Raw genomic sequence first — 120,899 nt, 5'->3', positions numbered from 1 at the left:
CACCCACGTCCGCCCTTAGCTGCGTCTCCCTGGAGTGAACGAGAGCCCCTTACGCCCCTTAAAGGTTGTAGCCACCCTTCGCCGCTCGAGAGCCTTTTGCACGGTGCCGGCGGGCAGCAGGGAGACCCGGCACCACCGTCCCCAGACCACCGAGGGGTGCGCCCGCGTAAAAACCCAACAGCCACACGGTCAGGTCGGGAAGCTCCACCAGCACGTGGCAGCGACACAAACCCAAATGTTGCAGGGGAAGGGGAGGAATGAGCCGTACGGGAGGTCACGGCTCGAGGAAAGGAATGCGCAGGGATGGAGCCCGAGCAGAGGAGAGGACAGGTTCTGAGTGGGATTCCGTTCCACAGTGGAAACTCTCCAGCCTCATCTGTTGATAGCAGGTTAAATTTAGATGTCCTAGTTTTGGAGGGAGGGAGGGAGGGGTGGAGAGGGGACACCAGCCAACTCACAGCTGTTTTGAGGGACACCCTGAAAAAGCCAAAAGCACCCGGCCACTTATTGTCTGCACAGAGACATTGAAAAAGCCCCGAGAAGGATCAGGAGGGCGGCGGGAAGGACATCGGCTGCTGAGCCCAGCAGCGCCGGGGCGATGGTGGAGCGCAGTCCTGGGGCTTCAGGTAACACCAACGTCCACCCTTTACTGCAGAGCATTTGTGAACGCTGAGGCCGCAAATCAAACGTCACCTTTCTCAAGGTTTTGTCGCTCGACTTCGTGATTTTCTAACCTCGGTTTTAAGCAGGCTGAGGCAACAGTTCCCTGCTTTGAAGAAATAGCCCCTGGCCTCCACGCTCCTTGGTCGAAACTTTCTGCAGGAACTTCCCTCTGCTGATGCAAATCAGGTTTTGTTTCCTACTTCTTCTATCTCACATCTCCTTCAGCTGTTCAGCTGCAAACACTCATTTTATTTCTTCATGTTTTCGAGTTTGAAAGCAAAATATTTTTAGCAATGCACTGAAGAGCCTTGAAGCATCTATTAAAAAAACCAACAAAATACTGTTCATGTGTTGCAGAGCTCCTCAAACAATCTGCCTCAGTATTTCCAAGGTTGCCTTTAGTAACACCTGTGTAAATGGGTCCCCACAAACCCGTTGTTGGGTACAGGGCTCTGGCAAAACACCCAACCACGGAAGAGCAGCACCGGAGAGTGGTGTCCAACCCCACCATGATTCATAACTTTGAGATCGTCCCACATTTGCCCCGCAAAACAGAGCGAGAGCTTATTTCACCTTCGGCGCAGAAGCCGTTCGGGCATCGTTTCAGCACAGTGCATTTGAAGCGCTGAAGCTCCTGGGCCCTGCAGAGCAGGACCGCCGAGAGGTTCTGCAAAGAGCCCCCCAAGGCAGCCACTCCAGCACCCCGCTCCGAGCGCAGGGGGTGGCAGGGGGGGGCCCGTCCCTTCCAGCGCTGGGATGGGATGCCGTGACGAGGCAGCACGGCAGCCCGAGGCCACAGCATCACCCGCGGCGGCGGATGCGCAGGAACAGTGCCAGAGCACTTCATTTTATCTCGTGTTCAGGGAACGGTACGAGTTCAGGTAGGGGCACTGGCAGCACAAAGTGTGCCCGATAAGGGCACATATGGAGAGGTCCCGGCTCTGCGGCGGGAGCCAGAGACGTTTGCAGAGAAGGAGCTTGTGACTTACCGAAAGCTGCAGAAGAATGAGGTGGGGACGGGGCGAGACAGGGAATGTGCTGAGCGGAACCGCGGGGCCCTCGGGGAGCCGAGACAGAAGCCCACGGGCACATGTGAGTGCAGAGAGTTGAAGAACGCGCCGACACCTCCAAGCTCATCACCCAGTGAGGAAGAGTTGGTCTTTTCTTGATGGCTGCAAGGCCCCGGGGCCTCGCTGCTGTGAGAAGGAGAAAGCACAGGGCCGGTCTCACTGCCGACTGAGGGATATCAGGAAGAAATTCTTTACTCTGAGGGTGGTGAGGCACCGGCCCAGGTTGCCCAGAGGAGCTGTGGCTGCCCCATCCCTGGAGGTGTTCAAGGCCAGGCTGGACAGGGCTTGGAGCAACCTGGGCTGGGGGGAGGTGTCCCTGCCCAGGACAGGGGGTGGGGGTTGGAACTAGATAGTAGTTAAGGTCCCTTCCAACCCAAACCGTTCTGTGGTTCTACAATCCCCACCGAGGTGTGGCCACCTCTTCCCAGCCCCTGGGGCTCAACAGGACATGTGTGGCTGGCATGGGGCAGAGACCAGCAGCGCCGGCCCAGACTGTGCCCCCGGGTCCCGGGCAAAGGGGTGGGAGGAGAGGTGGTGCCACTGCCCGCCTGTGCCGTTCCACTGCCTCGCTCCCTGCTCCCCGCAGCTGGAGCGCAGGTCTGAGAAAGTCATCAGAACTTTTCCGACCTCCACCATCTCTCACAGGGATCCTACTCACCCCCGAGACTCACCACACACACCGCCCCCAACGTGCCGCGGCAACTCACTCTCAAGGCTGATGGTCATGTCAGAAACACATCTGGTTTCTCCCACACAGCATCACGAGGGTTTTGGTCAGCGGCACAACAGCTCTGCCGCCAGCACCGCTCGGGCAGGGAGGTGGCCGTGAGGGATGAGGCGAGCTGAGGGATAACTCGGCAGCACGGGATGAACTTCAGCCCTGCGATCCCTCCTGGGTTCGACAGCAGAGGGATGCCACCGGCATTTGTCCTCTGGCCGCCTCTCCCCACCACACCGCCACAGCACAGAAGGGCCAAAGAAATGATGTTTTTCCCTCCCAGGAGATAGATGCGGACAAGGGCTACAGCCGAGACCACTGGTACTCTGCGACACACCCCTATTCTGGAATACCAAGTACTATACAGTCAGAACCTCTGAGACAGGAGATTAAATAATTTTTCTTTCTTTTTGATGAAGCTACATTTTGCCCCTTTCCCAGAAAAGGGCACTTTTCTTTGCTGCTCCTTAGCTTTCGAGGAAGCAGCAATGCCCGGTCTGGTCTCTCCACGGGTCTGGGGAGATCCTCTCTGCGCCTCAGGGTCCCCTCTGCCCACCAAGTCCGGACCACCCTCACCAGCGCTCTGCCACAGCGGAGCATCACCGGCTCTCGCTTTGCCGCTGCCTCAAGGCCATGGCGTAGTCTCGGGAGGTGGATGGGGGGTGGGAATTTAACTGTGTTCTTTAATTAGGAATAATTAAGAATCCTGAGAATCCACCTTTGACAAAAGCCTTGGAAGATTTCTTCTCATACTGAAACGGCAGGAAAAAAAAAAAAAAAAAGGCACAGCCACATTAGCACAGACAAAATGATAAGCTCCTTCAGAGCAGTCGTGGAACAGTTGCTGTTATTTGAGGACTAAGCAGCACGGACAACGCAGCTAATGAAACGAGGGCTCCAAGCCCAGCTACTCCTCGGCTTTTTTACCGGGTCTGCCAAGACGGGGGCTTTCTGTGTTAGTCGCTTTATTCTTTGGTGGACATCTGTCCACAAAAAACTGGACAGAGGCCATGAGCTCACGGGCCACCTAACCCAGATGACAGACTGTAACAGCTTCTGGCAACCGCCAACTGAGCACCACACGCACTTGCCAAGTCCTTGAGTCATCTAATAAAAATGCAGATTTTTCAAAGTCGACTTTGCTACGTTTAGTGCATATTCCTGTAGGCTCGTGGTCACGATCAGCCTCTCTGCGCTGCTCAGCTCTTCCAGCAGCTACTATGGAAACCAGGAGCAGCACCCGTTCCTCAAGGGCAGATAGTTCAGGGGGTTGGGTTGTTTCAGCCATGATTTTGGAAGCATAGCAAGAAAACGTGCGTTCGATCAGGATCAGGTGTAATCCTAATGGCCCTTCACTTGCAGAGGGTAAAGGAGTTAAACAGGTACCAAGCAGCACAGCAGGGACAACCCCCAACTGCTCCCATCATTCCGAAAAAGAAACTTTAAATGGCTCAGCATGCCAACAGCGCATTCTTACCAAGCCAATCTTCTCCATAGCAAGAGGTTTATTAGCTATCTGGGGGAGCACAGCTGATACGGCCGCGCTAGGAGGTGTCGCATGCCACAGCGAGGGGAGATTAATGCAAAGAATTTAAGGTCAATGGTTTGGGCCAGCTGCTATTTATAAAGAGGAAGGAAAGCAGAACAGCAGCATCGCCTCTAGGCCTCAAGAAGTGTTGTATAGTGAGGGGGAACGTACTGGGAGGGCACACTTCAATCTTCAGCTGTTTCTTCCATCTCCAAACAAGCAAATTTCAGAAATTTTCTCCCGTGTTCTAGTGCTGTGGTCCCAGGATCGCCGGCGCTCGCTCTCTTCCATTAGAGGGACGGGGAGGCTGTAGCCGAACCCCTGACAAGAGGGCTGTCTCGAATACGACACGCGGCGTGCCAGGGTTCAGAAATCCAGGGCGTATGTAAAAGCCTTCGAGCCTATAGCCTTGCAAAGCCCCTCCATATCTAAAAATAAGCCTCCCTCGCACACTATATTCCCCGTAGTTCAGTGGTCTTCCTTTTTAAAGGAACCTACCTTATGTCACTGCCAGGGGCAGAGAGAGGAAGGACACTTTCCACAGCTAGGACAGGAGTTAGGACGAACGCTAACTTTTTAGGTTCACTTGAAAAAAGCGATTTCTTCAGGAACCGTCCATAGATTTAAGTATTCAGTTTATAACACTGGATGTGAAAACAAGCAGTTATCAACTATTTACAATTCCAAAGAGTGACCACATGCCCACCAAACTAGGAAGTGACACTTGTCATCATATTGTGTACTATTGGCAAAAATAATAATAAAAAAAGAAATGTTAGAATGTTTCTGCTAAAAATAGAAAAAGCAAAAGTGCCCCCAAATGTCCTAATAGGACCAACAAGATAAGCCCATCCAATCTGCATGTATTCAACTAATACATAAGCTGTTATTTCAAATGCATTTTTCACAGAGCAACAAAAACCCATTACATCATTTAGAGGTTTCATGGAGGTCAGATGCATCAAACAGAAAAAGTGTTTGTCCAGAATGCCTTCAGGGCATTCTTTAAAACGTTTGCTCAGTATGTTCAAGTATAAACATATGAGAATTTCACAAACGTTATTGACTAAAGCTAAGAGCTACAGGGAAAAAGTACAATCTCATACATGTTAGAAAAAATGTAGCTGACAGTAGAATCCAACAGGCAAAGCCATAAGCCGCGAAATCACTAATGCCTCTGGATGGAGGTCACACTTCTAATTCAAGGGCCAGAAGTTTTCCCTATAACCTGAGCTCCATTTTCCGAGTTCTGTAAAATTTACAGAAAGGTAAAAATAGGAAAGCTTTTACTTCCCACCTCTTTGCTGAATGTTACTGCCATGGGAACGTGTTCCGCACGCTGCCAGTTTCTTCTCAGATAATTTCCTATTTCTCCACTAAGCCTCTGGCTCACACATGACTCAGTTTTAGCACTTCGGTGAGATAAGCATGTGCCCCATCCTCTACTTAAAATTAGCAGGGCAAACTTCAGCCCCTTCTTAAGAGCCTAGGAGAGTCAGTCATTCTCTTCAATGAAAAACGTGCTGGTTTATATCAGGAACTATCTTGAGCTACTCCCCTGCCTAGGCAAGGGGTGAACAACAGAAAGTGAAGTCCAGTACGGGGCTGGAAGCCACAGCATGCTTCTAGTTCTTCTAGATCCAGGGAGATAAACCCTTCCAACACAAATAACATCAAGGCAGATAAAATAGTTTAATATAGAGCGAGAACAAGTGTTGCATAAAAATAAGCAAAATATTTTTCTTAAAAAAAAAAAAGTCTGAGAACTCATATTTAAAAGAAAAGCTGTTTGGATATTGATCGTGTAGGTGACTCATGAACGCAGGAGCTACGGCACAGATCTACAGGAGAGTTCAGGATGTTCTTAGCTTCTCCATCCGCTAAATCCAGAAGAAGATCTGTGGAGCAAGAAAATAAAAACCACAGCACAGCAATGAGTGCTAGAGTCCCCCTCAGGCAGTATTAATTCAGCAGATCTCTCAAACAAGATTCCATTCTCCCCAGTATCAGAAGCTTATTATGAGAACACTTTGGTATTTCCAGCATCTTATACCTGAGACTGCATCAACACATACTAACTAGATATAATTATGCTTATTCTAGAGTCTACCATCTGGAGATACACACGCTTTCTCTACTTGACAGGGAAACAAAGTAAAAGAAACTTGCTAGAAGTAATCCAGCAAGTTGGCGGCAGAGCGGGAGACAGAGTTAACCTCAGCTCTTAGTCCCATTCTTTAACTGTAAATCAGCATCTCAGTTCGGCCAGAAAGATACCGCTTCATTTCAGTCCTTGTTTCAACCTGACAAATGGAGTAGATATTAGATTCGCACACACATCATGTGCCTGAGAGACGGAACAAGAGCACAATCTAACTGAAAATTCTCTCTTATATGAAAGATTAACCTCACTGGAAAGCACACATTCAGAGCCTGGACTTTAAGCTCTATGCAGTACCACTAAAAAGGAAATCAGAACTAGTATGTTCCTAGTACTTTCAAAGCTTGCTCTTGAAAACCAGTCAACTCTTGTGTTCTGATTCTATTTGCATTTTTAATGAAGAGTTAGACACAAAATGGTACTTACGTGTTAGACGATCCAAAACCAAACCCTGGAAGAAACGCAAAATTAGGAAAATAATTGTTGAAAGGTAAAATGAATGCATAAGATTTGTAGTAAGTGTCCCCTCCCACTCACAGATTGAAAAACGTTTCTTTCCTGCCTTAGGCCAGGGAAAGAGCAAACAATGAAAGTCAAATCTCCATCTAGAAGAAAAGTGACTTCCCTCCATTCTTAAGAGGGCTTTGCTTTCACTGCTAATCAGCTAGGTCCATTCATTAGCAGCAACTGCATACAATGTGCCTGGTTTATTCACCTCTCCATGAAAAGAGAGGGCTGCTTTCTGAAGACAGAGTTTGTGCTTAATGCAAGCCAGCGGTGACAGGCAGACCACCAATGACCGTATCGTATCCTCTCTCAAAGGCTCTGTTCTCAGCCCCGCGTAAATCACTGCAGTGACACGGAATTACATCAGATAAAGATTTGGCTGTTGGTGTCCTAGCTCAGTTTTGCAGTGCATATTCTTTTGACACTAAGTACTTATTTACAGATACCCAAGAATACGGTATCATTATTTCTCAATATTTTCCTTTGAGAAAAAACAACTCACAAAAGGGGGTAAAAAGCAATAATCTGATGAGGTGTGCAGAAGAGGAGTGATTTATTGACATGCCACACAGCAAATCAGCGATGGAGTTATGAGATAAAGTCTAAGAAGATGCTATACCCAACCCTGGAGCTCAGTTCTCCAGGTCACAGTCCCTTCCCTGTAGCAGGACCAGGACCAGGCTGATTTTTGACAGGGAGATGAGGAGTCACACCCAAGTTCCAGGGACAACTGGAGACATGGGGCCTGTTAGGTTCATTATATTTTAGCTTCTCCTACCTCCTCCACCTGTCCCAAAAGCTGAGAATCCACTGCTTTGTGTGCCGAAACCGGTACCCTGTTGTGACAGTGATCCAAACGTCGGGGTATTTTGATTTGCTAGTGTGCCAAACGATGCTGTATTGTTACTGGTACCACCAAACCTGCAGTTTAAAAAGAAAATTTGTGTTTGCAAGCATCTTCTCACTTACGCTGGAAGGTTGTCCCCATACACACAATGGTAACAGTGCACTCCTTAAACGAGGATACATCAGAAGAGTGAGACCACCCGATATGAATACTTACAATTGTTCATTCTGGAAACTGATTTCCTAGTTTGGGGATGACTATTATACATACAAACGTCTGTTCAGCTCCCGTTCTTAATGTACACCAGGCAGAAAGGCAAATACGTTCATGCTTACACAGGGTACATTTTCAAGTGCTTGGAATACCAACTCCAGCCATTAAATGGAATATATTAATTCACTCCTGTGTGTAGTTTTTGCCCTTTAAGCTCAAAAGTACAGCATTGTCTCATTTCACAAACAGGGCAGCAAACGCGGAATTTGGTATGAGCTGCACATGGCCAGAGCACAAGGCAGAGCCCAGATACAGAACCCAGACTCCCAACTTTCAGACGGTACTTTACCCACTGTAAACCACCTGCAGATTTCTTAACTCCTTTCTCTCCCCAGCCCGTTTTGAACCACACACAGTTCCAGTGCTTTCCTGAAGATCTGCACCTGCCTGGCACTTCTTCCCATCACCTTTGGATTACTCCCCTAATTGCTTTTGGGGACTGAAATAAGAAATGTTTATATGGAGATTGGTCTCCCTTCTCCACCACTCTGTCCAACCAGGCATTGCAGAGCTATCAGCATGACACACTAATGAGACCATGATATGCATTATGGTTCTCTCCCCTCTCCCTCTCCCCCCCCTCCCCCCCCCCCACTTCTCCCAATTCTGAACATAAGAGATATACTCAAAAAATGAGCTTCAAATGTTTCTCTAACTTAAACTGGGCAAAATACAGACACAAATTTTTCAGATGACAAGCTCCGCTAAAGCTCTGCGAGTGCACAACGCTACTGGTACTAACCCAGTGCCAGCCGTTCCCCGAGTTGGCCAAGTCAAACAGCACGGCAGCTTTGCAAGGCTGTGCCTCACACTAGCTCCCATCATTTCTGACTTAAAATATGACCTGACAGCATGTTAACCCACCTCTCCATCCATCCAGATCTAGCAGACTTAAAAAAAAAAAAAAAAAAAAAAAAACAACAAACACACACCACATCAAAACACATCTCTCCAGATAAAAGACGACCCTTGTAGCAGTGTGACAAACAATTCACCTGGTAAAGGACATCACCTCTCCTATCCCAGACACCATCACCTGTACACACTACTTCCACCTACAGCATTAGATACAATGGGCAGTTCGGCGACTTTGCATCTTTGGCCCTGCTAACCATCCCCTACGCCTCTGGTTTGGCTCTTGACCCATGTACCTTGCAGACAGCTTCAGCTCAGAACCACAAATGTGGTTTTCTCAGCAAGGGCAGAACAGGTTTTGCCGTTCTTTTTTAAACGCAGCAAGATGGGGTGATACATTTGAGAAGAAGAGGTTTTTACAGTGCTCCATCTCCTCAGAACTATGCCACTAAACACGCAAATCATGTCTATCCGGTGAAAGGAAGTGGAGCTGAGAATAGTGACAAGGAAACTTGTGGTTCAAACTGCTTCTTTCAGTTGTAACTAGAAGAACACGCCTGTTGAAAAATCGTAAGCATAGTAGGAGTAGAGAAACAGCTTAAACTATGGACAGATTTTTTTTTTTTTTTTCCAAAACATATAAAAGACATGAGATACAGTCATTGCCTGGTAACAATTTAATCAAACCTATCTTGCCCAGATTTTCAGGTCTTTTGTAAACCTCCTATACAAAACAGAATTGAGTGGCACTTGAGGTTAGTTTATGAAAGCAAAACATTATTTGCTCACAAACAGTCTGAACAGCAGATTTAGGAGAAGTATAGTGGTTTCTATTTTTGGTACTTAAGTCATTTATCAAGTGATGCAGATTTTTCAGAATTAAAGCAGCGACGAATCGCACGTATTGAAGGTAGCAGGGTGTTCTCAGGAACTCGGAGCTAACACCGCACAACGTACTGGCAAGTAACTTCTCTGTATTTGGGATTTTTAAAGTTTTACTTCAAGAGTAAGGCAGAAAGGAAGTCCTGCACAGGAGATACAGTATACTGCAGAGTTAAACTATTGCTCAAAATTTTGTGGTGAAATTTGGATGTTTGTAAAGCTGCCTGGAAATTTTGCACACTCTTTTGAAGTTTTTAAAAATCAAATTCTTCATCAGGTGACTCCAAAAATATCAGACTGAGTCTACATCTTTCTAATGGAGAAGAATTTCTCAAAACTTCCCACAAGTTAAGGCACTGAATTATCTTTCTTGAGTCTGCAGACTGCTTATGCAAGACATCTGTTTGCTGCTCGTTCTGAATCCCATTTTATCTTTAAGCTTCCAACATTGTCACTGAGCGCATCCAGTTTCAGTACAAAATCCAGCAGCACAGTGGCTGAAAGTTGAGTTGAAGCTAAGTCGTCCCTACAAGCGCATCCTTCTTGGTGAGGATTTAATTAAGCTGCCTCTATTTTTACCCTTTCCAAAGGGACTCACCAATTTGCTGTACCAGAGCTCAGGACACAGCAGAAGAACCTAGCTGAAGCCTTCCACGGCTCAGGGGTGCCCTGGCAGATGGGTATCTGCTTAACCTCCTGGGGAATTAAGAAGTTATACTTCTGCATGTTCTAATGTGCTTTACGTAAGGCAGTTCCTCCTGAAACTAGAGACAAACACTTGCGAAATATGTAAACACTTAGATTGGGAAGACATCCAGTTTCCTCTTTTCACTGGAAGTTTGGGTTTTTTTGGTTTGGTTTTTGTTGTTTTTTTTTCAAGTGGGTCTATTTGGTCTGAATATAATTGTAGGGCATGAAGGAGAGCTGCTTGCTGGTAGCGCCATGTTGAAGAAGTGCATTTGCTGCCTATTGCAGAAGCTGCTTTGCAAGGTTTGAAATTCTGTATTTGCTGAACAAAACAAGGAATAAAGCGCTGTCTACTCCAGTGCCAAGCACAGGCTTAAGGGGTAAAGAAGCAGGTAAAAACAATCAGTGTGGGACTGTTTTCACACAAATCCACAAAAAAAAATTTTCACAAATCGCTCTGGGAGCACAGGCTGTTACAAGTGCTTCCTCCCACCCCCACAGGTGAGAAAACAGACTGAATCCTCATCAGTATCTCTAGCCCCTATCTCAAGCGGATGAGGTGGCTAGACAGAATCACAGATAATGATATTTATTATTTTCTTTGCTAGGCACAGTTTGTAGGCCTAGATTTGAACTCATTAAGTGTGCACACAGAAAATACTCCTGCATTCCCTTAGATGCTTGCAAGATGACTCACATTTCCCCTCGTCATCTCTAAAGCTAAAGATTCAACATAGTAGTTTCAGCATGAAAATGAGATCATGCACGTTATTTCCTTTGGGGTTAAGATCTCTGCTTTATGCCTTTTAAATTTTTTTTTCTTTTTAAAAAAACAACCAAACAAACAAACAAACCAAGGACGCTTAGAGCTTAGCAATTAATCACAGAATACATTCTTTATGCTGATGCAGAGGTAACTAAGCATAATAGCTTTTGTCATGCAAGACTATTGCTTTCCCAAACCCTGGACCCTGGTTGGCTTACCCAAATCCTCCAGCGCTGGCTGCTGCTGTACCCTCGCCGAACACTTTGCCTCCCGTTGAGCCCAGAGGGCTTGAAAAGGTTGGGGCTGAACCGAATGCTGGCACCCCTCCGAACCCAGGGGATCCCCCAAAAGTGGGAGGGCTGCCAAACACTGGAGCAGCACCGAAGCCACCTGAGCAAAACAGAGGCAAAAAAAAGGGACAAGAACATCACGTAAACAATAATGCAGAGAGAAAGAAAACAAAAATTAGATTTCCAAGTAGATAATCTCCACAATAGGGCTGTTCATCTTACCACATGGACACAGCGTTATTTATAAAACTAACTGCCACAAAGCTTCCAAACTGCAGGGCATTTTGTTACAAGAGACATGGATATGAAAAGTGCCTGAATGCATGCAAAAAACTGCAACCAAATTAAGAGACTATCCAGAAGAAAACCACATTCCGGGTCTCTTGAACATCTGAGCACAAGATCAACGCAATCCCCAGAGTTGTACTAAAAGGTGGTAATACATCGTACATGCTTGCACACTGTAAAGGAATCTCTACTTGCTTTATATTAAAGAGACCAGCGTGTTAATTGTGAGATAGCAAGAATGCTCAATAACCAGGTTATAGTAAAAGTACATAAAACAGGTGCTAAACTGATGCTTTTTTTTTTTATAAAAAAAAAGATACATTCATCCTTCATCATATAACTAGCACTCCTTACCAGAACAAAAGCTTAGCTTAGGTAGTCAATTTTAAAGTAAAACTCTGCTCATCACCATTTAAACAAGTTACTGTCCAAAGGAACTGCATATGACAATGCAGAATGAAAAGTCTCCTGCGAAGGCCAGCTTCGGAACATTTGCTGCTGTGGTTTGGTTGCAGTGTTTTACCCTGACTTCTGAAGCTCTGGAAGGACATACAAGTGTCCTGCAGCAGAACTTCACACAGGCAAGTGCTTAACCTGGAAGAACTCCCCAGTGCAATGGCCAAATCACCCTCATCTCTTAAGACGAGAGAGTAGATAGCAAGTTTGGTTTTTAGGTGCTCCAGTGATGCACAAAGATTCAGGAGGTCGGGTATCATCTAATCCTGGTTTAAGTGGTGGAAACTAAGATGCAATAATTAAATGCCAGGACAGCGGAACGGCACGATTCCTGCAGGGAATCAAGAACTGAATTCTGCTCGTGGCAATTTCTGTTCAGGGTTTAGGTGCCTTCCACAGCTCCGAATGGACTGATTAGCCATTATGATAACCTGAATACACAGATTATTTTATTCTATGTTCATCTTCTGGTATTATTGGCCTGTTTCTAATTGCCACTGTGGAACGTGAAGGACACCTGCTCTTTCGTTTGACTGTGGCTGAGGACTGGGATACCACCACATGTTTTAATACCCTGGGTGAAATTCCAGTCCATGTCAAGGTAATGGATACTGTTTGGCTGTAAACACAAAAGGTCTGGAAAAAATAAATGCTAGGCCTGAATTATTTAAACACAGATTAGATGTCTTGTTACCTCTATCTCTAGGAAGTTAGAGTATTTATCACTGGGGCTGAAGCTTTGCTTGGCAACACTCTCTTTTGCAATGCATATTAACAAATAGTGGAGAACGTAAAGTGAAACATGTAAGTAGTGAAACCAGAACAAAGGGGGATTCAAATCAAGCAAACTCTTCCACTGCAGTTGGGAGAAGATGACACATCATTCATTTCGATACTTAGCAAATATAACCAGAGGAGGGAAGGATCTGAGGGTCTCTGTGCAAGTGGACGTGCCTTCTGCAGAAACCTCTTGAAAAATCTTCTCTCAAGGAGAATTTTGAAACCAAACTAATCAAAAGCAAGGAAAGTCACTGGGTGAAAGAAAGAACTTCCTTCAGCAATGCCTTTCTCCTCTAACAAAAATAACAGATGGGAGGTATGCCTGAGACAAGAAACTCAGTCCGCTACCAAGCAGAATGTGATACTTGAGAGACATCTCACAAATGGCTGCTGGATCTGACAGCATCATCGTTATGCTCTCAGCCACTTCACTAAGACCAGAGCACAGCTGCTGTCAAAGCACTCAAAGCACTGCTGCTCCAAAGGGAGTTCTTGAGCACCCTTGTCTCAAGACAACTTCAAGGATGGCCAAGCCTCCCCTGCCTCCCCCAGGGATGAAGCTTCAATAGACACACTTGGCGCAGAACACCCATCTTCATCAATGTTCACTACAGGAACGGTCTGAGGATAGAAGAGAAAAGCTTTGCTCTGCCCGACCCTTTGGGCCTCCATTTTTGCCAGGTAATTAACAAAATGAACATTTTGCCATTCAGTTCTAATGGACATATCACAGTCACGACTACTTTTGTGAGGCAGATGACAGTAAAATGAAAAGAGGTTTTTTTTGGAAATTTCCAATATTTGATTCAATTAACTGAACTGACAGAGAGAACAACAGCTCAACCACAGAAGAAAGTGATGACGACAGGTCAGACTGATTTCAAAGGAGAAGGACCTGAAGCATGTCTGATACGAATTCTGTGAGGAAGCTTTCCCACTGTAGACACCTGTGCATTCACTCACATAAAGAAATGGGGACAAGAAGGGTTACAAAACCCAGAGTGAAGTTTGGAAGATAATATGCCAAGGAAGCAACTAAAAAAGGAAAAGTTTACTCAGTTCCATATTCTGGACTCTTCATTGTATGGTACATAAGACCAGAACTAATTCACACAGCTCCCTGCTCTTAAATTGCAATGGGAACTTCTGGAATGAACACCTGAAACTGTAGTTTACTGGATGCTTTTCTGCACAAGAGATTGTAAATCTCTGCCTTGAATCCACCAGCTGAAGTTCTATTCACTAAACCATTGGTTATTTTTTATTTATCGTTCAGAGACAATTCCTCTACGGTACTGTGTCCGGGCTGTAGATGTCTAAATGGTAGAATACTCTACTAAATATATCACACACAAGCGTGGGTGTTCATAGTGGGTGGGTCAAAGTACCTGCTTTGGTTGGACTGGAGAACCCAAAGCCTTGAGATGCCACGCTTCCACCACCAGAGCTGAAAGTGCCTGTAGGCTTCTGCTCTCCGAAAGATGAGCTGCCAAATCCAAAGGTCTTTGCTCCACTGTTTCCAAATAAGCTAGAAGAATCTGGGGACATGAACAATATTTATGAAGCTCATAGTAGACAATATTCTATGTTACACTTCATTAACTGGATCAGAAGAAAGGGAACCCCCTTTTACTTTCCCAAGCATAAAATGAACACACTGAAAACAGCACTCCCCTATTGCTACAGGCCTTTGTAGTTCCATCAAGATCTATTCTGGATCTGATGGACCACTAACAACCAGTTATTGCTGCAAGCTAGCAAATCACAGTGATGGATGATTTGTTTAGTTGCATCCTGTGCCACAGGCACTAACAAACAATCCCTCAAGTGCAAAATCACAGCAGATAGAATCAGTCTCTCTTAACACCACAAATATCAGTCCACCACAAATTAAAGATCCTCAACTATTTTGGCCATCGCCAGTATTTCTTAACATGGACTCTGACAGGATCTTAAAGTAGGAGCTAAACTTTTCCAGCCTTACTGAGAAATGACTCAAGTTTTCATCTTTCACAAGGCTACATAGATTTTTAGCATCTAGTGGTAGGATACAGAATAACCAAAGCTTTTCTCTGGTGAATCATCTGTTTTATTGCATGACAAAACCCAGCACTGCAATAAAGGAGGGCTGAATTAGCAAGGTTAGAGAACTGACCTCAATCATTAATATCAACGGATCATTAAAGATTTAATAAAATAAATGGATTTGCTCTCCCAAGACCTGAAGTGCTACTTCGAGCCACTTGCAGCTTATTCTACAGCTTCCCTTTGCTCCTCTACTTTTATGTTTCAGCCACTGCTTCCCCTTCTTTGTGCTTTCTACCTGCTGGACTCCACCCCTTCTGCTTTCCCCTTCTGCCAAAGCCAAGTCACAAGTGATGAAATAACGAAGCTAGGCAGTCATTAAATAAAAGCCACAGTTAAGAAATTATTATGAACAGCTTTTATGACATACAAACGTATGTAACAAGTGCAGATCTGCAATAGCTGTACATGAAAGGCATGAGAGCGCCCGCTAGTATTTCAAACTAATTGCTACACCAGACAATGGCATACATGCATCTCAGCTCAAATCTTTGAGCATTACCAATACCTGTTAGCCCAGAAAACTCAAGACTAATGCTTTTAAGTTGACTCTGGCATTAAAAAAACCCAACCAAACAAAAAAAACCAAACCAAACCCTCATGTATTTACATTAATAGACACTGAGCGATTCTTGCCTTTACAGTTAATCCTTTAGAGCTTCTAGAAAAAAAAAAAAATCTAATAGTCCCTTAAAGTCCCTGGTGCAAAGGAATCTGCGGGTAGCTTTAATGTATTGACTACTTTTTGTGCCTCCTTTTGTTAGGTTGGTTGGCTGGGCAAGAAGCAACATGTGGGAGGGTTGGTGTTACACCTCACGTTATTTAGCCAAAACACACGTGTGAACAGATGCCTTTTAGCTGAGAAGTGGAGCAAAAGAAAGGACAAATGCTGAGTCCCTCCTCCCAAAAAGGGAGGAAGTTGTTGTTGAACAACAAAAAGGCTGAAGTCCAAAAAGGACTTCAACACAATTGCTCTTATCTACCCAGCTTCCACGATGCTTGTAAGAGTTTATCTGTGAGGCTCTCACCCTGTCTACCAAATCTGGATAAAAACTGATAAAAGGAACTCTGTAATTCTGCTTCCTTACCAAAACACTCCATGCCCAAACCAACCACTAAGCATATTTCTTTTTCTTTACTACATTCATGTGACTGAAAAAATTCACATCTCCTCCTAGACATGAAAAATGACTGAGAGCTTATCCATATATTATAGCAAATTTTGATAAAATATCTGGTATGTGGTGCATAAAGGTAGCCCTTTCTAGGACAAAGCTGTGGAAACTGCTATCCATCACACACTTGTTAATTTAGTTTCTCATGAGGATGGGTTTCTTAAAAATTTTTACACTGTTAGGGCAGGTGAGAAATAATGAAAGCTTTCTAACTTCCAACCAAGTTGGAAGCAGAAATTCAGTGACAAGAATTTAGATTATTCAATTGTAAAGAAGCATTTGGCCAAGAATTCCCTCCAGAATATAGATATTCTTCACACTTCTTGCATCTTCTTGTTTGTTTTAACGGCTTCCCTACTTCTTTTTCACAAACCTAGAAGAAAAATTCCAGATCACACATCATGCATATTCTGTCTCCGTTACCCCCTAGAAGCCTTTCATGTTAACACAGAATTTACTCAAAGACAACTAATGGCAGAAAAGCAGATGGGATCACAAAAGCAGATGGAAATCACAGCACATTCTGTATTCTTGTTTTGTTCACTTACTCTGGGAAGCTGCAGATCCAAATCCTCCACTGGAGGAACTGAAGGGATTCTTATTGGCTGCATCCTGACTTGGCTTTCCTCCCAAACCACTGAAGAAGCCTCCATCTCTCCCACCACTTCCAGCTCCAAACAAGCCTCCACTGGAAGAAGATGGCTGCTAGAACACAAAAAGGACAAAAAAAGGATGTAAGCAAAGTCAAAGCAGCACATGCTCCCAACGCTGATTTTTGTGTCTGGCCTATTCCTCTGAATGTACGCAGAGGCTGATGAACCAGCAAGCAATTACCTTCCAACACGTAACGCAATGGAATCATACTTGAAGTCTGTCTTAAACCTTGTCTATGGTACAGAATAATACCTTTGAAACTTGCCCTACTCTGTCCACTTTCCACTTAATGTGGAATAAAGGCAGGTGACTTGCTGCATCTCTATTTTATCTTGCACACCATACGTTTGTCTCTCCATACCCCTTGGAAAACATTCACGCAGATGCTGCTTTGGTGCCCACTGCAATAGCAAATATCTTCGGTACAGACTGGGACACTTTCTACTGAACATGTCAAATTCTATCTTTTTTTTTTTTTTAAATATATCAGAAATAGCTAGGGAACCCCGAAAAAGTCCACTATACGTAACAGTCCCTTGTTTCTACAAAAGCTATAAATACTTGCCTGACCAAAGACAGTGCCTCCAGTATTAGCTGCTTGCCCAAACACAGAACCTGTGTTACTAGAACCAAAACCTGCTAAGAAAAGAAAGGAAAATAAACCACCAGTACTATTACTAGCGTATAAGACAATTCAGGGAGGTGACACCAGTCCAGAACAGGGAAAGGACAAGTTTCCGATGCCAAAACACAGGGATACAAGTGACGTTACCATCACGATACATCATGATGTACCTAGGTTGGACAAATTTAAAATATATGCCAACACACAAATAATAAATTCTATTGAAAGTTTATTTGAAAGTCATTCTCCTTTTCTCTTTGGCCAACTTAAAAACAAACAGAAAATAAAAGGCCTTTTCACTTGTGGGATTGTTGCTAACAATATAAGAGAATTGGATTTCTGTTAACATTGCTATAATAATGCTGCAAGTCACGAATAAGCACTGTAGCATTCTGATTTCCCTTATGTAGGGAGGATCTGAGCTTTGTTATCTATAACAAGGAATCTTTAGGTAATGAAATGTTTTGATTAAAAAAAAAGAACTCCCCATTCCATTTCCCAGTTCACTTAAATATGCATTTTGTAATAAAACTTGCATTTCTATAATTAGGAACACCTTTCTCAAGCAGAGTTCACTTCCCCCAATTTAACATTTCTCTGTTACTGTAGTTAAAATGAGCAAGCAGTTTGCCTACAGTGCCATCATTTTTAATTAAATGAGCCTAATTAGTTTTTCTTCCTTGGAAATACATGTTCTCTGTTATTACTATGTACTTTTCACTTTTCCCTGGGAGCTCGCTGAAGATTGTACAGACAAAGGTTTGGAAAAAAACCAACAATATATTGTAGCAACGCGGAGAACAAAAGGAGACCGACAAAGAAGGTTTGGTCTGTGCAAGTATTCAATTTAACTGTGTAGACAGGCAGCTGATGGTCATGTATTTAATTTTGAGATGTTTCCAAATGCAAAAGCGGATTTAACAGATTAGTTCCTTGCTAACCCATCACTTTGAGGGCTTACAGTTTTTTGCCATCCCAGATGATACAGTACTATACCAGGCTATACATCCAGTGTTGCACGTACTCAGCCCACTGAAGGAAGTGCTGCATCTGTATTCATTGCCTTGATCACGGTCTCAGAGCTGCCTTGCCACTTCGGTGTAACAATTTACAAAAACATACTAGTTTAAGATCTTTTACACTATGCTGGATCCATCCCTCTTATTGTGCAACAGGCAGGACAATACATAATTCAAAATTAAGTCAAGGTAGACTTGTAAGTATAAAATGAACGTGAGATTGGATTGAAGAGGCTACATCTAGAGGCCTACTGATGAACAGCGGAGCACAGCAAAAGCTTCTGCGGTCTCCAACATTAGCCTCCCCCTCACACACTGCAGCTCCTATTCTTAGTAATTGGAAAAAAACAAACAAACAAACAAACAAAAAAACCCAGATCAAAACCCACCAAGTGCCATAGGGGAAAAAACAGGCATTAAAACAGTCCAGCTTTCCCCAGTGAAATACTGCTGTCTGTACTTCAGCCAGACAGCACCACTGGGATATGGCATCTCCCTGCGGTTTGTTCTTACCTGAAGCTTGGCAGAAGCTGAACCCAGCAGATGACGTTGTAGTAGTAACGGCGGGAGCGCTACCAAAGACGGATCCCCCTTGCCCAAAGCCGGTGCTCTGCCCAAACACTGGAGGGCTGCTTTGCCCAAACAACCCACCTCCGGTGCTGGCAGATGGCTGTCCAAAGGAAAAGGAGCTGGCGCTGTTGGTGCTAGCCGGTGCTCCAAAAACATTGCCACTGCTCGAGGCTGCTGTGGAAGCTGCTGGCTGGCCAAAGGCTGGCATTGTCCCAAACCCAGACTGGCTAAAGGTAAAACCACCTGAAGAACTGCTCGCTGGTTGCCCAAAGGTCGGTGCTTGCCCGAAGGCTGGCTGACCAAAGCCCCCGGTAGTGGTGGTGCCAAAAGCAGAAGTACCAAAACCTGAGCTGGCAGCCTGAGTGGTAGCGGTGGCAGTGGACAAGGTACTGGTGGCGAGCTGCCCAAATGGAGAGGATGCTGTGGTACCTGCTGGTAGTTGTCCAAAAACAGGTGGTGTGGAAGGGGTGGCAGTTGCATCGCCAGCAGGCTGGCTAAATGCCGAGCCAGAAGAGCTGGAACTCGGAGGCTGAGAGAACACCGAGGAGCCTGCAGAAGTGGGAGCAAACACAGAGGCACCAACAGCTGGGCTCTGAACGCATGTAGTAACATCAGAGGTAGTAGCCACCACACTTGCGGCTTCTGCAGGAGAGGCAACGTTTGTTGTAGAGGCTGTCGCTGAGACATTCAGATCTGGTGGGGCAGATACAGAGACGGCAGGAGGCACCGGTGCTTTCAAATCACTTGTGGAGGCAGGAGTAGCAACGGCATCAGGGGGAGGAGCTGCCGATGTGGTGCCAGAGCCTGCGGAGACTGTGTCCCCGGCTATGGCCTGGGGTAAAGCGGGTTCTTTAACGGATTCTGAAAGCTGTATCTGCGGCTGTGGTGACTGCGTGACTGGAGGTGAAGACCCAGCCGCTACAGCTTCATTTTCAGATGGCTTTTCTGACACAGACGGTAATTTGGCATCCCCTGCAACCTTATTAGAAGTTGCAGCAGGGACAGCAGTTTGCGATGAACTCAAGAAACTTCCAAATGAGAGGGACGTTGAAGCAGAGAGAGTAGAAGGGGTAGAGGTGGATGTGCTCATACTGTTTGCTTGCTGAACACCAAATGAAAAGGTGGGTTTGTTGCCACTAGAGCCTCCAAGGTTAAATACCCCAGAGGACCCTGTGTTTGCTATCTGGACATTGCCAAAGAGACTGCCTGTGGCACTAGTGCTGATGGACGGCGATGCTGTGCCAGCCAATGTGACTGATGTTGAAGGAGCTTCTCCAGCTTTTCCTAGTGACAGGGGAGCACCAAAAGTAAACCCAGAAGGTATTGTAGATACCTTGGTTGACTGTGCTCCTGCAACACTGGTAGATGGTGCTTTAGTGGTGGTCTTGGCATTATCATCTGCTTGACCAACCCGTAGTCCTGAGAAGCTCCCAAGAGTTTCCCCAGCTAGATTGCTCTGGAACAAGTGATCTGGTTTAGATGGAGGGATATCCAACCTGCCAGAGGCTGTGGAAGGAGCAGAAGATGTTGTTGCAGCAGGTTTGTTTGACTGGGTGCCATCTGCTGAGGAGCTACTTCCTACTAAGGCTCCTGGACCACTTCCTGGCTTGACGGACCCAAAAGCAAAGGAGCTCTCAGGGACTACTGCAAATTTGGAACCCCCAGCAAGTGAAAATGAATCAGTCTGGGCGGACTCTTTAGCAGGATCTGTCAGTGAGAGAGACAGAAGTTACAAATTGAGTTACAGTATGCAAAGCTCACTTATCATTCTTACAATAATAGCATGCTTTAGCGATTCATGGATTGTTAGACAGTGCTCTTGCCTCAAACCTATAAAGCCTCTGACCAACAGGTAACTGCCATTTCCATGTGCATTCAGGAGACAACAGTGACATCTGAAGCCTTTACGGAGAGGGTTGCAGTGACAAACACTTACTTTCATGTCATAGCCTCCACTGTTACTTTCATGTCACAGTCTCCACTTAACCATCCTTTTCTTTGAATACAGACAATTTCAGTCTTTGGCTCCTATCTCTTTTTCAACAATTTGATAAAAACATAAAAGACGTGGTTACTACAAGCCATTTCCTGTTAACACCATTCTCACCCCTTCTTACTTGGTTCAGCTAAACAATTCCTGACGTTCACTACAGAACTCTGTTTAAACCAATGGTTCAGAACAGGGTTTGGGTCATAAAAATACTTCCTGGCACTTGGAAAGTCTTCTACAGAATCAAATCTTTCTTCACAAATTCAGCTATTTATAGACCACCAACCAGTTTCTCTGCAGCCTGTTTTCAGCTTTGAAAGACTAGAGAAAAGCTCTCAAATGTAATTGCCAAAGCAGCTCCGCTTATAACATATACTGCTGTCCAACAGCATGAAACTGCTGAAGTTTAAAAACCAGTCCAGTTTCACTTATTTCATGCACTGTCATTTCATTTCTGACCATCACGCACACATAAATTCTGACTTGAAGACACTGCATTGGTATTTGGACAAGGTACAGGAAATCTGCATGGAGATCAAATAACAAAGAGCAAAAGCTTCTTAGCACAGCTGGTATTATTCTTGTGTTTTACCCTATAAGTGTATTAAGTATATTTAAGTATAGTGGTAACTGACACTGAAGAATGCAGCATTTGTTTCCTCCTGAGACACTGAAATTCCTTCTTTTTTTCTTCCATCACCAGCTAACGGAGGCAAAGGTGCTCCTACCATTTCATGGAGCAGCATGAGGTAACGACCCTCACACAATGCTGTGGTTTACAAGTCTGCCTCCTGCACCTCCCACCAGTGTTATTTACCTAAGTTTTTACGTTAACTGAATTGTCAAGTTTGAAGCCAAGTTAGTTCTCTCTCCTTAATGTCAACAGAGTATTAGTAGCATTGCTGTGGCTGCGATGGTCTAAGGAGATACGCAAGCCGAGATTTGTAAGAAGAGGTGGTATCTTTTATTAGAGCAACCAATAACATTGGAAGCGAGTTTTTGACCATACAGTCTCCTTTGCAAGACTAAAATTAGAAGCAGAATACTTCAAGAATATTATAAAGCAGATGTATCGGTCCCCTTTTTCCAGACTGGGCAAATATGGTCTACCTATGAAACAGAAAGGCAGTCTATGTATTGTCAACGCAATTTTAGAAGCGGCACAAAGCCACCCCAAGCATTCCCCTCCCATTACTAAATGCTCATTCCACTTAATGACAGCTTTCTGTGTCAGACCACCTCGGCAACTTTAAATCTGTATACAGATTAAAGGCAGGAGAGGAAATGACTACAGATGTTACACTTTCCATAAACTAGTACCTCCTAGATGTTCTTGGCAGCAAATATTTTGCTTACTCTTAATTGAAAGGCAGGTGGCCTAGATTTCTGTGCATTACAGGGCATAATCCAGCATACATATATAATGTTATTGCAGCTACTGCAATTTTAATAATAGAACTGCAACACAAAACAAGAACCACACGAATTAGGAAGAGTAAGCTTTCTGTTAGCAAAGAAGAGCTGTTGTTTGCACACTCTTCCAAACTAACCTTGTGAGGAAGCGAGGCTGGGCAGCGTCGGTGATGAAGCAGCTGATGTGACAACACCAAAATTAAATCCAGACCTAGGAGGAAAGAAGAGAAAGGGAAAGAATGACACAGCGCAAAGCGTTGAAACTTCCAACCCCATGATTAACACAACTTTGAGACTCAGATTTCCAGTACAGACTTGCACAAAGTCAGGCACAAGAACAGTTTCTCCAACAACTAAACAGGCAGAGAGAAGCATGCATGCAGACTGGGCTCCATTTGCTTCCCCTCTGACAAGGCTTCTAGAGGGTTAAAGAGTGTCGAAGTTCAAATTTCTTTTGACCACCCCTCAGCCTCCCTTCTTTCTTTTCTGCTGTATATTTCTTCCCCATTCAGCTCAGCAGCTGAACACCATGCACCAAATCCTGACAGCTTTTGAGAGACTAGCAAGAGCAGAAGCCACAGTGGTGACTGGAGTTTATTTAGAAGAGCTAAAAGGTAAGAGACGGTGCATGTACAAAAGAGAATGACTGGATACTACCACCCACCAAACAGGAGATCGCTCACAGAAAGACAGAAATTAAAAATTTTCATGACTATTTCACACTAAAAATATTCTGTCTTGCAAAAATACTGCAATCTTTCATAATGAGCACTGGGGTCCTCCAGCAACCTTCATTCCCTGAGGCTTTTTAAGCTTTCTCTGATTCTCAAAGACCAGCTGCTGATATAGAACTCAGGCCGTGTAACTAAGACATCACTGACAACGGCACTGTATTTAGCATATGGTTTACAGACCGAGGCACTGCAGCCTGGGACAACGGCAGTGTTTGTTTGCTTTTTGAATTTGAATTTCCATCTCTCAAAAGGCCTATTTAGCCCTTTGAAGGGCACAGCAAGGCATTTTGGTAACATCCACTTGACAAATTTGCAGAGAAATGGTTAAGACTGAAAGAAACCAGCCATTTGAAATGTTCTGAAATACTTCATGTTACCCACTTCATAAAGAGAAATTCACTTGACTGTTAGATAGGTAAACATGCGGAATTTCAAATAATCATTTCTAAGGAGTTGTCCCTCTCCCCTAAACGTAAGATATGATCAAAGAAATATTTTCGTCATCCCTGAAAAAACACTCCATAACAGATTTCAGAGTGACTATATGTTCATAACATGCGCCTTGCATTATGTTATTGTTATGCAACAGAAATAGCCAGATGGCACAGGGGCTCTCTAGTCACCTTCATGAACACACTACATTTCAAGCCAAAACATGGAATTTGTTCTGTTGTACTAAAATAAGTAAGTAATTCAGCAAGTTTAACAATCAGCACAAATTTCAAGTCCTAACTGGAAATTCCAGCACTTCTGTGTCTCAGACCCCTGCCAGTATTTGAAACCCATACATTTATGTCCAGGTTAGAAAACCCAACATCATTCCTCTTTGGAATCCATCTTCAGAGGTTACAAGTGTTAATATGACCATGTTCAGGTTCTTCTTCCTCTCTGGGAAGAGAAGCTTCCAGTGTTCAACCTCTTCTGCTGCTGTTGTAAAGCCAAAGTTCATTCTCACATGCCTCTGCACAACTTGCTAGGGATGATTTTCCTGCTACTGCTCTATGTTCACTAAGTAAAGAACAAGGTTTAGAACTAGCTATGGTCTGCATCTTTTTCCTCTTCCTTAACCCAAATACACAAGATACAGCAAAAATGTCCTTCTCTGAGAAGTGGTGACATGCACTCAAAGACAGTCAGTGAACCCAGCGCATCAGAGACCATGACTGGGTGCTTTAACCACAGTCATATTGCTCTAATCTCAAATCATCACCTGATGATGAGAAATACCAGTACACAGAGTGTATGATTTTTTCAACAGTCTGTACTATAAATAAACCTGAAAAGAAAGGCAGTCATTATTTACTCTTGATTAGTTAGAAACCGAAAAAATCTCAAAGCAACATGATATTGTGTCAAATTCTCACAGACCTTCAGACCTCACTCAGGTAGGCTTCCGCAAATAAGGTCTTCCGAGAACTCTGGCGCAACCCCTGCTCTCCCAATCTAACATTTGCAGGTGCCATTTTACAGTATTACGCACCTTGTAGGTAACAATTGCTATAACAGCTGATACTCATATTTAATATCAACTACAAAGAAATCTTAACATTCATACAGACCCCACAGAAGAAAATGAGAATGCTTTGTTAAGCTGCGCAGTTGTTGCTTGTACTGATGTCACTGTAGAAGAAGTCACAGCTGTAACTGTTTTTACTGTCCCTTGTCCTGTAAGTTACAAGAACAAACATTACAAAAAAGAAAAAAGCACCTTATCATCCAACTGTCAGAGAAGGAAGGAATAGTTTGCACACACAGTCTGCAATTTTATCAATTGGAAACAAAAGCTCTTTGCTACTTACACCAGGTCTGATATTTGTACACAGAAACACTCCTGCTACCGCTACAACATCAGAGAACACATGAATTATTTCAAAGATTTGAGGTAATGACATATAGCAGACTGGAGCAGAGATAGGTGTCATCATCTTGACAATAAAAATTAAACAATAAAATCAATAAATCCTTGGTAAAAATCTCTCCTCAACATATCAAAACACATTTCAAATAAAAAGGAAGTGCTATCAAATTCAGGAGCTGACATTTTCAATAAATCAAAATTTAAGAAGCATTTGCCAAGTCAAATACAATTCCTAGCTATTTTTACTGCTTCTTACCTCTAGCTAAGAGGCAACCTACATCCACGGATTAAAGGCAGAAGACCAACAGAGATGGATTTCAGACATTTATGCAAGAAGCTTATAAAACCATGTCCAATGCAAGCATTATTATCTAATACACATTACAAATCAATTCCTTCCTTCCCTAAGAGTTTACTCTTACCCCATTTGCACTGAATGATGTAAACCAAGCACTCCTTTCCTTAGAAGCTTCTTAACTGTGCACAACAGGCCACAACTGGCTTTGAAATTAGTCATACAGCCCAGTGCTCAACAGACCCAGTACCCAAATTGGCTCATTTCAGGCTAGTTCAGGTACTCTTACAGTGCCGCAGCCTATAGTCTAGAAATACTCAAGACAGACGTCAATGTATGGAAAAACTATTCCTGTTACTTCAGGATGTAACCGCTTTCCAGCACAAATGCAACAACTTTGCACGTTTAAAAAAACAAAACACCAAAAATGTCTGCTCTTGATCTGCTGTCAAACCACGGTAGCCTTTGCTAGACGTGCTTTCTTGTTAAGGGTTATACGTTCCAAATCCTCTTTGAACGAGGAATTTTATTACTGAACTCTAGATGCAGGCACAGAGACAAAACACAGGGCTGTATACAAAACCACTCTCTTGCTCTTCTGTACTTTGGTTTTTCAAATTCTCTCCCTCGAGAATGGCACAGCAGCCTCTCAGTAGAGGCAGATCTTTTTTCCTCGGTGTCTTAATTTTCTGGATCGCGCACCCTGACAGGTGGCAAGAGACATCCAGGCCTTATTTCCATCTCCACTAAACACGACTTACCTGAGATTTTGCTGCCAGATGACATTGGACCAGATGTAGATGCCACAGGACAGGGTGCACACACAGAGGAAAGTGGTGTCTGTCCCTTAAGCGAGCTTGTTAGAGGTGTCTAAAAACACAATACCACTTCAGGTCAGTGCAGTCTGTCCATTAACAAAAGGTCCTTCTGACCCTGGTGTGGTACTATGAAAGTCATGCAGTGACTTAAGAGCAAACTAACTAGAGGAAGGTGGTTGAAGCATTAGAAGTGCCCTTCAATCTTGGGCCCATTATGTCCTGACACTTAAATACAGGGTCGATACTCAACTTTTTCAACAAGTCTCTTGCGGAGGCCAGTAAGCCTCCATGGGCAACAGCTCAATGATTCCAGGGGACAAAGACTGCTACGTGGTTTTTTGATGTGTGGACATAAAACCTAGCAGCTTGTCAACCAGTAAGAAATGTTCTCAATAGAATAACAGGATAGGTAAACTACTCTTTCCCTTGATTGTGTAGCACTTTTTTTGGGGGGATGTATGTGTGAAATTTAGGTATATCTACCTAATACAGTTTCCTGTGTTGTTAGTTGCAAGCCTTACCGCTGCAAGGCTGTGGCCATTAGAAAACTGCAAGTCTTCAAAAGAGAGAAAATGCAAGACATAACAAAGATATGCCTGGCATCACACTGTCAAGGTCACAGATAAAATAAATGGTATGCCAAGAATCCAGGGCAAGCTGTGAAAAGAGATTTTTAGATGACCTGTTCACCAACAATTAAACCCCCAAACTGTGCTGAGCTTGCCCAGGTGCAGTATTCCACAGGGAAAGGGTTCTGTATCAAGGTACCTGTTTAGCTTGATTTGTAGCAACAGTTGCCAAAACTTGGTGGACTGCCTGGGCTGCCGAGTGAGGTACAGATGATCTTAAAAAGAAAAATTAAAACATTACATGAATGACTAGCCTAAAAGAGGACTTCCTGGCCTCTCAAAAAGCACAGCTTCCAGAAGTCTTGAACAACCGCTGCTATTAAAGATTCCACACTCAACTCCAAACGAACAAATCTGATTAGGGAATAAACCTCTTAAATGAATCAGCCACATTTAACAAAGGAAGTCTGCAAATGTGTTTAAAGCTCAAGACTTAAACGATCAAGTCTTCTTCACACACTCTTGTCTCTGAAGAGATTCAGGCCTTTCTATTTTACAGGGAGTTGATGGAAAATCAGTAGGTAAGGGGATTACAATTTTACGCCTAGCGGATAACAAATTTAAGAAGCTTCCTTTATAGTGTGGAGCCCAGACAAGTACATGCAACTCTCAGAAATGCTGAGCAAGGAGACAAAGCTCGGGGTGGGGAGCGAAGCACTTCACGTATAAACATTAATGAAGTCATGGCAAGAACTGTGATAAAATTAACTTATATTCTACGTTATAAGTTTGGGAACTTTGACCATGAAATAAACTGTACATCAGAGCCCACAGACAACTGCTGCAGAACGGCAACTACTTTTGGAGAGACGTGTCCTACCTACACGCTGTGGGCCATCAACACACCAAATCACCGTAACAGGAATAGCCATCCAGTCTTAGCGCCTCCTCAAGTTTGGGGCTCACGAGGTTTATGACCTTAAATGGCCAATATTAGAAGCTTTTGGAAGCTTAAATTCAACACTGATTGCATTCTCTTGGTGGCAAAGGCCAGCTTTCTCTTACCCTAGCAGGCTCTTTCCATCTTGACTCAGGCCAGGTGTTCCCTAAGGCAATTAGCAATCTCTATACTATAGAAAGGGCTAAGGCTGAAAATCCCAGACAGTAAGTGAACCTGGGCATCAAAAGTTGTATATCTCCTAAAGCACGACGACTCCCAAACTGCATTTACTATTTGGTCGACTACAGGCCAACTCTCAGAAATGTGCTACTATATTCCAAATGAAGGGGACAGATGTGTGAAACAGTAGTTCTGCAGAGCCATTTGGTCTTGGATAGGGTTTTATGCCTTAAACAGCTTTGCATTACTAGTAAGTACTTCCTTCCAGCAACTTCCGCACTCCCTCTACGTTGCACGGCCTGAATTTGCCTTCTGCCCAGAGCTAAAGTAAAGCAAACAAGGAAAACTTCAAGTTAGCACTGGGAAGAGTCCATATTGGGAAGGTGCAGCTGTAAAATTTAAGTTCATACAAACCCTGAACAAAGACAAAAATAATGGAAGGTCTGTAAAATTCATGACAGGGTGGGATCTCTTCCACAGAAAAGTCTCAAGATCACTTAACCCACAGCTTCTCTGACAAGGCTACGAAAATGCTGGTTCTGATTTCAGTTGTGGAGAGATGTTTTTTTTCCCCTGAAAACTATGTATGAATAACTGGACTGGGACCACCAACGCACCTAGCCACAGACCATTGAACAACCGATAACAACTGAAAAATCATTACTGCTCAACAACCCGAAGAGTGTGCTGTGGCGGCAAAAGACAGCCAGGATGTCTGAAGTAGCAAAAACTGATGAATTAACTTTGCTGGGTGAATGCTCTTTATTTTAGTGCTGAATCCGACTGGCAGGCACAGGTTCATTTAGACAGAATTTTTAGAGAGTACATTTTTATGAGGTCAGCTATAAAATATGACTGTAAAAAGCCATCAAGATACCAAGCTAGCTGGTGCTCTATAAATTAGAGAGATCAATCAACATCACCAGTCTGAAACTACTTGAAAGTAAGACAGGTGTTTAACTAGTTCAAGTGAAAACCAATCTCAGATATGTATCGCTCACTCATGTCCCTGTCTATGTACAGCCATTACTCTTTATTTTTTTTCCATCATTGTTTTGATGAAACAAAGGGTGGAGAACTCTTCCCCGTCCTAACACTGCTTTTAGTAAAATTTCCCAAGCAGAGCTGGTTGCAAATTTTACTTTCAAAAGATGTAGCACTGCCTTTCCCCCCTCTTTCAGTTTACCACTTTTAGGAGAAAATAAAATAGTCAAAAGCTCCCAAACTGTTCCCAATTAAAATGCAGAAGAAACCATGAAGTAAATTTCAAGGTCAGCAGCTGAGTACCAGCACTGTAAGATGCTGTTCCCCTTTTGAAAAGCTGCATGAAAGGAATTTCCCCTTTTTCTCTTTGACAGTGGAGAGCATACAGACATGTATGAAAAACAGAAGCAATACAACAACAGAAATTTTTCCCGGAGCTGCACGTACAGCCCACAGTTACATGGACAAAGCATTTGCAACTCCATGTGGACTTACAATCAGATGCATGTGGTGAGTTTATCCTGCTTTATGCAATAAGCCCAACTTTGCTCAGACTTTTTAGTAGTGACCTTGCCTGCCCAACCCAGAAATGGCCATGCATTATCTTGGTTTTAACCAATGGTAGGAACTCCAAGCAAAGACAGTTTCAAGGTCGTTACGATGACAAGGAAAAGGACTAGTTCTGTGGCTGGTGACAGAGCCTGGTGATAAGACAGAGATGTCTGGAATAAGCTGAGCTAGCCGTTGTCTGTAGGAGGCAGAGAAGTAGGAAAGCCAAGTATTACAGCTAACTTACAAGAAATCTTAACAAATTCAAGGTTAAATACCAGACGACAACATTCATAATTTACTCATGAGGAAGACAGCCTTGCAGCTCTGTCTTCTTCCACAGTGATGGCCCTGTACTGACACCCAACCCTTCAGTCAAAATTCTGATGACAAAATATTTGAGACAAGTTTCCAGAAAAGCCAGAGCACAGTGCTCCCTCCCTCAGGGCATGAGTCTGGGAACAGACAGAAGAGGCATAACTCCAGAGAAGGTTTTCTCTGTAATGGATGACGAAGTAGAAGGAGCAACATCTGGACAGCTTAAGGCCACAGACCACACTTAGCAACAGTGGTGCACTTCCCTCACAGAAAGAGGCAGAACAGAGGTAGTGACTGGAGAGATACCACATCCAAGGTACGTATTAGCAGTAAAACCACTGGATCCTGAAAGGAGAGGATGCACTAAAAGGCATTTCACAGACTAATGGAGAAAGAGGTTAATACAGGGCTCGTTGTTTGTTCAGGACAAGCCATTAGCAAATCCTTGAATGACCTGGAAAGAAAATATTTCTTCCTTCATTCCACAAACCAAACACTCTTCTCTAAATGCATCCACTTTAGGTCCTACATAGTCAGACTACGTAAAACGCTACTACTGCTCCCCATCGGCAGATGTGCTCTATTGCAAGTGCTACCGAAGGCTACCAGAGAGAAAGGGAGCACCCACTCACCCTATTACTGCAGAGACGGCTGGAGTCAATGCACCAGTCTTGAGTTCTCGCACATTCACCACCTGAGGAACGTTTTTCAGAGTTGATTCAGTCAAGGAGGTGCTTACAGCTTTAAGGGAAGAAAAAAAAAAAAAAAAAAAAGAGGTAAAGATGATCTCCATATTAAGCATTTCATTCAATATGGTGCCTATGTGTAACTTGAGAAGAAATCCATCCAAATTTCTAGAAGGTATGTAGTGTATCTGGCCCAAAAGGTTCGGTATCCCGGCTTTCAATAAGGACACCAAAGAAGTGTCCCAGCTTTCTATATAGTTGGTACATTTTTTGTTGTCAGCTGACCAAATCTAATTATTCTTACAAACTTTCCCTTACCTACATTGTAGGTTAACAGAAATGACCTTTGTAGTTACACCTCAGCCTCTGCCAGAATTCATGTCCCTAGTCCACTCTCTGCACTTATGCTCTCCTTGGACGAGGAAAATAAACTAATCCAATTCCTCTACCAATTACTGAATTTTGTTTCTCTTCTGTACTGATGCTGCAGTACTGCAGAAGCACCGAGAAATGTCTAAAGCCTAAGAAAAGCTTAAATAGGGGAAAATTTCTCCTGTCAACTGAAAGCCTTGCTTAGAAGCAGATCCAAGGCTTAACTCAACAGTTCACCTTTAACTTTTCAACATTAAAATTGTTTTACACTTCAGATCTTTAATTGCATAGCTAATAATGAAGAGCTATTCATACAGGCCAGTTACATCCTTTCTCTGCTCTCCAACAGTTTCTTGCACACAGATCAATGGCCATGCCAGAATCTCCTAAGAGGTATCGACATTTCTGCCACTACACAGATGAGAATGGGTACAAAGAAACCTGAGGTGGGAGTTTCTCAGGCATTTTGTACTAGTAGCTTACAGGAAGAAGGAAGACAACGAGACGCTGGATAGCTCAGAGGTGCAACAAATACAGATCTGCGTCACATTTTGTTTGATGATCTTCTTTGAGAGCACTAAATTCCTGTGAAAGCCCCATTCAATTGCTCAGAGGTCACTTGGGCAATTAGCCATCCTTTTACCTGGGGACTGGTTAGCCATCTGCCTCCGCAGAGCTGCAGCAGCAGCTGCTTGTGGTGCTGGAACAGTGACAGTGGGAGCAGGGGCCCCATGTTTCACAGTCTTTGTTGCAAGCATTGTACTGTCTGCTCCTTGTGGTATGATTCTGTTTGAAGATGTAGGCACTGAAAAACAAACGAACAAAAATATTACAGATCACTGTATCTCAACAAATCAGGGAGACTTGAAAGCCTTTGCTGAACTAGTTCCTTTAAGTGCACAGCTTCTTTCTCACAAGACTGACACGCAGGCCTTTTAAACAAATCAACACCATTTGTCCCTGGCAGTTTCTGTATATCCCAATGAATTTCGCAAGTAAGTCTCAATAGCTGTCATTTCAATGCATTAGATGACTTTCAGTTTGCTGTTAGAGACACTTCTGCTGACATCTGATTTTTCTCTCTCTCTCGCACAAGGAAAACTGATTATATGCAAATGTAGTTCTTACTGTGACTCACTGGGCTCAGAGCTCCTAACCTTGGCCAGACCAACCAAATGCAGTAGTACATCAGCTTCCTGGTCTTTGGGCACTATTTTAAGAAATAACGGCATACACTTCAGGCAAATTACTAAATGAAGACAATGCTACCTATGGTCAGTACTATCTGAAAGAAACAGGCTATCAGAAAAACACAGTCAATGGGTAAAGACATTTTAGCACTTTTAGCTCAAGTTCATGAGGTCACAACGCCACTCTGCTAACTGCTTCTGGAAACTTGGCAATGTAAATCTGCATGCTGCAAACTCATTTCTCTAGGGCCTAAAGCACTGGCAGTGGATACAGCAATTAAAGATACCGACAGGAACATGTGCAGAATAGGAGAGACATTGCAAAAAAGACTCACGCAAAGTACCCAGGGAGAGGGACTGTTTCCCAAAGGACGGAGACTGAGCCATCAAACCAGGCTGGACAGAGGGAGTACGGACCACAGGAGCATGACGAGGGACTTGGACTGGAGCAGCCTCTTCTTCCTGGTCCACTGCCTGTGAATCGTCATTCTCCAGTGACTGGGATACTGAGGACGTTGAACTGACTTCATCCAAATCTTCATAATATCTTGTGGACAAGAAGGCAGATCGGGACAAGCTTGCTGCAATATCAGAAACAAAATCTCGTGTGTATTAAGTTGAGGGAACCACCCAGCCTAACAGCCAAGACAGAGACACCCTATTTCAGGACGCTCTTCAGCTGCCTTGTTTTAATCCTTCATTGATAGAATTTGACTTATTAACTGCCAGGAAAGGCAGAATTCTTATTGAGGACAGATGGGGGAAACAGGAAATCGGAAGTAGGGGTTGAGGAACGAGAAGCCAAAAGCTAAGTTAGGACTGATTCCCACAGCAGGTAAGTCACCCTCCTGGAAAGCATTTCAGACTTTTACAATAACTAGAGGTTTACCTGGAGCTGTAGACCTAATTGGTGGAGTTTTCCTCTTGGCTAGGAAATTCCTCAACTGTGCCTGTTTCACAGGGGATAATTTAGCTGGAAAACCAAAGAGAGTTATTAGCCTATAATCAAACTGCAAGTCAAAAAAAGTAATTCACGTTTATGGTGTGAATGCCAGGAAAAAAGAATAAATAAATTACCAGGTACTTTGGGCAGAGGTTTGGCATGTGATTCCAAGGTAGTTTTCATCAAGGCATTGCGCAGGCTTTCAAGGTCACTGTCAAAACTAGGACAAAGCAGAGCAGTGAAAAAACACGATCAGCAGAAAGAAACCAACCGAATCAGGAACAAAAGGTGGCAAAAGAAGCCACTAGAACCATTGGCTTATCTGGAAGAATAATTGGCTCCTCTAGATACTGTGCTATTTAAACACATGCATCTTTAATTAATTCAGAAATTCTAAGAGCCATTCACTTCTTCGCCTGAATTCAGACAACCAGCAGTATCTCAGTCTGGAGGCTCTATTATCCTGTTCATTATAAAAAACTTAACTTTTGGGGGAATTTTCTTATAAGCATCAAACAGCACGTCACAGAATATAACCACTGTGCTTCTGTATTACGTGGGCATAGTTTAGTATCATTTTTAGGACATCCATACCATGTCCACAAAACATCATTCTTTGGAGGATGCACCCTTGCACTTTGCTGGGGGCAAGAGAGAAGGAGTGTCAACACCGGTTAGGAACTCGTGTTTCACATACCTTTGAGCACTGCTAAGAGAAGATGTATCACTGGGAACACTCCACTGAGATGTCTGATTATACAGTCGGAGCTGCTGCAGGCTGTTCACAAGCTGATTTAGTCTCTTCCTCTGCTGATTGATTATTTCCTGGTTATTAGCCAGGGTGTTAAACAAAGTCTCTCGCTCAGGAGCTATCAGACGCCTTAAGACATCAGATCAAGAGACAGGGATAAGACGATTCTATGTATCTGGCCACAAGCAGGCATGTATACACAGTGTAGTTTAGTGGTTCTAGCTACTTAAACTCCATGAGGCCAAACATGGTCTGGTTTGAACACCAAAGCAGTTCAGTTCATCCCAAATGCATATTTCTCCTTTGGATATGCTGTAAGTTTATTCATTTAGCTCATTTACTTCAAGATGTTTTATTTATTAGAAAGGTTTCATTAGCTACCACCAATGGATGCATTTGCTTTCTACAAAGCATATTTTACATTTTTTTTTTCTCTATAAGCACTATTTACAGTGTACATAGAGATGCAACAAGCATGTTAACACATGAAGCCAAATAGTCTGAACCTATAGCTCCCATTAGGTGTCTTGGTCAAGCTTTATTCCTAGATTCCCTTGAAAAAAATAATACTGTTAAATGGCACAAGGCTTTTGTCTGTCAATTAGAGACAAATGTCTGATTCCCTAAAGTGTTTCTCACAGTTGTTCTGTATTCCAATTTCAGTTACTTACTTCTGCTTTTTCTTCTGTTCCAGGTGCCGATCCCACTCCAAATCCAGAACGTCATTCACATCCTGAACAGCAAACTTCACGTACTGGTACAAGCGTCGAATTTCCTACCATGCAAAATAAAGTCAGCTTTTAACTCACTTCAACTTCTTCAGCCAAGACTAAGCTTTCTGAAGACCCTTTGGGCTCATTCAGTCCAAGCCATGGAGACACTTTCCCATATTTCTGCCTGGAAAGTTTCATCAGCACAACAGAATCCAACATAGTGAAAATCTACTTAAGAAACAGTGGGGTACCCACAGGGCTTGGCTTGGGCATTTTATACCAGCTCTCGACCAGAAATAATACTTTCCATACTGTTTGCAAAACATTGTCAGGTCTTCACTGAAAGGGTTTTACAAGAAACCTTTTTACAACAAAACAAACCTTATTTCAAATTTAATTTCCAGAACGTGAGTCATTTGCTCCCATTTTACAGTGTTGAAACTTCTAACAATTATAGGTGATCAGAGCTTTGCAGGCTATTCACATGGCTCTAGGATACCAGCGTTCACAAACTATGATTCATGAAAGCATTCAGAAATGCTCACAACTCCCACATTAAGGCAAGGAATTAACTTGATTTTTGTAGGTAGGAAAGAAAAAAAAAGGCACAGAGTAAAGCTACTTATCCATGACCACATAGTTGCACAACTGGCACGACTAAGCCAGAGACCTCTGGCTACAAGCCCTGCTCCCCGAATAAAACCAGCATTCAGTCTCATTATTGTAACCCCTCCAGCCTGTCTCGGCATGAACGCATCTTGGACTCCAATCTCATGAAATGGAAACAGAAACTGCAGTTGGTTTCAGCTCATCTCAACAAAACGCTCACTTAAATATAATGATGAAGCACCCAGCTAACACAGATTGGGAAAAAGTCCACTGCAACTGTTTTCAAGATACAGCATGAAATTCTAATACGACAGACCCAATCTGAAACGAAATCCAGTCCTACTGTGGGCTTAGTGTTACACCCTACCAAGCACGGGTTTCCTCTCTCCAGCAACTATGACCATCATGTAGCAGCAACTCTCTGGACAGCAAATCGATATGGCTGGACATCAGAAATGCCTCAGGATCTTTAAAAATTCATCATAAACTAATACACTAAGTTGACTAAGTGAGCTTTTTTCACCCAGGAGAATGGGGATAATGTAGACTGAACAAAATTTCAGAGTCAGACTAGAGCTGTCTTTCTCAAACTTTCATAAAGTTGACCTGAAAGCTCCCTCCTCAGATTCGAATCCCTTCCACTTCTCTCCCATTCTGTTATTCTTTCCTCATGATCCTCTCTCTAGGTCAGCAAAACAAGCATTTCAAGATTATCGTCTTTCTGAAGTCACAAACATAAACTTGAAATGTCAGAGACATACTGGACATCAAAGCAAGCATACAATTAAGACTGTGAATCAATCTACAGAATCCAGGTGAAGAGTAGAGATCAGACCTAAAAGAAATTACTTCACATCAGCCAATTTCTAGTAACTGTCTGTGTGCACGCTCTTGATACCTACTGTAACAAAGATGACATTCAATTATGTCTTCAGCCTGATAGTCAAACTTCTTGAGGGGAACTTAACAGTGTATAAAAGACCAAATATCATTTGTAGGGCACATTCACTCTATTTTGCTTAAGGTTAAATAGCCCTCTCATCACCAGAGCTGTAACAGAGTTCTTCACCCCTAGTTTCTTCATGTCTTTGAAAGGCTCTTTATGTACTGCTGGTTATTTTCCTTTGTGCCCCAGCTTTTAGAATATCATTTAGCTTTATGCTCCGCCATCCATTAAATTAACCACACAATTCTGTAAGTCATAATAAATCATCAAATTGTCCCATAAGGCACTTGCTGAAGATGAAAATAATTCCAAGAATTCTTCTAAAACGTGTCGAAAAAAAAATTCTTTTAACTGAAATCCCTGAACAAACACTACAGGCTGAGAAGGAACAGGATGTCAAGAGTCACATTCTAAGCTTAGAATAGACTTGGATCTCAGGTGAACTACTTCCCTTCAGCAGTTTTCAATCATCACTGCAAATGGCAACAACACAGGAGCTTTATGAAAGGACTTTCAGCATGTCTTGCAAACTCATGGAAAACAAAGCTCATCACACTTCTACTGGACTATGTTGAAACAGATAGGGCAGAACAAAACTGCTGGGCACTTGCACATGCAATCCTCAGTTTTATTTTATTTAAAACTCTAGATTAGAAGTTGGCTGACATGCTTCATACCTGAAGCTGTGCTTCACTCTTGGGATCCAAAGGTTTCTTATAGAGCAAGTGTAAATACCCCGAGCTATGATTCCGTTCGTTCTGTTCTCTAGCCTCTTCTACCCCTGCGAATCCCTCCAGCAAGGTTGTCTTCAGAATACTAATATCTCCATGAAGTGACTGCAAATAGAAAGAGAACAGGTGGGACAAGGTTCAAAGTAACATTTTTTCAATACCATCTCGAGCACAGGGGCTTCTGCAAGTGTCTGCCTGAAAGCACAAATGCAAATGTCACCCCCACATTAAAGCAGCATAGTCAGATGTTCCATCTACATCAGTTCAGCTTTACCAGGTAAAGTAGGAACATCAGGTGAGGAACAGTCATTGCTGAGGAGCTGAACAGTTTGACGCTACTCTGCTCACCTCTGTTGTCTCTTTAATTTCCAAGAGGAAGGTGTGAAGATCATCTGACTCGGTTCGCAGCATCTTCATTTCCTCTGGAGTACCAACTTGGAAACAGGCTTTGGAAGTCCGGGCCTTCAGTTCCTCCATCTCCTTTTGAAAATGGGCAATCTACAAAATCAAGTGGAAGAAAGTGCAGCCACTGAAACATAGCAGGGTCTGGAACCAATGTCGCAACTCTTGGATAATGCTTCTACTACACCATAAACACCTCTCACTTTGCAGCCAAAGCAGGAAATTCTTCTTGAGCATTAACAGGAAAGAATACTCAGGCACAGTGACTGAAAATAAAGATGACTGAACAGGACACACAAATAGCAATTACAAACCAGGCTGATTATCTTGGGAAAATTTCCATTCTGATTTGTAAACTACTGAAAGACACCATCAGAACATAGGTGAACTGAAAATAAGTGTCTGTGTACCTATACAGTTGTCTTGCAGCTTCTAAAATGAAGAAAAACGCTTGAAAAATCTCACCTCCTCTCTGATTCCTGCTATGACAGGGTCTGAATCTTTCCACTGGTGGGCCTGTTTCTCTAAAGCCGTGCTGGGGAGTGCCGATTTGCCCTGAAAAACAAAACCAAACCCAATATTAGGGGTATATCCTTATTGACAGGGAACTTAGAATATTAAAAAATACCTGCTGTTAGAAACTCCATTAAGACACCAGTCACCAGAGAGACAACTGTCATAAGCATAAATACTAGTTCCACAGTAAACTAAGACCAGTACATGCACGTTTGAAGTAGGACTGCAAACTACCTGGAGATATGTGGCTAAAGCTTTAAGAAAGCAAAGGAATTCTTTGTGTGCTGCTCTGTGTTACTGCTTTGATTTTAATATCCAGAAAACCTGGTGTCTCTTCTAATACACACTCAAGGCATCTCTTGACTGCTTATTAGCTAGGAAAACTGTGAAACCTCATTTCCATAACAACAGGAAGAATTAGTTTCTACAACTGATTATGACAACATACATCAAAACAGCGCTCTCAAGACATGCAAAGAACATAGTTTTTGTTCCACAGATTGGCTATTATTTTAATGTCAAAAGCTAGCTAATTCTTTGACCTAAGAATAGTCATTCAGTCCAATGAATTCTAAGGAACTCATGGGCCATATAAAACATTCACCCTCTAAAGAATCCACTCAAGTTCCCATTACCTGAGTAGAGCTCGGCTTTGCTGCAGATGGGGCGATTTTGGCTGTCTTCTGTAGTAAAGAAGCTGAAGGCATATTTTGAGCAGGACGTGCCACTGGAATTTAAAAAGAGGAACCGTGATTTATCGACTTACACAAAGCTTGAGAAAACAGGTTGTGTTCAGACGCAACCATAATCACTGCTGGCAAATCCAAAAGCAATAGTGGTGTGAGCCCCAGTGCAAGAACACACCTTCCTTAGGTGCTATTTGGCTCCCACCCAACTTCTCTGCTAATGGTAACAACTGTCACTCTCCAATATCTGGCTGTATCGCTCCTGAAGGACCTCAAGACCCCAGTCACATCATCATTTGAAAGTGGAATATTATTCTGCTAACAAATGAGTGCTATCTAATTTAAACTCATTTGTCACCATTTTGAACACTAGTCACTCCAGATGCACGATAAAGCACTGATTTGTGTGACTGCCCAGAAACATTCATAATCAGAGCTGTATTACAGAGCACTGAAAATGCCAGAACAACTGGATGAACTTAAGAAGCTGAATATATTCATTTCACATATTTTGCTCTGGGGAACAAAATGTACAAATAGTACTGAAACTCAAAAGTTTTTCCAAGTCCATCACATCGTTACGATGTGCAAATCGGGAGGTCCGCTGCATCAGTAAAAGCAGCAGGAAAAACAAGAAAGAAGCCAAATGAAGCTCACTATGTCCTAGAACTTTTAGAACATCGTTTATAATGCCTTATTCCCAACAATAAGCATCAGACTCCTACCCGCAGCAGGCACAGGGGTCGAAGCCTTCAGTGGTGTGGTAGGAGAGGCTGCGAGGGGCGTGGACTGGCTCAGAGGACCTCCAGAAGCAGTTTTTGAAGTGGTTGAGAATGAAAACATTGTGGAAGTGCATTGACCAGTGCTGCTAGTGGGAGAAGAGGTGTCTACAGCAGTAAACCTGCAACAGAAAGCAGAACATCTTTCAGCTTTGAACTGGTACTGGCTGTTTCCCTCCATCCAAAATGAAGCACTAAGTTCTAATGAATTATCACCCTCTGGGATCACTGGGATCTACAACAACTCAAGCTCAAGATACAAAATTACAAGTGTAGCTTCTGCAGATAGTGGGAAGGAGCCATTCAGGATCATTTCTGAATATGTGAAATCACAAAGATTGCTACCATAGACTCACCCAGTGAGCACAACTGAACGTCAGCAAAAAGTACTACCCTGCTTCAAAATGCACCTCATCATTTCGCACCAAAGCATCAACTATAGCAAATCTGAGCTGCTTTTCAGTGTCATCCTTGCAGCAAGGCTTAAACAGAAATTCTGCAAGAAAATACAAATTCCTATTCATCTGCAAACGTGGCTCCTCAAGGCAGCCAATTTAAATATTCAGCCAATTCACAAGTGTGTCATTTGCTTTATATGCAAAATATAAAATTTAAAAAGCCATAAGAGCTACCATCAGATCCTGGTGTGGTAAAGGTTTTTCTAATTAAAAAAATAATCATTTGAACCATCAGAAATTTCTTATGATGCATTTACATGAAAATTACTCTCCATAGAAAGCAGCTCCAATTAACATAGCTGTGTTTTAAACCATTATTTCTAAAAACAGAGAGCAAGTCTCAGGAGTTAGAGGGAAGAGTGGGTATATGAAATCTGAGAACGCTCATCACTCAAATCCATTTTGCATAGTTTCTAATTAATACTAGTTTTCTTTCAGTTGGCATGAACAAGCTTTGAAGAGTTCAGATCCTGTGTTCAGTGACTAAGCATCCATTTAAGAACAAAACCAAAAGGTCTGGCACCTTCTCCACTGAACAAGCGAGTGGAAAAGAAATCCATCATCTATGGATACAGCTTCCTCTCACCCCTTCCTCTTTAGGTTGGGGGTAAGGAACCTTCTACAAACAAACAAACTTGTACTATCACCACCACACTAAACCAGTCCCAGACATAAAGGATTTCAAATCCTGGTGTTCCCCCCGAGTGTTTAACCACGATTTGCATCAAACCAAAGCATGAAATTACTGTTTGATGTCTATGAAGCAAAGATATGAAAAAACTAGGTCTCTGGCAATTTGGCAAGTTATCAATCTAATTTTTGGCATTGTCCGTTGACTAGTATTTTGCCCATGAACATAACCTGTAGCACGGGAAGCACTGAGGGTTTTCACAGCCAAGATGGCTATGTCTGGGATAAAGAGAGGCTTCCTCAGTGCTTTCTTGGGAGCATGGGGAACAGCCATCAGGGCAAAAAGCCAGAAACCATTTTCGGAACTACCATTCACTGTCCATGCCCAGAGTAATTTAACAAGTACCCAGCCACTGCATTAACTACTGCATCTATTTACTTCTCATTGAGGTTCACTTTGACTGAAGAAGCCGAAGAGGCAAGAGACGACTTCTGTGCAACAGGTGTTGTGGAGAGTGGTGGCCCAGGTGAGCTATCTGCAGCTGGTTTAAAGTTCATGGATGCAAACGAAAAGGAGGCGGCAGTAGTTGTAGTGGTGCCTACAGAAGGAGCAGGAGTCATGGATGCCTTAGGAGAAGCCGAGGAGAAAGAGAACGTTGCTGCTCCAGTCAGACTGGGAGCCAGGGATTGCTTGGAGGCATCAGTGGCAAAGGCGTAAGGTGGAGGATCACTGCCTGTAGAGCCGGGTGTCTTCACAGTTGAAGGCATAAAGGAGAAAGCAGCTGCTCCACCCCCTGCAGGAGCCTGACTTGAGGCAGGCGCAGTAGGAGCAACACCTGGTCCTGTGTCAGGCTTTGAAGCAGTTGGAGGAGTGGTTGGAGTTGTGGCAGTACTTCCTGCAGAAAGACAAATGGGGAAGGAAGAGATTCGTTCGGCTGCATTGACTCACGGCAGCAGGTTTTGCAAGGCCAAATGCTATCCGACAGGGACAGTTCAGCACTATCTCGCTCACTGGACAGACGGTACGACGAGGAAGAGAGATAGCAGAGCCAGGCTTCCAGTCCCCAAACCCAGTAAGTGATAGAGAAACCGCACAGAGTCCAAGCCACGATCAATACTACAGTCTAGATTAATGTTGTCTGGAATTTCCTGTGAAAAGGCTTCACCTTTCTCCGTTGATTTTGATGAGGTTCCTGCCATCTCAAATAAAACAGGCTGTCAGCACGCAAGTCTGCCAGCGCTGCAGAGAGGCAGGCTGCCAAACAGAAGCATTCTGTTTGGGGAAAGAGAAGTAAATTTGGGCTTAGGGAAGAAAATAGTGGGTTTCCAATTATTATTGCATACATGCAGACAAGCAAAACAATCAGCTTACCTGCCTACCCCAGCAGAGGAAACTGCCTACTTCACAGCTCATATGGCAACACATATATACCTCAGATAAAAGTACTACTCTTCACCTGCTAACATAATTTTCACAGTGCTGCAGAAAGCTATTGTTTAAATAAGCTTCTGCTGCAGCCAAACACCTTCGTTCACATCATGGCCTCCTGTGGCAAAACATATGGAGGAAAACCACCACCTCTCTGCAGCATGCAGACCGCGCTCTGGGTCTGCACAATGCCTGATCCTTGTCCCCAGGCAGAGCCTGCAGGCACTGCTGCAGTTCCAGTCCTACGCTGCAAACCTGGGCAAAGGGCCTTCTAGAATTGCTTTGGCTCTGTTCCCTAAAGGTTGATTGCACAGCAGAGTCTAAGCACACAGTCTGCAAAGTGCTTGAGATCCCGCATAATGAATAGGGCCAGATAATTTCACACTGATGTGCAAAAGAGAACAATCCTGGGAGCACAAAACACTCAAGAACTGCTCCCCATTATCATTATAAAGAAAAAAAAAAAATCTCTTTACTGTGACCACATACATGCCTGAATACCAAATTTACAGATGAATATGACAAAGATCCACAAATGCAAGTGCTTCCCGAATCCACCAGAGTACTTACCTGCTGATTTTGGAACTCTCTCCCCTACTAACAGCAACGGCTCTGGGGTCACGATAAGCGATCTGACCCCTGGGTTTTGGTTGATCATGTAAAACGGGCAGAGCACACCATCCGTAGAGAGCAAGATCAGAACTGGAGCTGGAGCAAGGGTCTTCTCGTCACCTGTCAGAAACCACACGTGTAAGTCCTGCAGCCAAAGTTTCCCACTCTGTTCTTACTGGCATTGGCACCTTCATGTGACTTGCAATTCTTTTTTTTTTTTTCTTCTTTATTCCCTCTCATTTCTGACTTCATGTTTCATAAATTCATAGATGAAGGGTTATTTTGACAATCAAATGTCATCTCCTGAATGATAAAGGCCAACTTTCACCCGTGAATTCCTGTGCCAAGCTTTTTCATATTTTGAAGGAGTCCTTTTTCTTCACCTATACGCTGCTCCCTCCTTCAATCCTCTATGCCCTTCAGCAATCCCCACATTCCATTGGGTCCTGTCACATCATTAACATTCACATACATAAAGTACAAAAGAGAATTGCTAGATAAGAAGCTTTTTAACTTTAAAGAAAGCCAACATCAACCAAACATCCCGATGATCTGAACCTCTGATATAAAATATTTGAGATTTGTGCAGCTGCAGCTTTGAGGCTAGAGTCTGCTTCCATTCAAATATTCTCAGCACAGTTAAAGGCCCCAGACCACTCCCTATATTCCTAAAAAAAAAATTTCTATAATGGTTTAACCATGCTTAATTGAACAACAACAAAAAAAAACCAACAACCCAACAAATCTAGGATGCAGGAAAAATCTGCTATAATCATGGCACTTTGTTTGTTGGGCAGTGCAGTGGATGGCCATGTTTCTCTACCTATTGGTTCTTCAGGGAAAGGACGCTAGGTAAGGGCAGTTCCCACATGGGAAAAAGCTCCAGGACAAATGAGGTTTCTGAGCAATCCAAATTTGCTGTGAACTGCAAAGCCGATTAATGTGCAGCCGAAACCAAGCTGATCGCACTCCATGAGAACACAGAGAACGCGTTAGCAAAAAAGCTTCTCCAAAAACCTTTCTAAAAACCTCTAAGGCAGCACAACCTGATCTTAAAAAAGCTGTTCTGACAGATTCCTTAATCCAATAACTGTACAGATTAACAGAAAACGCTTCAAATTCAATTTTGCATTCAAGTACAAAGTTTGACCTCAATTCTCTTATGCAGGTTTTCATTCAGGTAAAGTTCTCAGTTAATCGGCACCCTCCTGTGCTCTTCAACAACCCCGACTGCAGTACCTTACACTCTGCCTGAAGGCATCTCTATTTCAATCTGTCTCCGGGTTTCAAGGGAGAGTTTTCAGAATTCACTAAGGTACAACACAATAGCTCAGATGTATCTGCAGCTTCTGCATCTGACAAGGTGCTTTGAAGAGCCTTCAGGCAGCGCGGAAGGTACAGCAATAATGCAACTGGCTAGATGTAGAGCACAGCAGGGTTCAGTCAGTGCAGGCCCTGTGCTTTAATGCAGAATTAAAACCTACGCATTCACCTCAGTGATCTTTGCTTTTTCTGGCTTTTAAACTAATGCACTTTTCCTTTAGATCAGTGCAAATGTACTTCGTACAAAACAGTTCTGCAAAACGACATAAGGTACAAGAATAAAGAAAACCTCACACGCAGACTGAAATCCCTGGTGTTAAAATAGGAGTCCTTTAAACTCACTATTATCCTGGCTCTGTGAAACACAGACATAACCCGGGTGCTTTGCTTGCCACGTCTGTTAGTGTAGTATCCCAGGCTGCTGAAAGCTTTAAGGAAGAACTGTATTTAACACCTTGCCATTTGAATCCTTACTCAGAAGTAAGCCCGCATGTGCCGTGGGCTTGGTATGAAAAGGTAGGATGGAGCCTCTGTGTCGGTCTCCCTTTCAGAACGATCTCCTAGAACCCTGAGAACCAGGCTGCTCCCCAAAAACATCTCATATATTGCTATTATTGGACTATTTCACAAGAAGGACTAACAAGACTTACTGATAGGGATAGGCATGTTACTGGTGTAGTCTACAGCAACGCCAACAGGCAGAGTGTCATCGCTTTTATCTGTCACAGGAAGCTCTGCTCTGCTGGAGTCCTCCAAAACCCACGATTCCCAGTTCTGCAAAAAGTAAGATTACTATTTAGGCTACTGCTTTCCTGTGATCAGTCTTCATCAGAACTCTAGCCTACTACAGTTGAAAGATAAGACTACAAAAAAGCTACAGAGCATCTACTTAAATCTGTCAGATTAACAAATGCCAGAAGTATCAGGATCCTTCAGAGATTTGTGTGTGACTTCTCATGCATCATTGCCTGTCAGAGTTCAGGTCAGACAGTTTTAATGTTTAACTTCAGTTGATGACCTCACATGAATCACTTTATTAAAGTGAGCTTGACCAAATTTTGAGACTTCCAAGTGAAATCATGAAAAACAGACTTCTGGTACTTGGTCCACAAGATACTGTGTTTCTGTTTATCTTTTCTCTGTCACTCAGATCTCTTGTTCACCTAAGACTTATGTTTATCTTAAGATCCACACAAGAGATGTAAAAAGAGCAGGTTTTCGTTTTGTTTTGGGGTGTGTGTTGTTTTTTTTTTTAAATATATCGTGTCATTGTATTCCAGGTGTTACATTGGTTATACTTGCTTAGATTCTCGAGAAAGAGGAGACGCATATGCACAAATGCAACGGGAACAAAAACATTACCTGATCCCCTTGCCTGGCAAGAATGCTGACTTCTGTGGAAGCTGCTGAAGCTGCCAGAACTAGATCCCTGTACGCACAGACACAAATAGGTTAAAACAAACATGACAACCCACAGCAAGATGCCCAGCTCCACAATTCATTATCATCTATATGAACTGGTAACTAGGAATACAGTTATAAGAATACGAAACTGACTTTTCCTCGCAAGATGAGGGAAACTTGATTTGCTACATCACTGTAGAACATTTTTTTTTTCCCTGTAAAACTAGTCACCAGAGGCTGAAACCCTTTGCCAACTAATAACTTGACAGCCACTGTATCATCATAAATAATGACAGTCCAAGCCAGGCAGTTGGACAGTTAAGAGCAGCTTCTTCACACAGATACACGATTAAGTGAGATAAAAGGTCATGCTTTACCCAACCTATGACTTACAATCTCAAGGGAAATTGTTATGACATATTTTAAACAATAATATGTATTGTCACCAGACAAATGAGTATGTTGGCACGGAGATAAAGCATGCAGGAGAAATTAGCTGGACTTACACAAAGCATTTTCAAAATGACAATTTCATTTCTATTATATAGTTTACAAAAGGGAGGAACACAATACAGTGAGTGGGAAGCACTGACCACTCGGACATGCACAAGGGAAAGACTTGATTCCTACCACTCACCATTCCTCAACATAGTTGAGGAAGTAATGATGCTGTCTCTCTGTGCAGCTCCCATAGCAAGGCTCCATGAAATTCACAAACTTCTCTGGTCGCTTCTCTTCCTTTTTCTGTAAGACCAACATTGACAATTTACTTTCCAATGCAGAAATCAAGCAAACTCCCATAAATACCGCTGCATCAGGGTACAGTAATAATTGCCACATACTTCAAGAGAGAACAGGCATCATGAGATCACTTGAAAAACAAAGAACAAAGCAAACGAACAAAACCCTCCTCCAAAAGATAAAGGGGCAAGAAAGATGATACCAGGCAGTTTTGATATCACAATCCCCCCAGGAATTAATAAACTAATACTGAATGAGAGCATATGAGACCTAAAAATTTCCCTAACCTAAACAAAACAAATATATCAGGACTCAATATTAAATAAGGTTTTCTTGCCACATGTTTACTTCAGAGGCTAAAAGTCTTCATGTCGTAATTCGATCTCAGCAAAGAACAAGTTACTGATGGGTTTTCAAGTGAATATGACTTCCTTTACTCAATCTCCCCCAACCCCAAAACTATGATTTACAGTAGTACCAAACTCGAATTCTACATAATGCCAATGTGAATAACAAAAGCAACTTGCCATTGTCATAAAAAAGTCAAAACCAAGCAACAAATATTTCTGTCATCATGACTTGCTGGCACTTACAGGCAATATGGCTATGACCACTTCTGGAGGTGTTTCCAGTGTCCCATCAGCTGCTGCATATACAATAGTAAAGACATATGTGCCAATCCACAGTACATCCAAAACTGAAAGAGAAGGAAACAAACACCTCAGCCAGAAACACTTCAGAATTATACTTCTTTGCATCTTAACTGCACAGCACACAAAAGTAAATGACAAACAAACAAATAAGGAATCACTAACTTCAACACTACCAAGATAAAGAATTTCAATGATGTCTACAGAATATCAATCTTATTAGGGGGAAAACTATTTGATCCCTGAAATTTCAAAGCCAAACAAAAAGAATGCATTGATTTGCCCGATGATATCACAGGCAAGACAATGCCAGCATTGCCAAACATGGATGATGTTTTGGCATATCCAAATGAAGTGTTTCTGCTTTTCTAAACTTACTGCTTTGACATTTTATTGGAGAGTCAAAATGATGAAACGAAACTCACACAGAATATGAGAATGGGATTTATATCCAGAAATCTTCATGCTAAAGGAAGATTACTTCTGACAGTACTGTCTGTCACATCGGTGAGCAAAAACTAGCTTTTAAAATTCATATGTGAAATAGTCTAGAAATAGACAAGCACTCTGGCCAACTGGTAATTTTTCTACACAACCCAGAAGTAAAGCAGGTAACTATTTTTTTCCAAATAATATAAAAAAAAAAAACAAACCCCAAACACACTGTAATATGCAACCAGTGTAGTATACAGCTGCTATAACTAAAAACAACATGAGGAGGAATGAGTAAAAATATTTTAAGAGTAAACAAGTTAAAAAGAAACAAAAAGATGTACCTTTAACGGGATTGTCAGAGTCATAAAAGGGAGGACAAGGGATTACTTTCTTCTCCTGCAGACTCTGCAAATAAAACTACTCTTAAATACAAAGAAAGAGACACCAAACAAAGCCAATTGCAAGTTTTGCAGAAAGCCCAGAAAAGTGGTTTAAAGCAACTCACCCACCTTTTAACACTCATCATGTGCCACTCTGAAATCATGACATTTAAGCAGCAGGTGCAAACTTAAAATAAATCCAGCATTGGTCTAAGACACCTTAATATTACTGAAGCACTTGCGCAGCTTCACATGGCTCATACCATGTGCCACTTGACCAAATTCTGTAGCGTGTGATGCAAAGAAAACAAAGCATATTGCAAACTAGTGAGCAGACATAAGACTTTACTAGCAACAACACTTACAGGCAGATACTGCACCACGGTGCCATTTTGCCTCCCTACAGCCAGTTGTTTTCCCTTCGGGCTCCAACATACTAAGCAAAAAAGAGAATTTCATTAGCTCTAAGGAACTGGAGAGTTACAAGGCCCCACAGAAGCAGGACCAATAAATCAAAACCACTATTTTTTTCTCCTGCAAAGAGACATGAATCTGAACCAAACAAACAGGGAGTCATCCAGTCACAGACAAAGTAAGACTGCACAGATCAAAAACCAACAGATGACGACTCTTATTGGCATGCTTCCTTGGAAATGAGAGTCAAGCCTGAGACAGCACAAACTACAGGTAAGCATATTTGATTAATTCAGAAGATGCAGCTCCTCCAGGAGCAAGTACTAAGAAACTAGTAAAGAGCTAGTAAACTACTAGGTAACTAGGAAAGAGCAGTTACATTGCAACATATTTTCCAAGTCTTAGGGATTTTAAGTCCTTCATTTTTGTGAAGAATTTTTTTTAAGAAACCTCCTTGCCAGACAAATAGCCTGTCTTTTTACACCTATCAATCTGCTTCTGTTCTTCAGTGTCCGACATTCTGTACACTATCTGAGGCTCCCACTCACCAGATGTAACAGCTACAGAGGAAGGCAGCGTGGCATACACTTTCACAGAGTCCGTGACCTGCAGGACAGAGATGCTGCCATCGGACAGGCAGATGGCCACCATGGTGGGACTAGTGGGGTTCCACTTCAGGTCATTGACCATTGCTCCACTTCCCGAGTCCTTCGCCAGTTTGTGATAAGCAAATGCACGTTTCTGCTGTTTTGCCTTTTAGGAAAGAGAAATACAAGAGACAGTTGAAGCTTAGCACAAAACCAAGTTCTCCCAAAGTCATAATCCAAAGCTGTTTTGACCTTCCTGTAAATTAATGACTGATAAAAATAAGAAGCAAATTTTGAGTTCACTAAATAAATCCTTTACAAGACACCTCCCACAGAGAGACACAAAATCCCACCCAAAGAATGCCTCTCCTCCTGCTGTAACTTGGAAAAAAAAAAATTAAAAAACACTTTGCATATGCTTTACCTGATTTAAGAATGTGCGGACATCAAAAAAACCAATGAAGGAACCGATCTCACTGGACATCATACAGACGGACAGCGTGAGATTATCACAGCTTAGAGCCAGGTGCTGCACAGGAAACTTCATGGGAACTAAGGTACTCTGAACATTCTCCACTTAAAACACAAAAGGAAAGGAAAATAGAATGAAGGGGAAAAAATTAAATAGCAAGAACTGTTCTTGTAAAACAATATCACTAGATGCAGTTTATGCAAAAATCACCAGTCCTATTAACAGCGGCTGTTAAAGCTGACATAGAAAAACTGAGTGACAGCAAACTCCTTCGTCTCTATCAATACAGTCTCAAGAGCTGCCAAATTCCTAAGAAAATAAAATTCCACTTTTCTTCCTCAGTAACCTGGAGGAAAAATAAGTGGACAGATTTTTGGTTTCACTTATGAATGCACATGAATACCTCAGGTACAGTTACTGAGGCCAACAGGAAAATGAAAAACATTGCACTCGGGTGGTGGAACACTGACTGCCTTCTTGCAGGACAGTCATTTCGTCAAGAGTGGATAACTCACGTGTGAGAACGCTGTCTCTCCACGCACATACATCCCTAATGCATGCACAGGTTCACAGCTCAAAGACTGGCTACCAAGACAGTGCATGGCTGCAAGGAGAGGGGTACATTCCGAGGCAGGAAAAGTCAACCTCACTGTATTGCAGTGAACACACATGAGCAAACCTGAATGACACTTGAACAGAAGCTAGCACAGAGCATCCTGGTGATGTGTTCCCAAAAACTGTACTTCATTTCAGCTACGGGTACAGCAAATATTGTCTTCTCACACAAGAAAACATGGTAATTTCAAACGCATGAAAGACCGTGGCAAGGACTGTATCAGAAGCCAAGAGCTCCATATCCTAAAAACCCATATAAACTGTCTCTGCAAAGACTTTGAGACATCAGTGTGCCTTACCAATTTTATTGGGATCTTCTCCCAGCTGGTTTTGCATGAGAAGATTTCTAGTGTGAAAGATCTGCAGGCTGGTTCCTCCACCAGCAAAGACCAGCCCATATTTGTTAGACACTGCCAGGAGACTGGAGCGCTCTTTGGGAAGATCATCCGGAGCATCAAAGATGCGGACCTTCTTTAGTGCTCTGAACTGAAAATCCTGTTGTAAAAGAGTTGGGAAGTAGCTGTACATATGCTGGCAAAAAGGAATAGTTTACTTCAGTTTGTCTAAGACAATAGGTTGAAAAGTCTCTCCAGGAGAGCTGCAAAACACCTGCCAAAGCAGAATTCACATTCGTGCTTTCACTGGCCATCCCATCACATTTTCTGTCTCATCAGACTGAGATCACACCACATTTTTTCCATGGGCTGAATCTCTCTTCTACCCAGTGCCTATGTTCATAAAACCTGTAGAAGCTGAATCTGTCCGGGACATCTAACCTTCTCAGAAACATAGCAAATCTAGCCAACAGACACAGAAGAAAAAAAGAAAGAAAAGCGAACAAAGCAGGATACAACACAATTGAACAAAACTTGTTGCCACAAAGCTACAAAGCACACATCTGCTTGGATGCATCTTTGTTTGCTACCGTAATTTATGACACACAGAACAGATATGGTTATTCCTTCCACCCAGCCCCAGCAATTACTTTGTATAATCAGACTTATATTTTGCCTTTGTTTCTCTCATAACTTATATTGTCCTTCTGTAAAAGGAGTAAGAGAAAAATAGCGTGAGATAAAAACTGCAAAACCCACAAACTGAATTAACAGCAGTTGCACTATTACCATGCAAAACCTGAGGTTCCCCTTAGGAATGAATCTCTCTTCCCAAGGTGCCAATTATTGAACAGAGCACTGGATCTAATGGCAGTAACTCAAATCAAGCATCTGAGTTTTATTTCCAAATTACTGCCAAAGCACTGAGCAAGTACATTCCTGCAATCTGAGGAGGCTGCGGGAACTCAGAAGCTTCTGCAAAACAAATAGCCCAACTCTCTTGTTTTTGAAGGTGCCTGAGGGGAAAGCAACTGCACAAAGATGCATCTGGGCTTTGGGAATCCGTCCCCTGTTATGCCTGCTTATATAGCCTCACAGTAACACTCTGGGGGACAGAGCAATGGGCTAGGCTGGCACCACGCAACAAAACTCCAGTTTACACTGTCCCATAACAGACAACCACACATGCTGTTCCCAAACGCAGAAGGCATGCTGACAGTAAGACTTACAAACACATCACCCCTCTCCCAAATTAAGGTATCTCCATCTCCCACATTCTGCCTCTCCTCCCCCAGGCGTTACCAAGACCCCTCTCCATCACAGGCCATGTCAGCTCCTCCCTCTTCCACTCCACAGGCTTGTACCAGACTCTGCTGACGAGCCCTCAGGTGCTTCACAAACCCCTCAAAAAGCCCCCGCCATGACCCGAGCCAACACCACCCCCCCCCACCGGCCTGTCAGCCCCACGGCCAAGCCAACTCCCTCCCATAGCCTATCGCCCCCCACAGCCCATGCCAAGCCCTCCCCAAGCCCCGTTCCCCTCAGGGACCGAGTTGAGCCCCCACCGTGGCCTGCCACCCCCCTCGAAGCCCAAGCCAACACCCCCAGCCTGAGCCACACCGCCTGTCAACTGCCCCACCGCCCGAGCCAACCCTCCACTACCGCGGGCTGCCCCCTCACAGTCCGCCTGCTCTTCCCTCGCCCCTCACCTTCATCTCCCGCTCCGGAATCACGTCCATATCGTCCCCCATGGCGGCGCTGCCAGCCCCGAGGCCCGCGGTCTCCGCCGCCCTGCGCACAGCCGGGAAACCCCCGCGCGCCCGCCAGTGCGCTCACTTCCGCTTCCGGCGGGGCCGCTCTAGCCCCAGATCTCGATGCTCCGCGGCGGCCTGAATCCTCCAGCGGGTCCCGCCTTGTTGTTGCTATGGCGGCGCTCGGCACCGGCGGGGTCCGGGGGCTGAAGAACAGGAGGATAAACACCTGCCCGCACGGCGAGGCGTAGCAAGCGGCTGTGTTTAATAAACCCTTTTTTCCGTATATGCTGAGGTGGGGCCTGACTCGGGCGCGGTGGGTGCTGCAGGCCGCACCCGCCGGCCCGCCTCCGCCCTGAGGAGATGCAGCCCGGTGGGGCCGCCCCCGGAGACCCTGAGGGGACAGACCCCGCTGGGGGTGGACCGTGGCTGCCAGCAAGCAAGGTGTGCGATGGCGGAGGCTGGCAGGCCCCTGCTCCACACTGTCCGGCAGCCCTTGGTAAGGTGCTTCGATGGTTTTTCCCCAGCAGAGGTGCGGTGTCGCTGCAGCTCTGAGCAAACCCCACTCCCGTAGCACGGGCTGCAGCGGGAGCACACGGTCCAGTGCTCAGGGTCAGTCCCTGTACACTTCCAGTTACGTGTGGCTGAGCTGAAACAAGGAAGCTCTGTGAGTGGGGCAGCCTTGCTGTACTCGGGGCCCCGCAGAAGCAGCATGTGTTTTCACAGTCACAACAGGACTTGGGTTTCTTTCCTTGTTCCCTTCCTGCCTCAAGTACAGGGGGTTCAGCCCCCACTCAGTGCCAGCACAAGGCACACAATGTCACCTTAGCACTTGGCCTTGTGGGGACAAGGACATGTTGAGAAAGGCTGTTTCCAGCTCTAGCAGGTTGTACTTTTCTTTTCCAGGACCAGAAGGACAAGGATTTCCACACACACAAAAGCAGTAATGGCTTTGGGCAGTGACCTGAACTGTGGCAAACCACATCCAAGTTTCCCTCCTGTAATACCCTCACTTTATTTTCTAACTGAACAGCTTTAACACACAGAGCCCAGAAAAGCAGGTGCATTCCCAGAGGCTAACAGGCAGCAGAAAGCAGACACAGGGCTCTGATCTAAGGGCAATTCTGTCCTTTTGAGGAACATGTGGGAAAAGTGTACCCAGTCATTCCCCCAGGAAGCCTGGTCTCCATTTTGATATATCAGACAAGAACCTCAGGCAATTGCTTCAAGAGCAGAGAGGATTAAAAAGAAAACACAACCCACCTCTTTCAAGAGAAGCATTAAAAGTGTCTGCTCTTGATAAACAAGTTATTCCTTAAAACAAGCACCACCACCTGCTTTCTTTCAGTAAGTCAGGAAAAAAAGACAGCTTTCAGGAGGTGGCCTCTGCATTTCATAACACAAACTCCATGGCATTCACTCAGTTGTTACAGATAAAGATCAGATCAAGGCAGTCCAAACCTATCTCCAGGATCTATTTAAGGGTTTATATTAACAGAATTGGAAACCAGCTCACTTAATCTGCAACCAATCATATGGACCGAGCTTCAGAGGAGCTAAACTAAATACACTGGCACACAGTGTAGCTTCAAAAGATTTATTTTCAGTCCTTAAAGCAGACCGGTGTTGCTTTTGCTTATAATTTTTTCTCTTCATTACAGTTTTGGTTTTCATGCAAACAGTAGTGAGAATGTTGTTTTTATTTAAAAGTGCAGCCTTTGGCAGGAACATTCAGCCTAGTAGAGTTAATCATCTGTACTTCCTTTAAAAAACTTATTTATTAAACCATGATTTAAAAAAAGTTAAAAGCTGCCAAGAACATTTAAGAAAAGAGTAGGGAAAGGGCAAAGAGCAAACATCTGGATTCCAGAAATTGTGTATAGAGCAAGAATCACTGCAGTAACCAGAGTGTGGATAGCACAGTCCCAGCTACATCTGGATCCCAGCTCATGCTCTACTCTTACAGCCATTCCTATTTTGCAGACTTGAGGGCTTATCCATCAGGGAATTGTACCCAATAGCCCAGGGAACCAAGCCGAAACACATACAGGGAGGTCTGCAAAAATCAGAGGGACAGAGCAGCTGCGTGAGGACAGATCCTCATCTGCAACTGGTCTGGCAGGGCTCACAGTTTAGTCACCCAGCTTCCTTTCACCTGAAGGTTTAATTTCCCCTAGGCCTTCCCGAGGGGCTGCGCAGGCACAACAGCAGGCTTGTTTCTACACACGATGGACAGGACAGACAGCCCCCCTGTTTAGAGGTTAGGCTCCTGATCACATCCAAGTAGAGATGTGCGAGGAAGGGGGCCCCTAACGTAACCTTGGTCATCCCCACTTGCAGTGGCTGGTGTTGGACCCACCGAGATCTCACTGCAGGATGAACCCACAGAGCGGACAGAAGCTGCCCCTGCAGTCAGCCATGCCCACCTCTAAGCTTAAAGGCCCTGCAGGCAGACCTCTGGTGTCTATGCTCACCTCTGGTGTCCATGCACCTTCCCATGTTCACCTAGCATGCCACTAGACCACAGAGGTGGGAGCCTGACTTCTGTTTTGGTGAGGTCAGGAGAGGAAGAACTAGTCCAAAGTCAGGAAGCAGAGAAGAGAGCAGAGCAGAGAAGGCACTTATTTCTTTGCACCCATGAAGCTGCTGCCAGGGGCTTTGCCAGAATATCGCTCAATGTCTGGCAGCAAGGCCCTTTAGGAACCTGTTGTGACAAGCACAGCTCTGAATCCATGTGCTGGGAAGAAAGTAGCTCCTCATCCGAGAAATGCAGGAAGGGCAGAGGAAAAAGTAAAATCACAGGTTGTTTTTTTTTTTTTTTTTTTGACTCGCATTACACTTGGCGCTACAGCTTCTGTCTAACAAATCAAGTTGGCTAAGGGATGCAGCAGAAAGACACGAGCTGGGCGTCTCCAGCTTCACTTGCTGTTCCTCTAAGGCAGGTTAGTTGAAAACTAGGACTGTCCACAGTAAAGAGTAACAAAGCACAGGTAACCTCTGTTACAGACCAGCAAAGCAAACGGTGCCAATTTTTCAGCCTGTCCTCTTCAGGGGAGGCTGGCTATGTCTCTCTCTGGAGGCGGACCAGAAGGTTTTGGGTTGCTTTCGTTGGCTTTTCCTTCAAACATCATGACCCTGCAAAACACAGCAGACAACACCAATGAAAAAAGCAGGTGCATCTTTACCCATCATTGGGGGTGGGATTATCTTATCTGCTGAAAAATAGCATCTGCCTTCTAAGCAAAGGGCTTAGTTAGTTAACAGAGGAGGGAAAGCCGAGAGGGCAGCGCTGCCAGCCTGGCAGGCAGCTTTGCTTTTCCAGCAGCTTCCAGGAGTGGGTTCCCAAAGCCTCTGCTGGTTTTCGTCTCAGAGCCCAGAGGATTAGCACGTTTTATTTAGACAGCCACTTCCGAAATCCCCTGGGCACACACCGCATGCCAAGTGCTCCTGATGCGTAAAAGCAAATGCCGTCCCTGGCCCACCTCATACATAACCAGACAGCAGAACATTCAAAAGCCAACATCAAGCAAACAACAGCAATTACAGCCAGGGAAGAGGGCAGAGACAAGGAGCAAGGCACTAGCTAGAAGAATCCCAAGCATTTTGCAACCACCAGCACTGTCTTCCTCCCTGAGGACTGCAGCTACGCTGGGAATGCCAGCTGCCACGCTGGATCAAAGGACCGCACTGCTCTTGGGACGAGTTTTACATTTCTGCTCCTGCTCTAAAGAGTCCAGCAGACAATGGGGCGTCTGTTAGCAAGAGAAGGGACCCATCTGTGAAAACTGCTGCAGTTGAGAGGAAGGATGGAAGATACGGGACAGGCTGGAGGCTCAGCCTGCTTCCATGGAGAAAGAAAGGAGGAGCAGGGATGCGAGAAGTCTGTGCGTGCTTGGAAGAGGAGCATCCCAACACACAGACACAGGGCGCTCAGTGGGAAGAGGTGGGACTCATCGCCAGCAAGCATGTACCAGCTTACAGGGACCACATGAGAGGTGGGAGCAAGATCCTTCCTCCCAACCTGCCCTGAAAGCTGGCCGTGTTTCCAAAGCTGCCTTCAGAAAGGGGTAAGGGGGATGGAGAGGAGCAGCTCCTATTCATGGTGGTTACAGATACAAAAGCAGGGCCAGCCTCAGTGGCTGTGAAAGGAAAAGCCGGGCTTCAATGGGGTGGAGATGGAGCCAAGCAAGTGTTCGGAAGCCATTTGTTACAGAGCCCTGTCGGGAGGGCAGAGGGGGCCGTGGGAGGCTAGTGCTGGCAGCCTGTACCGCAGAAATCCTCTCCCAGCACAAGCCAGCTGTTTCAAGCATGTGTCCTGTTTCCATCTACTGCCCGTCTCTCCAAAAATCAGGCAGCGAGGGAGCATCCTGCGGGAAATAGGAGCCAGCCAACTGGTGTTGGCAGGACCATCGTTCACCACTCGAGTCCTGCCACCATTCACAGAGGAAGCCTGTGTCCCCAAAGCCAGCAGGAGCCACAGGGAAGAGACGGGAAGAAGTCCCGCAGTGCTGAATGCCTGCACACCCTCAGGAGAGGCGGAGAATCGCTCTGCATGGAGCACGTGGGAGGAAGCCTGCGCTGACACGCAGCAGGCAACTCCGCTGTCAGCACTCACCACTGCTCGGCCCAGAGGTGGGCTTATACATCCTCTCATGTCTCCCTGCAAACTCCCCCTTCACAAGGGTCCTCGTCTCCCCTCCACGAACACCAAGCGTGCACAGCTCCACCTCCACCAGGCAGAACCACTTCTGCTTCCCAGCTCCCCGACACGCCAGCTCCGGTCCTGCATCTCCCCAGCTCCCTCCCAGGGACACTCACAGTTTAAGCACAGCAGAGCGTTTCCCAAGCATCACGTTGACAAAGTCCTGGTAGGAGATGGTCTCGCTAACCCCTCCAGTCACCTCAGAGATCATCTTCTTCAGTTCTAGGTGGGTCTTCGGGGCCCCCATCTTCTCCATCATCCTTTTGACAGACATCAAATCTGCAAAAGCAAGGCAATCGGTGCTGTTGAGAGGTGACCACACTGAGCACAGACCAACCCCAAGGATACAGGCAGGACTTCGCACCTCAGACCACCTCACCTGTGGACTCTGAGGCTGACAGCACTAAGCTGTTGCTGAAAGCCCAGAGAAGCCTTCCAGTACAGCCCGCCGTGGTACTGCCCAGCACAGAGCATCGCTTCCCATTTCTGCAGCTCAAGATAAAAGCACCACACACGCAGAAGAGGGACAACTCTCCAAGTGCTCCAAAGACACGTGGGGACACTGCTCTCTAGCTTAGAGCGTGGTGCCAAGAATCACAAAAATTGGGAGGAGGGAAGCAACGCCGGGGTTAAAGCTGGAGACAAACAGGCTGCGGGGAGCGGGTGCCCCTGCCCATCGCCACAGGCCATTTCCTTCCATTGCTCTGCCACCCGCTGAGACCTGCTGGCCCCTTCCCTCCCGGAAAAGGCAGCGCAGCCCTGAGTCAGGCCTTCTCCAGCTCCCCACGGGCTTTACTTCAGCTCGAGGACTGGTGGAGGAGGGGAGCGAGGCAGCAGCCTTCTGGAAGGGAGCAGCATGCGAGTGATTACACTTCAGGCCTGGACAAGGCTGGATTTTTACATAACTGGTGCTTTCTGGGCCCAAACCAGGGCTGCTCAGCTGAGCCAGACTCACACCCGAGTCCACTGCTTCCCTCCGCTCCCCTCCCAGCAAAGCAAAGAGCTTCTCTGCACTAGAAGTGCTCGTGGTTTTATACAGCTGCTGCCTCAAGCCAGGCAAAACCCAGGATTGTCCAAGCCCTGCAGCTTCCCAGCTCTGGAAATGCTGAGGATTGGGAAGGCAGCCTCGGTGGAGAAACAGGGAGAAGGGGAAAAAAAAAAAAAAAAAAAAAAGCATTTAGAGCAGAAAAAAAGTGGAGGAGCTAAGCAGAGACTCAGGAGGAGAACAGGACTGAGAAGAGCTTAGATCTCGAAGCAGGTGAGGAGAGACTGAGAAAGCTGAGAGGCAGGGGCTGGAGAGCCAAGGAAGCCCCTGGCTGGGGATCAAGAGCCAAGCAAGGCTGGAGACAGGAGCAGCCCACAGATTTTTCCTCCTCAGCAACACGAGTGCAGAGGGAAGCAGCAGATATAGCAACAGACACCGCCTCAGCAGGCTGCTGCTCTTCCAGCCCAGCACCAGCATCCCCGAGTCACTCACCAATCTCCCCTTGGTTGTTCAGGTCAAACTCCATGTACTTCTCTGGAAGAGACACAGAAGCAAGTTAGCAGAACGCTAGAAGAGGGGGTACGCAGGGCTTTGAAGCGCTGCTTGCTTAGAGCAATGAAATAAAAGATTAGGGGATAAGGTTGCGATACTGCTGAATGCAAACAGCTCGGGAGAGGGAGACCATCTCAAGACCTGGTTTTAGCACCCTTAGCTCAATTCCAGGGCTCTGGAGTTAAGTGCTCTTTAATTGTGGCTGCTTTTCATTTAAGCTGAAGGAAAACACTGGCATGAGAACAAGGTATCAGCTAGCCACAAATAGCGTTAAAAGGATTCCAGCCAGAAAAACAAAACTCTGGAACAGCCTCCCAGAAGGAGTAGCAAGGAAAACAAAACCCTGAGCACACCCAAGATGAAGCGTGATCGGATTAGGAGGGGGATTAAATGACATAGTTGCCACCAATAGCAAGGGACAGACTCTACAGTCTTCCCAACGCGCTCCCAGAGCGGCGCCTGCCAGCAGAGATGCTCAAGGACCACATCAAGAGGGCGAAGCCAAGAACATGCCTCGGAGCAGTTATGCTGGAGCAGGTTGTTTGCCCTTCCAGCTTGCTGTCAAACATTGCTTGAATCGGGCAACTCCAGCATCCTCCGAGAAAGGCAGAGCTTGCTCAAGAAGGTCTGGTTAGTTTTGCAGGACAAAAGCTCGCATGCTCTAACAGACAGAGCACTGACTCGAGTTAGAAAAATCAGGATTTCAGTCCTGTGCTGCTTCTGACCTTTGGAGCAGCGCACCTGTGTGCTTCCTACCCACCCCCCACCTCCTCGCTAGCTGTTCCCCATTTAGACTTTAAGCTCTTCAGGCAAGGATTTGTCCGTCTTGCAGACAATACAGCTCCTGGCGCTGCAGGGGGCCCCCCATCATCTCAAGTTCTGCTGAATGAGAAGAACAAGATGCCTGCTGCCAACGTCCATCCGCGCTGAGCGGGAGAAATCTCCACTTGCCCTGCAGTTAGCACTCCCTCCCCGCAACAGCCTCAGAGGACTCTAAGTGAGAGCCCCCGGGCCGCTCCTTCCCCCCCCCCCCCCCAAAGGGAAAGGCCTTTTGCATCTGCTCCAGGGACACCAGCAAGCAGATGAGTGTGAACAGAGAAGTGGCAGGCTAATTTAAGGAGCCAAAGGGAAAATGGGATATTTCAGACATCGGAGCCTTCCCAGGACCTGTGCTTCTGAAGGAAGGTGCTGGGTTAACTGGGCTGATGGGCAGCTCCAGGCAGGAGGCAGAGGAATGGCTTGGCATGCCTTCACCTGGGTCTCAGCTGGTGGATTACGACTGTCATGAGCTGACCAGGACAGACCTACAGGAGTACCAGCTGTAAGCTGAAGCTGTTCATGCTTCAGGCAGGAATAAATGTCTCCCTTCAAGCATTAAGCAACTGAAATGAAATCGGGGCTGTCACACATGTGCTTAGAGGCCAAAGTGACGCTTGATGTGGAACTGGCGCTCCCCACCCTCAGTCCCAGCATAATGACCTTGTGCAAATGAACTGCCGCCTCCCTGGGCGGGGGTCAGGCCCCCCAGCATGGGCTCGGGCACACAAACCCCGCTCTGCCGTGTCCGTGCCCAGCACGTGTTTTCTTTTCTTCTCGGCTGACACTTAGCCAAACGCGCAGAGAACAGAGGCAGCTTTACATCATCGTGCTCTGAGCCTCAGCTCGCACATTCATCTTTCCCTCCCATCCCAGCTGCAGGGATTTGGTGGGGCAAAACCACGCGTGGTCCCTCCCCTCACAAATGCGCTTACACAAACACGGCACGGGGGCTCCCCGGGCCCGGCTGGGGAGGGCAGCGGGAAGGACGGCAGAGAAGAAACGCTCCCCCCCATCATCACACAATGAGCCGATTGTTGGAGGAGCTGGAGGAGGCGTTGGAGAGCGGGACAGGCCACGGAGGCAAACTCACGAGGCAGCGGGAGGAGATGCCAAAGGCTCTCGTTACAGGGAATTCTGCGCCTGTGACCTACAGTTGCAATGTTTGAAGAGCCCCCATTGTGATGGGAAAAATAATGCGGGGCTGCAGCCAAAAGCCAAAGCCATACAAAAGGCAACAGAAAAAAGGACGGGGAGCACAGGAGGCTCCTCTGTGCCCAGCACGGTAAGGGACCACAAAACCCCAGCCAGCTTCTGCCATGCTGGATTGCAAAGCCAAAATCCAAAAAGGACATAGCAGACAATGCCTGAAATGGAAGCAAGGTCAGGCTTTGTTTGGTTAGAGCCAGGCTGAGGACAAACCTTGAGGGCACTGTGACGCAGAAGGCATGTTCTCTCAACTGCCTTCAGCCGCTGCTTGGAAAGAAAGTGGATGCACCCAGAACAGCCCTGCCAAATCTTGTCCTGTAACCACTTTGAGGACAAACTGCAGAGGACCCCGGGCTTTTTCTCTATCCCCCATCCCAGCAAATGGGCCAAACCTAAGCTCCAGATCTCCTGACCCACTGGAGTTAGGCTTCGGTCAGGACTACAGACACATTACTGCTGTTGCTTCTGGTACCAAGGGGCTTGGGAAGGACCAGATCAGACTGAAGAAACTTTTGGGGAGAGAATGTCCCCAAGCCCTTCAGGAAGCAGCCGAGACCTCTGCTCTGTGGGAATTCATCCTCCTCCTCCTCACCGAAAAAATAGAATTCGGCTACTGCATTGTCCATTGTACCAGCTAGCCTGTCCAGCTATCTAGACAGAAACTGTCCTCCTGTGCTGCTCCCCTGGGTTTTGCTCACGCAGCAGGTTTTGCAGTAATAGCAGCCTCCAGGCAGAATGTCTGCAGGGTGACATGTCCCTGCCCTGCAAGTGGGGGAAGCACAAAAGCTCATGTGGGAAAACCACCTCTCCGGGGAGTTTCACCAAGTCCCACAAGCAAGGAGGAGGCATCCATCCCAGCTCAGTCACTTGTGTTTGGCAGAGGATCTCAGGCTGGTAAGATCCAAGTGCTGAGGAAAATAATCTGTTCAGAGCAAACAGTCAGGCTGACAGGACAGGGAAACCCTCCAGTTCTCACCTTTGAACACTGCCAACTTTGTCTCCAGATCTTCTTCATCACTGAACTTTGGGTCACAGAGAAATTCCTAAAACAAGAAAAAAAAAAAGGTATCCCCAAGGTTAAAGATATAAAGGAAAACACCCCAGAGGGCATGGATGAACGCAACATTACCCAGAAGACCTACGCAATTCCCAGAGCCACATCTGAGCAACAGTGCCAGGAGACTCGAAAATGGGTTGAATCCCTCCATACCTCGTCATTGACATTCCAGTGGAAGGGGAATGCCTCTGGTATCCCCAGATTTCTCACCAACAGCTTGAGGGAGGACGGCACCCCACGTGCCTTTGGAATAACTGCACGGAAACCCCTCTTCTTGCTCACCCAAGGTTTCGGCTCCCCTGTCTCAGTTTAAGCACGCACAGCACACGGACCAGGCACCTATTCCCAGCAAGGGCTCCTATTCCTCGCAAAAAAAAGCACTCTGATCTCAGCAATTTCAAACTCTTGGGTAACTCTGAGGGCTAGCAAAAAGAACAGGCAAAGTTTGCAGAACATCATGCACCCAAGAGAGGACGTGGCGGGGAAGGAACAGGGCTCCCACTCTCTCAGACTGTCTATCCATTTTTCCCCCTACCCTGCTCAGGCTGGAGAGGAAATTCTGGGTCAGTTCTGGTCACTCGTTCCTCACCCCACCTCAAAAACCTTCAGGTACCCGACAGAACAGACCACAACCTGCACAGACCATACCCTGCCGGTATGCTCTGCCAGCGACACCCCCAGCTGCGACGGCAGGGTCGCACTCCTCTGTCTGCCCAGCTCCAGTGAGCCCAGCACAGCTTAATGGCTCAATCTGTGTTCGGCGACAACACCACATTCTTCAGCGTAGAAATCATTAACATCTGCACAGCTTATGCATGGCCTGTCCAGGATAAAACCCCTCCAGGGGTTAGAGTGGATAGAGGGCTGAGGCTGTTCCCTGCTCTGGGCATGTGTTCCTCACTGCAGTTCTCCATAGGAGTGGGTCACCAAGAGATTAGCATCTCCGGCACTGGTAGTACTGGGGCAGCATCACTTGTGATTAACGAGACCGCATCCCCGCAAAGAAGCCCCACCTCCAGGCACCAGGACTGCAGGAGGTCCACAGAGCCACCAGTAACCCAAATGCCCTCCAGCCTCCACAGCGTGTTCTCATTTCTTCCAGAGGGAAGGCTGAAACGAGCTGTTCCCAGGTGTGACGAGCTGTGCCCGCCTGGCTGCTGGGCCAGCTCCGGCAGCGCTGCAGCCCCAAGCCGATGCCCAGTTCCCGCCGCCACGTCGTCAGCCCTAAGCCTTTCATGCTCAGGCGCTGCCTGCCACCCTAACCCCGCAGCACATTCCCTGGGCCCCTCCAGCCCACGCGCCTGGAGCGGCTCCCTCCTTCCTCACTGGGACAGGGGGGCCTGGACCTGCCCAAGGAGTCCAAATGCCTCAAACCTTCACTGCCAGTTTGCCACTGCTTTGGCAAGTCCTTTCTATGCAGCTGAACTAGGGTTTTGTAGGGAACCCACTAGGACAGAAGCGACTGTCGTCCCCTCCTCCCATCTCACGAACCCCAGATGGGACACCAGAGACCATGCCGACTAAACCAGCGTGACACAGACTTCCCTTATCACCATGGACACCAACTCAAATTGAGAACTGTGGTGAAAAGCAATGTTCCCAGTTCCTTCTTTCGCTCTCCTTTGCCAACTCAATTTCATTTATCTCAGTTATTTCTACCCAGGGGTATCATTTGCCAGCCCAACACAAAGGGCCCAATTCAGCTTCAAGACCTGGGCTCAGCCAGCAGCAGAAGTCACCAGCGAGCAGAGTAGTGTTACCTACTGCCATTGCCACTGAAGAGCCGCTGTAGAAGGAATTTGCCAAACATTACTGAGAACTGAAACAAGGCCAGCTAATCTCCTGGCCACCAGGTCACAGCTTCATGCCTGCCCTGCAGGAACAGCAGACAGCTTCCACCTACCCCCAGGACAGGGGATGTCACAGCAGAGTGCTGTATTTCTCCAGGAGCGAGAAGCAGCACAGAAATGGTGAAGACTGAAGGGAACGCTACATCCATACAGGATGGCGGAGGGACATGTGCCCAGGGGTCCAATGGCCCCTGACAGCCCAGTACCAGAGCAGGATGGGTGACACTGTGCACACCCCCAGCATCCAGTCCCCTTGCATTTCAACTGGAGGGGAACCGGACAGCCCACCGGTGTCACAGCTCTGCTCCAGACTGAAGGAAGCAACAGGGGAGCATATTTCAAAGGCATTCCATCCTCCACATTGTATGCAAGCCGGGCTGCAACCCCGATAAGGCAAACACTCACAATAGCGCACAGAAATTCAGTCCCCAGGGCCAATGACTCAGACTCAGCCCGAGTGGCTGAAGTTCCTCCTAGAGCCCTTTGCTGGAGCTCCCATTTTAAGGGGCACGTTCTATTAATAAGACCTGCTTAATCAGCCCCGGCCTCTCCCCCACTGCCGCCCTGAACAGCTTTTCTTGGGCAGAGAGACTTTTCTAAGCCAATAAATTCAGCCACGCACGTCCCAGCTACCTGCAAGACAACGTGAGCAAAGCCAAATCCTTCCTTGCTCCCCTAAAAGGCAGCTCCAGCCGGCAGGCCAAGCTCTCACCGGGCTGTCTAGGTGCCCGACACCAGGCACCCAGCATGCCGGGACTGGGAAGGGGCTGAGGGATGCTCGTGCCTGCCCTGGATGGGAGAAACGGGAACCTGCTCTCCAGCAGGCTGAATTCCTTCCCCGCAGCCCAGCGCATTAGAGGGTAAAACTAGGTTGAAACTAATCTGTGCTGGATTAGACGTGCCACCTTGATGCACGAGGCTGAACAATGTGATCACCGTTCCCCAGAAAGAGGGGAACGGCCAAGAGGGGATCCCAGAGGAGAGTTTCAGGCTGGAAGAGAGAATTCAATACTAGGACTCGACTGTCCTTCAGCAGCACGTGTGCGCTCAGGACACTGCCTGCCAAAGACCCTTATCCCAGCGAGAGCTCTGGGGTAGCAACCAGCCAGGAAAACAGAGCTGGGAGGGAGCTAAGTGTTAGGATGAGACAATAAGATTAAGCCTGATAGGAATTTGGCCTGATAGGTTTTATTAGGAGCACTTGCAGCCCTGGGGCTGTTCAAGGCTTGGGAAACCCCCTCCCTGCCTCCAGCCACAGTATCAGCCCAGGTTTACATATCAGCTGTGTATCAGAGGGAAGCGTGAGCTGCTTCGCTGCAGTCCCCACGCAGAGCTGGCAGAGCAAAGGAAGCACAGCAGCGCTGGGTTTGCTGCCCAGAGCCGCTACAGCACAACGGCTGCTCAGGATCCGTGGGCAGCCGCTACCCGTCCTCTCTGCAGCTTGAGTTCTCACCACTCAAATCCCTTCTCCTAGCGCTGAGCCAACACACGGGGCAGCAAGGACGGGAACAAGCAGCTCCCACCTCCGTCAGCAGGATGTAGCTTGTTTCATTTTTGTCATCCAAACCTCACGCAGAGAAAAAGCCTGCCAGAAGTGATGGCTACTTAGGGGAGAGGTAGGAGCCTGTCCCCCTGCGTGGGAGGAAGAAGAGCCCCCAGCCCTGGGGCACAGCAGTGGCACATCAGCAGTGTCCCGTATCCACCCTGTGCCTGAGTGATGCTGGAGGACAGCTCTGCAGCAGCAGAAACTGCAGCAATAGGTACAACGCACTCAACCCAAGGGTCAACACTGCCTTGGCTATGGGGGACACCTTAGACCCACCTACGCACCTCCTTGGCACAGGGAGTCATGCCTGCCTTCCAACACCAGGCTTCAAAGGCTCCTTTTTAAACCAAGTCCTCTTATTCTACACCTTATTCCACACTTCTTTTCCCACTCATTCTGCAGCACCTCCTGGTTTCTAATCACGTAATTCCCTCTCCAGTGACCTACATAAACTTCACCTCCGCTGCCTCACCCCTGCCTGGAGGAACATATTGGCACTTTTCGCTACCCAGTTAATGCGAGGGCAAGGCAAGCCCACTGTCTCCTCCAGGCTTTCAACTTGGGCAGCTCTTTGATTTCTCCACCTGTAACAGCAAGGGGCCACTGGCTGTATCAGCAAGTGACCACCAAACCCACCAAGAAACGACCCTAGAAATCCCACCGTTGATTGTTTCAAGGTTAAAACCTTCTTTCCACCCTCAGAACTGCTTTTGGCCGGGAGGGATGCCAACGGAGCTGCCCCTGCAGGCCATGCCAAGCAAGGGACGGGTCAAGCCCGAAGCTCGGGGGAAAGGACCTTGCCTGACCCCAGCGTGAAGGGCACAAAGCCCAGCGTACTTTGCACTAATCCAGGACCTGCCATTCCCCCCGCCCAAGGCTTGTGCGCCGAAGGGGAGGTTGAAGCCCTCCGGGAGAACAGCAGCTCCTGTTCTTGCTGGAGCACGTTCCTCAAGGATCTTTGGTGGCAGCCGACCACTGAGCACCCACAGCCCTCGGACCCGCCGGGGCTGCAGGGGGAAGAGCCGCCTGCGGGGGCAACACCGAGGGCGGAGGGGATGAAGAGCATCCCCCACACACACCCCGCAGAGCCACCGCCTGCCCCCTCCACCCGCCTTCCCCTCCGAGGGGGGACACAGGCAAACAGTACGGGGGGTGGCAGCTCCACCTGCCCCTGCCTTCTCCCCCACCCGCCACCGCCCCATCCCCGCCGGGTCAGCCCCGGCGCGGCCGCCCCCCATCCCCATCGCGCCCCCCCGGAGCCCTCCTCAGGGCCGCCCCCGCAAGGGTCGAGTCGGGTCGGACCGGGTCCGGTCGGGTCGGGAGGAGGGGGGGGGGCGGCCCCAGCCCCACCTTGTTGATCTCCTCCAGCCGCCCGTCCTGCGGGGCCCGCCGCAGCCCCCCGCCGCTCGGCCGGCGCGGAGCCGCCATCTCCCGGAGCCGCCCCCGCACCCGCCGCCGTCTTAAGTAGGGCCGGGCCGGGCCGGGCGGTGCGGGCCCTCCGCCCCCGCCGTTAACCCCTTCCCCGCCCCGGGCGGCTCCTGCCGGGGAGGCGGAGGGGGCCGAGCCTGGTGCCCCCGGGGTGCCGCCGCTGGGCAGGCTCTTGCTGGAGACCTGCGATGTCCGGAGCGCGGTGGGGAAGCAGCGGCGCGGCCCCGCTCTCAGCCCCCCCCGACGGGAGGGACGGGAAGGGACAGTCTCCCTCTAGCGCCCACCGCCCGCCCTGCGCAGCGCCGGCGGCCCACGGGGCACCCACGGGAGCTCCGCAGTCCGCCCCGGAGGGCGGTGGTGAACCCCCCCCCCCCGCCCTGCGCCGCCGCCTCGGGGGTCCCCGCTCGGGTCCCCAGCGCGGATGGTGGGGGCAGATTTGCCCGGTGCTGTTTGGCGGCGGCTCCGTGGTGTGACAAAGCACAACCGCTTGCGAGTCAGAGGGTCATTGTGGTTGGCAGAGACCTTTAAGATCATCAAGCCCAACCGTTAACCCGGCACTGCCAAGTTACCAATACACCATGTCCCTCAGCACCATGTCTACACCTCTTTTAAACACCTCCAGGGATGGCGACTCAACCACCTCAACCCCCTGGACAGCCTGTTCCAAAGCCTGACAACCCTTTCAGTGAAGAAATTTTTCCTGATATCCAATTTAAACTGCCTTGGCGCAACTTGAGGCTGTTTCCTCTTGTCCTATTGCCTGTTACTTGGGAGAAGAGATCGACCCCCACCTTGCTACATCCTCCTTTCAGGTAGTTGTAGAGAGCGATAAGGTCTCCTCTCAACCTCCTTTTCTCCAAACTAAGTCAGTGCTGGATAAGCCCTGGAGCATGAGCAACAGGGCAAGGCATCTACCGCAGGACAGACATGACCGAATTGATATGTGTCCTGGCCAGGGTCTGATGTGGGCGGTTGCACTCAGCCCCCTCACTCCCCCCGCAATCTCAGCGAGGTGCTGTTTTTAAAGAGCTGTACTAAAGTGGTTTTTAGCGGGAAGTGTCGGGCAGTTCCCCACACCACCCCAGCGCCAGCTGCATTTCAACCCCGAGTGCAGCTCCTCCTGCTCCCTGAGAAACCAGCAAGCGCAGGTACAGCATGTGCCCCCTCCTGCTGCCGTGCACTCAGGCAGATGGGCAGTTATGTATTATATTAAGAATTTTTAATGGATACAGCTCTAGGCAGGTGTCACCAGCTAAAAAAGCAGAGTTCCAGGGAGAGCAGGAGGGAGGATGAACCACGTCTTCAGCAGCAGGCACAAGGCAGAGGCTTGACATTTCTGTAACAGCAGCAAATTTGTGTCTTGATTGGAGACGTATAATTGTCTTCCCAGGGAGACGGTAAGTGGCTGCGGCTCCCTGCCTCCCAGCCAAGCCCAATCACGCTCTGCTCTCACTGCTGCATGGTTTCGCTTTTGCAGAGCTGTCCTTGGGCAGCGAGAGGGGAGCCCCTGCCATTACACTCCCGCAGCACCGCAGCTCTGGCACCCCACTCCTTTGGGCAGCTTTTGTGCAGAATCGGCAGGGAGATGGGTTTGTTCATGGTGGGAAAATCCTGCGTCACTTCCAGACCACTGGACCCACCAGAGATGATGCTGGGGGTATCCAATGTCTATGGCAGCAGTTTTACATACAGTGTTACAAAAGACTTTAGCAAACCTGATTTCCAGCGCTGTGAGCAGAACAGCACAGGTAAAACAGGTTAAAAAGTGACGCAGGCTCCAGCCTGGGGACTTGTGTCTGGTCTTATGGGAGTGACTTCAACTGCTACCTGGTGTCACAGCACAGCCAGCGCAGCAGGGTGGGCTGAACAAGGACCTGGCTCTGCCGCCTGCGTGGCCCCACAGGCCAGCCCACATGGGAGCACGGGGAGAACGCACATGCCTTTCCTTTAAAGGCGATCCAGCCACTGACCTCTGCCACCCAGTGGGAGTGACACTGACACTGGCAGGAGCTGGCCGCGTCCAGCTGCTCCCCGTCCAGCCCACGCTCACTGCACAGCCTGGTGCCACCAGGCAGCTCCTCTCCAGTGGGGATGCGTGCGGGTGCTGATGTGGGGCTGTGGGTGACGCAGCTGCAAGTGTCAGCTCTCCCACCTCCCTGCCTGGTGCACTGCCATGCCACCCAGCCCTTGGGACTGTCGGCAACTGGACTGGTTTATAGCCAGACCTGGTGACATCCAGTGAGCCGAGTGGAGCTGGGACAGGACACGAAGACCGGAGCTGTGGGCAGTGGCAACCTTGTGCTACCCTGGAGCAGGGGAACAGCAGGAGCAGAGCTGCTCTTACCCTGCAGCAGGCGAAGGATGCCCCACCTGCCTGCCAGGAGCCGGTTAAGAGCCCAGCTTTGCTTCTTGGCCCCGATTTAGCCCTTCCTGCTGCGAGCTCCCTTCTCCAGGAGCGGGCAAGCTGCATGCCCTCCAGTGAGCAGCTCTCTGCCTGGCTTCACTGGGATTCGTCTCTGCACCTCTGTGACCACAGCACGTGAGCATCACACCGTGGGGTGCTGTGCAGCAGGACCAGCTTCCAGCATGCATGCAACAGCCTCTCCCATCTCCCGGGGCAGGAGGGACCGCAGGGTATTACAGCTGTGGTACATTACATACTTGATAAGCTGTCCCTCCCTGGTGTGCTGTGCTGCAGTGGGGAAGCAGGGATGGAGGAATGTGCCTAGCACGGAGGAGGTCTCTGGTGGTCCTTCATTCACTCCATGGTGAGAAACCAACCTTGTGATGGCTCCGTCCCCCGCACAGAAACACCAGTGGTCCCTGGTAGTTGGTTTTCGCCCTGCCCCGAGGACAGAGCTGGTGGCTGAAGTCATGCTGCAGGGTGCTCAGGATGCTGAGCCTGAACTGGTGCAGATAAGGACCTGGGGTGTGATACTGTATGGTGAGCAGTGTGAAGAGCAGTGGGAGGGATCGATGCTGGTGAACGCAGGGTGTCCTTCGCTCTGCCGCTCCCTGCGCAGGGGGGCACGGAGGTGATGGGGCAGCAGCCAGGGACCTGTCACTGTCACTTCGAGCAGCCCTCGGGGAGGCTCCGCAAAATGTCCTCCAGATTCTGCTTGTCAGCCCGGATTTCGGCCAAGTCGCTCTCAAATGCCTGGATCTTCTCCTGCTGCCGTGCTGCCTCTTGCTGCAGCAGGCTGAGCTGGCCGGCCAGGGCACCCGGCGTGGCCAGGCGCAGCCACAGCCGCTCCAGCTCCAGCCGCCCGGCGCTCAGCACCGCCTCCGCCTGCACGTCCTGCTCCAGGTTGCCTGGGCAAGGGGAGAGGACATGGATGAGAGGCAGAGAGCCAGGCAGGAGAGGGTCTGGACACACTCCAGGGGCTCAGACCCCCAGCACCAGGCAAACTACAGGGAGTGGGTGCAGCGGGGCGTGGAGGCATTGCAGCTTCCCAGAGATCACTGATAAGGAAATAGGACTGTGGCTCCGGGCAGGGCCTGGGAACATCTCTCTCTTACGGATGGGTGATGATTTCCACCCCTTTGCAAAACTTCTCGGATGCAAGAAGTTCTGGAACACTCAGAAATGTACCCAGATGATCAAAGCAGGAGGAGCTGGAGCAAAACCAACCAGCAACGGTGAGCGAACCCAGCCCAGCACATCCCTTGGCTCCAAAGGGACTGAGTCCTTGACCCAGCCCTGCTCGTCCTGGAGATGCCAAGGGAGATCAGTGGCCCCACGCCAGGCATGAGCACAGGCACTCAGCAAGCCCCAATTCATGCTGCACGAGGGCTTTCCTCGAGACATGAGCCCTCAAGAAGCTTTGCTGAGACCCTGAGCGATCTCAGCCAAAGGGCACCCAGCTCAGCCCGGATGGCCAGCGGGCAGGAGACCCAGCACCGGCGAGCAGGACAGCCCTGGGCCCCGACAGCCTGGCCCTGCCCCGGGATCCTGCACCCCGCTCCCGCCCCGGTCTCACCTAGGCTGCTCAGCAGGTCGTTCAGGGTCTCAATGTCCGAGATGAGCGAGCCCCGGGCTTCCTGGAGACTTTTTGCCATCTCACTCACTTCTGTCCCCACCTTCCAACACAGACAGACACCCAGATCAGGGACACCATTGATTCTTGACTGGACAGGAGAGGGGACAGGATCCCAGGAATATCCCCAAGGCATTTACCATATGGTGGAGCCCAAAAGCTGGGTTGCTCCCTATGCCTTGGGCTGTGGGCAGAGCCCCTTCCAGGCTCTGGAGGAAACGACCTGCCCAAGGAGACACGACTCACCTGCTGTGTGTCCTCCAGGTCCCGCCTGAGCTTCTCAGCCACGTGCTCCTGCCGGGAGAGCTGCTGCTGGGTCTCGTTGGCACGCGAGGCGAGCTGGCGGGCATGCTTGCGGACCTGCTTACTCTCCTGCAGCACAGCCTGTGCCCTCTGCAAAGGGAAGGAGATGGGGACAGTCACCTGGGGACACAGAGGGGGACTGCGGCTGGCTCCTGGGCTGGAGCCCTGGTTGGGTGCATCCCCCTGGTCTGCACGCAGACAAGGGTGGGCTGCGCTGGAGGGGCAGCAGAAGCCGTGTTTGGGAGCTCTGCAGCCCTGCCCTGCAACGGCCGGGGCTCTGCCTGCCATGGCTGCCAGCCCGGCCGTGCCCCGCAGCCCGCTTTGGGCTCCCCAAACCCCACATCCCTCCGCTCGGACCTTGGCACTCTCCTCAGAGACTTGCTCAGCCTCTCCAGCCGTCCTCCGGGCTGCGGTGGAGATGGACAAGGAGTTTCCCAGTGTCTTCTCTGCCTGTTTAATCTTCTTCTGGGCCTCCACCATCGCCCGGTCCCGCACAAGTGCCATCCTCCTGCTCAGGGCAGTCCGGCCCTTCCGATGCCCCAGCACCTTCTTCATGCCTGCGGGGACAACCCGGCTGTTACCGAACTGTCCCTTTCTCCCCTTGGCACCCAGAGCCAGCGTGATGAGAGCTGAGCTGTGGCCAGAGATGCTCTGACTGGTGTCTTTTACCTTCCAAGCTGGCCAGGAGGGACTCTGCATCGGAGAGCACGGTTTTTCCACGTGAGACGGCCGAGGTGGCCGTGCCATGGGCAGAGCCAGCCCGGTCCCGCAGCTGGGGAGAGGGGAGCAGGGGTGAGGCTGGGGAGGGGGCAAAGAGCTGCACCCAGCTGGGAAATGTGGGACCTGGCCCGCTCCCGTTTGGTCGGCGAGCTGCTTGGGAGATCCGGGATCCTGAGGGGAGATGTCTCCTAAGACATCCGCTCCTGGCTCCCTGGCTGCAGGCGTGGTGCCTCTGGTCACCGGAGCAGCGGGCAGGGGGACTCACCCACCCCCCCGTGCCCCAGGTGGGAGGCAGGAGAGGGGTGCACCCGGCATGCCCACAGCTCCAGCTGGAACAGCGGGTCCCCATCACCGGGACACCCCGCGCACGTAAGCAGCAATTACCTGCTCAAAGCCGCGAGTCCTCTGCAGCTCCTGGCGCAATCCGGCTGCCAGAGCGCGGGACGTGTCGACAGCCTGCCGAGCCGATGGCTCCTGCGCCTCTGCTGCCTGCTCCAGCGCTGCCAGGTCCTGCGCCAGCGCTCCCGCCTGCACCGGCAGCGCCTGCTGTGGGGTCAGGGATGCCAAAGGCTCCATGAGAGCATCTCCCAGCGCTGCCCAACGGGTGAAGCAGGGGGTAGGGATGCCAGCAGGAGCCTTAGCTTGCACGCTGCTCACCTGCCCCAGTGCAGCCACCTGCAGAAGTTTCTCGGCCATGTCTGCGTTCGCCTGCTGCACGGCTGCGAAAGCTCTCCTGGCCTCCGCTGCCACCTCCGCCACGCCAGCGCCCAGCTCCTCCCGCGCCCGCTGGATTTCCTCGTACCTATGTGGACAGAACTCCACGGTCACCCAGGGCACTGCAGTTGCCCAAAGGATAGAGACGACAGCTCGGGACCTGGCCCCAGACACGGTCGTAGGGGGAAACGCTGGGGGAAAGGGTCCGAAACACCCCCAGCACAGAGCACCCCGGCTCTCTGCTTCTCGGCACTCTGGTGCAGTGAGTTTGACGGGACCCTGTCAAGTCCCTGCTGGGCAGGTGCCAGGCCACCATGACTGAGTCCTGTAAAAGGGACCTGGCCAGAGGGAAGGGGCTGCCGTCCCCTCCCGCCGCCTCCTTGCTGCCAGCCCCTCACCCGGTCTCCAGCTCACGCTGCGCATCCCACGTCGCATTCCCCTCCAGCAGGCCCCGCAGGAGCTGGGAGCTGGCGTTGGAGGCACGCAGGGCTTTCCCGACCACTGCCTCCACCTGCGCCGCGGCGTCCTTGTGGCTGCAGGGACAAGGGCACCCGCAGAGATGATATTAGGATCGGCCTCCTGGGACAGGAGTGGTCACCCTGCACCCCCAGCCAGGCAGGCAGCCTCCTCCGCCTGTGCATGCAGAGCAGGTCAGGGTTGGAACTTGACGATCTTCAAGGTCCCTTCCAACCTAAACCATTCTATGAGTCTATGCTGGGATCAGACTTGCAAGCATACCTCTCAGCCAGTGCCCGTGCCTCCAGTGCCCAGCGGCTCCAGTTTGTGGGCTGCTGAGGGATTTCCTGGGGAATCTCCTTGAAACGCAAACAGCAGCAGTGAGACGCTGGCGAGGAGCAGGGACCCCCGGACCCCACCAGCCCAGCACCAACGAGAACTTCCCGAGGGGCCGGAGGAGGTTTGCAAACAGGAGCGGGCAAGGGAAATAACACCTCTTGACTCAGCTGCAAGGAGGGCTATACCCACGCGGACCCCAGGCTTTCCCACTCACCCGCAGTGCTGGTCACAACCCACCTCACCAGTCCTGCACATCCCACTGCCCCCCAGCATGGCCACCAACCCCCCCTGGCAGCCTGGGGCCAGCAGGAGCCCGCACCGTGGTAGCCAGGGTGTCTGCAGCGTGCAGGATCTCCCGCTGCGCTGACTGCAGCGTGGTGCCGATCTCCGACAGCAGGATGCAGGTCTTGGGGAGTCCGTGGCCGAAGCAGGCGGTGGCCCAGCTGGCATTGCTGAGACGTCCCCGCGCGGTGCCCAGCGCCCCTGCCAGCCGTCCCACTTGTGCCAAGAGGGCAGCCCGGGCTCCTGCGGACAGCACAAACAGCTGCTTGCTGCCCACAGAGGTGCTCGGGGCTCCCCGCTTGCCTATGGGGCTGCCCCATGGCCGAGCACCCCCCCCCTTCTGCCTCCTAATGAAAGGGGAAGGCAGTCCCTGCCGGGTGCTCAGGAGGGACCCAGGGACGCAGCACCCACAGGGCACCCCCTGTGTCGTTGCTCAGCCTCCAGAAATGCCCATCACTGGCGGCTCCAAAACCTCCCGGGTGCAAGCATCCCTGCGGTGCTCTGTCCTACACAAAAAAGCATGCCCCCCCAAGCTGTCCTCCCCCCTCCTCGGTCACCCCATCACCCATGCTGAGCCCAGCGCTGACCTGGGACCTCCTTGCACCCACCCGGCATGTGACAGCACCCTGAGGGTCCCCCGAAGGGTGGCATGGGGCTCCCCCCACGGCGGAGGGAGGGGGGGTCTCCCCTATACCTTGCAGGAGGTGGGGGCTGGGCAGCCCGTCCCCCCGCGGCGCATCTCCCAGCATTGGGGACTGGCCGGGGCGCGCGTCACAGCCAGGTTTTTGCAGCCATTCCTCCATCTCCTGCAGCCTGGCCTTCAGCCCGTCGGCCTGCAGGCGAGACATGGCGGGGACACGGGCGGTCGGCGAGGCAGCGCGGGGGCCGGGGCGCTGCGCCCACCTCGGCAGGGCACGGGCTGTACCTCCTCCTTCACCAGCCCGTAGCAGGCAGGACACTGCTGGCAGCGGGAGCTCGGCGGGTCGGGAAAGAAGTTGGCTTGGCACCGGTCGCACTTGTAGCCCACGAAGCCGGGGCGGCAGAGGCAGGTGCTGTTCTCGTGGCACTGCGGGGTGACGGAGCCCAGCGGGGAGCAGCTGCAGGCTGCAACGGTGGCAGGAAGGTGTCACGCCACGGCTGCCAGCCCTGATTTTGGGACCGAGGCGCAGTCCCCATCCTTGTTACCTCGGCAGCCCCTGGCTGAGAAGCCGAAGAAGCCGTGGTGGCACCGGTCGCATTGCTTCCCCGTGACACCCGGCTGGCAGGAGCACTGCCCCGTCACCGCGTGGCACCCACTCTCCCGTGACCCCGTTGGGTGGCACTCACAGCTGGCACCGAGGGGTGGAAGAGGATGATGAGCGAGCAACGCATGCAAAGAGCAGAGACCACAGCCGGTGACACAGAGCCACCGCTGCCCCCTCGCAGCCCCACGCCGTGCCCCACATACCTCTTGCACCCCACGGCAGGCTGCAGGCCGTAGTAGCCGGGCTGGCAGAGCCCGCAGGCTCTGCCCGTCACGTGCGGGAGGCAGTGGCACTGGCCCGTGCCGGGATCGCAGCCCTCCTGCCCCGGGGCTGAGCCGTCGGGGTTGCAATCGCAAGCTATGGGAGACAAAATCCCGGCATGGGGCTGGCAGGGTGGGACTGTGGGAATGGGGCACTGGGGCTGAGACCCTCACAACGCGGAGGACTCCGTCCCCCCATCAAACAGGGCCCCGAGAGGCTGAGCCCCTGCAGACCAGGGTATCTCCAGGGAAGGACGGCAGTGGAGAGAGGGAGCAAAGGCCATTCCTGAGTGTTTGGGGCCAACCCAGATCATCCATCAGCCCCTAAACCCACCGGGCATTCCCCTTCCACCCTCTGCCTCCACTGCTGGGAGGATTTTGGCTGCGGTGGGACCCAGGGGAGCAGGGCCAGCCCCCTGGGGCCGTACATACGTGCACACTTCCCAGCGGGTTCGGGAGCCAGAGCGTCCCCGTAGAAGCCCGGCCGACACCTCTCGCAGTGCTCGCCCGCTGTGTTGTACAGGCAGCGCAGGCACCGGCCGGACACAGGGTCGCAGTTCCCCACGGCGTTGAGATCCACGTTCCCGTGACACTGGCAGGGGACGCAGGGATGCACGGGGCCCCTCTGCCCCAGGGGGTCCCCGAAAAACCCATCGTCGCAGAGCTCGCAGCGTTTTCCTGGGGAAGGTATAAGGGTGGGGAGGGTCCGGCTGTGCCCGTGCTGCCCGCGGCCCCTTTACCCACCCACCCACCCACCCACAGCCTCACCTCTCTGCCCCGGGGGGCAGTGGGTGCAGACCACCTCCCCGCTGCCGGGCATCTCGGTGCAGGGCGAGCGGCCGGGGCAGGGGCACGGCTTGCAGTCATCGAAGCGCCCTACAAAGGGGTTGCCGTAAAACCCGGGGCTGCAGCGCTCGCAGGAGGGACCTTCTGTATTGTGCAAGCACCGGCAGTGTCCTGCGAGGAGGAAAACAGAGCGGAGGGTCTGCAAAAACCCATCCCCAAATAACAGTGGGGACAGCGGGAGGGATGGAGAGCCGAGTGCTGAGTGTGGCACACCGCAGGTACCGAGAGGGATGTGCAACTCCAGCCAAGGGATGGATCATGCTGGGATTGCACATCCCCAACCGGGACTTGGAACACTTTTCCCTCCCTGCCCTGTCCTTGCTCAAGGGAGAAGGTTTTGCAGAGGACGCCGGGGCCCCGGCGCCAGCCGCGCGCTCCCCCGCGGCACAGGGACGAGGCGGTGCTGGCGCACGCAGGCAGCACCATCAACGTGCACGGAGTCTGTCGGCGCCTGCGATAATCGACAACACATTTCCCAGCGATGAGGCGCGTCGTTTCCAGCCTGTCATGGAAAACACAAGCAGCCGACCGGCACCCCAGCGGGGAGCGAGCGTCTCCTCGCGAGCCGAGTCGGTGAGTCACAGCCTTCCGAATTCAGCTGGGGGGAGGCGGAGGAGGAAGGATGCTCGAGGACCCCCCCACCTCCAGGCAGATGCTCTGCTTGACTGGAGAGAGAGAGAAGGAGCTGAAGGGAGGATTTTTTCCCATGATTTGTGGAGTCAGGTCATACCAGCCGGGTTGCGCAGGAGGGAATGGGTATTTTTCCATTTTCCCCACACCCAGGCGGAGCCGGATGATGGAAAAGAAAGAAAAAGCGGGTGGCAAGAAGGAGTGGAAAAATAAACGAAAGGAAGCATGTGGGCTGGCTCAGGCTGGCAGCACCAGGGCTGGGACACGACAAGCCTAGCCCCGTCCCTGGGGACCGCGGCCGGCGGTGCCAGCCCCGGCTCTGCGAGACGAGGGGCGAGTTTGCAGAGCTGCTGCCGTGTTTCCCCTGGCAGGGCAGGGGCACCGGCTGAGCACACCGCCGCCTCTTCCAGCCCTTTCCATCCCGGCCATACACTATTGTCGCTCCTTGCCGAGGGGAGCCGGCCAGCGAGGAGCCCCAGGGGCTCCGTCCTGGTACCGAAAGCATCCTCTTTTTTCCAAGCTCTTTTCAGCACTGATCAGAGCTGCTGCTTTCTGCAGGGGTGGACGGGGAGCAAGGCAGCGTCTCACAAGCCCCTCGTGGCTCTGATCTCCCTTTCCCTGGGGCTGACAGCAGCAGCGGGGCTGGCGCAGGATTCGCGCAGCCACCTCAAGCTTCAGGGCAGCGGTTTGCAATCCTGCCCCCCTTCCAAAGCCATCCAGACACTGCCTGGCAGGAGACGGGAGAGCCAACACCCTGTGAACCACCCCTGTGCTGCCCCGAAGACTTTGCTTTTGATTTTTTCCTCCCTTCAAGCCACGGTCCCTGCTACAGTCACGCACCTCTGAGCTGGCTCCGGAGGCAGAGCAGGGCTCGGGCTGGCAGCACGAGAGGCGGCTCCTCTGGTGCCTTCCCGTGAGCCTGGCACCGCTGCATTTTCCTGCTCTTTTACTTGTTTCTCAGCTCAGGTTCACCCCCAGTTTGCGGGCGCCGGGGCTGAGCCCGGTCCTGTTCCGCTCTTTGGGCAGTGATTCTGCCTGCGAGACCCCTCCTGGCACAACCCTCTGCCTCTCTCCTGCCCTGGCCTCTGCCTCCCCACTCCTCCGAGGACCAACACCTTTCCTTTCTCCTCCTTTCTGGTCACAAAGTACCATGAAAGATGCCCCTCTTATTCTAAATGACCACTGGTTTTGCACTTCATTAATTATCTCTGCGGTTATGAACCCAGTCCCTGTAACCAGCCAAGCAATCCAACTTGCAAGTTTGGGGTATCGCAGCCTCACAGATGGTTTCCAGCATCCCTCGCACGCAAGCCAAGTCACGGATTTGTCACCCGTGCACGGGGTGGTGGGGCGAGTTGGGGTCGGTGGGGTGCGCACCTGCGAGGGGGTGGCAGTCCCCGTGCTGGTTGCAGGCGCAGGGCACGCAGCGGATGAAGGGGCTGCCAAAGGGGATCTCCCGCTTGAAGCCGGGCGCGCAGGACTGGCAGAACTGCCCGACATAGCCCGGGGGACACGTGCACTCCTCCACCCAGCCCGCCCGTGCCCCCGGCCCGGGGCGAGCGGACGTGAGCTGGACCTCGCTCAGGGACAGCCTGCCTGCAAGAAGGGAGGGCGGCGTGAGGATGGGATGTCCCGTGTCCCAGCTCTGCTCCCTCCATCCTGCCTGGAAATAATCCAGACAGGCGTAAGGAGACCCTAAAATACCTCCTGGAGAGCCCAGGGATGTTCACAGAGAGGAGCCAGCCCCTGCCCCGACATAGTCCCTGCAACGCCTCTCATCCCTGAGAGCCCGATGTTGCTCCAATGTCCCCAGCCCCATCCCAGCTTGGTCCCCAGCATGGGGACGTTGCATGGAGCCACCCACCTTGCATGGGGCCATGGCTCACGCGGAGGCGGAGGGCGGTCAGGTTGGAGAGCAGGCGCTGGAAGCTGAAGGCCGACAGCAAAGGCTCTGCACCCTCCTCTGCCTCGTGCAGCCTGTTGGAGGAGGAGCGAGGGAGGAAGGACAGGGCCAGCCTGACAGCCACCCACCGCAGGACAGCTCAGCTCGAGACCCGGGCACAGCGCTGGGGGCACAGTTAAATCCCCGAAGGGGGCAGGGAGCGGGGCTGAACCCCTCAGCACGGGGCAGCCCAGGCAAGATCAGACACGCTGTGTCCCAAACCCAGCCGAGGTCCCCCAAAGTGCTGTGAGAGGTACCTGAAGGTGACAGCCTGCTTTCCGCGCTGGGGCTGGCTCTCGCTGCTGGACATGGTGATCTCCATCCCCTCACCCTCCAGCACCAGCTGGACCCGGAGCCGGGGCACCCCAGACTCCATCCCCGTCCCGTTCCCCTCCGCTCCCAGCAGCAGGGACAGGAGCTGCCCGTAACTGAGGCGCTGGTTCTGCAGAAACTTCTCTGTGGGGGAGAGAGGAGCAAAGTCTGTAGGACATGGATGTACCCCTGGCGCGGTCCTGTTCCCACCAGCATCACCAGGAGCCACAGTCACCGTCCTAGAGCAGGGCCAGCTCCAACCTGCCTTCCCAGGGTCCCAGCCCACCACCCTGATCCCCCCAATGCCTCGTGTTACCAAACCACGCTCAGCTCTGGGATGGAGCACAGCACCTCACGCACCAGCTTAGAGGTGCGATGTCCCATGAGAGCACCGGCGGGTCCCTGTGACAGAACAGGACCTCAGGGATGCGGCACACATGGTACCTGGCGCGAGAAAATCCACTGGTTCCTCTCTATCCCACTCGGTGACGATCTCCCCGTCAGCCCAGCGCAGAGGCAGGTCCGCGGTGCCCGGAGCAGCGGCAGCCCAGCCCTCCAGCCCTGCGTGAGGGCACACAGCAGTGGCACACGGGCAAAGGGAGCAGCGAGCCCCCACCAGCCCAGCGCCAGCGGGGTGCTGCTTTTGGGGGCTCTGTCCCTGCTCCCGAGACTCTCCAGGGTCTTGTAAGGGGCTGGTGCTTTGCAACACCCTGCTTCGCTCGGGCTCTGCGCTCTCACGCACTGGAGAGTGGCCCCAGCCGCCCCCATATCTGTTTGTTTTCTTAGATTTGGAGGAAATTATTATCTTTAAACTTTTGCCCCTCTGCTGTGCTGCAGTTCCAACATTACTGTGGGCTGGAGGGGCAGGAAGCCCAGGGAGAGATGGGGAGTAATTGCATTAAGTTGGTTTCCTTCGGAAATCAGTTACACCCCCCCCTCCCCACACTCCCTAAGGTTAGTTATTTCTTCCAGCCCCGGGCGCCCGCAGTGTGAAGGCTTGGAAATCCCTCCCCGGCTCTCGAGTGGGCTGCACTCGATTATCAAATCAACCCAAATTTGGACCCTTTCACCCAGCACGGGAAACTTGCAGCTGATGCAGCTCAGTTGTGGGTTGGGGAGCGCTTTGGGGAGCGGGGCTTTAGGAGGCGGGGAGGGGGCTGCCGCACCCTGCCCTGCGCTGCCCGGACCTGCTGAGCCTCTTGCAACCCAGCCCAGGGATCTGCCAAACCTGTCCCTAAAAGAGCAGCCCCAAATTGGCTGCATGAAGGGTGGAAAAAAGGCTCAGTTTAAAGCCTGGCTCCGTTTCAAGGCCGTGGAAGACGTTACGGCAGCACAGCAATTGGCAGCGCGGATGAAAGGCAATCAGTCAGGATAAACCCGCGCCTGGCGTGTTCGCCTCCATCTGCTCACTGTCGGGGTACAGGCGAGACAGAGAGCCGCGATGGGTGCCCGTACCCTGCCGGGGTGCAGACGGGGGTCCCGGCGAGTGGGGGCCGCGGTGTGCCTGCAGCCGGGGCTGCACGAGTCGGGCTGTGCGGCAGATGGCAGGGTTTCCCTGAACATCCCGCACACATCCAGCCCTGCCACGCACAGCCCTGGCTGCAGCTGGGAGAGAGCACCCCATCCCGCTGCCCCAGCTCCCATCTGCCCTGCCCCATCCCAGCTGAGGATGGGGAGAGGAGGGAATAAGGGGCAAAGTTCCCACCAGGCTCCATCCTTTTAGTTTTTACCTTTCTGAGATGATTTTTAGTGCTCCCTGCCATCCCTAGTGGGGTGGGGTGGGGTGGGGTGGGGTAGGATGGCTGCATGCAGCCCCGCAGCCCTCCCCGAACCATGCACAGCCCCGGGAGCAGGTCAGCATGGAGGGATGCCACAGGGAGCCAGAGAAAGCCCGTCCCCGTGGAGCTGGGCGCAAAAGCAGGGGTGAGCCAGAGAAATCACCCTCCAGCCACCATCACCAGTCAGCCCCAGAGCAGGATGCTCAGCCCCAGGGCAGGATGCTCGGCCCCAAAACGGGATGCTCAGCCCCAAAACGGGATGCTCTGCCTTCCCAAACTGCCAGAGTTTTTTGGCTGGCGTTGGTGCAGCTGTGCCCTCTGTTTCACCCGGGGCTGGGGGGTCGGTACCTTGGCTGAAGTCGGAGCGGACGTGGGTCACCTCGTAGCCATCTGCTGCCGTGCAGGCGGTGGAGTGGCCGTAGCAGAAGCAGCTGGTGCAGCCGGCAGGGTTGTGGGGCTGCAGGTTAAACCAGCCTGGCTGGCACCTGGGCACAGGGAGGAAACAGGGGCAGGTGGCAAGGGGCAGGCATACCCACGAGGGGCCACAGCAGCGCCCCGGGGGGGACACTGGTGGCAGCTCCAAGTGAGCCCAGTCCCGGTGCTCCAGAGGGATGCAGCCCCTCACCTCGCCAGCCAGCCACGGGCTCTGCAGGGAGCGACCCTGCAGGATTCCCACCGCGAAGCCCCTGCGAGGGGTTGTGTGTAGGCGCTTGGGAAGCAGCAATGCCCCGCAGGAGTGAAGACACCTGCCCTGCACTGACCACTGAGCCCCGGCACTGACCCCAGCCTGGAAAGGGGCCGTGGTCCCGCCCCCATCCCGGGGCCACGGTGCTTACCTGTTGCACAAATGCCCCTCCACCCTCTCCTTGCAGGTGCAATGCCCCGTGTTGGGGTCACAGATGCCCACGCTGCCCGCGGGGTCGCAGGCGCAGGGTCTGGATGGGGCGAGACAAAGGCACGAGGTGAGTCCCGGTTCCGTCCCGCTGCTCCTGCCCGGGGCTGGGCCCCTCCTCACCTGCAGCCCCCTTCGCTGAGGCTGTGGTAGCCGTCCTTACAGCGCTCGCACTTCCAGCCCGTCACGTTGGCTTTGCAGAGGCACGTCCCCGAGCTGTCACACTGGGGCTGCAGAGAGCCTGCGGGGACCCCGGAGAGCCCTGAGGCTCTGCCCCAGGTGGGGAGAGACACGGGGAGGGGGGTGATGGGGAGACCCCGGATAAGGGAGGACCGACCAAAACCATGCCGCCCAGCCCAGCCCTGGCTAGGGCAGGGGTTTTGCAGCCGGAGCCCGGCACGGCGCAGCCCCTCGCACCTGCGGGGTGGCAGTGGCAGGGCTGGCAGGCTGCCTGCTGCTCCCAGCGATAGTGGTTCTGCTGGCAGCGCTCGCAGTGGGGACCGGCCGTGTTGTCGCGGCAGTTGCGGCAGTGGCCCCCGTGGCCACTGCGGCGGTACAGCTCCCGGTCGTAGAAACACTCCTCCGAGCGGCCGCTGCAGTTGCAAGCTGGGGGGGGAGGCGGGAGGGGTGGTCAGCACTGGGGGGGCACAGGGCTCACCCTGGGGTTAAAGCAGCCTCCGGGGGGGATGGATGAGCCAGAGGAGCTGCTTGGCTCAGCAGCGTGAGCTTTCGGCAATGCCTCTGCCATTGGAAGCAGACAGAGGTGGGTGCGGCACCATGCACGGAGCACACAGCAGCACTCACGGGATAGGGAAATGTCGGGGGATCCTCAGAGTGATGCTGTGAAGGGGGCCCTGGGGTGCAAATCCCCCCTCCCTGCCCAAAGCAGCCTTACGGGATGGAGCAGGCGCTTTCTCCCCATGCAGGAAGAGCAGGAGCTGCCGGACGAGCTGCTGCAGCACCAGTGCAACCCATCGGGGCCGGCTGCACGCCGCGACCAGCCCGGGCCATACTCACGGAGACACTCGTTGGCGGCCTCGGCGGTGCCGCGAGCCCAGGGCCGGTCCTGGTAGAAGGGCTGGCAGCGCTCGCAGTCGGTGCCAGCCGTGTTGTGCTGGCACACACAGACCAGCTGCCCGGCCTCGTCCGGCGCGCACTCGCTGGCGTGGCCGTTGCATTTGCACCTGCAGCGAGACCGCGGCGCAGGGACGAGAGGCTCTGAGCACCGGTGCGGGCAGCAGCCGGCAGCGGGACGGTGCCCAGGCTGTGCAGTGTGTGGCCCCGCTGCTGGGCCGGCTCGCCCGGGGCGGCCGTGGGGCGGAAAGCAGCTGGGGCTGTGCTGGCCTTGAGGGCACCCGCGGTGTCCCCGAGGCGCTCCCGTCCCAGCCAGCTGGGAGGTCACACGCTGAGGGTGGCCCTTGTGAGATGCTAACCAGCTCCAGCTGCTGGCGCCCGGGGAGGAGGGGGGGACATGACAGCGACGGGGGCTGCCGGCCAGCTGGGAGCAGCCCCACTGCCCGGGGGGAAGCAGCGCTGACTGGGATGGAGAGATTTCCCACCCCCCAGCCGGGGGACGGCACGGGCAGCACAGCCCATGGGCAGCACCGTGTGGGTGCCACCAACATCTCTGTCCCACATCGGCTCCCCCATCCCGCTGGCAGCCACTCCGGTTCCTCTGGCCGTGGCTGTGCCGACTCCAAGCTCCTCCACCAGCCTCTGCAGCCTCAGGGCACCTCTCCACTGGCATCCGAGGACCCCTCTTTTGTTGTCCACAGGGACCAAGCAGGGCCACAGGAGGAGCAACATGTTCCCCAGTGGTGTTAAAAGCCGTGGGACTGGGAGAGGGCAAAGCAAATACAGCTGGTGGCAAACAGGGCTTTGGGCAACCTGGTCTGGTGGGAGGTGTCCCTGCCCAGGGCAGGGGGTTGGAACTGGATGATCTTAAAGATCCCTTCCAACCCAAAACATTCTATGATTCTATGATATGGAGAGGGCTTGCGGGGAAACGACCTCATCCTGCACAACTGGAAGGGCTCCATGTTTCATCACCCATCTCCGTGCCACCAGCCCCGGTTTACACATGGAGGAAGCCACATCTTGCCCCCAAAACACAATTTGAACAAGACCGAGGTGGGCAGCAGCTGCCCCAGCCCCACAGCCCCGGGAAGGGACCCCCTGCTGCCCTCACCCCGGCTCGGCTGCCCCTCACCTGCCGCCGACGGAGAAGTCAGAGATGGCGTAGTAGTACGACTGCAGCACCTTGGGGTCCTTGAAGATGTCATCCCCGAACGTGTTGAGCCGGTTCAAGGAGATGAGCAGGTCGGTGACGGTCACCCACTCCTGCAGGGGACACGGTGAGGGGTGCAGGGCATCACAGGCACTTTTACCCCAGCAATAGTGCACCCAGTCCCGGGGGACCACGCAGCCACCCCACTCCCACCCCAGCAGCACCTGCAGCGCGGGGCTCCCGTCGAAGTTGTAGGCGCTGGGCCGTCCCTCGAGGGTGGAGAAGGCGACGTTGCCCCCGCTCAGCGGGGAGATGTCACTGAATTCGTCGGTGCAGAAGGCCACTTGCTCGTCCTCCCCCGGCCGCAGGTAGTGCCGCTGCCGCTTCCCGTAGGTCTTCTCGCAGGACGCGCTGTAGTACTGGAAGGGCACCCAGGGCCCCTCGGCGCGGCTGCGCTTGTAGATGGCGAAACTCTCGGGGCGGCTGGTGTGAAACTTCAGCCGCACGTAGGTGATCTCGTAGGCTTTGCCTGGGGACGGACCCACCGCGCTGTCACCCTCTCCCGGCTGCCTGATGGGCACCGCAGCCTACACCAGGGCTGAAATCATCCCGGTGCCCACTCCTGCACGGCTACTGGCATCCGACACCTGCACCGTCCCGCTCTCCCCGCCAGGGCTAGAAGCGGAGCGGTTTTGTGCAAAGCAGACATGACCGTCCAGCTGCCCTTAACCAGCTCCTCCTCGCTGCAGCCCAAAGCCCGGCCAGCCCCAAATCGGCTCTCGCCCCAGTGCGACCGCTCACCCGTTGTGGGGACGCACCCAGCGGGTTTGCACCGAGGCTCTAACCACCTCCCCACGGCGCGGAGCAGCGTCCCCGCGGCAGCGGTGCCACAGGGGTGGGGAGGCGGAAGGGGTCAAGGCCGGTCCCTTCACCGGGAGCCACGTGCCAGGACCCGGCACCGCTGCCGTCTTTGCCGGCACGAAGACAAAGAGAGGCCACCAAACCCCGGGGCAGATGGCGCAGCTCTGAAAGTGCTTGAAAGAATTAGCAAAAAGAGGGGAAGAAAACACCAAAGTGAACATCAGAACCACTTAATTGCCAGAGATGAAGGACCAGCTCAAAGACCGGATTGCTCCATAACAACACCGCTCCTGACAGCGCAAAACAATTAGCTGCAAGGTTTTGGCTTTATTTGAAAAGATAATGAGTTGGGAATGTTAGAGGGGTTATTCTGGGACTAGGAAAACAAGCCTTTAATTGGGCCCATATGAATACTGTCGCATATGTGCTGCGACTTTGCTGCGGGGGAGCCGAGGCAGCCCGGCTACCGGCGCTGGGAAAAGCAGCTGCCTCCCGTCAGGGACACAGGGAGCACCCGGCCGAGCGCTCGGGGGGGACAACAGACCCGCTCGCAGCCCACCCGGAGGTGACGAGGGCTGAGAAGGGGCTGTCCCCCCCCCTGCTGCCGTACTCCCCTGTGCCTCCCCGCAAATTCACATCCCTCCAGGACCCCTCCGGGGCTGGCGACAGCGGGGGTGCCCCTGTCCCGCACCCCACGGTGGGGGGACGCCCGGCGGGCGCCGGTTCCCAGACAGCACGGTCCCGGGGGGGATGTCTAGCTAAACAGCGAGGTCGGGGCCATCGCCTCCCGGAGCAGTTTCCTCTGGGAGAGGAAGGCAGTTCGACGCTGTGTCAATAAACAGCCCCTGCCCCGCGCGGCCCCGTGCGAGGGGGGGTGGGCTGGACTGGGCTGGGGGACCCCGATCTCGGTGCCTCCAGCTGGGGTGGGGGAGACTCGCTGCTCTGGGGAAGCATCCCGAGGGAGCGCCCGCTTTTCCCAAACAGGCCTTTTAATCAGCCAACTTCTGCTCAGGGAAAAAAAAAAAAGAATCCAGACAATAACCCGGGCTGGTTGTCTCCCTTTTCCTGATTGGCAAGATGTGACATGTCCCAGAGCTGAGTGTGCCATGGGATGGGGACACCAGGGGGGGTGTGCAGAGTGGGCAGGCAGCTGAGGGTGACGGCACCAGCACCCCTGGATGCTCTCCCAGCTGTGCTGTCCTCCAAACCATGTGTTCACCCGCCTCCCGCAGAGCCCAAACTACAGCTTGTACCGCGCCAGGGGCTCCAGGCGAAGGGCTTTGGCGTGCGACGGTCACGTCACCTACGTGTTCCCAGCCACCTCCAAACCCCCTGAACCCCAGCCCCGGGAGCCTGCCACAGGCTCGCATCCCACGGGAAAATCAGCGTCAGAGTCACAGACGCAGACGCTGCCTGATCTAGACGCTGACATGAGCCCTTGGCATTCCAAGAGCTACCCGAGGAGCCCCGGTGCCTGTTGTCTTTGCAAGCCCGCGGATATTTTGGGTTCCTCCCTGACATCTGACAGGCTAAACGCAACAGCCACAGGCGTTCGGGATTATCGATCCGCTCCGAGTCCAATGCACTGTAACGGCACGGCTGAAACCTCCCAGAGAAGAGAGATTTAGAGGAGGATAATCTAATTAATGCCAATCAACAGCATGCAGGTAAACACAGGTCTTGTCCAACTCATTCGATATCTTATTTAATAAGGTCCCCAGGTAACCACGCTGGAGAAGCTATAAGACGTCTGACTCGGGACTGAGGGAGATGAGCAGGCTGGCAGGGACGAGCCACATGGGTTAAAAAACCCCAATTGCTGGGTGGAGCACACCAGCGAGGACTCGAGGACTCATTCTGGGCCATGTCCTGAGGAGCTCCAGGGGCCTGTTGGGTTTTCCCTCCATAACCCAAGTGAAAGCATTAAGGTAGCGATAAAAAGGTCTGCAGATGGGACAAGAAAGGGGCCCGGCGGCTGTGGGAAAGGTCAGACAGCAATGCTCCGGGCACACAGAAATGGCACTTTTTAGCATGGTGAGATATAAGGGTACGTTTGCAGGAGGATGCTTCGGCTCAGGAAGGGATGCAGGGACTGGGGGTGAAGATGGGCTTGGTGCAACGTTGTGGCCTTGGATGTGTTAGTGGGAGATAGGCACAAGCAGGGTGGTCACGGGGACTGGACAAGACTCTACTGGAAACCCGAGTGCGGGGTCCCGCAGGGTCTGCAGAGGTGCTGGGGAAGAGCCGGAGAAAGACAGAGATGGGGAAGCAAGCGCTGAGGCTCGGGGAGGCTTCACGCATCGGCGTGCGGAGCCCGCACATATCTGTGTGCCGAGCTGGGACTGGTGGCCACAAACTTGCCCAGCGGCGGCTTGCTCAGCCACACAGGTTGCATTCGGGTTGTCTACGCTCCAGGTCAAACACAAACGAATTTGGGGCAACGTGACAGCCTGCACTAGATGGGTGAGGGGCCGGCAGATCCCCTCCCGCGGGGCTGGCAGGAGCCGGAGCAGTGACCGGGCATGGCACGCTCCTCCGGCATCGCTTCCCATGCCCGGTGGGGAGCCCAGCCCCAGCCCGGGGACGAGGACCAGATGTCCGCCCGCTCGCAGGGGGCTGGGAAAGCAGTGACCTCCGCCCAGCCGGGCAGCTCCCGCGTCCCTGCCGGGGCAAGCACAGACCCTCCACCGTCACCCCGACTCCAGCCACCGGGTCCCACCGGCACGGCTCCGTCCCACACCACGCGCTCAGCCGTCCCCTTACCGGCTCCAACTGCAGCCCCTCCGCTACCCCCCTTCGGCATGCAGATGGCAGGAGACGGCAGGGAATGAAGATTTTACAGCGCTGGTCAATGGCCAGGATAGTTTAGATGGCAGGAAAGTGTTAAAAATCCTTTTTAAAATGCCAGGCGCACCCCATGGGTTTGAGTACGCTCCAAGCGGTTGGCTTGCACAATATTTAAAAGACACAGGGTGGGATCCCAGCTGGGGAAGCCTGCCGGGGGCTGCACGGTGTGTGCAGAGCTCTGTCCCCCCCGAGACGTACCGGGAATCCTCAGCAATGCACAAGGGGCAAAACGGCACAGCTTGGCACCCACGGTGCCCACCCCGGTGGCAAGGCTCTCGCGGGGGGGTCTGTGCCTCCCCCTGCCTGCTGCCTTCTCCGCAAACTCGCATAATCAGTTAAAAGGAGCCTTGGGGGAGCGGGAGAGCAGGCACCCCGGGCACGGCTGGCTGGGAAGCAGCACAGGCGGGCATGTCACCCTGCAAGGGACTGGGACTCGGCTGATGGACAGGGCAGACCCTCCCCAGGTCTTTTCAGCAATCTACCCTTCGCAGAGGGCATCCCCCTCCTTGCACCCCCTAAAACCCTCCGGGGAGGTTCCTGTCTTTAACCTAAAAGCAGCACCAAGAGCTGGGGGGTGCAAGAGCATCCATCCCCCCGGCCATGCACCCGGGTCTCGATGCACTCGCTGCCGGTTTCCCTCGCCGGCACCGCGGGGGCTCCCGCCGGCACTTACCCAGGTGGAGGGTGATGTTGACAGAGTTGGGGTGCTGGATGCCGAAGGCCATGGACTGGCTCTGCCACCAAGTGCTCTCCTCCTGGCTGTGGAAGTCGGTGAGGAAGGAGGCGTTGTGGTGGAGATGGGGGTCGGTGGCATCGCAGCGGTGGCACAGGGCGCTGGCGTGGCGGGCGCCCATCTGCTGGCAGTAGTCCTCGGGGGGGGAACCGCACGTGTTGGTGGCCTGGGCGGCACGGCCGAAGGCGGCGTTCTCGAAGACAGGCATGCAGCGGCGGGGCTGACCCCGGGGGTCCCAGCAGGCGGGCGAGCCCCCCGCCCCCGGCCCCAGCCCCAGCCCCAGCCCCAGCAGGACCAGCAGACAGAGCCCGGGAGGCCGTGCCATGCCGGGGCTCGCCTGGCCGGACTCTGAGCCTCCTCCGGATGGCATGGCGGGAGCAGGCGGGACGGGACGGGATGGAATGGGATGGAGTGGGATGGGATGGGATGGGTCCCCCTCCCCGGCACCTCCTCTCGCTCCGAGGTCCATCTTGTGGAAGCTGCTGGGAATGTCGAAAGCTTCGTGTGTGAGCCCGGGCTGCGGGGTTTGGGCTTCCCCCAGGTCACCCTGGTCCCCAGGTCACGGGGCCGGGCAGGACCGGACCCCCCCAGCGGGGTGAACCCCGGCCCTGTTCCTTCGGGAACCCGGGGAGGGGGGGTTGGTTGGACCTTTGGCTGCACGGATGGAGCTGAGCTCCTCCATTTCTCAGCCCCAGGGGTGAGCGCGGGGTGATCATGCCCCACATGTGGGTTTTTCGCTTTAATTGGTGGGGGTCACCGATTTTCTCACAGCCCCAAAATCAAGAGGAGGTGGAGGAAAGGCAGACCCAGCACCACCCCAGCACCCTCTTCTGCCCCACAGTGATTTACGGGGACCCCACTTCTCTCCCACTCACACCAGCCTGGCTGGGTTGTGGGTCCGTGGCACCCCCTGATGCCTCCAGACCAGCACCCACGGGTGGAAGTGCCACCCCTGCCTGCTGCCACGGGGCAGCCCAGTCCCCTGGACCAGGGCAAGGGCACATCACTGCGGAGGCGTCTCCGTGGGGCAGCAAAACCAGACAGTCACCAGACCTCATTAGCAGCTTCTCAGGTAATGCTAATTACAGTCTGTGCCAGAGGGGATCCCTCTCCAGACTGTGGCACCCTGCAGATTTGAGCCGTAGGGACGGAGGGTGACAGCATGCAGGGAGACGGGCAGGCCAGCGTGGTGCGATGCTCCTGGGCAGACCCCGACACCCACCAGCCCCACTCTGCAGGGGGGGGGCTGCAAAAATGGGGGATGCACGGGGGGGACCACAGGCTCTGCCCCCCCCCACTGCTCAGCTGAGCTGCCCGCAGGAGCCCTGGAAACTTAGTCCTCATTTGTAATTGAAGCTCCCTTCCTCCCCTTCCCTTCTGCTCTTATTTATTTTATTCTCCTTCTCCATGCACACTGCAGGGAGAAAGCACCGGAGGGGAGCTGTGAATCAGAGTCTTCGGCAGCGGCTCCCGCAGCAGCACCGTTTCAAAGCTCCATTACCATATATTGACCTGGGCTCTGACAGCCGGAGCCAGCTCCGCTGGGAAGAGCGAATTTCCCAGCACCGAGGAGATGTGCATCAGCTGCCTGGGAGCCGGCGGCCAGTGGCAAACCCACTGTCAACCTCTGGGGAGAAAGAAAAGGGTTTTCAGCTTAATAATTGCCTTGCATGTCTCCGCAACCAGTTTTAAGGGGATTTGCATCCTGCAGGGATGAGTTTTTCCAGGTGTTTTGCTTTCCCCTTGCTACTGAGGCTGCAAGCTCTGGGCAGGAGAGGCTCCCTTGTGTCATGGGTTTGCCACCTCTTCCTTGGGATGTTACACACACACAGGAGATGATTTCCCTACCCAGCCCATCCCCTCCGGCAGAGGGGTCCACATTAGAGAGTGATGAGACCACGCAACCGGGGCTCAGTGGCTGCTTGTGGGATGCACAGTGGATTCAAGCAAAGCTGATGAGTATCCCGACCCCACCTTCTCCTCCAGCACAGCCCACCCGGCATGGGGGGACGGCCCACGGGGCCAGAGCTCGACAGGAATTGGTGGTGACACCGTCGTGCCCAGCAGTGGGGATGCTGGAGCTGGTATGGGAGCAGCATGTCCCCAAACTGATTCAGCTGCATCCCGGGCTGGCCAAGCCCCTTGCCAGGCTCCTGCCAGGTGCTGGGCACAAGCCCATCCTTGCCCAAGGAGATGCCCTAAACTTGCTGTGCATGGGAGGGGTGCTCCGGGCAGGATCTGGCCCCGGCTCGTGGCCTGGTACTGCTCTAGGACCGGCTGCTGCTGGAGACTCAGACTGAAGGCCAGCTGGAAAAGCTCAGCCCCTCTCCCACGCACAGAACAGCAGTTCCCCACAGTCAGGATTCCTTAGATCATGTCTGAGGGCAAACCGGGGAGGTGGGAGACGTCATCTCCACACATATCGCCCCCAGTCCCGGTGGCTGGCAAGCACCCTGCTGTGGCTCGCAAGAGGGGGTAGGTCAGCCAAGGGTCTTAGTCCAACCCTGTCCCCCGTGAGCGTCCACCAAGGGCAAGGAAAAGAAAGCATCACATCTAACTTCAGTCCCCAAGAGAAGGACAGGAGTAGCCCCAAATAATCCCCTTTTCTCTGAGAACAAGCTGCTGGACACACCATTCCCGCACCACGATGCCTACCAGGTCTGGATGGCGGTTTCTCACAGCAAAACCTTCATGCACAGATGCATCACCTTGCCATGGGCGAGCTTCACCCCTGGACAGGATGAAGAGCTACAGCTGGTTACCAGAAACCCTTTGTCTTGCAGGGACATGGATGACTTTGAACAAGGGTGTCTATAAGAGCGATCAGAGCTGGGATTTGCCTCCAGCCCCACTGGTACAGCAGGGCCCAACCTCAGCTGAAGTCCTCTGCACCTAGAGAGACTTCACCCACTGCCCCAGCGCTCTGGTGTAAGCGTGGTGGAGAAGCGGTGAGCAAGGCTGTGATGGCACCCTAACCTGCCGTCACAGCCCAGGAGCCCTCTCCTGCCCTGGTCCGACCTGGAACCCCGTAAGGGTTAAGAGCCGTGGAGGCGGTGAGGAGAAAACGTTCTTCTGATTTGCTTAATGAACGTTAATTAAGGAGACAGAAGATAGCAGATTCCTTGAGGGTAGAGATGAAAGGCCCGTTAATTAAATCTGGAGAGAGAGCGCAGGGCCGACTGATCCTCCTTCTGATGAGACCTGACAAGGCAGGCACGGGGCGGGCGCGAGGTGTGCGAGAGCCCGCAGCCCCCGTCCCCCCCAGCCCAGCTCAAATCCAGGGCCACGGCCAAGTTCCAACGGGGTGCTTGGGCGTGGGGATGGGTGCCACCACCCGCTTCCCTGCCTCCGCCACCCCCGGGGCTGAGGGTGGTCCCATCCCACGGGGCTGGGGTGGGAGCTGGGTCGGTGCCCCTGACCCCGGCTGCACACTGGGCTGGCACTGCGAGACGGGCACACGCTTGGTTTCCAGCGGATCCTTCCCCAGAAGGGATGAGCTGCCCTTGCTGTGGTGCTGGTGAAGATGAGGTCTCCCTTGGCCAGCTCCATCCTGAGGAAGAGGAGGAGGAGAAGAAGGTTTGGGCACCCAGCTCAGCGGTTTGCCCCAGGTCCCGCTGCCAGAGCCTGGGTACGGGATAAATGGGAGTGGGTCAGAAAGGCACCAGGTGCCCCTTTGTGCCAGCGCATCTCCGTGCCAGGAGGGATGAGTCTCCGGGGCCGGCTGTGCCTTGCTGGGATGGAGCCCTCCTCCCCATCCCCAGGTTTTGGCACACGCGCTGCCTCGATCTCCCACAGCAGGCAGCTCCTGCCACGAGTGATTTGCTGAAAAGGGGCTTTTCTGCCCATAGCTGAGCCCCCGGAGGCTGTCGCACACTAATGGGATTCTGCCGGCAGCCTGCTGCCTCCCATGCTCCCCACCGCCCTGCCAGCTTTTAGCCCAGGCTTATTTTTAAATGCAGAGCAGCTGAACATCCCTAATTACCCCCCCAAAACCACAGCACCCTACCTTCCTGCCCTGCCTGCCACCCCCTCCTGCTCCCACCCCATCCCTCACCCCGGGACTGGAGTGGGGATTAGAGTCAGGTTCTGCCCTATAACGCCACGATGGGCACAGCCACAGCTCTCTGCCGCTCTCCTGGCACGTGGGGAGCGGAGATCTCCAGCGCCGAGGGCTTTGCGGCAGGGTGATGGGGTGGTCCTCGCCAAAAGCAGTGGCCCCTTGGGCAGAGGGGAGCAGCCCAGGAGAGGGCAGCCGGCGGCTCTCCCCCTCGTTTCTGCTCACCTCTGGGTGAAGACACCATCGAGTGGGAAACGGCACGTGCAGTGTAAATAATGTCTGGAGCATCTCTTCTGTGCGTTGGCTTATTTTGTAAACCTGAACTTTGCAAAATGTCACGAAACGGAGAAATGGGAGACCTGGGATGAGTAAATCTCTATTAGAAATTCCCCAGGATGGCAGGCAGTCATGTTCTCGCTCGGTGATGGCACATTACAGCCCAACCCCGGCTCGGGGAGCGGGGTCATGCGTGGCACTGATTGCAGAAAGTATTTAATTAACACTGCCATAAATACTGCGCTAGCGATGCCAACCAGACCACAACGGGGCAGGATGCTGCCGAGTTGCGTGAAGTTTTGCCAAGGCAGACAAGACGAGGGAGGGCAGAGAGAAAATACAGCAGATTTTGCTCCCTGCCTTGCCCCAGCCCTTGGGGGCCTTAGGTGTTGGGAGCAGAGTAGGATGGGACAGGGACATTGCCCCTCGAGAGGACGTCCCCTGAGCAAGAAGGCTTCACCATTGGCATCCAGACAAGTGAGGAAACCCCATAACTGAGAGACGAGCTCTCTGGGGGCAAGATGCTCCCAGAGCAATTGCCAGGACAGCCATCGCTGTCCTCTCCCCTGATGCACAAAGAGCCCAAAAGCCACCATTTTAGAGCTAATCATCCCCAAACTTCCTCAGTACCTGGCAGACAGTGAAAATAAGGACATTGCAGCTTCACTCATGCATGACCACAAGCTCATCATCTCACAGATGAGCTGAAGGACACCAGACCTGACCCAGTCCAGGGACACGGGGTGACAGCTGAGCCATCGGTACCTCCAGGACACACACTTCACCCATCTCATCGGGGCTCAGGAGGTCGGGGACCACAATAGGAGGAAGAGCCAGGTCAGCACAGGACCAGCCGGTTTCAGGCACGGCCAAAAAGTCCCTTTCCCCTCCCGAGCTCATCAGTAGCTTAATGATACCCACTAAAAAGCTTCAGAGTCCCTAATCACTCATCATATTACGGCTGCTCACAAGTGAGGCCAACCAGTACAAACCTCCTCAAAGCCTTTCTAATTAACAAGCAGGAGCTTAGGCTCTCCCAGCCCAAAAGCAGCATCTCAGATAAAACCAGCAGCCTTCCTGCAAGCCCCCAGTCTCCCTTGATAAACCCCCTTAATGGACTTGTTAGCATCACCTGAGGCCACCTCATTGGCTAATGAGGCACATCTGTCTGTCTGTCCTCCCCTGCTTCCCTGCTCTGGGTGGGGAGAAGTCCGTCTGTCCACCCACCCACCCACCCATCCATTCATGCACCCATCCAGCTATCCATCCATCCATCTGTCCCTACCATGGCAGGAGCCATGGGATGTGCCTGGCACAGATGCCCCTAACCCTGTGCTGGGTCCCTGGGCATGTCCCCTGGGTACCCCATCCACGAGGTGCCCTGAGCATCCCATTCACCATGAGGGTGGGTGACAGCTGAGCAGCAGCGGATGCCACCAGATGGTCACCCCAAGCAGAGACTCAGCTAAACCGATAACCAGGAGGGCGCTGGAGCCCCTTCATTTGTTAAGTGACTCCTTGTACTGGTCCCACGGGGAGATGGGAGGGAGCTCAGGACGGTGGCCCTGAGCTCCTGCCCATAAAGCCCGCGGGACATTTGCAACACTGGGGCACCTGCATGGGTGCTGCCACAACAGTCCGTGGTTGCAATCACTCTCCACACTTCTTCCTGAGAGGTGCTGAGCACTCACAACTCATCACAGCGATGGGCTCCCCCTGGGGGGGGGCTTTAGAAAAGCAGGCTTGGAAAGCGCTTAAGTGCTTTTCCAAAGCCCTCCTGGGAGCCCATCGCTGTGATGAGCTGCGAGTGCTCAGTGCCTCTGCCAGGGACTGCCCCTCGGCAGCAACAGTCCCCCCTCCTCCCTCTCCCCCCATCAATAAGAGACGGTCCAATAGACTCTGTGACAAATAAGAAGTTGTTGTGATACCTTTGACTTTAAAGCAGTAGAAATAACCCCCCCACCCCCAATGTGATCTACCACGTCTTTATATTCCCAAGCGTGTCACCCCAGATTGGGGCTGGGGCTCTGATTTAATATTCTCATGAAAACCAGTGCCCTCATCCAATTACCACGGGGATTTCGGTGCAGTCAGCAGCTGAGCTGCTGGCAGCCCCTGGCACGGGAGCCATCCCCACAGGGGACCGGACCCACGCTGGTCTGGCCAGGGCCACCCCAAAGGCACTGGGAGTGAATTTGCCACCCCCAGGCAGGGGCTGTGCCGTGGGATGGGTTGGACTGGGAAGCACTGGTGGGAACTGGAAGCACTGGGAGAGCAGCAAAGGCAAAGTGTTGCTCCAGGCTGTGGCAAGGCTCTGCGGGTAACGTCCCTGGAGAATTCCACTTACAGCGGGACTAAAATCCCTCTGTTTCATAGTCAAATGCCTGCTGCTCCAAATCCCCCTCCAGCCACGGAGCCTGGATGCTCGCTGGTAATCCTGCATCATTTATTTTCATTGGCTGACAGAAAAAAGTGCTGTCAGAAAACCAATGTTAGCTATGCTGGCTGGCATATAAAATGTTGCTTTAATTGTATTTTATTTGGCAATAAGAAAATAGAAGCAGCGACAAACCCTCCAGATATTCTCCCCCTTCCCCCCATTTAAAATTTCAATTTGATAATTTTATGACTGCGTTGCAGATAAAGCCCAACAAAGCACATTAAAGTAAGAGGAGTGATTTATCCTTTTCAGCGGCACATGATCTTTGGACATATTTCCCAGCCCATAAATATTAAGACAGTGTTTTAAAAAAAATAAAAAAGACCTTTTTTTTTTTCACGTCAACTGTTATTTTTCAACCAACAAACCACTCTTTCTTCCGACCCTTGTTTCCAGCCTTCTGGTCTCTAAAGGCAAAATGATGAAGTATTGGACATCCAAACCAAAATAGCAGTGATCATAGAGCAGCTTCACACCCCCCACCCTGGGCCGGGGCATCACGCACTGTCCTGCTGCGATTTTACACTTTCAAGGACATTTTCAATCGCAGGGAGGTTAGGAGAGTGACTTCATCACTCGTCGTCCACTTCCCAGAGAAACGGTATAACTGATTTACTACGGGAATTGGAGGAAGGGGCTGGCAGAGCCGTGCTCTGCCTCTCCTGACGCCGCTGCCAGCGGGGAGCTGCGCGGGCTGGCCCCGACCGGGGGGTTCCCTGCCCTTTTCCCAGCATCTCCGCAAGTCGGGAGGATGAAACCTTCTTCCAAAGTACTGTGATATTTAGAAACCAAACCTCTGCCATCAATACACAAACCTGAGGATTTCTCTGTGCCACGTGGAATAAAAGATTCCGAGTCTTGACTAACCAACCCGGCTCAGCTCGCCCCCCGCTGCCGAGCATCACGAGCATCCTTCGGGTATCGCTGCAGATTTCTTTGCCGGATAAAGCCCCTGCTCGCACCTGGTGTGGCAGCGATGCCTTCGAAGCAGCGGGTGCAGCGTGTGGTGCGGGGGGCTCCGGGGAAGGGGTTAATGGGTGGGCAGAGGCAGCGCTGGGGAGTTGCTAGTAGACTTGGGGCTTTAGAATGCTGGATGTGATGCTCAGCCAATGGAGGAGCCCTCTGATGGGTAAATCTGCTAATTTGGGTTTCATTGATTGCCGGGGGTTAGGGGTGGGCAGGGTTGACTCTCCTCCTCCCAGCCCCGGACGGATGCTTCCCCATCCTGTTCCTGCAGTTTCAATTAAACCGCTGAATTAATTTCTTACAATAAACTCGGCCGCTATTGCAGTTTGCATTGGGATTCATAATCACTTTTCCTGCAAATATAACACTTAAGCAGAGAGGTTTTGGTAGCTTGGGAGGGAAAGCTGGGGCTCCCCCAGGCTGCCAGCCAGGATCGGGGTGCCTGCCTGCCGGGGTTAGCTTTTCCCAGACGAAAGCCCTTTTTGGGGGCTGCCGCAGGCGCGGGAGCTGGGGGAGGCACCACCACCTCCTGCTCACCTGCATATGCTCCTCCAGATGGCCTGGGCTGCTGCTCTTCATGCAGGAAAAGGTTTTAAATTAAAATCTTGCCTGTGTTTTTTTTGAGATTTTTTGGCTGTTCCCCCCCCCCTCCCCCCCCTCGCTTTCCGGAGCTCCGGCCCATTTGCCATCATTAAATGTAGATGGAGCAGCAGCGCGGCGCAGCGGGGCCGGAGGGGGCGGGGGGCTGCAGGCGCAGAGCGGGGCTCAGTGGGGGTCTCCAGATGGGGTCCTGCTCTGCAGAGGTGGCCGCGCACCCCCCCTTTCAGGCAGGGGTCAGCCCCTGCTCTCCACAGCCCTCCTTAGCTGCGGGAAGCTCAATCGCTCCTCTGCACAGCCCCCACCGAACCCACAGCCAGCCCCTCTCATCACCTCCGATGTCTCCCTGTGCCATCGTCCCCTGTCCCGCCGGAGGGCCAGGAGGGCTCCCTCAGATGCCCGGTGCTCTGGACATGCATCCCAGCAGGATCTGATCTGGATCTGCTCAAAACTAGCCCCTTTTCCCATCCAGCACCTTCCCCCCCCCACACCCCCACCAAGAGTTTAGCTCCCAGCTTTGCAAGGATGGATTGGGATGGGATGGGATGGGATGGGATGGGATGGGATGGGATGGGATGGGATGGGATGGATTGGGATGGGATGGGATGGGATGGGATGGGATGGGATGGGATGGGATGGGGGGGATACAGCCTCCCTCCTGCGCCCCGAGTCTGGCAGAGGAGTGAGACCCACGCGGGGGCAGGATCTGGCCCCTCCAGGGACTCTGGGATGCCAACTTTTCACAGAAACAGCGGATTACAGCACATCAGCTCAAATCGATACTCTGCCGCGGCAGAAAGCAAAGGGAAAAGAGGAACAAAAAGAGGTTTCTCAATTGTGGAGGATTTGGGGGTTTTGTTGTGTTTGGAGGAAGGAAAAAAAAGCCTGAGAAAGGGCTGGGCAGGAGCGGGGGGGCACAGCAGGATCCCCCCAACCAGGGCACCGCTGTGGGGTGGGACCCTCCGAAACATGCGGTGCCAGGGAGAGCACATGGGCATGGGGTGGCCATGGGGGTGGGCACAGGGTGGGCATGGGATGCTCCACCTCCACCCAGCACAGGGGATTTGGCTCCTTCCTCCCTGGATCGGGGCATCCGCAGCAAAACCCTCCTGGCTCCCACTGCCCCAGGGGGTTTGGCAGAGAGAAGAGAGGTGATGAGAAGCTCAGCCCCTGGCCCGGTCCCGCTGAGATCCTCACAAAGAGTGACCAGGCTCAGGCATGCTCTGGACAAAAAGGGGATGTTAAAGAAGGTTTTTTTTCGGAAACCCAAAGATCTTGCACAGGGCTGAGCAGAAGAGATGTCCCGGGAGCTGCTGCCACCGACCCACATTTGGCTGCAGCCCAAGACCTCTTTGCAGGCGGTTTGTCTCATTGTCTGAGCTATCGATTCCTCCCGTGGAAAGAAAAGGCCCTGGCACAGCGAGCGGTGTCGCGAAATGATGGACAGAGCGCTCTGCCCTTGCAAGAGATGCTCTCTCCCCCCGGCAGCCCAGACGGCCTTTCCCCATGGGACGGAGGGACGGGGGAGCCTGCACAGGGCAGTGACGGGGACAGGAGCTGGGGGGCACCATGTGCTGCCCCGCTCCCACGTGGGGACACCCAGGCAGCCAAAGTCACAGCAGGGAGAGCACCCAGGGGGGACCTGGCACGTGTTTTTGTCACCCTGGGTCAGTGGCCTGGCAGAAGACCGGCCGGGCATCGCCGCGCTCTCCCTGTGGCTGCTTGGGATGAGGCTCACGCACCTCCTCTGCATTCTGTGCTCTCGCTGGCGCAGGGGCGAAGAGCTTTGAAGGAGCTGCCCTTTCATTATTAATATGATGATGATGTCTGACGCCGCGTGTGCGCAGCGACGGCTCTCTGCCTCCGGTGGCACCCTGCCAAGAAAAGCGAACGCCGCTCCTCGAGGAGGGGTTGGTCGTCGTGTGTCGTCCCCCCCCCCCATCAGCCTTCCCCCCATCCCTGGCACTGCTCCTCCACGTCTCGGACAGTAAATAACGAAGCGGTTCTGCCCTGCGCAGCCCCTCGCTGGATTGGACCCGTGGGACGTGGGTCCTCTCACCAGCTCCGGCCCCGTGATACCCTGGGGATGCAGACTAAGTGCTGGCGGAACAGAACGAGGCGGGTGAAGTGCCACCAAGCCCTGTCTCATGGTGTCCTGCTCCCCAGAGGGTCCCATCCCCGCTGGGGCTGTGGAGCCAACCTGAGCCCATCCCCTGCCCCGCCACCACCGCTGCAACCCTGCTCACTGACTTGGACCACGAAATAGAAGATAGTGCATGGGTCTCATCCCATGTTGTTTCAGTCGTTTTCTACCCCCAGGCCAAGCCGGGACCCCCTGGGCAGCGTGGGCAGAGCCGAGGGCAAACTGCCGCAGAGGCCTGCCGGCATCCTCACATCAAACATCTCTCCCATTTTTGCCCTCGGGCCACAGCCTGAGACATGAATCATCCCCTCCGTCTGCCTATTGATCGGGGCTGGGCTGCTGGCAGAGACCCCCTCCCCACCCAGCCAAGCCGCTGTCAGCCCCCGGGGGGTCCAGCGCCCAACCGCGCCTGGCCACGGTGTATGCCCCCATCCTTGGGTGCACAGCAGCACCCTGAGCACCTGATGCTCCCAGCGCGGCCCATGGGGTTGGATCCGGGGCCATGGGGCCATGGGGGGTGGCAGGGCTGGAGCCACGGGGCTCAGCTGGCTGTGGACACCCATTCCTGGGTCCCCAGCACCCCAGCTCCAGACAGACCCCATGATGGGTAACATGAGGTGACATAGCTCGCTGTGAGTCAGTGATGAGCCAGGCCAGCAGCCCCGCCAGCCACTGGCCCGCCTGAGTGGCGTGCATAGGCAGAGCTCAGCCTGAACACCTCTCAGGCTCCCAGAAACACGGCACCCTGCGCCAGGCAGGCACCCTGCCACGTCTCGGAGAGCCACGCACCAGCCTGGACATCACGAATGGCACTGCGACCCCCCTGCACCAGCACCCTCGTGGGCACCCCGGTGTCAGGGTGCAGCAGGGGCATCCCAGCCCCACTCGCACATCCCTGCCCGGCCGCGTCCCGAGCATCCCATCCCACACCAGCCTCCACGGTTCGGTGTGGGTTATGTCAAGGTATGTCGGATTGCAAATTAGACGTCAGCCCGCTGTACGGTCCCGGCTCCATCTGCAGAAAATGAGTTGCTGGACTTGGAGAGTGTCCAGTTGTGCAGCTCGGCGTGCCTAACACCCAGGGCTGACAAGCCACTGAATCACTCCTCCCTGCGCTGCCAGGCCACATGAAGCCAAGATACATTTCTTTTTAATGATAAGTTTTTATTGTTTGAAGTTCAATTAAACAGCCTCCCGGGCATCCGCAGCCTCCTACTTCCAGAACGGCCGAGCGGTGCTGGGGCTGAGCCCCGCCAGCATGGACATACCAAACACCCCACCGATGGAATGAGTTGGACGGTCTCAGCTGTAAAGGGAAGTCCTTGAAAACCGTCTGTGGGGAAGGAACTGGGCTGTCGGCCATGAGCATCACCCGGTAAATCCACACATCACCGCAGCCAAAGGCAGGATTTGCACCTGGCTGGGAGACAACACTCACACACACACACACAAACACGGGTACTGACTGCTCCAGCCGATGGCTGCGCTTCCCCCCCCACCCCACAGAGCCATTCAGCACTGTTTGCCAGCCCAGCACGCACCCCACTCTTCCCAAAATGGGCTGTGTGTCCTGGAGAGAAGCCGCTTAGAGCCCTGGCCCCCAGCACACACCACCCACCACCCCTGTGCCTGGTCTGCCACCCCACCCCAGCGAAGCTGCTGGAGGGTCCCAAGTGGGGCTGAGCCCCAGGGACAGAGATCCAGAGGAGTTCGGGGCAACCCCCAGCCCTGTTGTACCGCCTGCCCGGGGCACAGCCCCGCACCGCGGGAGGGGGAGTGTGCGGAGGGGCTGTGGGACCCCCGCAGCAGATTTCCCAGGGGTTTCTCAGCGTCAAGAGAGAACCCAGCCTCCCCCCAGCCGGATTAACGCAGGGCTGCGCCATCGCCGCTCTCACGATGCTCCTCTGAACCTCTTAGCAACGCTCCTGCCCGCAGGTCAGACAACCGGCAAATAAAAGATTTAAGTGAGGTGCCGCAAAGGTACGGTAAAGAACACCACATCCACGCCTGGAGAGGTGGCGGTAAATCAGGCCAGGGAGGGACTCCTGCGCGGGAGCTGGCAGCACACAGGGCTAGCACGGCTGCTTTGGGCTGAGAATGCTGGGATTTGGGCAAGTGATGCTCCAGTGAGCATGGGTGTGACCCCATGTGCTGGGGGGCCTGGCCGCTGCCTCCCCCCAGCCATCACCAGCTTTCCACCATGAACTGTGTTTTGCTAAAAGCCCCCCAGCACTTTGGCTATCCTTGGGCACAAAGGTTTGGGGGGGGGGGGGGCGATGCCAATGCCCCCCTCCTCTCTGCCCAGCACCCGGCCCATCCCTGTCCGCTGGTGGGACTGAGCCCCATCAGCATGGGGTGTTGAACTGGGGACCACAGCTTTGGAAAGGGGGTGAGCCCCCCACCCGTCCCCCCCCGGTCCCCTGGAACACCCCTGGATCCGCTGGCACCAACCCCTGCCTTACCTGCTGCTGCTCCTCCAGCTGTGATGCCACATCTGGGCAGCTGCGGAGCCCAGGCGCGGGAGAGGGGGGGCGCGGATCCGGAATGACTCCGGAGCCGCTGGGGCGGCCGGGGGGGCACAAGGCAGTACTGGGGAGACCGGAGGGGTGGCGAAGGGCAGTGCTGGGGGGACCGGGGGAGAGTCCCCGGGGCATCGCCGGGCGGTGTCCCCGGAGCGGGGCCGGGGGAGCCCCCGGGGAGGGGGGGGAGCGGGGCGGGCGGGGAGGGAAGATCCACCCCCGTGTCCGTGCCCGTGTCCTCCCTCCCTTCTCTTCCTCCCTCCCTCCTCCTCCTCCTCCTCCTCCTCCGCCGCCGCCGCCGCCGCCGCCGCCGCCGCCCGTCCTCCCGCCGCGACCAGCCGGGCATCGCGGGCGGGCCGGGGGCTGCGCTGCCGGGGAGGGGGTCTGGGAGGAGGAGGAGGAGGAGGGAGGGGGGAGGGGGGGGAGAAGAAGGTTGTGGGCACTTGAGCTGGAAGTTGGCGGCGCGATGGGGAACGAGCGCTGGAAAACCATGGGAGGAGCCTCGCAACTTGAGGACGGGCAGCAGGAGAAATCGCAGGTACGGAGCGGGGGGGATTTGGGTGGGGAGGGGGCAACGGGGGGCAGCGGGGCAGAGGCGGGCCCGGGGGTCCCGAAGCCTCTCATCGTTCCCCCCAGAGAGCTTTTCCCCTGGTGCAGCCCGGCGGGGTGAGCTGCCCCCTCCCCCCCCCCCCGCCGGGGCTGCCTCCCCTCACCCCCACCTCAATTATTGAGTTCGTTTATTTGCAGCCAATGTCCCCTCAGCCCCCAGCGCCGGGGCTGCCCCTCGGCCGGGCAGTGAGCGATGCTCCGGGGCTGCCCCACACACCTCCCCTGCATCGCTGCACAGTTTAAACTGCTTAAATAACCCCATACAGGGGATTTTGCCTCTTGGCTCCCTGCTGCAGCCGGAGCCATCCCTCCTGCTTCGGGGACCCCCGGCCGCCTGGCCCTCGCTTTAACCTCCAGGAGCACCCCTGTTTTTTGGGGGGAGAAGCCGGCGTTGCGGCGAGGCGCGGGGGACCCGGCACGTGCCAGAGCCTGTTTGCACAGCCCGCTGCACGTGTGCCAGCTCCTCCAGCCCGGCGTGCAGGCGGCGGACGGCTGCCCGGCCTCCGGCTGCCGAGGGTGCCCGAGCAGGTAGGGAGGCACAGGCATGGCACCCAGGGTGCAGGCAGGGCAGGACATGGCACCCAGAGCGCAGGCAGGGCATGGCATGGCACCCAGGGTGCAGGCAGGGCAGGACATGGCACCCAGAGCGCAGGCAGGACAGCCGTGTGCCCCGGCCGCACAGCGGTGCGCTCTGGGTGCAGGCAGGGTGGGAAGGGAAGGGAAGGGAAGGGAAGGGAAGGGAAGGGAAGGGAAGGGAAGGGAAGGGATGCGGAGAATTGGGCAAGCGTGCCATGGAAGAGCTGGGGGGAAAGCGGGTGTCCGATGGAGCCTGCGGGTCAAGGGAAGGAGCCGGCGGTGCCTGCCTTCCCTCCACATCCCGGCCACGGCTGTGAGACTCACTTGCCCCCAGGTTTGCCTCTTCCCTGTCCCCCATCCACCCACAGCGATGCAGGAAAGGGACTTCTGCCTGATTTCCCCCTTCTGCACACCCTTCTCCGAGCCCTCTTCTCCCTGGTCAGCCCATCCATGCAGAACGGCTCCCACGCCTTGCTGGAGAGGGGCTGCCCCAGACCCCTCTAAGAGAGACAAACCCCTCTCCCCTTGCCGGCAGAGCCCCTCCACACAAGGGACTGAGCAGTTTGCAAAGGAGGCACCGAGTTTGCTGTGCCGCTGGTGCTGGGCTCCCAGCTCCCGTCAGCATCCCAGCCCACCTGCGTGCTCACCCACGGCCCCGGCTCCGCTGCTCTCACCAGCTCTCTCTTCTCCTCTCCCCCATCCGCAAAGCGCGCGGTGCCGGAGGAGCGGGAGCAGGCGGGCTTTGGGTGACGGAGGAGAGCAGGTAACGGGAGCGGGATTCAGTTCATCTGCCTCCTTGCCTGCGGGGAGCGAGCGAAGTGCGGCGTTAGGCTCCGGGAGGGTGCGGGGAGCAGCGGGGTGCAGGGGGGGCGGGCTGGGGTACGGCCACTGCCCTGGGGCCGGCAGGGACGGGGGCTGCAGCCCTGCGCAAAGCTGAGCAGCAGCAGAGCTGGACCGGCAGGGAGGATGGAGAGGGACAGGGGCAGCGGAGCAGCGCAGGGCGAGCGGCTGGGATGCAAACGGAGCTGCTTGAGCAGCTCTGGAGCGGGTAATGGCTTGGGGTCGGGGGGGTGTTGCTGTCCTGGGGCTCCTTCAGGGCTGTGTGGACCCCAGCACTAAGGTGGGGGTACCCGGGCTAAAGTTTGCCCCAGCAGCTGAGCCTGGGCGATGCAAACCACAGCGTCCGCCTGCTTCAGAAGCACAAGCGGGGTCCTGGTCTGTACCCGGCTGAGGGTACAGCTCAGGGGTAGAGATCGCTGCCCACGATCGCTGCCCACCGTCCCGCCCCACAGAGCTTGCCTGGCGAGCCGGCAAAGAGCAGCAGTTTTGGCAGGAGCAAAGGGCACCTTCTCCTCAAAGAGCATCTCCCGCAGCGGAGCTCAGCCTCCTCCACCGCTGCTGCCCGTCCGTGCTCCCTGGGGGCCAGCCCACCTCCGGCTCTGCTCCGGCTGCCCCGGGGACAGGCTGGCTCGCGTCCTGCCCTCCCCGCAGGCTGCATGTGCTGGAGCTGCTGTCTCCCACCTCCAGCACAGCCTGTCCGGGGGCGCTTGGAGGGGGACAACGGGCACAGGGGCTGCAGGGACCCACAGCCCCAGGGTGCAAGGCAGCCCACGGGCTGCTCACGTGGCGTGCCTGGGGCACCAAGGACCCAGCCCCCATGGGACACGGTGGCCAAGCAGAGAGCTGCTACCCAAGCCAGCGCAGGGTACGGTGAGCCCGGCTCAGCTTTGGACCCGGGAGGCAACAGTGCCCCAGTTCCTGCCTGGGGCGCTCTCCCCAGCTCGAGAGGAGGTTTGCAAGTGAAGCTCCACTCGTCCCGAGCACCTCCCAGCCTTGCAGCTTCTCTTCTCCTTAGGAAGGAGTGGTTTGGAGACATCAGGACCTCCAGCCTGATGGATGTCCCCAACAGGACATCAATAACCAGGGCAGCTGCCTCATGGTCAACGGGGAGATGTCCTGCAGCTGCCTGAGAGCCTTGGCAAGAAGATCCAGGAGCCCAAAACCATGGAGTGGAGGGCAGAAAGCCCTGGAACCATGAGGGTCATGGCCATGGTGGGACGGGAGCGAGTGGCAGAGGCATCTGCAGGGCCCCATGCCAGGAGCTGGGCAAGCAGTGGCCATGCTGCTGCGCTGGGGGCATTCGGGGGGACCCACACCCCAGTTTGGAGCGTTGCTGGTGCCGCTGGCTGAGCGTTTCCCTCCTCTCCCCACTGCAGGTTGCCAGGTAACACAACCTGCCAGCAACATGCCGTGGGACTCGTAAAGCTGCTACCGCTCGGGATGTCGCGGTCACGAGCAGAGGGGGTCACTCGCGAAGGGGATCGGCGCCCGGTTCCTGCCCCGGTTCCTGGCGCTGGCAGGAGGGCAGCGATGCTGGGGCTCGAAGGCTGGAAAACGGCTGGATGTGGCCCCCAGGCAGAGCTGCGGGATTTTGGTGTGTTAAAGCCCAGTTGGGATTTGTGTGGCTGTGGGAAACGGAGCACTGGCCGTGCATGACTCTGTTCCTGAAACCCCTAATGCTTAGACGGGTCCCTCGGCCGTTGCAGCCCACCTGCGTGTCCTGGCAGGCACGTTTCGAGCTGGGGATGTCAGTACGGTGGGGAGCAGCAGCACGTGGGACAGGAGGGCGCGGAGCTGGGGAGCTGAAGGTGCTGCGATAGCCAGGACAGCCACGGGGGCACGGTCCCTGCTCACCCTGCAGATCCCAAACCACTTGACGCTGGCCTCCGGTCAGCAGCCATCCCTCCTGTCACTTCTCCACTCGCAGGGTGCTGGGTCGAGCCCAGGTACTGGGTGTCCACATGAGGGTGTCAGCGATGGGCATCTCCTACCTCCGTCTGCCACCGTCCTGCTGCTCCTGGGTGCCCCCGAGCCGGGGCTCCGTGTCTACAAACACAGGGCAAACTCGACCCTCTGCTTGCTGAAAACTCCCCTTATTGCCTTTGACGTCTCCTTTTAATGCACGTTGAGGGGCTGAGCCTGGGGCTCCCTCGTTACGGAGGTCCCCACAGGGAGGATTCCCGTTCAGCCCAGCGCCGTTTGCATCTCCAGCCTCACTCCGCGGGCTGGGGAAGAAACCCGGAGCATCCCCTGTGGCTAATGGGGCATCCGTGTCCCCCCGGCCAGCCGGCCCTGCCGCAGCTGGGGTCACCTTAATGCAAATGGTTGCGGGAGCGTGAATGAAATGAAGGGTGCTTGAAGGAAGGTGTCACTCCAGATAGATGTGCACAGGAGGGGACAGGGCCTGGGAAATCTTTGCAGATGCAGCAATTTTCCCCTCGTTTCTGGGGAAAGTAGTCTTTGTCTCTCCGAATCTGCAGTTTTCCGGCAGCCCTGCAATTCCTTGTGACAGCCGTGGCTGGGGTCAGGGGAAAATCACAGCCTCTGTCCTGCAGGTGTAATGAGAAGGGGAGGTGGCGAGGGGGGGGCACGGGGGGGCTGATGGGGCTGGGTGGCAGCTTGCTCCGTCCACGCTGACGGCGTTGGCACTTCACGCTTTGCAAGGAGAAAAGGCTTTTGGCGCGCACGGAGCAGCTCCCGCGAGTTGAGCCAACGGAGCTGCTGGAGGGGCTCAGGGGGTCCGAAAATTTTCCCACAGTGACTCCCCCTCACCAGGAGGCTCTGGGACAAGTCTGAGGGCTTTGGGAGCCACTCTGCTCCCCTCCAGCAGGCAGCGAGGGCGCAAGGGGGACAGGGACACATGGCCCCCCGCAGCTGGCAGATGCCCCGTGCAGAGCAGGTCCCGACGATGCTCAGGGCGACGTGGCCCCAGCATCCACCCACAGCCTCCCCTTGCTGCTGGGGACAGCCCCTGCCTTCCCTCGCCTCCCTGCTGTCCTCACAGTCCCAGCTCTGGGGGACACAGGGGATGTCCCTTTTTGCCCCCTCTTTTCTCCCCGTATTTGTGCCCAGGGCAGCAGGGAGCCCTGCACGCCCCTCCCAGGGAGCTGGGGCTGCTCCGGCTGAGTATCACCGCCCTAAATAAAACATGTCAGCGGGAGCAGGCGGCCGCCGCGCGTTCGCTCTCTTTATTATTTCATACCTGCGGCTCCCAGGCGGGTTTAGCTGCTTTGCTCACCGAGCGCTCGCCCGTGGCCTCTGCGTCCCTGGCAGAACCGCGGAGGTCCCCGGGGTCCCTGCATCCCCTCCACTGCCACCACCCCCGTGTCCAACATCGCTTCCCTCGTTGCTGGACCCCCCCAAAGCTCGTGAGGGTTTGAACCCACCTCTCGGGTGAAGGGGAGCGGGATGGGTCCGTCCAGATTGGTCCTGATGGTGTCCATCTCTCCATCTGCAGAGGATGAGCTGCGGGTACATCTTGTGCACTGTCCTGCTCTCGGTGGCCGTCCTCCTGGCGGTGACAGTCACGGGGGCCATCCTCTTCATGAACCACTACCACACGCCCGTCACCGAGTCGCCCCCCGTCATCAGCACCAACCCTGAGGAAGCCAACGCGCTGGTCACCATCGAGAAAGCCGACAGCTCCCGCATCAACATCTTCATCGACCCCAACTGCCCCGACGCGACGGGCACCTTCGGGCGCCTGGAGGGGCTGCAGACCTCCCTGCTGCGCGCTGTCACCGACCACGACGCCGAGGCCAAGGCCACCAAGAGCCAGCAGAAAGCCCTGCTGGTCACGGTGGCAGACGAGGTGGCCAAGCTGCTGACGCACGCCGTGCAGCTGCGCGCCGACTGCGACGGCCTCAAGAAGGGACACAGCGCCATGGGGCAGGAGCTCAGCGCCCTGCAGGGAGAGCAGGGCAGGCTCATCCAGGTGAGCCAGGGCTGGCAGTGCTGCACGGTGTTCCTTGGGGACACATCCCCCCCATCCCGGTGTCCCCCCCGTGGACGTGACTGCTTGCAGCGCCCATGGTGTCCAGGGAAGACCTCCAGCAGAAGGAGCTGAGGTTTAAAAGCAGGCGCTTGGGAATTGCAAGTTAGGAAGCACAACTTCAGCTCCAGCTCGTCAGCCGTCTGCTTCTCGCTGCCAAACTGCCCCGGTGCCAGCGAGCCGGGTGTGCAGCCTCCCTCGTTGCAGGTTTTCCAGCTCCGGGTCCAGTTTGGGGACTCCGAGCAGAGCTGAGCACAGCACAGGACCATCCCAAGGGCGGTTCGTGCAGCAGTCAGCCCCCTGTATTTACAGTCCCCAAAATTTCCCAGCCGATGAGCTGTGTTGAAATGCTTACCTGGGTACACCGGGGGTCTGCCGTGTGTCGTAGCAAGACCCAGGGCACAGCTGGATGCTCGGCTCCGTGCCCGGCCCTCCTGGTCCTCATCTTCCTCTGGCCAGAGCTGCTCGATCCCCGCTGCTGTGCTTTGCTCCCCATCCTGCTGCTCTGCCGCGGCCACCCCATGTCACTCGCCTGGCCTGGGTCACCTCAGGGGACAGCGGAGAGCCGGTGGCTGTCTCAGGACACAGCTATTCCTGCCGCCTCCGCGATCCCATCCCTCGCCCAGAGATGCTCTTTATCCCACGGGGTGGCGGCACCGGCGCACCACCCAAGTTCGGGGATTTCTCAATAGGTGCTATCTGGACCCTGAGCCCTGGACAAAAAGCAGCAGAAATGCCATATGGGATCTGCTGTGGCTTTTATGTCCCCATCTGGTCCCCACCAGCCCGTACCCAGGGTTGCTGCTTGCAGACACCTGGGGAGCCGTGGGAACAGGCAGAGCATCCTCACGGCGGGGCGGTCAAGGGGCTGGGGGGTGGAAGGGGTTTAACCATGTTTAACCTTGTCCCCTCCATGTGCCCCCTGCCCACAGCTGCTCTCGGAGAGCCAGACCAACATGGCTCGGCTGGTGAGCTCTGTCAGCGACGTCCTTGACACGCTGCAGAAGGAACGTGGCGGTGCCCGGCCCCGGCTCAAGGCTGACCTGCAGCGAGCACCGCCCCGGGGAGCGCGGCCCCGGGGCTGCTCCAACGGTGAGACGGTCCCCGTCGGTCCCTGGGGAGAGGGGTCCACCTGGGGCTGCTCTTGGCAGGTCTCTGCCTAAGAAGAAGGAGGGAGAAAACCACCCAAGATGGGAGAAACCAGCCCGGAGAAGGGATTTAATACAGAGAGGGGGGTGGCGAGAAGGTGGGGGAGATGGAGCAGGAGGGAGATGGGAAGTTGTGTCCTAGAAGGGGTGTTTCTCACCCCGTGGCCCCTAAATGTCCATAAACCAGCCTGCAAAGCCAGCACAAAGGCACTTCACCCCCCTGCAGACCCTCCCGTCCCCCCGTCCCGACACAGCTGGGGCGAAAGCAAAGCAAGAAGCGGCCGTTCGCCTCCATTCGGGCGCAGAGGGCAGCGCCGCACGGGACTCGGAATAAACAGTCACATTCGTCATCATTTGGTTAAGATGAAGCTGAGTAAGGCTGTCCCGGGGCTGCGAGCACTTGCCCACACTCTGCCTGCAGCTGCCTCCAGACATCGGCTCCCTCCTCCCCAGCTGGGTCCCAGCCTGCCCTTGCCATCCCAGGGGGACGTGGGGTCGGTCCCCGCCGGCTGCCCCGGCCCCCGGGCACCGCTCGCCCTGAGCATCGGAGGGGAAAAGAAGGAAAGAGCAAGGCAGCACCGCGCCGCCAACTAGAGCTGGCAGCAAGGTTGAGAGCCTGAAAGAAATGGCAAGACATTAAATTAGATCATTAATTAACCAGCTTTCCTCTCGTCCCACCCCATCCCAATGCCACGCTGCAGGCTCCCGGCCCCGAGACTGCTTTGACATCTATGTGAGCGGACAGCAAGAGGATGGGATTTACTCCATCTTCCCCACGCACTATCCTTCTGGCTTCCAGGTCTACTGTGACATGACGACCGACGGGGGCGGCTGGACGGTGAGCTGCTGCCATGCTGGGGGCCACTGGGTGATGCCACCGCCGGCCACGGGCTGTCCCCGCGCTGGGGTGTCAGGGGTGGGAGATGTCGCTCTCGGCGCTTGGATGTGTCATTGGGATGGGGGATAAATGCTAATGGGGTCTGGCGGTGCACGGGGTGCCCAGTCCTGCAGGGAAGCAAGCAAACGGGCTTGTCCGTGTTACCCGTGCCAGTGGCATCAGCAGAGCTGCCCGGTGCTGCCGGCGTGAGCCCTGTGCCGGAGCCCGGCCACCCTGCCCCGGGCTTGGGGAGCTTGGCTGGAGCTGGAGGGCGGCTTCAGGTGGGGAGTTGGATGCCATGGCTGGAGTGTGTCCTTCTCAGCGGGGCTGGTGCCCGGCTAGGGCACGGCATAGCTGCGGTTGTGCCATGGGGCAAATGGCTGTGCTTTGCCCCGTCCTGGTAGTCCCGGTGAGCTGGGGCTGGGGCTCAGGACGGACCCCAAACCCTGCACGTTTCAACTTGTCTAACAGGAGGGTGCCTGGGGCGCCTCCGATGCCGTGCTGATTCACTCGCTCCCCGGCCGCCCTGTCCGATTCGCTTTGCCGTGGCGGCTGCAACAGCCCCATAATCACAGTAATGGGGGCAGGGAGGAGGGAGGACATGGCACCGGCAGCCCCAAGCCCAGACACCCCTCTCGCCCTGGGGTCCCCTTGGGTGAGAGCGGTCCCAACCCAGGAGGACAAGGCCCCGGGTGCCAGCAGGGCAGTGAGGGGTCCCCGGGGAGGTGGCGGGGGGCTCACTGGCACGTGGGGGCAGGCAGCTCTCCCCTGAGGCCACCCTGGGTGAGCCGAGCCGGCCAGCGCCCCTCCAGCTGGGTGCTCTAGGAAACAAATCCCCACGATCTGATTCCCCTAAGCAGCTTTGAGCAGTGCCAGGAGGGAGCTTAGCCCCCCTGCCCTTGGGGGGCTGATGAGCCTTCGGCCTCGGTCTGCCCAGAGCCCACCCGGAGCAGGAGAAACTTGTCATGCACAGGGCGGTACCAGCAGCCCCAGTGGGGAAACTGAGGCACAGTGCGGCCCCGGGACCCCAGCTCCTGGGGGGGGCTCACAGAGGGAAAAGGGGGTCCCCGCTTGCTCCCCAGGGTGAGGAGGGTCCTCGCAAACCTCGTGCACAGCCTGCACGGCCCCAGCCGTGCTCGAGCGCTGCCTGAAGAGCAGCCCAAGGTGATTAGCGAGACACACAGAGGCTTATTTAAAGCTGCTGCAGCCGGGAGGGCTCAGGCTGGGCCGGGGAGGGGGCGAAGCAAATGATTTTACACCCGGCAGCACCGTGGGGATCCGGCAGCGGGGCTGGCACAGCACTGCCTGCGGCCCCGGGGCTCTGCCCTGCCTTGACCCGGGCAGAGGAGCCAAACCAGGTGCCGAATCCCGGCGGTCCGGAGATGGGTGCATCCAGAGCGGGGCCGAGGGTGCTCGCCCCGGGCTCCCGTTCCGTGGGGCTGCTCTGCAGTGTGGGCTCCCAAACGTACCTCCAGTCCCTCGGGGTGCAGGGGGTGTCTCAGCCATCTCCCGTGGGGCTGGGGGATGTCCCAGCCATCTCCCGTGGGGCTGGGGGATGTCCTTGGAGCTGGGGGGTGTCCTTGGGGCTCCAGGTAAGCCATGGCACAGCTGGGCATGGTGGTGCAGAGCCTGGGAAATTTCCCTCCCCTCCTCCCCCTCCTCCTCTGGAGTGATTACTCCTGACATTTGGGCTTATTTGCATGTGGGTGGGTGGGTGGAAGTGATGGCAGCAGCTGAATCAATTTTGACTTGGGAGCTTGGGAGCTGCTGAGCTAAGCCTTCGCCTGCACGGGCAGCTTAGAGCGGGGAGCGAGGCAGAGGGAAGAGCCACCTCGATGCCCCGCCGGGGAGAAGCCCGGCCAGGCTTGCTCACCGGGTGCCGCTCAGCACTTCCCCGTCCCCGTGCCGTGATCTGCGGTGTCACCCTGTCCCCTTGCCAGAGGCAGGGTCCCTGGTCGCCCCCATCCCCTTCCTTGGGCAGGCTGAGCAAGGCACAGCCCTCGCCGGCCCGACGCCTCTCCTCCCCGCGACGGCCACGTCCAGCCCGGGACAGCCGGAGGCCCCCGCGCTGTGCGCGCAATCGCAGCTCTGGGGCTGTCCGCTGCCTCTTTTGCATAGTCGAAAAGCAGAAATCTGGCAGAGAGGGCAGCCAGCGTCGGCGTCCGCGCAGGGCAGGGTGACACGAAGGTGAAGAAATGTGGGAAGGAAGAGCTGGGGAGCCCCCGGCACATCCCCCCAGTCTGTTTTGTCCCCCACCTCCGTCCTGCCCGCCAGCAGCGCGGCCACGTTTGCAGCCAGCTGGGATGTGGGTCTGGGTCGGTGCCCACCGGTGCCAACGGGAGCATCCGCGTCCTGCGCTCAGCGCCGACTTTAATTGCAGTGACTCCCCCGGGCTGAGCCGAGCCTCGCGGCAGCGCCGGGCTGCAGCCGTGTAATTGCCCAACCTGACCCCTACTCCCCCTTTGACACTCACCTCCCGCACTTTATTAAAGTAATAACGGGGTGACGGAGGGGGGGGGAGGCTTGACATGCCGGGAGGCCTGAAAAAGTTGCCTCTTCACATGCTGTTGTCTTGCGAAGTCTTTGCAAACACCCTGCTTTCGTCCCAGTGCCCCTGAGCATCCACTGCTGCCCAGTTGGGGCAAAGCCCCCCGGGATCAGCATCTCGGCCCCATAAGCAACGGTGCCACGATGGCTCTGGCTGCATCAGCGTCATTTTCTATGCGTTGGGAAGTGGTGGGAAAGGCGAAGGATGTGGAAGAAAAGGCTGTGCTGGCAGGACAAGGGCTGTGGTGATGTTAAGTGACAGCTTTCAGCTTCACGGGCACCTGCCGCGCCAGGGATGCTCATGGGGATGACGCCCAGGCTGCGCATCACCCACCGGAGGGGTCCCAGAGTGGGCTGGGGGGGGAGGGGAGTTTGAGCAGACACCGATGCATTTACACGTGGGCTGGGGCAAGCCAAAGGCAGCGAGCGAGATGAGCCTGGGGAAACATGTGCTGTTTCCAAAAGATGTGATTTATGTGTTGCCACGAATGGGGACGAGACACTTCTGCTGGTGGGGACAGGCAAAAGCACTGCCGGCTGCGGTGTTTGCAGGCTGTCACGCGGGACTGGCGCTTCCCAGAGACCCACTCAAGCGATGCGCCCAGTTTGTCTTCTCCGTGGCTGAACCCAAAGAGGGTCTCCCCGCTGTGATGGGGGCTCAGAGGAGCGCTGTGGGCGCCGGGGCTGTGGGGGTCGTGCCACGGCTGCCGAAAACTCGACCAGGATCTTGAGCACTGCGGTGTCAGAAAAGTGATGGCCGAGCATCTCCCCAGGCTGTGGCTGTGGTGGGGTTTGGAGCCCGTTGGGGGTTTGGTGAGGGCTGTGGGGAGATGGAGCAGAGCCCTCCCTCGCCGCCAACGCCACGGCAGGCACGGGCTGGGGCTCCCGCTTTTCTCTGGTTTTAACCCATTTTTGTGGGTTGGTGCCTTTGCAGGATCCTGTCCCTGCCCTGCGAGCTCAGCGCGACTGGGGGAGGCAGAGAGCGGGGGAGATAAATATTTCAGCCTTGCCTTTAAAGAAGGGAAGGAAATCCTTTTTGCTTAAGAGGGGGTGATGCATATTTGATGAGGAGGAAAAGAGCAGCGAGGCAGGGCTGGGAGCGCGCGGCGAGGCTGCCGGTCACCCGTGCGGGCAGCATCCCGGCGCGGGCAGCATCCTGGTGCCAGGGGCGAGGAGGATGCTCCCGTGTCCCTGCCTGCACGAGTGCAGCACGACAAGGGACTGTGCACGTAAGATGATGAGGATGGGGACCGAGGAGGACACAAGACCTCCAGCACCCACCAGCCCTTCCGACCCTGTTTCCAGCCCCCTGGGGCCGAGCCGGCTGGGCAGCGGGGCACCGAGGGCTCCTCCGGGACCCGGGGTGATTGCCAAGTCGTGCCGAGGCTCAGCCAACGGAGACGTGCCCCACATGCGTCCCCGGGCACCGCTCAGGCAATTGGCCTATTTACAACCGTGGGTCAAAGCCGATTAAGAGGGAGCATCGGTGCTGCCTCTGCCGCCTTCCACGCCCGGCAGCGCCGGAGCCGACTTTGTCCAGGGAAAATCAGCTTCGGGCCCCTGTCCAGCCACGCCATCCCCCTCTCCCAGCAAGCCTGAAGAAAGCCCCTTTAAAGGGGCTTAACCGCAGCTTCTCAAGTGCTCAACGCGGGGATAAAAATTAAGGCTCTAATTCTAGAAGGTAAGTACAGCAGGATCAGAGCTGTGCCGTGCTGAGGGGCGCACACCGGAGCCCGCATCGGGCATCCCCGGCCCCAAAAGTGCCCGTCTGGTGAAGGGTGAATCAGCGTGACGCTCCTGAGCTGCGTCTCCTCCGCGTGCCGGGATGAACGGGTGGGAGCAGCCGGGGGAGGCTGCGAAGGAGCATCCCTGCGGCGGAGCGACGCACGGCAGCTTCCCGGCCGTCACGGGGGCACGGCAGCATCGCCCGAGCCTGGGATGCTGGAATTGGGGTGAACGGGCTCAGCGGCACAGCCCAGCCCCAAAGACAGGGTGCTCCGGCCCCTTGGCTGCCGGCGCGTGGGGCGGCTGCTCCTAAATCACTGAGTCCCCCCCGCCACAGGCACAGGAGCGCGGTGCTCGGTGGCAATCGGGCAGGCTGGCTCAGCCAAGTTTAATGCAATTAATCCAGGGCTGAAGGCTTAATTAAGTTCAAATGGTCGGACACAGAGCAGCGTTTTCTGGATCGTTGTCAATAAATCAAACCCGAAACTACGGATAAAAGGGGATGGAACGCACGGGGCATGACATGCCGATGAGCAGATGGGAGAGGAAAAGGGAAAGGCTCTGAGAAAAGCCACGCTGAGCGCCGGGGATCTGGCTGGAATCTGGGGGCTCTGCGGGAGTCGGGGCGGTCCGTGCCCCACAGTTAATTTCTCTGGGAGACTGAGGCTGTTACAGGAACGATGCCTGATAATGGGGAGGCTGCCCAGGAGAGAGCGAGGACCTGGGAGTTCTACAGGGCACCGAGCATCCCACTGTTAATGTAGATTTAGATTAGATACAGATTATATTATGTTATGTTACATATAAGGAAGAAATTCATGTTGAGGGCGGTGAGCCCCTGGCGCAGGGTGCCCAGAGACGCTGTGGCTGCCCCATCCCTGGAGGTGTCCAAGGCCAGGTTGGACGGGGCTTGGAGCAACCTGGGCTGGGGGGAGGTGTCCCTGCCCAGGGCAGGGGGGGTGAAACTGGATGATCTTCAAGGTCCCTTCCAACCCAAACCATTCTATGATTTGCAGGATGGCTTGGACTGGCCCGGGCAGCACGTGCTGCGGGGACAAACCTCAAGTCACACCGTCCATCCATCCATCCCTCCGCTCCCGCCTGCAGCGGCAGAGCCCAGGCTGGTCCCTGCCCACAGCCTGGAGCCGGGTGTGGGGTGCCCACCCCTCCCGGGGGGCACCGGCCACCTTCCCGCAGGAACACACCACGGGTTTCCCGAGCTCTGCTCCCCTTTCCAGGCGGAGGATCCGGGGAAGTCTGGAACCGACTTATCCGCCCTCGGGAGCTTGATCTAGCATTTCGCTGGGGACCTGATCACCAGCATCCCTACGTAATTACTGATTTGAAAGGGTTTAATTTGTGCCCATGACTAATGAGGCAGCGGCAGGGGGGGGGGGCAGCACGGTGGGGAGCAGGGGGGGTTGTTTGGGGTGTGTAGGTGTGGAGCAGCCCCATGACTGATGCCCCATGTCTCCCTCCCCAGGTGTTTCAGCGGCGGGAGGACGGCTCCGTGAACTTTTTCCGCGGCTGGGAAGCCTACCGGGATGGCTTCGGGAAGCTGACGGGAGAGCACTGGTTAGGTGCGTGGGGCTGGCAGTGCCCGCTCCTGGGTGGGCTGGCAAAGCCTGGGGAACCCCCCAGGGGGGATCTGGGGTTTCCTTTGCAAAGGAAGGGACACGGAGACCCCCCTGGCCGGCACTCACGTCTTAGGAATGATGTCCCGGAGAGGCGGGGAGGGGACCGGGTGGCTGCACAGGGGCAGGGAAGCAATGGGGCTGTTTGCCCGCGAGCGGAGCACATCCCCTTGGCTGTGCTGCAGTAACAGATCGAGGGCTGGAGGGTGGGAACTGCTCCCCATCCCACCCCGCACCCCCTCCCCAGGGACCCCCAGCCACCCCTGTCCCCGCCGGGGTCCCCACACTCACCGACTCCCTCCGCCGCAGGGCTGAAGCGCATCCACGTGCTGACGGTGCAGGGCAGCTACGAGCTCCGCATCGACCTGGAGGACTTCGACAATGGCACCGCCTTCGCCCACTACGGCAGCTTCGGCGTGGGGCTCTTCTCCGTCGACCCCGAGGAGGACGGGTACCCCGTCTCCATCGCCGACTATTCGGGGACAGCAGGTAGGGCAGCGGGGCAGGGGAACGCGCGTGGTCCCTTGGGGCGAGTGGGTCTGCTGCCCCCTCGCCCCCTCACTGGGGTGTTGGCAGTCTCCTCCAGCGCTGGTGGCTGCGTCCCTGCAGCCGTGGGGAGCTGAAGGCAGGAGAGGGGCTGCAGTTGGGTATTTGCAGGGTCGGTGACCCCAAACACCCTGTACATCACCGAAGGTGCCCCACTGGGGTGCCACGGGGAGTCCCCCGGGGCAGGAGAGAGCCTGAGGGCAGGGTGAGGGGCAGGAAGGGCCCATCATGGCTTCTTCCCCCCCCGGCAGGTGACTCCTTCCTGAAGCACAACGGGATGAAGTTCACCACCAAGGACCTGGACAACGACCACTCGGAGAACAACTGCGCGGCTTTCTACCACGGCGCCTGGTGGTACCGCAACTGCCACACCTCCAACCTCAACGGGCAGTACCTCAAGGGCCATCACAGCTCCTACGCCGACGGCATCGAGTGGTCCTCCTGGACCGGCTGGCAGTACTCCCTCAAGTTCACGGAGATGAAGATCCGGCCTGTCCGGGAGGAGAATTAGCTGGATGGCACGAGCCCCCCACCCTCTGCCCAGCCCCCTGCCCTTTCCCACCACCCCGCAGCCCCTTCCCCCCGGCTGCCATCCTCCCCATCCTCCCCAAGGGCTGCCCCATCTTCAAGGGGTCCCTGGGGAGCGTCTGCCCCTGGCAAGGATGGCTTTAGCTCCCAGGCACCCACGGACATCACTGCACCTTTGCTTCCTACTGCCATGGCTCCCCTGCGGCCAAAACGGGTCTCCTGGCCAGAGCGTGACCCACAGCTGGTGCTCCCGGCTGCAGCGGGATGCAGGGATTTGGGGAGCGGTGCCCAGCGGGCTTCGGCAAGGCAGGGAAAGGGCTGCCTGGAGGGAGGGAGGGAGGGAGGGAGGGAGGGATGCAGCAGCCCGGGCAGGCTGGGCGCCTCTGCTCATCTCCACTTTGGGCACAGCCGGCCGGCAGTGGCCTGGCCGAGCCGGCGAGGGACCGGCAGACGCTCGTCCTGGGGAGCCCCTGAGCCCCGCAGAGCCCCCGGGACAGGGATGGGGCTGCTGCTCCACGGCTCTGGCTCACCCCACGGTGCTATGGGGACGGGGAGGGCTCGGCTAGGTTGCAGCCCCAGCAAACGCCTGACCGTGCCAGCGATTCCTTCTCCGGTCTGCAAAGTGCTCGCTGCTCCCCCTGCAAGAGCAATGCAGATGGAAAGGGACAACTGTGAACTCCTTTGTCCCTGTTGTCCCCGTCCTGGCTCCTGGAGCCTCCTGGGGGGTTGGGGCACCCCAAAACAAGCCAACGCGGTGCTGCAAGGATGCACACCCAGACCCGAGTGTGGCACGGAGCTGTTTCGGCAGTGCTGAGGAAACAGGGAGCGTGGCGAGGAGAAAGGCTCGTTCCCGGCACGGCTCTGCCTGCCTCTCACAGCTTCTCCCTCCCAACCAGACCTGCTCAGACTCATGTCAGACTTTTGCCATCCAAAAGCTGTGACCTTTCCCGAAACCCTTGACGTTGGACAGCATGCCCACGTGCCCCCGCGCGATCCCCCTCCGCTCGCTCGTAGCCCGGGGACCCGCGTTCATTTTCACCCAGGATGAGCCGCGCTCTGGCTCGGCACCTGCAGATATTCAAAGCCTTTCATTTCTTCAAATCCCATTAAGGTTTTGCAAAAAAAGAAGCCCTGAGTGGGGCTTAGCATCTGCAGGGCCCTGATAACGGGGCGGGAGGCGATGCCTCGTGCCGGCTGACCCCAGGAGGAGCTGCCACGGGGTGTGGGGTGACTCCCTGGAAGGACTCAAATGGGGGCTTTTTCGTCCAAAACAAACGAACAAACAAAAAGCAAGCCTGAGTGGGCTGTGTGGGACCAGGGAGGGGAGGGGGACAGCTGGGACCCCGCCACCCTTTACATGATTTTCTGCCAGTGCTGCAGCAGCAACGTGGAGCAGAGCCCCCGCGCCGGGCCCCGGCCCTGACAGACACCGTCGGATGGACAGACTGCCCGAGGAGGGGAGGAAAGCTCCCGCCACCCCCGATTCCAGCGGGGCTTAAGGCCCCGGGAGACCAAAGGCTCATCTTCCCGCCTGTGGCAGATTTGTGCTTCCCTGGGTGCTTGTCCTTTTTTTTTAAACCTTCCTCACCTCGGACCCTGTGCTGGATGAGCTTTTTCGTGTGCCGGACAAGTCCCTGTCTGTCTGTCCTGCCGGGGAAATGGGGACAAACAATGCATCGAGGATCACTGCAGCTTTCCCGTCTGCCAGAGATGTTCCTCAGAGCCCTCGGGTGAGGATGAGCTCCGAGCAGAAGCACCGACTCTATCCTCCCCAACCCTGCCCAGGGCAGCCGGCCGGGCTGGCTTCCTCCAGTGGTGGGATTTTGGGGGAGCTTGGTGGTGGCTTTTCCCAGCCAGTATGAGAGGAGGAGCCCCCGGCAGCTTCCGAGGGGCTTCCTGCGCCCCGCCGGACCCCTCTGGACGGGGTCCCGGCACAGGCGGGGAGCGCAATGCCCATCTTTACTTTTGCTCATCTGTTCCAGTGGATTAGCTGTAGCTGGCTTCTCTAGCGCTTGCTGTCAGGACAAGGCGGCACACGGAGCCACGTGCCCTGGGCGGGAGGGCTCGTCCCCTCCCTGGGCCCCTCCACCGGTGTTTTTCTGTGCCGGGAAGGGGACGTTGTACGTGCGGTTTGTCGGTAGCACACCCTTGTGTAACTGCCCGTGTCACCCAGGACTCCCTAACGACTTTGTTTTGACTTGTGCCAGAGGTATTTAATCCACGCCGAGACGCAGGATTTCCCAGGATTATTCCCGAGAGCGCACGCGTCGCTCCGCAGCCCCGGATTAGGCTAAACCCATCTGTGGTGACACCTCCCTGGAGAGGGGTGGGCAGGAGCGGCCGGGGGTCCGGGACATGGCCACCTACCTTCCAGGCGAAGCCCTGGGCCGGGTCGTGGTGTGTAGCAGTGCCGTGAAGTCTAGGTCGTGTGTGCGTGGTGTCCAACACTGTACATGTGGACTTTCTCAACTCCTTAATAAAGAACTCATCGTTAGCTGGCGTCTCAGCGGCCGTGCCTGTGGTGCGGTGCAGGGACATCACCGGAGGAACCTGCCATGGGGATGACAAAGGGAATGGCACCAGATTACCATAACTCCCGTCGTGCTGTGGGTGACGGTTCCTTCCCCGCGCCGGGCTCACGGCATGGCATCCCCGGGAACTGGCCCACGGCAGGCTGGGCTTGCCCAAACCGCTCTGCAAAACTACCAGGGAGACCCGGCGGGACAGGGACGGGGCAGCGGAGGCTTCCCAGGGCTCCAGGGGCTGCAGCCCAAACCCCGGCACTGTGGGACCTCGGGGTGGCCCTGGGGGCAGGACAGAGGGTGGTGGCAGGTCTCGGTGCCCAGGGGACCCGCTCCCGGCTGCCCGTGCTGATGGGGACAGCAGCGAGTGGTGCCCCCGGCCCCATCCTGCTGAGCAGCGGGGTGCTGCCCACCCCACACCCAGGGCAAGAGGGGCCCGGCAGGGGACGGCTGGGTGTCAGGCATTGGGGACCACTCTTCAGCACCGGTGGCTGCGTGCACTGGCCAAGGATGGGGGAAGCACTCCGGCTTGTCCATGCGGGACCAAGCCCCGAGTGGGTTTGGGGGTACCGGGGTCTCTGCCGGTGCCTGCGCACCCGCCACATGTGCACGTACGTCTGGGACCCCAACAGCCGGACACGAGTATGCACCCACCAAGGGGGTGGGGGACACTCGCGCCCCTGGATGAGACCCTCCCTCCCGCCAGCATCCCCACCAGCATCCCCACCAGCTGCCAGCGACTCGAGGCCAGCTCCGGCGCGGCGCCCACCCAGCCTCTCCTCCAAACGAGGCAGCAAATGAAGGAGGCGCGTTAATCAGCGGTGGTGCCGCGCTCCCATTGTGGCTGCTGGGCCAGCCCCCGGCCCCCTCTCCGGCCCCCTCCCCGCCGGGACGCAGCCTCTGCTCGTGCAGCCACAGCCCTGCCAGCGGCCACGCGCTCCAGGGGTGACATGGCAATTAGCGCCGGCGGGTATTTAATGGCAGGTAAGGCGGGCTGGCCAGCTCAGTCTGGGCACAGGGCGGCGCGGAGCAGGGCCAGGGCAGGCGGCACCGGGGCAGCACTCGGGACGGAGAGGTGAGTGGCCGTCGGCTGTCTGTCTGTCTGTCTTTCCCCGCGTGCCTGCTCTGCACCCTCGCCTCGATGGGCAGCGCAGCCGGCGAGGAGGGAAAGGCTGGTGGGAGGCAGCTGGGGGCGACGGGCAGGGCCAGGCAGGGCACCCACCGGCCCCCCCGGCACCCCAGCACTGATTCCTGCCCCCCCCCCACTCTGGCTGCACCCGGCGATTTGGCCCCACGCTGCAGCTGGTGGCAAAAGGGGAGAGCGCAGAAGAGCGGCAAGGTGCGAACAAGGCAGGGAGCACCCCAGAGCGAAGCCCCCGGGCGGGGGGGTGCTGGGTCCGGCAGGCAGCGGCGTGGGCTCAGCTGGGTCCGGCGCAGGAGCGAGGAGACCCCTCAGCAGCCCCCCCGCCCCGCAAGAATGGGGCAGACAGCCTGGCCGCCATCGCCAGCAGTGACTTTTAAGGCAACACCTCCAGCAAAAAATAATAATAATACAAAAAAAAAAAATTCCCCTTTGTGAGCCTTCGCGGGAGGAGGAAGGGGAGGCAGAGCAGCTCTGCCCACGCTCAAGGTCACCCCGGGTGCCTGCGGCATTGCCGCACGCGGCCCAGGACCACGCTCCCTCCCGCTCTGCTCGGCCGACCCTGCTGCCGGCGGGGCACCTCCGAGCCCCACAAAGCCGAAGGATGTCGGGCACCTTCCTCCGCCCTCGCGTTAGCCAGGCTCTGCAGGTCGGACCTGCCCTGGGGAAGGTGAGACCGGATCAGGTGAATGCACTCAAGTCCTCCTCGCAGCGTCTCTAAGAGGAGCGGGCGGCTCCGGAGCCCACCAGCCCACCCGGCTAATAGCCCACCTGGCTAATAGCCCACTTGGCCACCCCCGCCTGAACCGAGCCCAGCTCTTGGCTCTGAACGAGGGGAGTAGCTGTGAGGCTGTAATTTGTGAGCACGGAGCTGCTGAAGATGAACAGGAGCAGGTCTGGAGGGGACAGGGGAGAGGCCGAGCGAGCTGGGAGCCCCCCGGCACCCCCGCTGCAGCCGGGCGCCGGCGTGGAGGCCGCGGGAGGAGCGGTGGGCGCCGGAGGGGCTTTCTCGCAGGGTGCGGGGGGGGGCACAGGGCTGGTTTGTGGGTGCTGCAGCAGGGACGGGGAACGCCTGCGAGCCGAGGGCAGCCCTTCCGCAGCCACACATCCGTCAGCCGCCGCCCGAGGATGCTCTGCGGTTTACCGACACATCTTTCCCTTCCTCCACCTTCCCCCAGATGAGAGCACCCTACTCGCTGTCCTGCCTCTTCCTCCTGAGCCTGGGGGCCTGCTTCCCTGCCAGCGAGCGGCAGGAGCCGGGAGACCCCGGGGAAGGGACCCCGCTCAAGTCCAACTGGCAAGCGGCGGCGGCGGACTCCGGTGGCTGCTGGAGGGCAGGAGGGAAGCGGCGGCGCAGCGAGGAGCTGAGCGCGCTGCTGAGCATCGCCCGGGAGCTGCGGGGCTACGGCAAGGAGGGCAGCGGGCAGCGGCTGGGCAGGCAGGGGGGCTCCGAGCTGCTGCCGGCGGGAGGGGAGAAGCGCAGCAGCACGCTGGGGAACCTGGCTGAGGAGCTCAACGGCTACAACAGGAAAAAAGGGGGCTTCACCTTCCGCTTTGGGACATGAGGGTCCAGACTTGACCCCCCCCACCTCCTGCGGGTCACCCCGTGCCATCCTTCCCTTCCATCTCACCTCGGCTTGCTCGGACAAAAGGGTCTCGGGGGGTTTTGCTGCTGGCATTGCCTTGGGGAGGGGGGGGACACCGCGTTTGCTCCATTTCCAGCTCTGCTCCAGATCTCACGTCCCCAATTTCCAGCCAGTGCAATGGAAGAAGAGGAGGGTGCCTTAAAAAGAAGCCACCGCGTCCCTTCCCTGGTCACACGCGGCCTTTGCTGGGGCACAGGGCACTGGGGCCCCAGTGCAGCGGTGCAGGCAGAGGGCAGGGATGCCGCCCCAGGAGCGGCAGAGGCGGCAGGGTCAGGCATGGAGGATGGAGGGAGGTGGGCTGAAGGGCTACAGCGGGATAGTCCTGGTGGTGACCGTCCCCTGGGGACTGCGGGTACCTGCCAGCCAGGGCAGGGCTGTCAGGGAGGAGCAGGTCCCTCAGAGCTCTCCACGGAGTTGCTGCTCTTCTGTCTATTAAGGAAAAGTCCATCCAGCAGCAAATTCTGCTTAGTGTCACAACGCCACTGACAAGAGCCGGTTCCTGTGCGCAAACCAGGGCAGAGCAGCAGGGGTCCAGAAAATCTTGTCCTTAGAAATCCCTGGCGTGAGTACGGAAACCTGCCCTGGCATCACCAGTCGTGCTGCAGTCCCACCACCCCGCTGATGCCCCAACCCCAACACCCATCCTCAGATGCCACCAGAGTCCTTGCGAGGGTGAGAAGGTGATGACCGACCTTCAGCATTCTTGTCACATCACTCCACCACTTGCCTGAAAGCCTGACCCACCCTGACCCCCTCCTGACCCCCTCGCCACCTATTCCCAGCTGTAGCCGCTGCAGAAACTTGGGTGCAGAGGGGCTGCAACGAGGACCCCTGCACCCACCCGGGGCGACCGATGGGTGCTTGGTGGCCTCCTGCTCTCCAGTCCCCTCCGCTGC

At 53.8% G+C, this 120,899-nt stretch overlaps 5 protein-coding genes across 5 annotated transcripts; 2 read left to right on the top strand and 3 right to left on the bottom strand.

Moving 5' to 3' along the window:
• Positions 1 to 5,590: 5,590 nt before the first annotated feature.
• NUP214 (nucleoporin 214) lies at positions 5,591 to 51,107 on the bottom strand (the record flags this gene model as incomplete). The annotated part of the gene is made up of 36 exons (XM_082492638.1): positions 5,591 to 5,877; positions 6,567 to 6,591; positions 7,426 to 7,568; positions 11,176 to 11,347; positions 14,160 to 14,309; positions 16,580 to 16,736; positions 17,251 to 17,321; positions 18,843 to 20,606; positions 22,440 to 22,513; positions 24,596 to 24,701; positions 25,951 to 26,059; positions 26,776 to 26,851; positions 30,180 to 30,288; positions 31,249 to 31,410; positions 32,131 to 32,376; positions 32,685 to 32,768; positions 32,873 to 32,958; positions 33,436 to 33,618; positions 34,161 to 34,264; positions 36,435 to 36,593; positions 36,837 to 36,986; positions 37,356 to 37,445; positions 38,042 to 38,133; positions 38,818 to 38,993; positions 40,399 to 40,855; positions 41,959 to 42,120; positions 43,974 to 44,097; positions 44,686 to 44,752; positions 45,365 to 45,471; positions 46,062 to 46,165; positions 46,895 to 46,958; positions 47,299 to 47,369; positions 47,896 to 48,100; positions 48,359 to 48,510; positions 49,321 to 49,516; positions 51,066 to 51,107. The coding sequence occupies 36 exons, from the start codon at positions 51,105 to 51,107 to the stop codon at positions 5,844 to 5,846; spliced, it is 6,273 nt and encodes a 2,090-aa protein (XP_082348764.1). The 3' UTR covers positions 5,591 to 5,843.
• A 1,581-nt stretch (positions 51,108 to 52,688) lies between these two features.
• On the bottom strand, positions 52,689 to 65,314 carry AIF1L (allograft inflammatory factor 1 like). The gene is made up of 5 exons (XM_082492814.1): positions 65,175 to 65,314; positions 60,348 to 60,414; positions 57,287 to 57,328; positions 55,926 to 56,088; positions 52,689 to 54,242 (listed from the first exon to the last, which is right to left on the bottom strand). Exons 1-5 carry the CDS (start codon positions 65,250 to 65,252, stop codon positions 54,155 to 54,157), a joined length of 438 nt encoding a protein of 145 aa, XP_082348940.1. The 5' UTR covers positions 65,253 to 65,314; the 3' UTR covers positions 52,689 to 54,154.
• A 3,005-nt stretch (positions 65,315 to 68,319) lies between these two features.
• LAMC3 (laminin subunit gamma 3) lies at positions 68,320 to 87,045 on the bottom strand (the record flags this gene model as incomplete). Its single annotated transcript, XM_082492677.1, has 28 exons — positions 68,320 to 68,564; positions 69,233 to 69,332; positions 69,536 to 69,682; positions 69,950 to 70,149; positions 70,262 to 70,364; positions 70,697 to 70,858; positions 70,970 to 71,114; positions 71,425 to 71,559; positions 71,765 to 71,841; positions 72,141 to 72,346; positions 72,798 to 72,936; positions 73,029 to 73,207; positions 73,289 to 73,431; positions 73,551 to 73,704; positions 74,040 to 74,285; positions 74,376 to 74,564; positions 76,461 to 76,675; positions 76,944 to 77,060; positions 77,283 to 77,481; positions 77,782 to 77,898; positions 79,464 to 79,600; positions 79,952 to 80,050; positions 80,131 to 80,248; positions 80,425 to 80,613; positions 81,025 to 81,191; positions 82,217 to 82,347; positions 82,459 to 82,763; positions 86,616 to 87,045. 28 exons carry the CDS (start codon positions 87,043 to 87,045, stop codon positions 68,320 to 68,322), a joined length of 4,794 nt encoding a protein of 1,597 aa, XP_082348803.1.
• A 13,094-nt stretch (positions 87,046 to 100,139) lies between these two features.
• On the top strand, positions 100,140 to 114,677 carry FIBCD1 (fibrinogen C domain containing 1; the record flags this gene model as incomplete). The annotated part of the gene is made up of 7 exons (XM_082492656.1): positions 100,140 to 100,211; positions 105,156 to 105,632; positions 106,622 to 106,781; positions 107,539 to 107,675; positions 113,470 to 113,566; positions 113,930 to 114,109; positions 114,418 to 114,677. 7 exons carry the CDS (start codon positions 100,140 to 100,142, stop codon positions 114,675 to 114,677), a joined length of 1,383 nt encoding a protein of 460 aa, XP_082348782.1.
• A 4,858-nt stretch (positions 114,678 to 119,535) lies between these two features.
• Positions 119,536 to 119,922, top strand: QRFP (pyroglutamylated RFamide peptide; the record flags this gene model as incomplete). Its single annotated transcript, XM_082492560.1, has 1 exon — positions 119,536 to 119,922. The coding sequence occupies one exon, from the start codon at positions 119,536 to 119,538 to the stop codon at positions 119,920 to 119,922; it is 387 nt and encodes a 128-aa protein (XP_082348686.1).
• Between the last annotated feature and the right edge of the window lie 977 nt (positions 119,923 to 120,899).

The sequence above is a fragment of the Vanellus vanellus genome, assembly GCF_965231255.1.
Source record: "Vanellus vanellus genome assembly, chromosome: 18".
In the NCBI taxonomy this organism is placed as follows: domain Eukaryota; kingdom Metazoa; phylum Chordata; class Aves; order Charadriiformes; family Charadriidae; genus Vanellus; species Vanellus vanellus.
Note: the sequence above shows the minus strand (reverse complement) of the source record. Positions and strands in the feature narration are given on the sequence as shown.

Coding starts and splice junctions, on each gene's coding strand:
- AIF1L (XM_082492814.1), bottom strand. CDS start 65,252: ATGGCGGCTCCGCGCCGGCCGAGCGGCGGGGGGCTGCGGCGGGCCCCG. Junction 60,415..65,174: donor GGCTGGAGGAGATCAACAAG/GTGGGGCTGGGG, acceptor TTCTTGTTTTAG/GAATTTCTCTGTGACCCAAA. Junction 54,243..55,925: donor CGCTCTGCTGTGCTTAAACT/GTGAGTGTCCCT, acceptor TGTGTTTTGCAG/GGTCATGATGTTTGAAGGAA.